The 121896-nt window shown below is 40.8% G+C and overlaps 12 protein-coding genes across 22 annotated transcripts; 7 read left to right on the top strand and 5 right to left on the bottom strand.

Annotated features, from left to right (window-relative positions):
* The first annotated feature begins 1193 nt into the window (after nt 1–1193).
* On the top strand, nt 1194–25801 carry LOC6583681 (tyrosine-protein phosphatase corkscrew). 3 transcript variants are annotated; one of them, XM_032732028.2, is made up of 11 exons: nt 1194–1359; nt 2152–2339; nt 2426–2552; nt 20714–20876; nt 22909–23088; nt 23155–23272; nt 23355–24268; nt 24353–24443; nt 24773–24962; nt 25045–25571; nt 25646–25801. In XM_032732028.2, the coding sequence occupies exons 1-11, from the start codon at nt 1346–1348 to the stop codon at nt 25765–25767; spliced, it is 2634 nt and encodes an 877-aa protein (XP_032587919.1). In that variant the 5' UTR covers nt 1194–1345; the 3' UTR covers nt 25768–25801. The 3 variants fall into 3 exon arrangements, with proteins under 3 accessions (XP_032587919.1, XP_032587918.1, XP_032587921.1); XM_032732027.2 differs by lacking the exons at nt 1194–1359; nt 2152–2339; nt 2426–2552 and adding an exon at nt 12963–13749; XM_032732030.2 differs by lacking the exons at nt 1194–1359; nt 2152–2339; nt 2426–2552 and adding an exon at nt 20466–20544.
* Nucleotides 25802–31234: 5433 nt separating this feature from the next.
* Nucleotides 31235–33347, top strand: LOC6583680 (probable cytochrome P450 311a1). Of its 2 annotated transcripts, XM_002009309.4 has the most exons (4): nt 31242–31514; nt 31576–31953; nt 32164–32507; nt 32586–33347. In XM_002009309.4, exons 1-4 carry the CDS (start codon nt 31358–31360, stop codon nt 33156–33158), a joined length of 1452 nt encoding a protein of 483 aa, XP_002009345.1. In that variant the 5' UTR covers nt 31242–31357; the 3' UTR covers nt 33159–33347. The 2 variants fall into 2 exon arrangements, with proteins under 2 accessions (XP_015016890.1, XP_002009345.1); XM_015161404.3 differs by having other exon boundaries at nt 31235–31514; nt 32164–33347.
* Nucleotides 33348–33848: 501 nt separating this feature from the next.
* Nucleotides 33849–35238, top strand: LOC6583679. Its single transcript, XM_044006937.1, has 2 exons — nt 33849–33947; nt 34023–35238. Exon 2 carries the CDS (start codon nt 34031–34033, stop codon nt 35138–35140), a length of 1110 nt encoding a protein of 369 aa, XP_043862872.1. The 5' UTR covers nt 33849–33947; nt 34023–34030; the 3' UTR covers nt 35141–35238.
* A 649-nt stretch (nt 35239–35887) lies between these two features.
* LOC6583678 (chromosome-associated kinesin KIF4) lies at nt 35888–40285 on the top strand. The gene is made up of 7 exons (XM_002009307.4): nt 35888–36293; nt 36378–37064; nt 37130–37281; nt 37354–38737; nt 38807–39647; nt 39708–40120; nt 40182–40285. Exons 2-7 carry the CDS (start codon nt 36397–36399, stop codon nt 40231–40233), a joined length of 3510 nt encoding a protein of 1169 aa, XP_002009343.2. The 5' UTR covers nt 35888–36293; nt 36378–36396; the 3' UTR covers nt 40234–40285.
* Nucleotides 40286–42768: 2483 nt separating this feature from the next.
* On the bottom strand, nt 42769–44812 carry LOC6583677 (beta-1,4-mannosyltransferase egh). Its single transcript, XM_002009306.4, has 2 exons — nt 43890–44812; nt 42769–43413 (listed from the first exon to the last, which is right to left on the bottom strand). Exons 1-2 carry the CDS (start codon nt 44691–44693, stop codon nt 42841–42843), a joined length of 1377 nt encoding a protein of 458 aa, XP_002009342.1. The 5' UTR covers nt 44694–44812; the 3' UTR covers nt 42769–42840.
* An 11034-nt stretch (nt 44813–55846) lies between these two features.
* Nucleotides 55847–78422, top strand: LOC6583676 (protein strawberry notch). 3 transcript variants are annotated; one of them, XM_032732026.2, is made up of 12 exons: nt 55847–56573; nt 63105–63219; nt 66333–66854; nt 67270–67623; nt 71415–71897; nt 71974–72359; nt 73003–73409; nt 73494–73928; nt 74993–76746; nt 77243–77381; nt 77457–77844; nt 77910–78422. In XM_032732026.2, the coding sequence occupies exons 1-12, from the start codon at nt 56571–56573 to the stop codon at nt 78138–78140; spliced, it is 5217 nt and encodes a 1738-aa protein (XP_032587917.2). In that variant the 5' UTR covers nt 55847–56570; the 3' UTR covers nt 78141–78422. The 3 variants fall into 3 exon arrangements, with proteins under 3 accessions (XP_032587917.2, XP_043867651.1, XP_043867652.1); XM_044011716.1 differs by having other exon boundaries at nt 67267–67623; XM_044011717.1 differs by lacking the exon at nt 67270–67623.
* Nucleotides 78423–81244: 2822 nt separating this feature from the next.
* LOC6583675 (brefeldin A-inhibited guanine nucleotide-exchange protein 3) lies at nt 81245–92624 on the bottom strand. Of its 3 annotated transcripts, none has more exons than XM_015161409.3 (9): nt 92551–92624; nt 91430–91800; nt 90321–90454; nt 88637–89280; nt 88241–88561; nt 86919–88179; nt 86481–86848; nt 85608–86049; nt 81245–85519 (listed from the first exon to the last, which is right to left on the bottom strand). In XM_015161409.3, exons 2-9 carry the CDS (start codon nt 91512–91514, stop codon nt 82574–82576), a joined length of 6201 nt encoding a protein of 2066 aa, XP_015016895.1. In that variant the 5' UTR covers nt 91515–91800; nt 92551–92624; the 3' UTR covers nt 81245–82573. The 3 variants fall into 3 exon arrangements, with proteins under 3 accessions (XP_015016895.1, XP_015016897.1, XP_015016896.1); XM_015161411.3 differs by having other exon boundaries at nt 92519–92621; XM_015161410.3 differs by having other exon boundaries at nt 86484–86848; nt 92519–92621.
* Nucleotides 92625–93112: 488 nt separating this feature from the next.
* LOC6583674 (malignant T-cell-amplified sequence 1 homolog) lies at nt 93113–94289 on the bottom strand. Its single transcript, XM_002009303.4, has 4 exons — nt 94181–94289; nt 93971–94123; nt 93606–93908; nt 93113–93540 (listed from the first exon to the last, which is right to left on the bottom strand). Exons 1-4 carry the CDS (start codon nt 94189–94191, stop codon nt 93459–93461), a joined length of 549 nt encoding a protein of 182 aa, XP_002009339.1. The 5' UTR covers nt 94192–94289; the 3' UTR covers nt 93113–93458.
* Nucleotides 94290–94633: 344 nt separating this feature from the next.
* LOC6583671 (regulator of nonsense transcripts 2) lies at nt 94634–102724 on the top strand. Of its 2 annotated transcripts, XM_044011719.1 has the most exons (5): nt 94634–96417; nt 96668–96685; nt 96822–97978; nt 98048–98351; nt 98427–102724. In XM_044011719.1, exons 1-5 carry the CDS (start codon nt 94885–94887, stop codon nt 99201–99203), a joined length of 3789 nt encoding a protein of 1262 aa, XP_043867654.1. In that variant the 5' UTR covers nt 94634–94884; the 3' UTR covers nt 99204–102724. The 2 variants fall into 2 exon arrangements, with proteins under 2 accessions (XP_043867654.1, XP_043867655.1); XM_044011720.1 differs by lacking the exon at nt 96668–96685.
* A 3932-nt stretch (nt 102725–106656) lies between these two features.
* LOC6583670 (integrin beta-PS) lies at nt 106657–116743 on the bottom strand. 3 transcript variants are annotated; one of them, XM_032732031.2, is made up of 8 exons: nt 116661–116743; nt 113609–114339; nt 113318–113546; nt 112101–112185; nt 109707–110141; nt 109449–109643; nt 108110–109141; nt 106657–108039 (listed from the first exon to the last, which is right to left on the bottom strand). In XM_032732031.2, the coding sequence occupies exons 2-8, from the start codon at nt 114198–114200 to the stop codon at nt 107974–107976; spliced, it is 2634 nt and encodes an 877-aa protein (XP_032587922.1). In that variant the 5' UTR covers nt 114201–114339; nt 116661–116743; the 3' UTR covers nt 106657–107973. The 3 variants fall into 3 exon arrangements, with proteins under 3 accessions (XP_032587922.1, XP_043867663.1, XP_015016894.1); XM_044011728.1 differs by lacking the exon at nt 116661–116743 and adding an exon at nt 116575–116591; XM_015161408.3 differs by lacking the exons at nt 112101–112185; nt 116661–116743 and adding an exon at nt 111185–111269.
* A 493-nt stretch (nt 116744–117236) lies between these two features.
* On the top strand, nt 117237–119500 carry LOC6583669. The gene is made up of 2 exons (XM_002009300.4): nt 117237–118705; nt 118816–119500. The coding sequence occupies exons 1-2, from the start codon at nt 117463–117465 to the stop codon at nt 118905–118907; spliced, it is 1335 nt and encodes a 444-aa protein (XP_002009336.1). The 5' UTR covers nt 117237–117462; the 3' UTR covers nt 118908–119500.
* On the bottom strand, nt 119439–120516 carry LOC6583668. The gene has a single exon (XM_032732038.2). It carries the CDS (start codon nt 120432–120434, stop codon nt 119826–119828), a length of 609 nt encoding a protein of 202 aa, XP_032587929.1. The 5' UTR covers nt 120435–120516; the 3' UTR covers nt 119439–119825.
* Nucleotides 120517–121896: the final 1380 nt, after the last annotated feature.

Here is a 121896-nt window from a genome sequence, read left to right as displayed (position 1 = left end):
TCATTAATTATACGAGTATAATTAATAATGTTAAAAATTAAATTTAAATGAAAAAACATAAATCAAACAAATGCACATACATATAGCATATATATGACAGTCCAACAACAAAAACAACATTTATATCATGTTTCACACCTCACATACAACTAAAACTAAAACAAAAAATCAAAGAATTTAGTTTGCTTCGGTTAACCGAAGACGGAATACCTTTTTTCGAAAGCTACTTTTGAGACATTTTTGGTAGGTGTGGCACCAGAATTAATGCAAATCTTAGGTACCTTTGATAAAACAACAAAATTTAAATAAGATAATAAAAAAAAAACCAAAGTAAAAACATAATCTAAAAGACATACAACAAATAAAATAACTGCATAATTGTTTACAATATATATATATATATATATATATATATATATATATATATATATATATATATATATATATATATATATATATATATCTCGCTTATGAAAAAAAAAAATATTTAAATAAATATTTATTAAAAACGCTAAACTTTTTTTTAAGGTCTCAAGAAATTATGCATAAAAAAGCTAAATAGAGCAAAATAAAAATGCGTGTCGTGCAAATGTATTTGTAAATTTGATTGAAAAGTTAAAAATATGCAGATATTTATTTGATAAATTAGTAAAAAAAAAAAAAAGGTATAAATGCAAAAACAAAAAAAAACTAACAAAGTAAACATATATAAATCTATATGTATATGTCTACATGCAATGTAATGCTCTATATACAAAAGGTAACTTTTAAATTGCTTAAATAAAAAACAAAAATACCAAAGCCAACCCAAAACTCTTGTCTCAATTTCCAATTAGAGTTAGCGAAACGAGCACATTGTGTATCAATGTTGTCCAACTAGTGCACAGTCCCAATGGCAGTTACAATAGTTATCGACTTGCTGCCACAATTTGAATATTAACACTAGCAAATATTGTCATGGACATAACCAACGTAACATAAAAAAAATATAGCAGAAAGCACTAATTGAGTTGATTTTAATTAAAATTAATTAAAATATACTTCTGTACAGTTTATTGGTGCATTTGTGCACAAGTTATTTAAACAATCGCGCAGTATGGTTGGCCAGTGTGTACACACTAGCTGGGACCTATAGCAACACCGATGGTTGGCTGATTGGCATCGATAGCAGTCGTGCTCGATAGCTCCCATCACTACGATAAATAGCCTTGCCTATCCATAGTTTTTTTTTTTGTATCCAAACAGTAAAAATAAGTTTAATCAGAAGCATACACACATAAGTTTAATTTTTTTTTTCGTTAAGTGTAAAATTTATTTATTTTTTAAGTGCGCGTTTAATAAGAAAATGTCATCGCGAAGGTAAATCCAATAGGAAAAAGACAATGTACACACACGTACAAACACATGCAAGCACGAACATACACATACACATTCACACATACACGTACATTGCCACACACATATAGGCCATGTACACATATATACACACATACACACACACGCACATACACATGCAATCCCGCACACGCACACACACATGCACATAGATACACTCTGGGTCTATTTACATATGTATGTATAAGTATATACAAAAAAATAAAAAAAACCAAAGCAGTGAGCAAAAAAAAAACGAAACAACATTGAGATAAAAAAGTGCAACAAAGTGCTGAAAGTAAATTGTACTCCTCGCCCCCCCACAAACATCGCCCCCTCCTCGCCTGCACCGGCACACAATTTGCAAAAAGTATCGCCTGGCTACAGCTACAGCTGTTGCTGTCTGCCACCTCTGCTGCTGCTGCTGCCTCTGCCTGTGTCTCTGTTGCTGCTGTTGCTTCTGCTGCTTTCAATGCTGCTGGTTGCTATTGCCGCTGCTGCTGCTACTGTCACGGAGCATCAGCGCTGCAAGAGGGCGAGACAGGGGCATGGCATGGCAGGTGGCTGGGTCAGAGGCGTTTTGTTGTAGTTGCGGCCAACCTTATGTATATTGTACCATGTTAGAGATGTGCTCACGTGCCCACGTTACGATCGCGCGACTCACGCAACCGAGCATCACTTGATTTATTTTCGTGTCACGAATAAGCGACACAACTCTAACCTATGATTTTTTTTTTATTGTTATATTGTATTGCTATAATTTGACCTCTATTTCAGATGGTTCCACCCAACAATATCGGGCTTAGAAGCTGAAAAACTATTACAGGAACAAGGTTACGACGGTTCATACCTAGCGCGTCTATCATCCTCGAATCCGGGCGCCTTTACACTTTCCGTGCGTCGCGGCAACGAGGTAACACACATTAAAATCCAAAATAATGGTGATTTCTTTGATCTTTATGGCGGTAAGTGGACAACAACAAGAAGAAAGTTAACTAGCGAAAAATGTAATAAATACTAAACACTAAAACCAATGCGCTAACTGTTACAGGTGAAAAATTCGCCACATTGCCGGAGCTGGTACAATACTACAGTGAGAATGGGGAGCTGAAGGAGAAGAATGGCCAGGCCATTGAGCTGAAGCATGCGCTCATCTGTGCCGAGCCCACAACGGAAAGGTAAGTGGAGGAGCTAACCTGAGCTGAACTGAGCTAAGCTAAGCTGGCCGAACAGTTCCCAAATAATAGCTGCACTTTCGGCACGCGTAACATATGTTAACAGCTGCTTGTGTTTACATTATGTTATCAATCTACCAAACGCGCAGCTGATGGCGCTAACGATGTCGCCATGCTGTCTATAATACAAATGTACATGCACACAGCACACTCTCTCACACACATGCATGCGCCTCCGTGTATATGTGTGCATTTTGTATATTTGTATTTATGCGTTCTTTGCATACTTATGCTGTTGCTCGCAGTTTATTTGACCCATTTCGAATATGCTGAACGAAATATTTGAATATGGCAAATGCATTCATACATATTTATGTGCTGACGTCTTGTATCTATTAATAGATACATATCTCTTAATACATACATATACATATGTATAAATATGTATGTATATAGACTTTTGGTTACTATATGCATATGTATATTTTGCGTTAGTAAAGTAATGCATTGTCTAGTTGAAATGATATTCGACTTCAAGTGGAATCTGGAAATGGGAATATGTACATATGTACATATATGCATATCTATAACTTAGATTCAATATTCGTATATATGTAAATGTTTAACGTCAAAGGATATTCGAATTATAAACAACATAACCTTAATAAAAAGAGACCCATTCAAACATATGTATGTATAGTATATACATACATATGTACATGTGTATATAAACCCGTTAAGACTTTCTTTAGCTGAATTTCTGTACAAGTTTTTGATTAAACAATCTATTGGCACAAGCAATTCGACACGTTGCTTGGCCTATAATTAAATGAATAAACATTGCGCAAATTGTTGTTGCTAAAAGGTGGATTGTTTTTTTTTTTTTTGGTATGGTGAGCGAAAAAAAAAACTCACGCACGATCGCGCACGCGACGTTCGCAAGAACTCGCGCTGCCTGCCTCGTTAACAGACGCGTGCAAATGTTAACAGGCGCGTGCAGCTTTAACAGCGACCTGTTAACGGCGCCGCATAACTGCTAAAAATCAAAGTTAATTTTTAAAATGCGTCTTAAGGTCAGAAATAAACAAATGTATAGTATGTGCTCATATATTTATTTATTCATTCTGTATATGTATATGCATACATATGTATAAGTGTGCATGAGTGTGTGCTTGTGTGCACACCTAACAGACTTTGTTCATAAATGCGTTGCATTGTTTTGTTTGCTGTTTGCAGTAAACACATAAATACGCACACATACATACATACGCACAGACACAGAGATATTTTTGTTATTTATTGCTTATTAACATTTTTTGTGCGACTGTCAAATATTTTATTACCACTCAGCGCAGCTTTTGCAGCGTGCGCGCGCTCCCGCGCTCCCGCACTCACTCCACACTCCTCACTCCTCGCTCGTTGCGCTCTCTCCGCTCTTGATCTCTCCTCGTTCCACCCATCCCTTCGGATTCTTTGTTCGTTGCGTTTGGCAAACGATCGATTGTGCGACGCAATTTGTTGTTGTGTGCGCATTGTTGTTGCCCCTTTTCCGCATCCTAACGGTCAGCCACCTTCTTCTTCTTCTGTTTGTTTCTTTGACTTTGACCGTCTGCCTCCTTTGGCTAATTTCGTTATGCGAGCACTTAAAAATACTCGCAGCTGAGAACTGGAAGTCCAAATCTGTTCGATTGCGCTTTTAAACTGTGTTAAGTGTGTGCGCATCTCTGACGCCTCAATGTCTGCACACACACACACACACATAAGCGTGGGTATGCATGCCTCTGTATACTCTTCTCTTTCTGCCTTACAGCAGTTGCCTCTGCTGCTGCGTTCCACACCCAAAATGCAATATTTGGCATTGTGACGTTCTGTGGGTCGAATTATTCGATATATTGTTGATTGTTTGGTTATTTTTATAATCTCGCATATATTATATATATGTATATATATATACAACATCGCTTTTTGGCTTTATTTTATTTATAAATCGAGCTTGTGTAATCGGATCAATTTGGCCGTACACCACCTCACTTTGATTTGTACCCTTAACTGATATCATTACACCGCTCTCTGGCGCTTTTCGTCAGTCGCACGTGACGTATTCAGCCTGTTGACGTCCGATTTCAATTTCGTATTACTCCGAAATTAGTTAACAATTTTGTCAGGCAACGTCTAAGTGTATGTTTACTTCCTGACTTATTCAGTGATGTGTTAGATTATATCTGAAGCCAGTAATTCAGAGAGTAAAATCCAGTCCAGCCTCTTCTTTTACAAACATATATGTTCCTTTCTCTCTCTCTCTCTTTGTCTTTGGGTGTGTTCTTTCTCTCTCTGTCTGTGCTTCTATCTCTTTCCTGTAATATGTGTATGTCTCTCTCTCGTTAGCTTTATCCTTATATATTATATTTCATTCTCTCGGCATCTCTCTGTCTCTTTTTCACTTTGGGTCTTATTTTCCTTTTTCTTGTTCTGTCTCGCTTTTTCTCTCTTCTCTCATGATACACTTCTAATTACCCTTTCTTTGACAGCCCCTTGAAGTGATGTAATCAAGATAAGGCTATGATTGGCAATCACAAAGGACTCATAAAGCCTGTCGACTCTGAAACTTTTTTCTTTGCGCAGTTCTTTTGATCTTCGATTGCTGGTTCCAAACGCAAGAAGCACGTCATTTGTATGGAATGTGTTTCTGATGTGATTCTTATCAGATTATTCTGACTTTCAGCTTTATTTTGAATTCAATTCAAAATTTATTTATAAAAGGCATAGATGGGATAAAAGAGATGATCGAGGTATATTCGACATTATTGTGATATTTCTAGAAATGCAAATCTCGTCGAACACCCTTCGTTACATACCCACGCCACGAAGGGTTCCCCAAATACGCCCCATTAATTATATTGTTTCATATTAATAAGAAAATTAATTATAATTGAGCTTTTAAAATTTACATCGCTTCGTGCTATAAATCAATCTGAAAAGTATTCACAAATGCGTTGCGTAAAGTGCAATAGAATTTCGCCGATCCCTAATGTGGCTAGTTTGACCTTCGAGAGAATATGTAACTGAACTCGTAAAAATATCATTCAGGTGCAAAAGATTATACAATGCTCGTTGATTGTACAACAACTTGTAGGTTTTATTACCATATCCACATACTCGGTTAATCAGATCGCGTATGTGAGTTGTAGGTCTATGGATGGATCTATAGAGCAGGTCAGTTGGAGAGCTTGATGAGTCTGGATCTGTACATTTTGTTATTCTTCATGCTAGCCACACCTACATTAAGTGTATCTATACTTAATGTGGAGTGGCGTATCCAGGGGATATCTGTTATTTATTTTGAAGATCAAACTGTGAGAGATATATGTCCATTTGTTATATTTGTCACGTTCTGCGAGAATATCTGACAATATCCACTTGCCATTTTTATATAGAGCGTATCACCAGAGTATAAATTTCCAGATTTCAACTCTCTGAGTTATATAATATAAATCGAGTTGTCAAGCAATCAATAAACGTAGCCAAAAACTGTTGACACTTCACATTAGATGAGGCTAAAGGGGAAGAGGAGCATTGCCACAAATCCAATACACTCTCTTTAAAATTGCCTTGAGCGGGCATTGAAACAAAACAAATTCAGTTTGAACAGCATCAAGTGTAACGCGCATTTCAATTAATTCGCTGCACTTTAATTGTTGCAATTTAATGCGATAATTGTTGGCTTTCTTCTCGCCAAGTATACCGGGATGTAGCTGTATAGTTAGTTAGATAGATAATATACTTATGTATATAGTTGCTGTATAGTTCAGAGTTGAGCTACCTGGCGGCTGACAATAATCAATTAAGCTTTCAATTTGTTTTTGTTTTTTTTTTTTTTTTTGTTTTTGGCGTGCTGGGTAATGGGTCGTTGAATGTAAACACCTGTAGGCCCTCTCGATGCCATATAAAACTGTACCGCCCAGTTGGCACGCCCCTCCACCCTCCCACTTAGCCGCCCCCAAGCGCTGAACTGTGTGTAAGTGCTTGAAATGCTAAATGCTTTCAATTTTTCGCCATTAAGACAAGCCTACACAAATGCTTCTATAAATTATGCCAAGCACGTTAACCGATTCTAAAGCTAACTCGATATGTGTATATGTACATATATCCATGTCGGCACTTTCGTATCTCTGTATTGAAATCTGTATCTCAGTGGCTGTGAGTGCTCAGAGTGTCTTTATAGACACTTTAATCGCTTCATATGGCATCTCATTTTGATGCCTACAATTGTGCTCATTTAAAGCACGCCACGCCACGCCTCGCCACGCCCCCTCCTCCCGGCAATCCGGGGATCCATTTGATAATTGTGCGGTGCGTGTCAGCAGTCACATAGACCACTTTGTTGACATACTAACATCCTGATCGTCATCCGCGTGACTGCTAGTTCACAGTGCATCGGAATTTTATCATCCATATTTATTTGGCCCCATTTACCTGTCGCATTCCGCGATAACAAAATGCGAATGATTTCATATTTTGTTTTCTTTTGCAACAGCATCTGCTGATCACATGATCGACGATCACGATCAGTCTATTAAAGTAAGTCTACAAATCTAATGATCCATTTGATAGATATTGACAAACGATCTAACCTGACTGACAGGGCACTTGAAGTAAATATATAGGAAAGACTTGTATAAGGTCCGTTAATCCTACTCTAAAAGATTGTAAATCACGTATTATTAAACCTATATTTATAATCTATATGGATATATCCTGTTTAAAAAGCCTTTGCTATAAAATATCTTTAAAACTCTTTGAGAGTTACAGAAAGTTAAAGTAAAACCACCGCGAAAACCACTCTGATTATCTAAGTTGTACATGTAAATGAGTTAGTTCTAAGTTTATGATTTTTCTGTTATTAGATTCTTAGATTAATGTCAGCGTATGGCTGAGGCTTGACGTGTGCTTCCCTGAAGCCAATTGCTATTGCGATTGGAGCCAAGTGCTAAATATCGAATGAGAAATCAAATGCGTGCGCACGAAGTCCAGACAGTTAGTTGCTTACATATGAGTCTGATATGATGTATATATGGATAGAGCGAGAGAGCAGAAGAGACAGAGAGGAAGAGGGGGTAGAGAGACGTGCATAAATTGTATCCTAAATGGCTCGACAACACGATTTAAACCGCACGGCACGAACGTGCGACTAACCGCAAATGGACAACTGGACAAAGGCACAAAGATCGCGGATAGGGCAGCTGTAGGGGTTGGGGTAGAGGTAGAGGTAGAGGTAGGGGTAGGGGTGGGGGGTACGGTAGCAGCGGTATAGGCGGCATGCGGATGATTATCGATTCAGGTAAATCCCTCACACGAATTCGGTACGGAAAAACGTGCGATCATTGGCGAAAGGTTGTCCTTCACATAGAATATATAATAGTTGAGCTCATAGACCCGGAAGAGAAAGCAAATATGTTCTCAGCTCTAATCTGTATTATTTATACTGCACTCATGTGTATATCCATACATTTGGAATCGCTTTTCATTTCTCCCCCAGGGAGTTGACCTGGTTTACATTCATTTCGTAATTGTGCTCACATACGTAGTCGAAAATTTCTCGTATTCATATTGTGTTGCTAGCTGCTAATAATAGTTATTTCTGTACAAGCCCATAATTCAAATCGAGATAATAAAGTGCGCGCGAAAAAAACTAAAAATTTGAAATCTTCGCTGCCTGACATGTGATATACCCTGCAGGGAGAGAAAGGAACACCCTTGCAAATTACATACTGCAGTAGTTGGACTGTGAACACTTAATGAGCAGCACTTTATAAATTGGAATTTGATCTATGGTATAGCACGATCCCATAGACCTAATATTAGGTAAAAACAACGTTATCTAAGTGTATGATTTATATGTGATCTATATAAAACCATATGTTAATTTATGACACTTACACCATCATTACAGTCTATATGATTTATGTGATCTATATGATATATATGCTCGTAGAACATAGAGATCACATAGATCGTGATCTATATGACCTATGTGATCTCTATGTTCTGTATGATTTATGCAGTATACATATATATGTATATATGACCTATATGGTCTATAAAGTCTTCTTTAGCTAAATGTACTAAATAGTAGATTAGTAGATAATATACATATACTCTATATTTGATCTACATATGAATTTCATATGATGTATGTATTTATTATCTAAAATGAATTAACATGTGATTTACATATTATGATTTACATATGATCAACAATCGATCTAGAATTGATCCATATATGATTTATATATGAACTAAATCCGATTTAGAAGTGATCTGCATAAGATCTACATGCGCTATATGTAATTTACATGTGATCTATAGATTATCAATATATGATCTATATATAATCCATTTATACTTATAAATAACAGACTTCTACCATAGGTAAAAATCTGGACCAACTATCAGCCAGAACAATCTAAAAGGCAAAAGCAGCTGTTGGACAATATCTCAGTCTTAATTGGCAAAACAAATGTTCCAACAAAGTTCGGAAGCACAAACAAATGTTTTTTTGGGCTAAGCTTAAGTCGAGTACAGGGTAGCAGCTAGTTAGATAAGCTCGATTCTCAACTAGTTGCTGTTTTAGGACTTTGCTCGACGACTTTTTGACTCACTCGGCGCAGTCATGCATTGATTCACAATGTTTATGCTGAATATGCTTGGATATGACTGTGAGTCAGTCAATGGCGACTTATGCGAGGCTCGATGAAGATTATGTTAGAGATTCGATTGTTGAATTGCCAGGTATATCCTTTATTTTTGGTCATCTCTGTTGCTTAGCTGAGTTGAACTTGACTACGGCTAATAACCCCGGACACATTTACATCTTCCATTACCGTTCGCAATGCCAAGTCCCACTGAGCAGAAGGCCTCTCCAGAGCCATATATATGCGAGCATATATGTATGTAAATGCGCATGCCCATAAACAATTGGTAATTGGGGAGCTGGCAGCTGGGCAACGGGGCATTTGGTGATCGTGTATCGGGTAGCGGGTATCGGGTGTGGGGTATCTCGACTCTGGGCAATCGAATACGTCGCATAGTTTCGCGAGGCGCATATTAAATACCAAACATTTGCGCACAATACTAAATTGTTATTAAACAATAAATTATGTTTATATTCATTTTTATAGGCTCACTTCTGATACCCAGTCTTTTTATGAATAAAACAGGGTATGGCTTAGCTTGGCAAGCGTATGTAAAAGTTAGAACACATCTTGCCAAAGCTATCCATATGAATTCATAACTTTCGCTTATCTATGGACTTTTCATTTTGACAGGGTATACAACTCACATTTATTCGAGTGCAGGGTATTTGAATGGTCACTTACGTTCATGTAAATTGCCTGTTGACTATTATTCTTTGTTATTGGACAATATTTTAGGGGCAAACCAAGGTCGAGCTAATACCTAAAACAATAAAGAATAGAGCTTATAGTATAGAATATAGAATATAGAATAGAGAATAGAGAATAAAGAATATAGAATATAGAATATAGAATATAGAATATAGAATATAGAATATAGAATATAGAATATATAATATAGAATATAGAATATAGAATATAGAATATAGAATATAGAATATAGAATATAGAATATAGAATATAGAATATAGAATATAGAATATAGAATATAGAATATAGAATATAGAATATAGAATATAGAATATAGAATATAGAATATAGAATATAGAATATAGAATATAGAAAATAGAATATAGAATATAGGCCATATGTAAAACTTGTGATTCATATTCCCACAAGTTAGTTAGTCCGATCTTTTTCTTGCTAAGTGCACACCGTATCATTACAGTGGCGTTAAGTCGATTAAATATGTAGTAAAATCTTATAATTGACTGATGTAATACTATATATATAAATAAGAATGAGTGTGCATCAACTCTAGGGTGGCTAAGCCTATGGATCATCACTTCATCCAGATCATTCTAGGTAACATCGATGAATGCTGCTGAAAATATTCCAGAACAATGTTAATATCATCGCTTGAGTTTGGTATAGCTGTAAGTCGAGTCTTTGGTGCTTTGTTTTTCCTTCCACCTTCTGTTTATTACTTTCAGCATGGCCGATTTATGTGATTTGTTGTTGTTGTTGCTGCTGCTGTGGATGTTGTTTTAGACTTTGAAACATTTTCGTTTGACGTTGTTCCAACGAAATTGATGATGAGACGATCGTAAGCAAGCGGTTTGTCATCACCGAACAACCCCCACAGAGCGGCCCAAACGATCGCCAATCCCCAATGCCCTGTTCCCAGTTGTTGTTGATGTTGTTGTCGTTGCTGCTCGAATGGCACTTGGCACTGGGATTTGTTGCTGTTGTGTGGCTTGGGGGGGCTGTCGCACGTCGTTGTCATGAGAAACCAAAATTGGCTGCCAAATATGCGCAGCACGTTCGCCTCTGACGTCTGCGCCTGCGCCATAGAAGAGTTGCCCGCCCCATCCCTCTCGCGCACACACGCATTAAGTGCCTAACTTTACTTCTCGCTCTCTCCCTCCCTCTCCCTCTCTCTCTCTCTCTCTCTCTCTCTCTCCCTCTCTCTCTCTGTCTCTCTCTCGCAATATCAAAATTCCCAAAGACGCAACACGAAAAATTGCCCGCATTGTTATTCGGTTTCAATTTCATTTCCGGTGGCAGGTAACAGGCGGCGCTTACATGCTGCTATACCATCCACACACACAGAACACACACAGACACATGCTTAGCTTAAGGCGAATTCGGATTCTGATTCATTTGCCTGAGCTGAGTTGCTGTTGACTGGCATTCAAATAGCTGCTAACTAAGTACAGTAAAAATGTCGCGTATGTCAGCAGTTCACTTAAGTTAGTCACACTTGGCAACACCCCCACCGACCCCGCCCACGCTCTCGCCCCAGCCACTGGGCTAACTAAAAGTAAAAGTGACTTCGCCGCCCGATGGTCAACTTTCAAACGGTTCTTGCTCACACAGATGAAAGCTTTCACTATGTATTGGTCTTAGCTATGCACTTTCAAATAACTGCATTGGCCAAGCAGTGCAAGCAAAAACAACATCAAGCAGGGGCAGGCGCTACAGCAGCGGCTGAAAACAATAACAAATAAAGCGCGCTGACGCCAACGCCCCCACAAAGAAGGCAACGTCTGTGCTTACATTTTACAAACGTTGACAAGTTATGGACCATAAGATCGAGACGAGTTCGAGTTTTGTTGTTGTTGTTCCTTGGCTCGGTCGGGCTTTTGTGCATTTAAAACAAAAAGCGTCGCACGCAACCAGGCAACATTCATTCATGCACGAGCACACGATCTGAGCGCTTAGAACAGCGGCAGAGCGCAAAAGCAGCAGAAACAGATAACAAAAGCAAAAACAACAGGCAGCGCAAATCTCAGCAGCAGCAGCAGCGAACACGAATACTACGTACGACTGAGAGAAGAGCGAAGTAAAGACGAAAGACGAGGACGTCGACGAGCGCAGCGGCAGCAACCAAAACAAGCAGCAGCAGCAGCAACGACGTAGACAAAGAGAAGAGCCGAAGCCAAGACGAAGACGACGAACGCAGCAGCAGCAGCGGCGACGACGACGACGAAGGCGGTACGAAGCATACGAAGCCAAGCGACAGACTTGAGCAAAAAGCTTAGCACTTGGCTGCTGGAGCTTCATTCTCGAGTTGCGGCTCAGCGGCTAAACAACACGAAAAGTGCTTCGAGGTTCAGAACACATAGAAGAGAAGCGCGTGCTTCCAAGCAAGCAGTGCAAGCAGGCAACCGCCAACGTTAAAGCAGTGTTACAGTGCGTGGGCGGCTGTCTTAATTGCAATTTTGCATTAAGAAAAAAACAGAAAAAAGGCAAACAAAGAACTTTACTGAATTAGCATAATTCAATAATTTTTATTGAATACGCCATAAATTATTATGCCTTCGGCGGGCTTCGTTTTGGAGCATTTAATTGCGGCACAAACGCGACTGGACAACAAGGCAGCAATCGCAGCGGCCAAGCTGAAATCAGCAAAAGCAACAACAACAACAGCGACAACAACAGCAACTGCAGCCAAGGAGAAGAAATTTTTGTCGGTCCTAAAGAAATTTGTGCAATAAAACAAACAGAGATTTTTATTTGCATATGCAAAATATTTATACTATTTTTCTTACTAGAACAAGAAGAACAAGAATAATAAGAACAACATTTAAAGTGCATTTGTGTTTATTGATCTGGTGCTTACATAAAACAACAACAACAACAACAACGACAACTGCAACTACAAATACAACAACGACAACACTACGAACTAACGCGTTTTTCTCAACGTGCAAAAGTTGATGTAATTTGTGCTGTGTTTTTTTTTATATTTTTTATTCTACAATATTTTATTTTATTGTTTTTTTTTCTGTTTGTTGATTTTCGCATTGTTGCGTTTAAACAAGTGTTGTTCGGAATTAGTTGTAAATTAAGCAGGCGGAAGCTAGCAACAAAATGCTGTTCAATAAGTGCCTCGAGAAATTGTCCAGTTCACTGGGACATGTTGTGCATCACAAGCTGCACGAGAAGCAGGTCTACAACAATGATGACAACAACAACAACAACAGTAATGTGTACAACAAACAACGCAACTTTGAATACGAGAGAGCGATACAGGCGCATTATGGCAATGGAAGGACGCGCAGCAACTCGAAGTCAAAGGCCAGCAAAAGTCACAAGACAAAGGCAACAACAACAACAACCACAACAACAACAACAATAACAGGAGAAACAACAACAACTGAGTGCAAAAATTGCATGAGCAACGACGAGATGGCCCTGATTATCCGAGGCGTTGCCCACAACAACAACAACTACAACAACAACAACTACAACAACAACAACAACAATCAACACAAATACAACAGAGCAAACAGACGTCGCCCCACCTCAACGGGCGCCTCCTCTAGCTGCTCCTCGACCGAGTCGCTGTCTCAGCTGCAGCTAGCCACGCCGCGTGGCAGCAACAGCAGCGCCAGCAGCAGCGGCAGCAACAGTAGCGATGGCCACGCCTACTTCTCATCAAATCCCGTTACGCCCACATCCTGGTCCAATTCACCGCCGAACTTTGCGTCGCACAGCTTTGGCGGCTCCAGCGGCACACTGGCGCTCCTGGCGGTGATGCGCGTGCAACTCTATGGCTACAAGTAAGTGCAGCGGTACATGGGTGGGCGGGGCGTTGGGGGCGGCTGAAAACGCGGGCGCGTTTTAAAGCGCGCATTAGCAACACTTTATTTTATAATCATCTTGTTTTTTTCTGCTTTTTTCTGTTTTTTTTTTGTTTTTTTGGAGGCGCGTGTGGGACACAAATTAAATTAGATATTGTTGTTGCCAGCAGCAACAGCAACAACAACAACAACAACGATAAATTGTCATGTGTCTAAAATTGCTACGCAAATGAGTAAATATTGAAGTTAAACATCAACAAAAACAACAAGAGTGGGGCTAGTGACATTATAATGGATATGTGACACAACACACATGCACATATATCTATATCTCTATATATATGTATGTATGTCTGTATATATATATATGTATGTATTTGCCATATATGGCATATGCGTAAACAAACGCCTGCGCGTTCGCTCACATTTTCATTGATTTTGGAGCTTTCTTGTTTATGTTTATGATTTGAATGGCTTTCAAATATGATTGACAATAATATTTTGGAGTTTATTCATGAGAATATACCCTGTAAACAAGTCTAGCTGAGCTGAACTTAAAGCTGATATCCGAGCTGAGCTTAAGGTTCCGTTAATGATTATCTCTAAACTGATCTGAACTGAGCTGAGCTTACGGCTATATACAAATATTAGTTGAGCTGAGCTTAACCAAGTTTAAAGAAATGCATATAATATCATATTCATATGCATATATGAGCTGAAGGATATACATATATGTATGATATGATCCTCATATATAGCTTAAATCATATCATATTATATGCATCCCATTCATCCCATCATACACTGATATGATATACACATTCTTCTAGTCTTTATGGTTATGATGCCATTTAGAATATAGAACCATATCTTTTCAATATCATACTCTGATATATTGCTATATATACATTCTTAAAGCTTTAGTCTTTCTTGCTGTGATGTCATTTCGAATATAGAACAATATCTTCTCATTTGCGGCGAGTGTAAAAAGTTTTCCATGCGCTGAGTAAACACGTTTTGTGAGCTAAGATGAACAATTAAACTGAACTGGTTCTCTCTCCATAGTAACAGCTGAGTTTTCTATAATCCTCAATCTGATATCTGACAGCTTTAATCTTGCAATTCAAATCAATAGAGTGCAAAGTAAAAGTTGTTGTTCAAGCAAATTTGATTGTCAATCAAGTAGAAGAAACAAATATGGCTGAGATTTGTGCACAACACTACATACACTCTTACAGGGTATTCCGTTCGTCTATTTTAATTAGATTTATTCCGCCTAGTTATTCAATCAACTTTGGTTGTCAATCAAAATTACTTTGCTTTGAATAAAATATAGAAAGATATTATAAGATATTTGGGCCCAACTTTTGCTCATGCACACTTTTACAGGGTATCTCATTACGGCTATACCACTTGTAGCCTAGTCTTTCTATATTTTGTTTCTTTTTCTCATTTGCTCTTTTGATATTTATTGATTTTTGCATTTAGAGACTGCGTGGTGTGACGACGTTGAGTTCTAATGAAATAATCTATGGCATTTCGCTCACCAAATTCCGCTCAGTCATAAATAACTACAGCGGGTGCTCTCCACATACATATATGTATATATATACCTAGGTATATTCTATGTAAATCAGATAAGAAAAACAGCAGCACATACTAAGAATTTGCATCTGTCGCAGGCTTCGTCTGCCTTAAGTCCAATTTCCCAGATCTGTCTGTCTGTTGACTGTCTCCAGCTCCCCATCTCCATGCCCATCCACATCTGTGACTCCATCTCCAGCTGCTGCTTATCTTGGCTCTCTCGCACTGTTTGCCCATCCGCCACATTCAGCGATGCTTTCAATTCTTTGCGCTGTCAGACGACTGTTGGCTCTTGATAAAGAATTTATCATTTGTGGAGGCCACAGCTCGAGTATTTATGGCATTATTAACTTAGATTTTAGATAAGTTGCTGTTGTTGTTGTTGTGTGAGTGTGTGTGTGTGTGTGTTTTTTTTTTTTTTTCTTAAAATATTCCGACGTCTTGCACCTGAGCAGCTCCAAGTACTTCTCACGTGTTTGGTCTGAGCAAATGAACTAGTTGAAATACATTTAGCGGAATTCGGAATTTCCAGTTCAATTATTAACTAATCTCATCCAGAGTTTTAACTGCTGGAATTTGCCATGGGCGAGTTTACTTCTCTTAATTATTTGTTTTATATGTATTGCATATTTTAATATATTTATGAATATATTTTGTATATTTTAGATATAGTATTTATTATTAATTATTATATTTCGTAACATCATTTCCGTATCGTCTCTAAAAATGATTTATTTGGATATCTTTTACATCCATAACATGGAATTGGGAAAAAATATTGAAACGAAGTAGCAAAATGAAGCTAAAATTCATGCTGCTGCTTCTTCCTCATGTCTTTCGTACTTCACATCTAGAACTCCCCCTCTACTCTCCCAATTATCTCTTCAGATAGAGCATTTTGTCCATATTCTGGAGTTTACTCAACTCGATTGCCTCTTTTTGTGTTTTGTGTTGTCCTTTGTCACTTATCAGTTCTGTTTGGTTAACAGTTTATCTTAACTGTTATGCTACAGCTGTTAGCCTTTGCTCTCTGTTTACTGAGCTCACCTCCAAGTGCACTTTAAATATATTTGGGAAATTTATACAATATTTTGTTTCGATCAAAGTTTGTTGCAAAATAATGCCCCATCATCTCTCCAGGGTCACTTGATAGTGTCTCTTATATTATAAATGAATTTCATATAGCTATGGGTCTTTTAGAGATATATGGGATATTGGAATTTTAGTTGTTCTAATGTGTAAAGCAACAATTAGCTGTATGGGGAAGGGGAGGGGGTCGGGGGGAGGGGTGGCTTTTATCGACTGCATTCATCATTAGGTTCAGTTCTTTCCCAGGTGTTATGAAATCAAAAGCGCATTATCACCTCCATGGTCGTATTATGGCGCTTCCGCAAATTGCAGATAATTGTGAGGGAGGGGCGGAAGAGAGGGCGAGTACGAGAGGTTGGGTCATTTAGCTGTTTACCGTTAGAGTGCAGTTCCTCTCAACGTTTACCCTACTGCCAGCAGCGCCCCCTCCCCCTCCCCCTACCCACGCATCGCACGCCCCTGTCAATTGCCAACTGCAAGCTGTACCCTAGCCTCCCCCCACCCCCCACCACCTCGCCTACCCCACCGTCCACCTCGCTTGACAGCTTCAAGTGCAGGCTGTCAAATGTAAATTGCTTTACATTTTGTTAACTAACTACGCGAATTTGTTTAATAGTTGGCGCGTTGTTATTGTTATTATTTTGTTTTTTTGTTGTTTATTTACTTTTTTATTTCGTTCTGTTTTTGTTTTTCTTTTGCATATTTCCGTTAAATTTGATTGCTGTTATTGCGGCTGCTTTTGAGCAACAACAAAAACAAAAACAAAATATTAATTAGTTTTTTTTTTTTTTTTTTACTTCTTTCTCTCTTTCTTTCTTTCTTTGTCTACTTGGAATGAGAATTGCCTGTTTTTTCTAAGATACTTACAAATTTATGAGCAATGCACCCCCAATAACTAGCGCTCTCTCTCTCTCTCTCTCTCTCTCTCTCTCTCCCACACACGCACACACACCAAGTACAGTCAGCACAAAAAATATTGTTGCAGTTGTTGTTGTTGTTGTATGCACAGTACTCTAGAGTCGATTTATAAAACTTAGCAACAAATGCTAATTTATGTATTGTGGCTAAAGCCTCTCGTATGTGGCGTGTGCGCGAGAGCGAGAGCGAGAGAGCGATAGCCAGATAGAGATCTGCATAATTTGACGTATATATTTAAGCGTTGAGCTGTTTGTTGACCTTTTCGCGTTTCATGAATGGCCAACAGGTTTAGTTCGGCTTGCGGCTGTTCAAACTGTGCTTCCTGTGCGTAACTGTAACTGTAACAATTAGCTGTTATTCGCATTTGTGCAAAAAGGCGCGACTGTCAGATGCTCTGTGAAGAAATGAAAATGCGGTTAGCTATAAAATGTCATTTTTGAAACTTGAAAATATTCTATTTGTTGTATAAACAAAACAATTTTGTGCAATTTTTACGCATACAAACTATCGATTGACTTTAAACACGACTTTGAGATGCTCAGTTAGGAAAAAGTACAATCATTTTATGATTTATTTTTTTATTTATTTTTATTTAAGTCCTTTTGCTTTGCAAAGAAATTCATTTTGTTCAACTATCGATTGTATAGGGTATTTTCATAGGGTATATGCATACCAGCTAGCACCTATGCTCGTTTCAGCTATATGAATAAGTTCATAATAATCTACGCAGAGTATTCGCACATTAATTTGTGTTTAGTCTTAAACAAGACTACCCCACGTGTAACGCGTACAGGGTATATGTGACTGGCAATTTCACTGCAATAAAGTGAAATGCAATTGCAGCTCGCATTGAACAGTTACGCCAGCTGACCCCCATCGCCAGGGGAGGGCAAACAAAATACATACATATACATATATATAAATAAATATGCATATAAGATATATACATATACATATGTATGTGTATTATATAGTATAATAAAGCTGAGCACACTAAGAAAGGTGCTAATTGGACTGTTGACTGTGGTGAGGCGGCTGCCCCAAAAGCCAAGTCGATTGTCGCTGAATCACAAAGCAAAAAAAAAGAAAAAAAAAAGGCAAAAAAAAAATAAGATATATAAAAAATGTGCATTAACACACTATACTATATGATAAACAGATATTAGGGTTTGTATAAAGTGACGGGTGACGGCTGCCTGACAAAAAGCTGACTGCTACATTAGCCAGCGTCGTTAACTTCCAATTGGAACTCTATTTGACTAATTCAATTGATGCGACACACAAATTGAAGCATACATACATATCCAAATGTATATGTGTGCATGTTTATATATCTATATTTCCATCTATCGTTAATCGAACTATCGACAGTTGCTTCAATGTCATTTCCGGTGCTAAAAATAACATAAACATGACGAGCTCTTATCACTAGCATTGCGCAGCACCTTGAATATGTAACAGGCCTAACGATCATGCATGATATACATACATATGTATTTATGTTTGTAGGTGTGTGTGTGTGTGTGTGTGTGTGTGTCTCTTAACGATCTAATGTAAAGTCAATTGTTTATACAACTTCTAGCTATAAATAGAAGCTGGCGCACTTACATGCGGAAGATAAATCGATAAAGGCGGCCGGTAATATATATGTAAATAAATAAATATACATATGTATATATACTATAGATATACATACATATATACAGATATTCAAGTATGCTCTATACATAAAGCATGAGCTTGGCGCTGCGTTTTATGATAACTCTGACCCCAGCAACAAATCAATGAAATAGCAACGAGAATCACAGCACTTAAATTGAAACCGGCTTAAGGACAACTCGCACACACACACACACACACATACACATGCAGAAATCAATCGCCTGCTCGATTTACGTGATGCCGTCGAACTCAGAAAAAAAGAAGAAGAAAAAAAAAAAAGAAACTAGATGAAGTTGACTCTAAGCATAACAACTACAATTTCTATAAACACATATCTATATACGTACATAACTGAAACCGAAATTGATATCAAAATACGAATCTAAATCCAAATCCAAATCTAAATCAAATTGAAATCGAAATTGTTTTTTATTCTACGCTTGGTTCTATTCTGTTTTGCTCGCATTCGAAATTCAAAGCAAGTTTTTTAAGTTAGTGTTATTTATGCAAATGAGCCAACAAGCAATAACAACAAATTCAAAGTCAATTTCGGGCGAAAAACAAATGGGAAGGTGTCGCCGCAGCAGATAAACAAACAGATACTCTGTAAAAAATGCGTGACTTGTGTGAAATGAGCTAACTAATTTAGGTTGAAATGCACATCAAAACAAATTAATATATTTATTTAATTGATTTGATCTTAAGTGGCAATAAATGAAAGTTACCCGTGTGTTTGTGCTCTGTGGATCATCTGTAACGTATTTTGAGTCGACTATGAATACCCTATAAATATATAGTAGCATCAGTAATTTCAGATTCCATTTTCAGGCTACTTGCACTGCTTGTTAAGTGCGCTGCTTGCAGCTCTGTGCTGTTGCATTATTGGCGCCCAATCAGCAAGCAGTGCATTTTGAAATAGTTTCCAATTAGATTTCACAGCCAGCAACTGACAGCTTATTTGCTTTCTGTGTCAACTGTTTAGGCTGTTGCGTACACAGATGTGCAGCTAGCTCTATACGTTTATATATTATATGTAATTTATATACAAACAAACATACATGTATATAATATATGTGTATATTGGGTCTATGTCCATAGGCGACTGACTGGCCAGGCAACGTTAAAGCCTTATACGTTTAGCTCAAAGCAACAGCAACAACAACAACTTGCACTTTTGCAAAAGTTGTTGTTGTTGTGGTTGTTGTTGCTGCTGCTGCTGCTGTTTGCCTTGCATTTGTCTGTTTTCTTCGCATTTGTTATTGTAGCTGCTGCTGCAGCACTTCGATTTGTATTCGTTTTCATTTACACGTATTCGTATTTGTATTCGTTTTTGATTTCCTACTGGGTCGTCGTTCGTCGCTCGTTGCTTGGCGTCGGCATCGTTTTTGTTTGAGCTGTTGCTGTCATTTGGCACACATGCCTGCAATTTGTGCAGTTCATAGTCGCATTTCAAGCGCGCACGTACTTAGCAGCACCACAAAAGGCGCTGGGAAAAAGCCAACGCAATCACTCAGTCACTCAGTCAGTCAATCAGTCAGTCAGCCAATCGAGAACAGCTGCTGTAGCTGCAATAAATGCGCGCGTAACTAATTTCAATGAAATTGCAGCCAACAAATAACAACAACAAATACAATTGAAAATTGATAAATTCTAAATAATTAATTGAAATTTTCGCTCATTTCCATTGCAGATGGTTTCACGGCAATCTTTCTGGCAAAGAAGCTGAAAAATTGATATTGGAGCGTGGCAAGAATGGTTCATTTCTTGTGCGTGAATCTCAAAGTAAACCTGGTGATTTCGTTTTATCCGTGCGCACAGACGACAAAGTGGCGCATGTCATGATTAGATGGCAGGTGAGTTGAGCCATGAACAAATGTTGATTCCCAGCTGCTGCTGTTGCTAATAGTGTATGCAAATGCCAATCGATTTGTGTGATACGACAACAGCAGCAGCAGCAGCAGCAGCGGTAGCGGCAGCAAGTCAAGTAATGCAAAATCGACCGACCGACCGACTGACTTGGCCATAAAGTTCCTCATCGTTTGACCTTGAATTACTTGTGTCTAACTGCATGTATATACATATATATCATATATATATATGTTTATCATATATGTATATATGTCGCCAGCCATGTGTCGGCGGCATGTTTTTTTGTTGTTGGTGTAAATGTGAATAAAATGCTTACATATTTGGCAAATGCAATGTGCGTTGCTCGTGGCGTATGCGTAATGTCCCCTTGCACTGCTTGACGCCATTGGACGGCTGTCAGGCATCAGCACTGCTTGCACAGCACAACTACAACAAAAACAGCTCTGGGCAACTGCGCAAGGACTAACAAGTTCGAGCACAAAATGAATGCTAATGATTCATGAATAATGAATAATGAATAACTCAAATTTAATAGCAATCTTTATACAATATCAAACTAATTTATTGAGCAACTTGTGTGCTTTAGCTAAACGCATTTCCTATACAGCAAATCAATTAGAAATGAAAATATTTAATCTATACTATAAATACTATACACCATATATGTATATTCATTTACATTATACATTTCTACAGTTAATTTATTTGCTTATCATTAGCTTTCTTGTCTTTACCCATTTACTCAGCTTTATTCTTTCGTTTTCTATCACTATTATTTATTATTAGCGTAAGCAAATATTGCAAATGTAATATTTGCACGGTGTTTTTCTTCATTTTTTGTTGTTTTTGTTTCACTCAAACATGACAATGCCAAATATACATATATATTTTGTTCAATTCATTTGTTAAACTACACTAACTACTGTAAGTCCCCTCGCTGATGAGTTGCTGTTGTTGTTGTTGTTTCTGTTGCTATTGCCATTTGACGGCATTTAGAATAATGCGATTTACATGACCGGTTGAGCATTTACTTCAATATGACATTGCGGTCACGTTTACACTTTTATTGGCTAATTGTATAGCGTTATTTCAACTCGACTTCAAACTTTTATTACTACAGTTCAAGTTCCGAGCAGAGAGTGAGCGAAAGAGAGAGATAGATATAGACTAAACGCTTTTCCTAAGTAGCCAATAACAAAGGGCATGAAGAGTGTAGTTAGCTGTCAAATATGCATGTTATGCAATATGAGTTAGCTGTAAGCATTTAACATGAATTTCGTAGATTTTCTTAACATTGAACAATTGATAAGATTGACATTGAGAGAAAGTTAACAGAAGAAACCCAAGCAACACTGCTTGCTTGACTTTAACTGGACTTAAACGGAAAGTGCCTAACAGGGAATTAATAGAAATAGCAAAGCAGCACAGTTTACATAGCTTTAACAGCCAGGTAACAGAAACTACTACATATTAGATTTGACGAATGTAAACAGAATATGTTTAGCTAAAATTGATTTTTGACTCGCATTACATTAGCTTTGACTTTTCACTTGATACTTGAACTTAACATAATTATAACAGAAAATTTAGTTGCATAAAGTTAACATCAGCTTCAACAGAAATCTAACAGCACTCCTTGTCTCGGTTAACATTAAATACAACAGCAAGTTTACAGGATATGACTTTATAAGCGCCGCCTGTTACACTTAACATTAGCTTTGTCAGGAAGTTAAGGGAACGTGTCAAAATACTGATTCAAGCTGTTGCCTTGGCTTAAACAGTAAACTGAGGCAAACGTGCCCTTAGAATATTTTAGGATTTCCTATACGACAAATATGTATTTACAATATATGAGAATTAAAATTACCTGAAATAAATTGATTGCAAATAAAAGTAATTGATATTAGTTAAAAGTTGGAATCAGTTGAATATTGAGCTTATATATTTGTGGTACACTGCTTGCAAGCAGTGTCATGATTGCTTTCACTAACGTCATGTGCCCAACCCTCGTTACAGGATAAAAAATACGACGTGGGCGGCGGCGACTCGTTTGATACACTCTCCGAACTGATCGAGCACTACAAGCGACACCCGATGGTGGAGACATGCGGCACGGTGGTCCACTTGCGGCAGCCGTTCAATGCGACGCGCATCACCGCTGCCGGCATCAATGCGCGCGTGGAGCAGCTGGTGAAGGTGAGTGATTGACTGAATGATTGAATGAGATAGCAGTCAATAATAATGGTGCCATCCATTCTGCAGGGCGGCTTTTGGGAGGAGTTCGAGTCGCTGCAGCAGGACAGCCGTGACACATTCGAGCGCGTGGAGGGCTACAGGGATGCGAATCGTCTCAAGAATCGCTATCGCAACATATTGCCCTGTAAGTAACTCGCTTCCTCTCTCTCTGTCTCTCTCTCTCTCTCTCATCTGTTTACTTAACTCTCTGTTAACTCCGCTGTTAGATGACCATACGCGCGTGAAGCTGCAGGATGTGGAGAGCAATGCTGTGGGCGCCGAGTATATAAATGCCAATTACATACGTTTACCCACCGACGGCGATCTCTATAACATGAGCAGCTCCTCGGAGAGCCTCAACAACACGGTCGCCTCGTGCCCGGCCTGCACGGCGGCGCAGACGCAGCGCAACTGCCCCAATTGCCAGCAGCAGAACAAGACGTGCGTGCAGTGCGCCGTCAAGTCGGCCACGTTGCCCACCAATTGTGCCACCTGCAATCGCAAGTCCGATTCGCTCAGCAAGCACAAACGCAGCGAATCTCTGTCGGCGTCGGCGAATGCCTCGGCCGCCGGTACGGGTCCCGGCACGCCCACCGCCGCGGGCAACACGTCCGCCTCGGCGGCGCTGAACGGCTGCCTGGCCGTGCTGCTGAAGAAGCACAGCGGGGACGCATCGCCGCCGGCATCGACGACGTCGTCCTGCAGCGGTCCCTCGACCGGATCGCTGCAGAACGGCGAGGGTCAAATGTACAAGACCTATATCGCCACGCAGGGCTGCCTGGCCAACACGAAGACGGACTTCTGGAACATGATCTGGCAGGAGAACACGCGCGTGATTGTGATGACCACCAAGGAGATCGAGCGCGGCAAGACCAAGTGCGAGCGCTACTGGCCGGACGAGGGCCAGACCAAGCAGTTCGGCCATGCCCGGGTGCACTGCGTCAAGGAGAACTCCACCAACGACTACACGCTGCGCGAGTTTCTCTTCTCGTGGCGCGACAAGCCCGAGCGTCGCATCTATCACTATCATTTCCAAGTGTGGCCCGATCACGGCGTACCAGCCGATCCCGGCTGTGTGCTCAACTTCCTGCAGGATGTCAACACCAGGCAGAGCAGCCTGGCCCAGGCAGGCGAGAAGCCCGTAAGTACCAGGCAATCTCACTTGAGTGCTATCAAAATTGAAGTCAACTCTACATCTTCGCTCTCTTTCTCTCTCGCTCTTTAGGGTCCCATTTGTGTGCACTGCTCGGCGGGCATTGGACGCACGGGCACGTTTATTGTGATCGACATGATTCTCGATCAGATAGTGCGCAATGGTAAGCATTGTTAACAGCGGTCGAAATGTTAAATAGCATAAGACACAGCTTAGCAGAGAAAACAGAATGTGAGCAGAATGTTAGGGAAGCTTGCATTATTGACTATTCAAAACAGTTTGGCTATTTTTTAACAGTGTTAAGTTCAATGAATTAATTATTCATTAATTTGCCACAACTACTGTTAACTGAACATACGCATGCTAACAGAATGTAAGCCAACAGCTGCTACAGCTAATAGGACTTTGACTTGAGCAACAGAAGCCGCAATACGTAGACCCAAAATTTCACTCACATAAGCTATAAAGTGTTTGCTTCTCCATATTTTACAGGCTTGGACACCGAAATCGATATACAGCGCACAATTCAGATGGTGCGATCGCAGCGTTCGGGCATGGTGCAGACGGAGGCGCAATACAAGTTCGTCTACTATGCGGTGCAGCACTACATTCAGACGTTGATCGCGCGCAAGCGGGCCGAGGAGCAGAGCCTGCAGGTTGGACGCGAATACACCAACATCAAGTAAGACTCTCTCTCTATCTCTCTCTCTTTGTCTCTCTCTCACTCTCTCTTTCTCTCTCGGTTACTAATTGGATTATTGCAGGTACACCGGCGAAATCGGCAATGATTCACAAAGATCTCCATTACCAACAGCAATTTCTAATCTAAGTTTAGTAGCGGGTAAGGCAACTGTTGCGGAACCGTTGACTCCAGCAGCAGCAGCAGCAGCCGCAGCAGCCGCAGCAGGAGGAGGAGGAGGAAGCGGCAGTGCTGGCAATAAGCATGCTGGCAAATTGCAGCCGCCATTGCCGCCGCTTGGCGCCAGCAACAACAACAACGGCAGCGGAAGTGGCAACAGCAACAGCAACAGCAATGGCATCGCCAGCAGCAGCAGCGGCAACAACAGCGGCAGCAGCAGCAACAGCAGCAGCAACATCAGCATCAGCAGCGGCAACGCCAATGCCAATGGCAACATTCTGGGCAATGGCAGCAATCATCGCAAATCCAATTTCTATAGCGATTCGCCGGTGGCGCTTAAGCAGCACGAACAAGCAACAGCAGCAGCAGCAGCAGCAACAACAACAACAACAACAGCAGCAGCAACAGCAACAGCAGCAGCTGCAGCTGCAGGTAAGCAGAAGCAGGTGCTGGGCCGGCCGCCCGGTGGTATACTCAAGTTGTTCACCAGTCCCATCATCTTTCAGCCAAATACAAAAACATTCCCAAAGACATGAACAGTCTGGCAGCGAGGCAGTCGCACGCCGCTGCCTTTGCTGCTGCTGCGCCGGCGCTGCCGCCGCCACCGACGCCGCCGCGCAAAACATGACAAATGAATTTCTAAATAGACGCACTTTCATTTCTTTTGCCTCGTTTTTGTTTGATTGTTTGTTTGTTTATTATTATTATTATTTTTTTTAAATACTTATATGCAATTGCATTTGACACCCACACACACACACACAAACAGACACAGAAACCGACACACACACACAGACACGCAGGCAATTTCTTACCTTATTTTTCTTGCAAAACTTTTGCCAGACTTTAACAATTTTTTTATATACATACATATATATATATCTAAAGAAATGAGAGAATAGTTTTAAATCTTATCCATGTTTGTCCGTTGTTGTGTGTTCTATTTTATTTGAAATGCGTATCTATACCTATACTATATCTATATATACATATATATATTTGTATACAATATAATTTAATGTATGTTTTTTTTTGTTGTTTATGTCTCGCTTTAAAGTACCCTCAAGAGCCCCCGACCCTCAGCCATGTTTGTATGTAGTTAAGTATATGATGAAGAGAGGAGCGAATTGTAAAAGCTTGATCGATAACTCTCTAATGTCGATCGATAAATGATCTATGTAATGCATGTATCTATATATACATATATGTATAGCTATATATATATATATGTATATTGTTTTAGTGTTGTAAGTGTTAAAAGCGTTGATTGTGATTGAAAGACGAAAAAGAAGAAGAAGAAGAAGAAGAAGAAGAAGAAACAGAAAAAGAATTAGAAACAGCGTCAAACGGAACAGAGTATGAGAACAGAGAAACGAATAACAACTGAACAGAAATAGAACAGATTACATATAACAGATTTAGTATAACAGTTCGTGCACATGCATGTAGAACAGAATAGCGGCAAGCGCATAAGTAAGCAGGAATAAGCAGAAGAAGAAGCAAGGCAACACACACACACACACACAGACTACATTTGTTAATTGAAAGAGCAGAGTATACATATACATACACATGCATATATATAGATGCCTTGTCTTGAAAGAGAAAAAATGAAAAACAATACACACACAAACACAAACACACACACACACATACACACATTTATAGACATAATAAATATTGATAACGAAACGAAAATAGTTTAAGATGATTATGTGCAACAACAACAACAACAACAACAACAACAACCATATTTCTTGTTAAGCTTTCAAATTGTAAAAAAAAACCCAATTTTTAAATTTTGTCTAAAAAGCAAAAACTTTGCTAAATTTTTGTCAATGTGTTTAAAACTGTTATACACCCATACACACACACACACACATGTGCGTGCGTGTGTCTCTTAACTCTCATTTGTAACTGTATTCCCCCACACACACACTCTCTCTCTCTCGCTTTCTCTCTCACTCACTCTCCCCTCTCTATCGCATCTATTTTGATTGAATAATGTATTTCGCTTTAACTTTAACGGACGTACGAATATAACTTATCAAATTTATTGTGTTACATTTTAAATGATAATCAGCTTAGGCACTAATATTATTATTATTATTATTACTATTACTATTATTACTATTACTATTATTACTATTATTATTATTATTATTATTATTATTATTATAATTATTAAAAAATTATTATAAATATACAACTTTTTTTGTCGTAATTGTAAACTTTAAGCTCTATTAATAGCGCATGTTGTTGTTGTGCGAGTGTGTATGTGTATGTGTGTGCTATTTTTTTTTTTTTTTTGTTATTGATGAAAGAGAAGAAGCAGAAAAATGAAAAAAAAAAAACGAAATGTAAGCCAAGTTAATATATGCAATATTTAAGCACTGTACCTTAGGTATAACACACACACACACACACGAACACACACACACATACACAGATGTTTTAAGCCTAAATTTGATATATATACACGTATATATATATATATATATATTATTTGAATGCTTTTTTTGTAAGCGCTTTAATTGTTATTGATTTTGCATAATGTGAAAAAAAAACAACAACAACAAAAACACAAATTATATTTGTATTTATACACAAAAAATAAAAAATAAAACATTTTATATGAGATAATTTAAAAAAAAAGAAGAAGTCGAAAAACATTTTATTTGATTTGATATTATTTGGATTTTTATTTATTTGTTTAGTTTAGTTTATATTTAATAAATGTTTGTGTTACTCTTACTTTAGCACAATTTGCTTGCATGCGCTGTTGCCAAATTGCACACTGAAAATGCGCCGCTGTCAGAAAACTTTGCAGGCGACGAATTAATCTACGAAAGTGAAAATGATAAACGAAAAATGCAAAATGATAAATGAAGAACGCAAAACCAAAGCACAAATAAATATAAAAACCTTATCAAACTGAAATACAAAGAACACCAAGAATTGCAATCACGTCTGGCCTTAAAACGAGAAATCAACCAAATCCGGCAACTGCAGCAAATCGATACGAAAACAAAACCGAGAAGCATATAAACAATAAAACACCAAGTATAGTTACATTTTAATAACAAAACAAATTACGAAGCAAAACAACGGCAAACGCAACGATGAAACAATAAGCACGAACGTGTTCAGCAACTACAAATAGAGCCTACTTTTTTACACTTAGTTACCGAAACTCCTAAAAATAACCAACAGGACATACACACACACACACACACACACACTCACACTCACATACATATACAGCTGCGATAATAGTAGTAGCAGTACTGTTGGACGGAAAGAAATTTAGTGATAAAACAATTCGAAGCGAATTTTAGGATTAATGAGATTCTACAATATATTGTTATTAATTGAAATGATCGATATGGAGTCGCTGTCATTAATATTTCAATGACCAACATTCGCTCTACTATTTATATGACCGCAGCTGTATATATACACACATACATACATTTGATAAAATCCTATTGATTTTGAGGATGTCATTTTGGTTATTGTATTATGTCTCCCAATCCCAACTCCAAATGTTTCCAAGAAGCAATTCTCACCGCAATTGCATATGTTATTACCAACACATACATATATATATACCAGATATATATATATATGTATGCAGCTACATATTGATATACATATATACACTCATAGCTAGCTCTTATCGAATAATTGTAATGCCGAAGCCTGGCTTCGGCACTCGCGTTTTGTTAATATACATACTAGAGTTGTACTAGCCTTAGAATGGAACTAGCGCACTAACTAACTAACACACACACATACATATGTACATATATACATATGAGTGTATGCATGTATGTATGTATGTGTGTGTGTATTTATTCAATATTTAATGCATGTGGTTTATGGGGCGATCGAGCCGCCTTTATTAAATACATTTCTATAGCTGCAATTGGAGTCATGGAGATCCAATTGGAAAATGGAATCGGACTCGAATTGGTTAACCGGCCAACTGGATTGAGTGAAAGCCGTCAAAGTAACTAAACAAGCAAACACCAAATATGTACTCGATGGATGAAAGTAAATCAAAAAAAAAAAAAAAAAAAAAAAAGAATTCAACAACAATAGCAAAAGCGAATCTAAATATACATCGATTTAAATTTAAAAAAAAAAACATACAACACCAAATGAAAAAGGTCTAAATATACATACATATATATATATATATATATATAAATTGTTTAACATACAGAATTTAACTTACAACAAAACCAAGCTGCAATAACAACAACAACAAATGAACTAAATAGCTAACTACAATAGATACTGCAAAAAGCAACACCAAGTAGAAAATCGCTTTATAATAATCTATTTAAAACTAGAAGTTTACAAATGAAATTTAAAAAATAAAAGAAGAAAAAAACTTAAGAAGATATAAAAAACTATAGAGTTGGCAAAACAAGTAAATACAAGTGTTATATGACCTCTTAGAGCCTTTTAGTGAACGCGATTATTAAACTATATACATAAATATATATATATATATATATATATATATATTCATACATACATATATAGTATATATATATATTGTCGGGCATGCTCTCGATTTGCCAAGTCTGTGCACATTTCAGGCAATTTACAAAGCGCACACGAGGAAACTCTACGAATGCCCTGGAAATGTGTGCTATCGAGAGCATCGGCCAACCAATCGATATTTATCGTTATGCGTACAGTCATACGTGTGCCAGCGAGGCGCATCGCATCTCGTTTGGCATCGCAATGCGCTCTTTTATTCTTGATATATCTCTTAGATAAGCCAAAGAACATAAATCAAATAATCGAATTACCGAATTGTGAAGTTATCGATCGATTTACATACCTTAAGTGAACTAGAAAGCAAAAAACAAAACGCACACGAAAATATATACATATATACATACAAAGGTATATATATATATACATATATACAGAGGTAAATTCAATTCTAAACTCTAATTAATAATCAAAGTACTTTTGCAATGAGCTCTTATCGAAAGCGAAACAAAAGAGATATACATACATGAGATATATATATATAAATATATATGTTATATATATATGTCACATATATACATACATATATTTATAAAATGAATATTTAACTTTTGTATAACTAACGAAAATATTGTTCAAATTGATCGATATCTACATATAACAAAGAAAACAAAACCAAGCGACGAAGGAACGAAGAGGAAGTGTAGACAAGAGAAGACGAAACGAAGCCCACAAAACAAAACAAAACAAAACGCAAACGACAAAATGAGAAATTCTATTTTACTTGAATTATTGTAGCCTTAAAGCGAAAGAAACTTATATTATAAACCAAATTAAATAGCAACACAAATTATATTCGTTGTAAATGTTAATGAAACTACATATGTGTTAAAGAACTTGCAAATTGCAAATGAAACAATTCTCAACAATAACAAAACGAAGCCACAAAACCATTATGAGCATAGCTATAAAAATGAAAAGATATATACATATAGATTAATATAAATATATATATATATATATATATATATGAAAAACCAAATGATAATAATTCCAAATATTACAAATTTATGTGTCCACATATTTGAAATGAAAAGAAAGAAGAAAAAGGAAGAAAGAAGATATACATACACGTACATAAATGAATAAATTCATGAATATATTATTGAATAAACAATATTACATACAATAAATAAAATGTTATTAACTGATTCAACTCTCTAACAAAACATATCTCTTATTTATAACGGTAAAGTTCATATGCACTGCTTGCCTTAGCAGGAATATGTTAACTTAACACTTTCCCAACAGACGCATTTGCAATTGGCTTTGCAGTTGGCTAGGGCAAGGTCTCATTTACTTGCCGTCTGCCTAAAACCAGATTAGATACTAGAAGCCACACAAATCTAACCATATACATATATGTACATATATGTAGGTATATACTCTCAAGCAATATCAATTAATAGCGCTTCATACAGTCTGCGTAGAGTTTAACAGCATTGGCGGCTAGTTTACAGCCCTGTTAAATCGTTGTATATTGAACTCTAATCTAAATCCAATTGACTTTGCATGCAAGCGATCGTTCATACATACATATATTCTGATTAGCAGCAAGCCGCAGCTGATTGTGTTCGTTGGTTCCAATTAGAATTGCGATTGCAATTGCAGTCAATCAAATTGGTTTCATCAATTCCAGCGCACAGATGCCGCTTTCGACTTTGCTGCTCGGCCTGTTTGTCTGCCTGTGCCTTGGGCTGTGGCACCTGCGTCAGCGCCTGCAACTGGGCTGTAGCCTGCCTGGACCCTGGGCCTTGCCCGGCTTGGGCAACGCCCAGATGATTGGCAAACTGAAGCCAGAGTGTGAGTCGGGCGCAGCGCCTGATCGAATTGGAGTCCACTTAAAAGCTTCTTGTCGCCGCAGTTATCTTTCTGGTGTTTACAGAGCTGCGCGAACGCTTTGGCGCCACCTATCGCCTGTGGTTAGGACCTCAGCTGTGGGTGTTTCTGCACAGCGCCGAGGAGACGCGCCAGGCACTGCACGATCCAACGCTGCGCAAAGCGGACACCTTTCAGCAGCTCTCGCCCCTCATTGGCAATGGTCTGCTGATCAGCCATGGCAGCGAGTGGCTGGCACAGCGCCGCCTGCTAACGCCCGCCTTTCAGCCGCAGCTGCTGCGCCGCTTTGCGCCTGCGTTGTCCAAACATGCGGAGCGCCTGCTCTACCGTCTGCAGCGAACAGGCGGAAATGCCATCGAGGTAACGGATTACCTTTTCGCCTGTCTTCTGGATTGCATTGTGGGTAAGTGTGGTATAATTAGTGACATAGCCATAGACATAATGAAATAGAAATTAGGACATTCTAGAGCTGGACAGATTTATTGATTCATGAGCTATCGATTGCCGCACTCATTTCCAAAATATCGATATGTAACGCAGCACCACAATCGTTTTAATAACTCTATTAACTCGAACGTCTGATAAATAAATTAATGGATAACTCTAACCGTAGACAACTCAATGGGCTTTGCGCTGGACACGCAGCTGGTCGAGCACTCGCCCATTGTGAGCGCCTTTCATCGGAGCAGTGAGCTGCTGTTCAAGCGCATGATTAATCCTCTGCTGACCTCCGATTTTGTGTTCAAGCGTACGCGACTGTGGCGCGAGCTGCGCGTTCAGCTGCAAGTGATTCACTTGCACATGGATCGAATTATCGAGCAACGCGAGAAGCAGCTAGAGGCAGAGCAGCAGCAGCCAGAGCAGGAGAAACGACCACGCATACTCTTGGATGCTATGCTGCTGGCGGGGCTAAGCCGTCAGCAGATTCGCGACGAAGTGAACACATTTGTCTTCGCTGTGAGTTGTCACTGCCACCTCCCCTCTCTCTCTCTCTCTTTCTCTCTCTCTCACTATCTCTATCTCGATCTTCGACAGGGTGTAGACACTACCACGGCGGCCATGGGTTTCGTGCTCTATGCCCTGGCCAAGCAGCCATCGGTGCAGGAGCGCTTGTACACCGAGCTCTCTCAGCTGCCACCAGATGGCGCCACGAGCCTGGATGCTCTCAATGAGCTTGACTATCTGGATGCCGTGCTGCAGGAGACTCTGCGCATGTACACCATAGTGCCCAGCACGGGCCGACAGACGACCAGAGCCACAACGATTGGCGGGCGTCGCTACTGCGCCGGCGTCACGCTCTGGATCAATATGTACGGCCTGGCGCACGACGCCAGCCACTTCACTGAGCCATACGAGTTTCGGCCAGAGCGCTGGCTGCAGGCGCAGCAGCCCACACCCTTTAGCTATATACCCTATTCGGCTGGCCCACACGTGTGCATTGGCCGCCGCTACTCGATGCTGCTGATGAAGCTGCTCACCGTTCGCATTGTGGAGCATTTTCGCCTGGAGCTGAAGCGACCACTGGAGCCGCTTGTGCTGCAGGCCCAAATGGTGTTGCGCTCTCGCGATGGCATCCACATTAGGTTTGTGCCGCGTGGAGCTGTATGAAATCATAACGACTAATACATACCCTGCACTTGTCAGCTTTCGATTGCAATTTAAGAATTTTTAGAAAGAATTTTTAAGAAATTTTTAAACAAATTTATTTTCTATATATCTACAGGATTTTGTGAATGGTATTTTACAATAATTTATGAGTTTAGGCTAATACATAGGCCTTCACAAATTTATTTTAAATATGACTTTTATTTTAAAATATTTGTTGTTTTTTTTTTTATAGATTTTTCATATATTATTGTTAATATTATTTTTTAATATCTATTAAATTAAAAAAAAAAAAAAAAATTGTATACATTATTTGTATTATTTTGTAAATTCATATATATTTTAAATACTAAATATTTTTAATAAATAAATATTTTAATTTTTGTACATAATTTTTTTTAATATTTAATATAGTTTTTTACTTTTTATTTGTATGTACATTTTATATCTGTTATATTTAGAAATATAAAAAATAAATATATATATATTTTTTTTAAATCTGTATATAATTAATTTTTTTTTTTGTTTTTTATATATATTTGAATATATATATATAAATATATAAACAAATATATATACATTTTTTTTTTTTTTTTCTCTTTTGGTTACATGCTATCAATGTTTTAAGACGGATGTCTATCAATTCTGTTATAATTCCATAATATATGTTCATATACAAAACAAAATAATTTTTCAGTCCTCAATCGATTAGAATGGGAATATATGTACATAAATAGACATATACACAAATACACATATATAATATATACATCGGTGATACTTCATTTTGTAGTTGAGTTTTGTTCAGATTTGTCGTTTACATTTGCTCTCGTTTGTACATTGTGACATTTATATTTTGCACTCTAGCATTTGTCATGTCGTGGATGAAGCGTTCCGCCGCCGCTGGCCAGGTCACGCAGCGAAACTTTCTGCGGGAGAACAAGCTGCTAGTGGGCCAGACGCCCCTGATGACGCTGCGCCGCCTCGAGCGGGAGAAGTTAAGGCATCTCGAGCACGAGAGAGAATCGCATCGCTGGCCGCTGGCCAGCTATGAGTTGCCGACAGTCGCCTCGCTGGCGCATCGGTCCGGCACGCTGCCCTTGATGGAGACGCAGCGACGCCTATTCAACGGCGGGCGCGGGCAGGGGCGTGCGTTTGGCAGAGTCGGACAGCGTTCGGAGAAGGAAATACAAACGGAAGACATTAGCGACGAGCAGTTCCTCAGTGCGGCCCTGCTCAAGTGCACAGAGCATGCGGGCAAGGAGCATTTGCAATTCAAGCAGGTCTGCAGCGAGGGCGACGAGCTGCCTGTGCGGGGGGCGGTGGTTGATGGCCAGCGGGATGTTAGCTGCCTGCGACGCATTGCCTCCAATTTTGAGCTGGGCAAAGTGCCCGCACAGCGCCTGCAGCCGTCGATGCAGCACAGAGCACATCAACGATTGCTTGGCCACGGTGTGGACACTGTGCCCGCTCAACTGGAGCAGGAGGAGTGCCAGTCGGCCAAACAGGATAAACTGGATGCTGATAGCAGCTCTAATTCGGATTTACCCAACGTCCTGCAGCTGGCCATACCCGACGTCACCGATGTGGAGCAGGAGCCGCAGCTCGATCAGTCCTTGAGTGCACGCACTCAGGCCTCCTGCCGCTCGCAGAAGTCCAAGTGCGAGGAGCCGCCGCCCGCCACCGAAACGCAGCAAACAACGCAAATGCCACAGAATGCGAGCCACTGCCAGGGCCAGGACCAGGTGCTCCTAACAGAATCGCAGCGCATCTCGCTGCTCGAGGCGGCCCAGTCGCGCCAAAAGGAGCTCATCTGGGAGTACAATCGTCTGCCCTTGTCCATGGGAACGCTGCGCGTGCGCAACCTGAAACTCCAGCTGGAGCAACAGCTGGATCTGATCGACAGCGACCTGAAAATGCTGAATCTGCCACAAGTATACATTAGACGTGACCACTTACAGCAAATCTCAAGTATCTCGTGTTGAACATTTTATTATCGTATGTCTCTGTCCATGCTATGTCACAAATTATTTTAAAAACTTAACAATGTGTACGCTGTTATTAAATGCATTTCGATGATAAATCTGCGCTATATTTTATTTGATTTTATTCGTTGAAATCTGTATTCTGTTCGAGGATTTTCAAACTTTGGTTTTTAAATCATTGGCAGTTATAGGGACTAATCGACTCTAATATCCTATACAAATCGATAGGCAGACAATATAAAAATCGATCAAATTCTGTAATCCATGGCAGTTACAGAGTTAAATAAGTTTTCATTTGATCGACTATAAATTTTATCCGAACTATGTTTTTAAATTACGTCTCGTACGTCTTCAAACCCAGGTTTAAAAATTTTGCATATAGTTTTCGTTATAATTTTGATACAGATTCTAAACTTTATCAATTCATTCAAATTGCATTTCGCCTGCGAATATATGCAATAGATTAGAGAGCTTGCTTAGCCAAATCGATAGTTAAATATAAATAAAGGCTGAATAGAAATGTTTTTTATTATTTTTTTTTTCTCAAATTTTATGTTCTCAAATTTTATGTCTTGCAAGAAAATATTGAATTTATTTTATTTAGAATTATAGAGTATATTTCAAAAAGTCAAAGTTCAGGGCATCTACTAGTAGGCACCTCAGCCTGTAGTTTTCGGTTTTTGATGTATCAATAGTAGGCTTTGTAATTCATCTTGGGCTATATGCTCACAACACAAAATATTTTCGTCAGTTTTATTATATCTTCATACGAACTTGTTTCTATTTTCAAATTTCATAAATTCAGTTGCGTTATTTACAATTCGATGCATTTCAAACAAATTGAAATAGAAAACTATCGTTGCAACCGATAGTCACTACAAGAATCAATATCAGAATCATCATTTTCCATAGTGCGTGTACACACTGTCCATTCCAGGGCTGCGTTATACAGACGCCGCCGACCATTTTTTGATACCACCATTTTTCGAATTGCTTTGGATGCCAGCAGCAGATAGTTGCAGCAGCTAGTTTTTTAATTAATTTATTGTATTAGTGTATAACTGTGAAATTTCTTAGTGCAACGCATATTCGACTATTCAAGCATTCAAACAAGTACGATTGCATACAAATTTTCATTGAGAGAATATTTAAGGTAAGTGAAAGAATAACCGAAATAACAATACAGTGCATTTTATAATGTATATGTGTTATTCTTCTCCTATAATTGCAATTGCAGCACCTGATTGCGTCGAACCATGTCGGACTCAGTGACTGTTGCTCTGCGCGTGCGCCCGCTGGTGAAATCGGAGCTCGATCGTGGCTGCCGCATCGCCGTGCAACGCGTCGCTGATGGAGTGCCACAAGTGACAGTGAACCGCACCGACTCCTTTACATATAACTACGTGTTCGACAGCCGTGACTCGCAGCAGGACGTGTATGAGTCCTGTGTGCGCAGCAAGCTAAAGAAGTTGCTCCAGGGCTTCAATGTGACGATCCTCGCATACGGCCAGACAGGCTCTGGCAAGACCTACACGATGGGAACTGCATTCAATGGGGTCATGGACGAGCATGTCGGCGTCATACCTCGTGCCGTGCACGAGATCTTTGAAGAGACGGCCGCCATGCATAATGACTTCCATTTCAAAATAACATGCTCCTTTGTGGAGCTGTATCAAGAGCAGTTCTACGACCTGTTTTCGCCCAACAAGCGAGAGGACAGTACTGTGGATATACGCGAGGACAAGAACCGCATTGTTATGCCTGGAGTGACCGAGGTGGAGGTGACGCAAGCCAAGCATGTCACCGATGAACTAATGCGTGGCTCATCCGGCCGTGCTGTGGCCGCCACGGCAATGAACGAGACCTCATCCCGATCGCACGCGATCTTTACCATAACTGTAGTCGCCACCAAGAAGATTGGGCAGTAAGTAGTGCCTCCCTGTCGCCATCCTAAATAGTTTCTAACATATATACCACTTGATTACGCAGGAAGTCGGTGACGACGTCTAAATTCAATTTTGTCGACCTTGCGGGCTCTGAGCGCTGCTCCAAGACACTAGCTAGCGGGGATCGATTCAAGGAAGGCGTCAACATTAACAAGGGCCTCCTGGCGCTGGGCAATGTGATAAATGTGCTGGGCTGTAAGTGAAATTTGAAATCATGTATTTATATATTGCCTACTATTAACCCCTTTGCTCTTTCAATCCTTGTAGCTGGCCAAACATCAAGCTATGTGCCTTACCGGCAGTCGAAGCTGACACGCCTGCTGCAGGACTCGCTGGGCGGCAACTCGATTACCTTGATGATTGCCTGTGTTAGTCCCGCGGACTACAACGTGGCCGAGACGGTTAGCACATTGAGATACGCAGATCGTGCACTGCAGATCAAGAATAAGCCTGTCGTGAATGTGGATCCGCATGCGGCTGAGGTAATGATGCTCAAGGACATCATACAGAAACTTCGCGTCGAGCTACTCGCGTGTGGCGGTGGCAGCGGCAATGTGGGAAATGGAGAAGCCATTGGGCTCAGTCTCAGCTCCTCGGAGGGATTGACTGCGCAAGAGGGGCGAAGGTACAAAGAGCAGCTAGAGAAGCTGCAGGAGGACTATGCGCGCAGTGAGAGGATGAACCGCAAGCTGCAGCAGGAACTGCACCAAGCGCTGATCGACCTGGCCGAGAATGAGATCCGTGCTCACATCGCCGAAGTCACTCATGATAAGCTAAAGGTGCACCTCGTTGAGCTGAAGACAAAGCTGACCGAAGCGGCAATACCCAAGGCAGAGGAAAATGGCCCCGAACAGGACCAGCCGACAGACCAATCTCAGCTGCTGGACAAGCAGTGGCGCGAGAGGATGCGAGATATCACGCAGCTGGTTTCGTGCGTGGACGAAGAGCTGCAGCAGACGGAAACCGCATTGCAGACACATCGCAAGGAATGCCTGAACAATGACGAATCCAGCTCCGTCAGCGCAGAATCGCACGAGCTTTTGGATTCGCGCGCAGAAGAACACACGATGAAGCAGCTGTGTCTCAAGGGCGAACTGCGCGACATCGATCGCCAATTGACCCTGAAGCAGGAGCTGCACGAGCGTGTTGCGCGCAACTTTAGCAAACTCGAAGACGATGGCATTGACGAGAAGTTTAAGCAGTGCGAGCTGAAGATCAAGCAGCTGGAATCGGAGCGAACTGAGTTGCTCGATCAGCTGCGTAGCACCAAGATGAAGGACACGTCCGCTAAGCTGGCCGAGGAGCGGCGCAAGCGATTGCTGCTGCTCGAGCAAGAGCTTACGGAGATGCGTCGCAAGATATTGCAGCAGGCGAATATACTAAAGATGCGTGAAAAGGAGCGCGAAAAGATCCAGAACCTCACCACCGAGATACGCGCCATGAAGGAGTCCAAGGTGAAGCTAATACGCGCCATGCGTGGTGAATCCGACCGCTTCCGGCAATGGAAGATGATGAGCGAGAAGCAGCTCACACAGCTGAAGAGCAAGGATCGCAAGATGCAGAGCGAAATGGCGCGCCAGCAAAATCTGCATGCCAAACAGCGGCTGGTGCTCAAGCGGAAGTGTGAGGAGGCACAGGCCACCAACAAACGGTAATTGAATTTGATGTGCTGGAAGGCAATTAATATTCACTCTCTGTTTTTCTTGATTTCCGTTCTTAGGCTCAAGGATGCACTGGAGCGGCAGAGAGCTGCACAGGCGCAACGCCAGCGGCATACCAAGGATCAACCGGGCGCAGCTGATATGGCTGCTTTTGTGGATCGCACACTGGAGGTAATTCTTTCGCTAATCGATGCCGAGTACAGTCTGGAGCAGCTAATGGAAGATCGCGCCATTATCAATGCGCACTGCACAGAGCTTCGGGAGCAGGCAAATCCTGATGCCGACCAAGTCAAGCTGTTGGCCAGCCTAGAGGAGGAGCTGGAGATGCGAAATGCACAAATCGAGGATCTGCAGCAGAAGGTCTGCTCCAACGATCTGGACAGTCGCATTGCAGCGCTCTGCGACAGCGTCCAAAGTGTGAGCGAGTCGCGCGGGCTCAACAAGCAGCTGCTGAAGAATCTCGTGCAGCAGCGACGCGATCAGGCACAGAGCATCATGGAGCAGAAGGTGCTGGTGGACGAGCAGCGCACCCAGCTGAACGAGGCGCAGCAGCGCATCGAGGAGCTCACCAAACGTCTACGGCAGGCGGAGCGAGAGCACGCTGAGCTAATGGTTAGCCAACAGCGCAGCTACGAGGAGAAGGTCGCGGTGCTGCTGCGCAGTTCGCACGCACTGGGCGGCAGTGAAGCCCAGAATCCAGAAGACCTGGAACGCCAGCAGATAGTCGAAGAGCTGCTCGACACTAAAGAGAAGCTGCAACAGAAATTGGATAGTATCAATTCAAAAACGAAGAAAACTCCCGTTTTCGATGAATCCGTGATCAACGACAGCATTTTGAGCGATGGGTTTGAGGATCATGACGACGATCCCGACTGGGTGCCCGAGATGAAGCGCCCCAAAGTAAGCTACCACAGTTGTACAGCTCTTGCATCTGATTTAATCAACTTTTCTTCTTCCCAGAAATCGAATACATCGCTCAGCAACGGTGACAATCCCAACAGTAGCTCCACCAGCAACAAAAACAACAACAACACTGCCAGCAACGACAATAGCCTACAGAGCACCATAGACATGAGCTCGACGGCAGATGAGAGCCGCAAATCATCAAAGAACTGCAAGTGTCGCACCAAGTGCAACACAAGGCGCTGCGGTTGCTTCCTGACTAACACTGGGTGCTCCAGCAACTGTCGGTGCCAAGGCAACTGCCAGAATCCGACCAATACCAACAAGGAGAACTCCACTCCAGATGCACCACAGAACGAGACTGTTACGTTGGTTAGCGCTAACACAGATGGCGAGGAGGAATCTGATATTGACATGGTCAAAACTAATAGTTTCTCCAGTCCCGCGGTTGTGGCGGAGAAGAAATCAAGGTTATACCAACAATAGCTTCATAGTGTGCTTTTAAAAACTAATGCTCTCATTTGCTTACAGAATGTCGCGATTGGATTTGAACACGCCCTCGACTAAGCAGAAGTTCTTCTGAGCGATATGCGGAACTCGTATTTTGTTTCATTAATTTTTTTTAATTTAAATAATATTGTTTTTAGCAAATAGAATTTATATATTTCTAAGGCTATTTAAAAAAAATAAATAAAAAATAACGATCTAAATTATGGTTTCTAATTCGTGTTCACTAGAATGAAAGAGATAGTGATATAGTGCACGAAAGAGGCAGGCATTCATTATTTTATAATTATGATTATTTTTTAATATAGAGCTGTGCGAAAAATTTTAAAATATATGATAAATATACTATATATATGTATATCCAAATTTCAAACGGAATAACAAATTTTTTTTTAATTTTTATAACAATACTTACTGGGTAAGGAGCAGCAGCAGCTGGGATTTTTGCGAGGAGCTGTCGAGTCCTGTTGAAGGACCATGGCCTGCGGCCGAAATGTTTGTCTGCCCACGGCTTGAAAGCTACCTCTAGCACATATTTCCGCCCCATTGCTTGGGTTGCTTACAAAATAGTTAATTCGGAAACCTTCTACTCTCGCCCAAGCGCAACAAGTCCTTCGCCCTCCTCGTCCTATCTTGCTTCTGCTTGTGCAACTTGCGTTTGAATTGCACCGTTTGTAACTTTCTAGCAAAGTGAAAAAAGCTGCAACAAACACGTCGAGCGCCCAGCCGCAATAACAGTAGAAGTTTTAATAGTAATTTGATTAATTATCAATATTTGCCGTCATTTATATGTTTACGTTTTTGTTTACATTTTTAAACTGAACAAATTCCGTTGCATTGACTCAAGTTGGCTATAGTAGCAGAAAACCAACAGCAATTTCACTTGCACTTGGTGTGTACACACTGCCCGTATAACAGCCCTGCAGCTCACACGCTGCTAAACTCCGTTGAGCCATTTGAATTTATATTCAAATTTGTTGTCCTAACGCATTTTTTATCTACTTCTTATATGATGTTACATTATGAATTTTTACCTATCTTGAGCCAACGTAAAGTAGGAAAAATCGCTAAAGACTGACGTATTTGATCAATTTTATTTTTATTTTTATTTTTTAATAAAAAACACAAGTTGAATGTAAATTTTTTTGTTTATATATATTTTGTTGATCATTTTATTATCATTTTGTATTTGGTTCTTTTCTTTCATTTGCAAACATTATTATGTGTTGGTGTGTGTTTGTTTGTTTGTGTGTGTGTGTTCGTGTGTATGAGTTATTTTGAAGGGATCGCGATTTACTGCTGGCGGCGGCTTTTTTGGGGCTCTTTGAATATGTATATGCAAAAGTGTGGGCGTGTCTGTGTGTCTGTGTGTTGATTGTGTTCCTCAAAGCACCAATAACAGTAACAAAAATAATAATAAAAAATATTATAATATAATTAAGAAACATTAAATGAATGCAAAAATTCGACAGGCCGCGGACCAGAACACGATTGTTATCATTCACACCGTGCGTGTGTGTGTGCGTGTCAGTGTGTGTGTGTGTGTATGTGATGTTAAAATATCCAAGTTTGATCGGTTCTCATTAATTTGAATATGCATTGTGTATGTGTGTCTCTCTCTGTGTGTGTGTGTGTGTGTGTATATGTATAATAAATACGAAATTATAAAAAAAGCGAATTCTGCTCCTTTGGATAAACTTAAGTGATGCAGGGACGAGCTTTAAAGGTCTTTTTCTTCAACTTATTTTCATTGTTTTTGTTGTTATTATTGTTATGGCATGTGGGCGTGTCTGTAGAGCTAACACAGCATACAAACATACATATATAAATATATATAATGAGAGCCATACATAATAAAAACATGTATAAGTACATAAAAATCGAGGACTGCTGCTGCTGCTTACTGCTGATGAGAATGATAATAATGATAATGATAGTGATAATGATTATGATGTTTGTTAATTTGGTGTGAATGATATTTAACAATTTATCAATTTACAATACATTAATGTACAAAGTTTTAAATTTAAATAATGATAATAATAAGTCTATATAAGTATACATAGATACATATACATACATATGTATATATATAAATACATTTTATATATATATACACACATACAAGAGCGCGTTACATTAATTTTTACTCGCTGCTACTAAAAACTAGGAAAAAAAATTACACTTATAGAATTTAATATAAACTTAGAATTTGTTATATGTTGTTGCATGTATGTGTGTGTGTGTGGATGTGCATACATTCAGACAGTAGTATGCATACATATACATGTACATATGTATTACTATTCTGTTTTTCTCTAGAAATTACAAATTAATTTTTTTTTTTTTAACAATTTCTTTTTCAGGCCAAAGACAATTTTGAAATATGTTTTTCATTTTCGGTTTTTGTACAGAAACTAACAACAATTAGTGTGTGTGTGTGTGTGTGTGTGCATGTGCTTGTATGTGTTTGTGTGCAACTTAGGCTTACAAATAAAGATCATGACGTTGTTGTTGTTGTTGTTGTTGCTGATGCTGCTGCAGTTGTTGTGCGATTATTTTTGTTTCATTTGGTTCTTCTTGCATTTTGATTAATTATTTGCTTTGTGTTTATTACAGCTAATTAGTGGCAAAAAAAAAAAAAAAAAAAAAAATTAGAAGACTAATAGAAGGGGGGACACGCTTAAACCGTTTCCAGCACACGCACATCCTTCTGCACCACATAGAACTTGTGCTTCTTGCCCACCAGGCCCCAAATGACGGCCACGTTCTCGATGACGACGTTGACCGGTATCGTGCAAACGGCGCCCAGGACGCAAGCCAGAAACTTGAGCAGCCCGAAGCGATAGAGTGAGAACGATTTGATGACACCAAACACATACATATAGATATTGATGGCCGCTATGAAGGCGCAGACGAAGTCAACGAGATTGGGACAGGGTATCGGATAGAGGCCGGCGAATATGATGTTCGATGTGGAGAGCGGCATCGTTACCCAGGAGTAGACACTGATGCCCAGCAGCAGCTTGTGCTTGAATGGTATCATCTTCGAGTGCACCACCAGGAGGATGCCCTGGAGCCAGCGCTTGCGCTGCTGCAGCAGATCCAGCAGCGTGAACGGCGACTTCTCGTACATCTCGCCCTCGATGAAGTTGAATGTGTAGCCCTGGCTGAATGCCCGCATCGCAAAGAAGCAGTCCTCGGCCACGGATCCGTCGATTCCATTGTCGAACGAAACGGAACGCTCAGCGCCAACCTATTCGAGGGAAATTCAAATTGTTAATTGTTTATCGATTATTGAGGAAATTATTATGATTATCGAACAATGAAAGTCGTAAAGAGAGCATAGTAATAGTAATTAGAATGCTAATGATAATGACGATTCTAATGCTATTTTATAATGCTAAGCACAATCATAATGAAGTTGCTACTTTTATTAGTGTTACCATGAGATGATACAAATATTTATATACTAGTGCTCAGGCCAATGACAATGCTAATACTAATACTGATTACCATTTCGTATAAATACTATTTACCTAGCGCTAATACTGGCTAATGGCAATACCAATAGCTATAGCAATAACCTTTTTAAGGATAATTCTTATACTAATGCTAATGCTAATAGTAATGCTAAAACCTACTGCTAAGTCCTATGCTACCCTATTAGATCTCTACTCTCTTTATCTGCTTCCCTTTTGATCGAGCTGTCTCAAGAAGTGCAATACTCACTTGGGTTACCACATAGCTGCCCTTCCAGCTGAACAGTGGCTTGTGGAAGAGCTTGAACTGCAGACGCAGCTTGCCCATGTCGTCGGATACACGAAAACTGTCCGCCAAGGTGGTTAGCCAGTTGACGACATTCTCATTGGCATAGGTGATGAGGCCCTGGCCGAACGGATGCTTGCCATCCAGGACGAAATTGATGATGCCCCGCACCGAGTTCTCGGTGAGCAGAGTCTCCTCGTCCAGGTGGACGATCCAGTCGTTGTCGTTCAGCACATTCACCGTGTCCTCGAGGCAGTATTGAAGGGCGCGCGACTTGAACAGGGCGCCAGTTCGTGTCTTGTACTCCTTGGGTACGACTATTTCGCGAATGCGCCGATGCTGCGCCAGATGCACCGCCTTGTCCGTGACGACCTCAATCAGGAAGTTCTCCAGGCCGGTGTCGAGGCACGTATTGATGTTCCGCAGCACATTCATCTTGACTAGTTCCGGGAAATCGCCGCGTGTGACCACGCGAATGCAGATGAACGGCGCCAACAGGGGGCTACCCTTGAGGACGACCTTCTCGGGAAAGGCGTTGTAGAAGACAAGGCCGCAGAAATTGAATAGCACCTGGGGCAATGTGAGCAAGGTGAGGAAACGCAGTAAGTACAGCAATACGGTGGCCAGCTGGCCATACTCAGTCCATGGATCGACAATGGTGAAGGAGTTCTCATCGATCTTAATACCGCCGGAGAATACTTCGCAGGTAATTATCACAGTGAAGAGCAGCGTGCAGTGCAGCAGATGCTTCGTTGTCGAGTTCATCATATTGAGTGTGCACTGTTGCTGTCCAGTGTCTTCTTGACTGCTTGCTTTTGTTTATATATATATGTGTGTGTGTGTGTGTGTGTGTATGTGTTCGCGTGTGTCTGATGGATTTTCTCTTTTGTTTCTCCTAATGCTTTACTTTATTTTTAATTTTGCTTATGTTTCCTCTTCGATTCTTTGTTTTTTGTTTATTTGGATAGCGACCCAGACGGGGGAATGGGAGGATGCGGGTATCCGTTATATTGTATCTTCGTTTTTTGTTTTTGTTTTTATTTATTTTGGTTTAGTTTGGTTTGTGCAGAGTTTTGTAGCTCTTAACTGGTATATACTGTATCTATGCTCTAGTTTAATATATTCTTCGTGTTTTTTCTTTCGCTTTTTCGTTTTTGTTTTTGTTTTTGCTTTGTTTTATTGCAATTGTTAATTGTTGCTAGTTGTTGTTGTTGTTGTTGTTCTTCTTCTTCTTCTTCCACTTCAAGCTGTTGTTGTCGTTCAACTGTTGCCCTTGGCTGCTGCCGTTGATAATTCGCTTGGATTCGTTGCCGTCTCGCACTCTGATGAGGCACTCATTTCTATAATAAAAGAAAATAATCAATTAAAGTTCGATTCCATACTATAATGTCACAAATCGTGCAACATAAATAAGATAATGCGCCAATTCGATTAGTTCATATACCAAGAAAATGCCAAGCAGCTGATAAGTCCCTTCTTCCTCTCCCTCTCCCACCCTCTCTCTCACTGTCTTACAATATATATATATTTTTTTATAAATATTTCACAAATAATTTAAATTAATTTAATCGTGATATCAAATTCTTTTGAAAATGAAAATCTAAATCAATTTAACTTCAATTGGGCTGGCTAAAGTCAAAAATTGTATATATGCTTCTCTATCATATATACATACACATATCTTTATATATCCATTTAACCTTTTGAGGCGTTTCTTTTGTTTTCCGTTAGACTGAAAAGTCGTCAAAATTATTTTTTGCTTATGATGGAATTTACGACTGTGAAGTGTGAAACACCCGAAGAGGTAGACGCAGACGCAGACACGCAGACACGCATACGCACACGCACACGCACACGCGCACACAGATGCCCGCACACACGCACGCACCTCACCCTCACACCCTCACAAACACACATATGCGATTCACATGTGGCTTATCGCGTGCGTAGCAACCCATAACCAAAGCACTTAAACAGCTCTGGCCAACCAGCAACGCTTTCTCAATACCCTACACCCAGCGTATGAGGGTATGTATGTGCACCATATGCAGGCAACAACAACAGAAAGTCCTCTACAGGGTTCACAAAAAACAAGAAGCGAAGACCCAGCTGATTTCTATACAAACTGTTTTCCATATATATGTACAGTCGAGTCTCGATAATTCGTACCCCGCTAAATCGATATGTCGAACAAAATCGATCCCCTTGAAAGAAATTCGTTCTCAATAATTCTCAATAATTTGAATTTCTGTGTAAATCGAAAAAAAAAAAGGATCCCTTTGGCATTTCGGATGATCGGGATTCTACAGTATATGAAATATGTATTTAATATTTAATATTTTATATATATATATATTATATATAGCATATGTAATAACATATGTATATAGTTTATATAGCAGATTCGAAAAAGTTTAAAGTTTCCTTCATTTTCATTCGATTCAATTCGAGCGAATTAAAATGCTTTATTCAAGATCATATGCATTTCAAGAAATATCTTGAATACAAAAAAAAGCATAAAATATATATTTAAAAAATAGTAACTCTACATACACACATTTATTATATATATATCATACAACTTGCATTATCTAGATCTTCATAATAATCCCTATAATATGCACTTCAATCTGAGCTATAGTAAAAGCTATCTATCATATTGTAGCGCAACTATGGCGGCATCAAGAAAAGTTAGTTAACTTGAGTTTTAAGACCATTCACATTAAAGATAATGATAAAGTATTCTGCTCTCCCTCGCCCTCTCTCTACCTCTCTCTCTCTCTCTCGTTCACTTACTTTTATTTTGTTATATAGTTTGTTTTATTGCTTTTGTTCTTGTTGTTATTGTTTGCACCGAGATTGGGGCAGTAAAGTGTGCCCACACACCCAGTAGACACACACACACACATACACATATGTATAAATTAATATATACATACACATACACATTGGATATATAGTCCAATTTACATGGGGGCAAATAGTTTCGCCTTCAATAATTAAGAAGTTCAAATGCCATCGATTTGATTATAATTGCCCCTATTTATTGCTGTCATTGCTGTTGTCATCGTTATTGTTATTGTTATTCCTGTTGTCATTATCATTATTATTATACGTGTTATTATTAGTAGTCAAAAATTGACCAGGGTTAACCAAAGTGCAAGTTCAGTTCATGCAATTAATGAGCAATGAAAGCAAGTGAGAGCACTGCAATCGGGCGTGCACGACTAGCCGATACCTTACAAAATAACAGTTAAGTACTTGTCACACACTTCAACAGAGTCTATTTAACAAACCCGTAGAGAATATATATATATATAAACGTATTTATATGTATCACTTCTCCGCACTTGCTTTATAGAGCTCAACAAAATTATTGTAGTCCAATCCATATATATATATATATATATATATATATATATATATATATATATATATGTATAATATCACCCCCTATCATATCTATAAGTGCTGCAAAAATTCCCAAAATGTGACAAACCAAAAGCCTTGCGTGGGTGGGAATTTTCCAATTCCTTTGATTTATTTATTTTTCATTTTTTTTTTTTTTTTTTTTTTTTATATACAATTTAATTTGGTCGAGTTTATTTGAATTGAGTCGATAGAATCGATAGAGCGGCATTATAGGTATTAGGTGATAGCAGCCGGCAGTAGCTGAGTGACTCAAAAGCTATCCCCAACAAAAAGCTAGTATACTAAATAAATGGGGCATGACTAACTGGGAGCTTTGGCGAAATTTATCACTGTCTTTCCTAATGAGGCATTACACATTATTTATATTTATTATTATTAATATTATATTAATATTGGCAACTCAATCGACGTCTATGATTAAGGGGAAAAACCTGAACAGGTGATATATGTACAGGTATTTATGTATATGTATATAGATTTATTCATTTCGCAAAAATAAACAAATATTATCAGAGCTGCATAAAGCTCAATCGTTTCGAAATCGGGCAGTTGAAGACCCAATATACTCTATATGCCAAGAAGCATCAGAATCTGAATCAATTAAAATTTTGAGACAGTCCAAATTTCATAGAATTTAATCACTTTAAAGCAATTGAAAATGTTCCCAAATTTAGATCCATCAAGTATACCCAGATGTACATATATAAATGGCTAGCGTTGTATACAGTTCATTTTTATCGTATCGATAAAGTTTCAAATTAAATATAGTTTGCGATTTGCTGATTTTTTTTTTTTTTTTTTGGCTTTGATTTTTGGAACCCCCAGTGAATTTGCTCAATCAATTATTATATTATTGTTAGTCCAATGCCCAATGCACAATATTTGGTTGGCGCTCTAGACGGCGTCGACGGTCACTTGGAATTTGCTGGGCGTTACGATTACGATTACGATAGGGGCTCACAAAACTCAACAGAAGAAAGTGAGTTAGAGAGAGAGAGAGAGAGAGAGCGAGCTGGCAAACTGATAAGCGAAAAGTATACATCTTTTTTTTATATAGTATACCGTATATGAACAAATATATGATAATATATACGTGTATATACGTATATGTGTTTAACTTATATATATTTATAATTTGATGATTAATTGTCGCAATCGCAGCTAGTGACGCTGGTCTCAACGGGCCTTACGCTGTTTCCACTAGATAATTTCGCTGCAGACTTTAGCTCTTCCCATTTTCCCACCCATTTATCACAAGTGGGCGCGATTTTAGCCGTATGCGTGAAATATTTCATGTACAAGTACGTAAGCTCCAAGTATTTTCAGTTGAATTTGCTCTTTTTCAAGACATTTGAGAGATGGAATGAACATGTAGATATATATTGTAGATATAAAATATATGCAGATAAACAGATATACATTTTGTTTAATTTCTATATAGAATATGTAGTTTAAATAGAACATATATAGATACATATATATATAGATATATTCATATATCATACATACTTATAGATTATTATATAGATTCTGTCTGTCTATATCTATATATCTCCATATATATCCGTACAGCGTAATCTACAGGTCTAGCCCATCCATATATCTCTACATATGCATATAAATTCTATCTATATAATTACCTCATTGCCTCTCTATCTGTCTATAACTTCCATACGTTAATATTTTAAGTCGAAAATCTTTACCAGAGCTAAGGCAGAGTTTCACTCAAGTTTCACTTTTTTGCGTGAATTTGATTCAAATAATTGCTGCATATATAAAATATATATATATATATATTTTTTTTTTTTAAATTTTTTTTTTACTGATATTTTAATTTATAAGTTTGCTTTATTTATCTTTTAAACTTACTTGTTTTGCCTTGCCTCACAGCTAAATGAATCTGAGCTCATTCGCTCTTGTGGGTGAGTTTAGCTACAGCACTTTTCACTGATAGATTCGAAATGCTAGCCCAATGAATCACCTAAGTTACATTCCATTGCACTAAGAGGGAAAACTAACCTTTGTAAGCTCTCCCTCTCTCTGTCTTTCACTCTGCCTCTCCCTCTCCCCATTATGTGAGAATTAATCATTCAACAATTATGATAGTATATATGCTCAGATGCTTAGTATATATACACATAAGTATATCATTTAATAGAATCAAAATCGATTAAATATTGAGGCTGACTACCTCGTTTGTCGCTCGAGTCAAAGTTTATCAGTTCTCAGCTCTCAGCTCACAGTTCTCGGATGTAGCTGATGATTCACCATGTGTGACTTGACTCGGTGCTGTTTGATCGACTCAGTCTCTCAGTTCCTGTCCGATAGCTGATATATTATGAGACATACCCCTTCGAGCACAGAGCCTGGTCGGGTCTCTGATTGTTGCTGCTCTTTTTCAGTGGGCGTAATGTACTTGAATCACACACAGGCGATAAGCGCAATACAGATGGAGACCCATTCAAAGTGCAAACGAGAAGTAATTCCAATCGTTAATAACAACGCCAACGAAACCAGTTCGACCAGGCAATGCCTGACTGGCAGATGCCTAGCTATCTGGCTCTAAAAGTGAATTAAGTCACGAGATAATTGGGGGGATGATAGAGTCGGCTTTAAAAGCGCATATAGAGCACATTTAATAGCTGTTGAAACTTACGCCCATTACTGGAAATAACTAAAGTTCACTTCTATTTTTATTGGCAAAACAAGCAGCCCACCTGATCGTGATTAGGCATTGATATATTATATATATGGTACATCGATACGAAACGAACCGATGCAGGGTATATCGGGCAGCAAAAAGTGCTCAACTAAATACCTCACAATGACTCCTCATGTACTGATGACGCGCGTGTTCTAAGCCACTTGAGAATCCTGAACGACCTTAGACGCGTCTTATCAACCATTAAATACTTGTTGTATATCAAACAAAAAGAAAACAGTTATCAAAAGTTTTTATGACTTTTTTGACTATTATTATGTATTTCGTGCTCTTAGCTAAACCATTAAAAAATTCTCAATTGTCGGGTACAACCGGGGGCAATTCAATCGCACTCGATGCACTGTTGTATAACATCCTAGAGATGAGAGATTTCGAATATTTCTTGTAAATAGAATAAGTTCGCCTTATCAGATACAAATATAGCCAAGTTTTTGCAAGACCTAACTGAATTAGATAGTCTGTAGGCATTATTATCTGAAACTGCTTTGGCGGAAAAGATTATTTTATCAAAATTTGTTGACAATACCTGCTGTGCGTTAAGCAATAAGCTTGATTCGTCAAAATGTTATCAAGTCTTTAAATATAGCGCTTTTATAGGGTGTTTACTATAGACATCAACAAATTTCACTGTCGATGGTGGCTTAACTGAAACTTAAAAAAAAATATATAAAAAAAACTAACTAAGCAGCCAGATTTATTTTTATGGATTCCTTGTTAAAAAATAAATCCAATTATACTATATATAATTATACATAGGTATGCATCTATATCCACAGTTCCCTAAGACTTGGTATATTTGCTCTATATTTGCTCTCGTTGATTTATGTTAACTATTTTAGATCTGTTCTGATTAATTTAAGCCAAAGCCAGTGAGTGCTCGCTTTAGTGGAGGTATACTGTAGTAGTACTGTTGTAGCTATTCATCATTAATATACATATTTTAATCTTATAAACTATTTATTGCCAACTTGTTTTCGTGAAACAAGTGTTGAAGGTATTTCTAGCACAGATTTTGTAGATTCTGCTCCATCGCAGATACCCTGCACTGGGAATGCAGGGTATAGACACGTGACGCTTCACTGAACACCGGTAGTGCATCAGCTTGTTGTTTTTTAAGCTCTTTGTGACTGCTGTCCATTGTTATTGTTGTTAAATGAAAATCATTTTCGCACGAAACAAACAACAAACAAAAGTACTTCAGTGCGAACTGACTGACTGACTGGGTGATACCCTGAATAAGGCAACGTATCGCTGATTTCAGTTAGTACAAAGCGTATATACCCCCTTTGCTGGATACAGCTCTACAAGGGTATTCCAAAATGCAACAAACTCAGAATGCATTGTTTACGAACTAAGAACAATATGTTGCTGCAAAGCCTAGCCCACAAAAGGATACCAATTTGTATATATGTATATATGGCAGATATACTATAGACTTATCTATATAGCTGGATATTACATAAGCACAATTAAAGCTGGGGAATTTCCGGCGACAGCAACAACAACAACAACTGAATACCTGTAATTAACAAGGCAGGCAATTAAACGACCCATAAGCCCAACGATCGTAAAACTAATATATGTATACTATATATATTATATACAGATATAAAAGAATTAGAGGCGTACAGGCCTAATACGACCAGAGCTTTATATTAAAGTACATTTTTTAATACTTTGAATACCGCAAATATGTAGCTTTTTTTTATTTAAATATTAGTATTAGTTTTTAGATTGAATACAAGGTTTTCTGAATATCGAATAGAAATCACGACACGTACTCCACTCTAGCTTAAAACACAAAGTTCGCAAACGAAATGAGGGAGGGGGAGGGTGTAAAAAAAATAAGTACAACTCGAGTCCATTTACAGTGCATATGCTCGTACTTAAAAAAATGGCTGTGTACTTGACGAACGATATTGATGACCCCGTCAGGTGTCAGGTGCGAAATTCTTTCTGTTTTTTTTTTTCACGTACAGGCGTTACAAAGTTTGAAGTTTCGTTTACCCACCCGTTGCCGTTGTTGTTGTTGTTTAACAAGCCATTGCGTGTTGTTGTTGTTGTTTCGTTAAATTTTCGCGCGTTTCGTTAAGATTTGTAAATTCGTTCGTTTTATTATTTTTTATTATTACTGTTATATATATATATATATTTTTATTTTTATTTTTTTGTAGGAGCTTCGAAGCTTGAACTTCGAAGGCAGCCGTTACACTGAGGCGGCGGCGAAGAGAGAGTCCCACAAAATGGCGAGTGGCTACTACCAAGCATGAGAGCGAGAGCGAGAGCGAGAGAGAAAGACAGAGAGCGTAAGCGACAAAGAGATGGAGCTAGCCCGCGTTTAGCCGACTGCGTGAGTTGTGTGTGTGTGTGTGAGTGTGTGAAGCAGGCTGCGGGCTTATTGTGCATGTGTGTACACAGTGGCAGCGCATGTATTGGTGGGCCGCAGTCATAATAATAAATTAAATACGTTATCAAAGTACAACAGCGGTCGCTACGTTGATTATGAAGTTATATGAATGTTGGCCCGTTTTGATTCAATTGTGCATTAAATGCCGGCACACACAGACACACACACACGCATATCTACAGTCAAGAATCGGGAAAGGGCGAAGGAAACGGCAAAAAAGCAAAAATAATATTGATAGCAATTTATTATAATGATAGAATTGTTTGGGAATATGTTTTTATATATCGAAACAGAAGTATATAAAATATATAAACGTACATATATTTATTTATATGAAATGTGAAATGCTTCCTTCCTCAACAGTTCGTTAATGGAGCTTCCACTGTATCTTTGCACATGTGTATTTGTTTTTAATATATATACATATGCACACATATATGTATGTATTTATTTATGACTAATAACTAACAAAACAAACCAAAAAAAAAAAAACTGAAACAGTAGCAGATTAGCAATTAAATAAAAGAAATAAAGAACTAGCTTCGTTATTGGACATTCCTTTCTGGGTGGCTAACAGGTGGCCACTAGTGGGCCATTCCGCATTACTGTTATTGTTGTTGCTGGATTTGTCACGCGCTGCGCGTACGTACAGTGAGCAGCAGCTGCCTCCTACCGGCCTCCCTGTCTCCCGCCTACCGTTATCGCAGTAGGTTGTGCAAACACATACACACACACCCACGGCTCATTGCGTTCGCTCGCATGTGTGTGTGTGTGTGTATGTGACTGTGTGTATGCATAGATAGATAAGCGTCAGTGCGTACACAATCAAGGTACGCTAATTATAACTACAAATAAAGCCTAAGTAACATTTGTAATGGAAGCAGCAACAACAACAATAACAACAACAACAACAATAAACACACGTACACTCATCAAACACTTTGAGTCCGCATGTCCCTGTCACAATAATCGATAACAAAAACAAAATATTTGTAGCGTATGAATGCCCCTGAGGCCTTTAATTACTGGTCAATCAGAGCTCATCAGTGCTGCGAATTGTGTTTGTGTTTTTATCGCTAAATTGTTTTTTTTATTTAGTTTGATTTTTGTTAAAGTTTAAGCCCATGGGAAACACACCAGTCAACATATAAATAGGTTAATTATTAATAAATATATTTCAAGCGAATACATAATCTCAGTAAAGCATTTTTAGCCTTTAAAGTGTAGCTTTTTATAGCTGTTTCTCAACACTGTTGGCAATGCATATGAAATGAGAAAAAAAAAACGCATTCCGTTAGTCTAACTTGCATTGTGGAATCTAATTGGGTTCTCTGTTAATTTGAAATAAGGTCACATTGACAGTTGCCATGCTCAAATAGGAGTTGATTTGCAAGCGGAGACAGTCCTAAGCACGAAACCACCCCGAAAAACTCGCTCAGTTCACACCTTAATGTACGCTTGTATGTGCATGTCGATATATTAATATTTTGTTCATTTTATATAGTCACACTAAAAAGCAATTAATACAAAATCTCATCACTAGGGCACCCACGTTAACCCACACACACACACACACTCGCACACTAAGCCTCATGTACATGTATTATGGGCTGGCGACCTTGTATTAGGCGTATGATGGGCATAGACAAACGGCAAAATGTGCTAATACAGGTGTAGGTCCGTTAGAAAGCTCTCTCACACACTCGAATTGTGAATATCATTCTCTCATTCTTACTTACCATGCTGTTGGTCACGAAAAACACAAATGGCTGCTTCCCAATGGAACAAGGAAGAGGAACTGGCAGGCAATGGCGCGTTGTTGTTGTTGTTGTTTTTGTTGTCGTTGTCGCGTTGTCGTTGCAGGAGCGGTCTTCGGTCAAAAGGCGTTGCTGTGTGCTCGATAGATAGGACGCCCGGGTATCAGCCAGTCACGCACGCAATGTGGGAAGGGCAGGACTCTCCTTGCTGGAGTGCGCACAGGGTGTGTCGTGTGTCTGCACGCGCTTCGCGTAAACAAACGAAACGGTTACGCGAATATCGATGACGCCCAAAGAGCAGAGCCGTTTCACGTTACGATGCGCGGGTGTGCGGAGTATTTGAGCACAAGGGGACTCTGGGCGGATGCTCGCTTGTTCGCTTGCTAACTATCTCTTTCTCTTTTCCTCTGCTGATGCTCTCTTGTTGCTAGCTGTGGCAAATGTCGGCGCCGATTTGTTTGGTTTATTTTTATACATACAATTCGAATGTTTCCTTGGCGTGCTGCAGCATCAACAAATTTCATTAATATTTGCGATTTTTATTGAATTCAATGAGCACACATCTTAATATTCACAAGAGTATATGTATAAATATATATATATCTCTTTTTTATTTTAAATATGCCTCGGTAATTTCTTCAGCTGCTCTCTTTGCGTCTTACACCCGGCGACAAGCGTTTGATTTTTGCACTCTCCTCTCCACTCTTCCTCTCGTATGTTCAACCTTTACCCAAAGCGAAGCGAATGATTACAACAAAAACACAACTATTTGGTACGGAAAAAGAAGCTAAAGCAATCGGGTCAAAATTAGTTAAAACATATATCGATCGATATTTGGCAGGAGAAACAAACGAATCAGTTTTTTTTCTGTTGGATTTTTTTTCTTTTTATACAGGCGCGATGGTAGTGGCGGCACGAATATTGCAAATTGATTTTTTTATTTTGTGCGAGTGTTTTCCGAAACTGTAGCTTAGTGGATGGCTACTACTAGTGTTTAATTGCTTGGCGCGCACATTTTGCCGTTTAAGCCCGAAAAAACAATGACTGTTTTTCTTTTCTGAGTAATAGCTAATAAATATAAACCGCCGCACTGGCAACGCGACCGCAACAACAAAACACTAGTGCCATAAAAAAATTAATCGATGAGTTATGCGCATCACTAGTATTGCGACAACCAACTTAACATGCGCTGTTAACACATATCGCTTTATAAAGCAATCGATATTTGAAATATCGAACAAGGACAAACTCAATAATTAAAAAACCTTAATTTTTTATGAATGCCAGAGTATAATGAGCTCAAAACAGTTTGTAAAATATTTATTAATTTTCAAAATCATTTTGTCACTCTGGAAGCCATATTAATATAATTACGCGGTTTGACCATATATCGATAAGTGTGTAATTCAGTATTTTATATTTTGTGTTTTATTTTATAATTTACCTTTACGGATCATTGCACAGAAAAAAAGAATGTATTCAGTTGCTTACATGTGTTCAGTTTGTTTTAGGATATGAAATTAAAAAATAGTATTTAGTGTATTTTCGCAAATACCAAATAGGTATTTCCATATGTACTTCCATCGATATCGATAAACATTACTTTATTAGCGTGCGACGTGCGCTGCGGACGTATGTTACGTGTGTTTTCGGCTTGTTAACTTTTTTTTTATTGTTTTCCTCTCTTTTTGTTGTTGTTGTTATTGTGCGTGTGCGTGACTGCAGCTAAGCGCAGCCGTAACAAGTATCAAATATAACGAAATTTCAATAAGTTGCCAAGAAACAAGCCAACAGCAATTGTATATGCAGCGTTCTAAGGCAATGGCTGTGCAGAAAACTTAAACAAACAAAAGAACTAGACCAAAGGTAAAGAAGCAAAGAAGAAAAAAACGTGTGTTGGGTCGTAGCCGCAACCGAAGCGCGGAGCCATAGGCAGAGCCAGAGCTCAATCGTGTGCACGCTGCTCCAAGAGGCTGAAGCTGAAGAAGTGGAAGAAACAGCAGCAGCAGCAGCAGTAGGCGAACAATTGTTCAATTGCCATTGCGACTCGGCGCTCTCTGTCATTCTTTCACACTCATTCTCTCCTTCTCCTTCCCCCTCGCCGCTGCTGCTGACCGGCCGCCTGACCGTCAGCGTCGTCATTCGTTTTGTCGTTGCCTTTACCCGTCGTCTGCTCTCTAAACGCGCGCGTTCGTCGCTTTTCCTCTTCCGGCCTGGCCACTCTGAAGTTAACGGCAAATAGCAACCAGCAACAACAATAACAAGAGCAACAAAAACAGCAGAATCAGCGGCAAAATTAAATTGCGATACGCATAATAGGAACAAAAATGGTAAGTTCACAGTTACTACAATGTGTTTATTTGTTTGTTTGTTGTGTATATTGCTTGTTGTGGATGGTCTTGATCATGACTTATGCATTTTCGGTGTTGATGTCGTCAAATAGCCGCATTTGACGGCCAAAATTCAATGGCCACTGACAGCAAACGCATCATCAGCAACGACGGCAGCGCAGTCGCTACTAGCAGCATCTACGGCAGCAGCAGCAGCTGAGTGTGTGTACGCTAGCCATCTCGCTCGCACTTGCTAACTGCGTGCACAACCACATGGTGGGGCTAAAAGAAAAGCAAAAACAAAAAATGAATAAAAAAAACGCAAATTTACCAAAGCAAAAACAAAAACATTTCAATGTGACAATGGCGAATTCGAGTATTGAAACGACAGAGGGTGTGAGCGAGAGAGCAACACAGTGAACAGTGCTACACGCGACACAATTAATTTGCATTGTTTGTTTACATCTGTTGCCATTTCTTCGTTCCATTTATTTGATCCGTTTATTTCCTTTACCCACAGCGTCGCGGCTTTAATTTCATTACACAATTTTTTATGGGTGAAAATCGTTAAGCGATTTTGTGCTAGGTTAGGGTTAAGGCCATGCGCCCGTTGCCATAGTAAACCGTCTAAGCTTGCTTTGATTTGCCTCAACCATTTTGTTTTTGTTCTCTGCTTCAACCACTCCACAATTTTGTTCAGAATGAGCTTTATTAGCTGTTTGGTTTTTTCTGTTTATTTATGAGGCCTTTAAGGTGTACAATATACAAAACTGGATCTACAGTGAACAATGGTTATAAATAATAAATATTATTCTTTAATAAACGTATTCATTTCCTCAGAATTAGCTTTAGATTTATTAATTTGCTGGCTCAATTGATTCGATTACAAAGAATATGACTTTTTTAGCAGACATAGTGATATGGATATACATATATGTAATAATAATAATAATATGTAATTGCAATAGTTATATTTTTTATAATCTATCAAGTTAAACTGTTATTGAAAATTATTTTGTATGAGGAATATATCCTCTAAAATAGTTTTCTTTTTAATTCAGCATTATTAAAAATATTTCTGTTATTATTTCTGCATTTCTGTTAAAGTTAACATTCCTTACATCACATAATATATAATAATATATTGTATAAGACTTAGTTTCGGCAGCGTTTTTCCAACTGAAAAAGATTGTTGAATACATTTTGCACAAATTATGTATATAATTCATTTATTTGATTTTTTTTTTTGTTTTTTAATAAATATTTCAGTTTAAAGAAAAGATCTAGGAAAACTTGCATAAGTTGGATATATTTAAATAAAAAATAAATAAAATAAAAATAATAATAATAACAAATTAAATTTTTTTATTCATATAATGTGTGTAAATATATGTACATATCAATAATATTATTTTATTTAAAAATTATATTTATATTTGTGAGCACTACTTCTTAATTTTTAGGCATTTATAATTGCTAACTGCTTATCAGGATTTTGTGTATTTTTTGATTTCCTGTTCCGTCTAAGGGAATGTTCACTGTATGTGCAGCAACAATTTGCTCAGGTCAGCGCAGTAAATGGGTGGAAAAGGTATTTCTTAGTAGGGATTGCTGCCAGCAGCAGCAGCAGCAGCAGCAGCAGGAACAACAGCAACATCAATCAGCAGCAATCAGCAGCAGCAGCAGCAGTTGATGCCACTCCCAACATATTTCCCCTACTTAGTGGCAGCTTATTTATCAGACATTCGTCCTTTGCTGTCATTCGCTGCAATTCAGTTTGCCCAGCGACGCATGCGTCAACGCAAAGGGGTAAATGCCGCCCACCCTTGTGCACCTGCCTGGAGTCATATTATATATACCTATGCATGGAGCTCTATATACATATATATAACGAGCGAGAAAGATAGATATATATTTGCAATATATATGGTTCAAACTGTTGATCGACAATGGAACTAAGCACAGTCCGAATTGCAGATAGACGATTGCTAAAAGTCTATTTAGGCCAAAGTGCACTGTGATGTGATTGCATATTTACTTGCAGCTGCGAGAAATACGTGGAATTCTATTTGCTTATTCTAACGTTTAGCAACTACTTGGGAAACAGATCTAATTCATAATAATATGAATGTATGTACAAATATTTTAATTAGTTCTAGTGGAATATAGGTGAGCTATAGAACGATATTTAAAATATGAAAATAAATATATGAAGAGTTGCATGAGAAGCATTGTCGAGCGATGTGGCATCCTCGTTACACAATCTCAACAAGATGGCCTCACTAATACAAGAAGGAGAGTTCCAGAAGCACATTGATAGGCTGGTGATTAAAGGTTGTTTAGGTAGTCGTAGTTATTTCAAGTTGTTTAAGTTGAAATCAATATTTGCATTGCTTATACTAAATAATTGCAATATATACATACATATATAAACATTTAATTAAATATTCATTCATTAATAACTCATCTTTTCTCACTTCATTTCGTACAGCCTGTTGACATCTGTTGTAGCGTGTGCACACTGTATGTTTTTTGCTCTTTATTCCTTTCCATTTCTCTTTTTTGTTTTTATTTTTATTTTCGTTTTTCGCAACCCTTAAGCTGCATTTTCTCTCCCTCACTCTCACTCTCGCTCCCTTCTCTCTCCTCTCTCTCTCTTTCTCTCGACCTCTCTCTCTTTCAATATGTGTATATTCATATATTTATATTATTTTTTTCTTTGTTATTTTCACCATTTTTGGCAAATTCAACAACGTGTTGATGTATTTCCTTTTCACATACACACACACACATACACACAGCGATTTGGGCTTTTGTATTCTTTTTCGCAAGGTCATTCGTTGTGATTTTATTTTGTGTGTCACAGGAGGCACAAGTAGAAAAAAAAAAAAAAAACAACAATAAAAATGTGTTGCATGCCCCAATATTTGTGGCATGGGTGGATGAACGTGCAACAGGATTAATTGAAATTATTTCCACATGCTTGTTAACTTGGCCAATTAAATGCACCTAATCTTGGTACTTAGCGAGGAGCATTGAAATTTAAATTTAAGAATAATATATTGTTAAAACAACATGAAAATATAATACATGAGAAAATATTAATCACATTTTTTATTTATGTAAAAAATATAATTTATTGATCGTTAATACTTCGTTCTAACTGCGACTCAGCTTCTGTAGCTATTTTTCTAGAGATCCCTCTCCTTCTCTCTCTCAAAACTCATCGAACTTCAGTTTAGCTTTTTATAGTTATCCAATAAGGATAGACTTGAGCAGTAATCAGTATAGCGATCTTTATCCTAACAATATTTATATATATAAATGCATATCTATCTCTATTTTCTCCTAAATCTATATATATATATATATATATCCTACTCTCTCTCTCTCTACTTCTATACCTATACCTATCTCTTTCTTTATCTCTGATCTTGCTATCTTTTTATATCTCTTCCGCCAACGATTTTCCCTCTCTCTCTAGCTATACCCATATTTCCTCTCCATCTCTCTGTCTCTCTCCCTCTCTGTCTCTCTCTGTTTCCCCCCTCTCTCTCTCTCTCTCTCTCTCAACGTCTATTCTATTGAGGATCTATTATATCTATAGGAACCTCCTCTTTTGTCTCTATCTCTTATAAGATATGGGAGATAGGGACTCCTTATATTACATGCATATGTAGATGTGTAGAATAGTTTGTCCCCTCAAAATCTTTATAGATTATAAATCTGTTCTAAGACTGATCCGCACGGAAAGTTATTCAAGTTGCAAATATATTGTTAAAGTCCGCTTGCAAACGGATTGTTAATCATTCGTCATCAAGCTACGTCTTCTCTATGACACGTTGCTCATATCGAGACCTTACTGTAGTTTACAATTAGTTTAGTGCGTGGTGAGTTTTTGGGTGGTGCAATGCCTGTACCTCTGCCTGTGCCTCTGCCAGTGCCTGGGCCTGGGTCTGGGTCTGTTTCTGTTTCAGCGATTTGCCTAGCTACCGAGTCATTGATTTATCTCTATGTATAGGAGCAGAGACAGCAGCAGAGGAAGAGGAAGGGCAAGAGCCAGCGGCTGGGGCAGAGGCCATGGCGGAGGCTTACAGTCAAGCTGGTTCGGCGCTTGGCTTCAGCTAGTCGTAAACCACTCGGCGGTGCTGTTTGCTGCTATCTTGCTCTAATTGCCCGCTCTGCATGCGTTGTGTCCTGTGTATCCTTTGCCTCCGTTCCACTCATTGTCGCCGCTACTGCTGCTGCTGCTGCTGTTGTTGCTGCCTCCTCGGGCTCCGTTTCGATCTGGGCCTGCGCCCCTCCATTCCAATGAGTAGGCCGCCGTTAGTTAACCAGGCAATCCTTTTGTTTCAGCCACTAACAATGGAGGCGGCGCAGAGAGGGGCGTGCGCCCATAGGGTGCTTGTCCTCTTGCTGGGGGTTGGCACGGCCACATTGCACATGCCACGTAGTTTTCAGTTCAGCTCGTTGCTCATAGTTCGTAGTGTTCGGTATCTCTGCATGCCAAACATTCTCCACTGCCTCGTTGCCAGTGCGCGCGGTTGTGTGTGTGTGTGTGTGTGTGTGTGTGTGTGTGTGTGTGTGTCCATGTGTGCGTGTGTAAGGGTTGGGGTAATATTTAACATTCAACCCTTTCTCGAGTTATGCGGCACACTGGGCGCTGATAAGTTAATTAATTTATAAATGAGAGCATGTATATGTATGTACATATATCGATAATTAATCGATACAAGTATTACAGCTGATATGTAGAGCTGTATAGCTATATTTTTAAACTGCTTTGAGTTTGTTTTAAATATAATCAAAAAATAGATATAAATTAATAATTAAACATTGATCGATAAATAAACATATTGAAACTAATCTAGAATTAATCAACCGAAATCAATTCATTACTTATTAATTATGTCTTAATTATATTAATATATTACTATCTTAAATTTATTAAAGTATCGTATTAGTCCTGTAAATCATATCTATTGTTTACGTGTGACATATCGATAATTATTTTATCGAAGTAACTCTTAAATGTGATAAATGCATTTACTTAATTTCAATATAATACAAAAGACTTTTGCGACAACTATAATAGAATATTTGTCTTAGACATGTGACTAAACAGTGTGTCAATCGATAATTGATTAATCGATTAATCGACTTTCTACATAGTTATGAACCTTGCTGAGATTTTCAATATATTTTGCACCACTGTGCACACTCTGTGCCCGTTTGGTGCGTTGTTATTCGAGTGGTGGTTTACCGTACGACCGCCCGCTCTCCCGTCCGACCGTCCGTCCGCTCCTGACCGTTTCAAAGTTGGGCCAACCACCCGAGCGCCCCCAGCGCGCAATGTGAAATATTCAAAAGGGGTGTTTGCTAGAGCCTCTGCCATAACCAGAAGAGAGAGAAGTGGAGTGGGAGCGGAACGGCTGTTGATTGGGGTTAGAGCGCTTTAAATGGAGAGTGGAGAGTGCTAGGTGGGCCGTGGGCCGTGGGTCGTGGGCCGTGGGCAAACGCAAAACGCCGAAAAACTGCAAGCGTGTGTTGCCTGATGGCCTGATGGAAATTCGGCTGGCTGGCTGGCCGGGGCAGAGAGAGACACACTGGAGCACGGCATGGCGTAGTTGCCTCCAACACGAGCGCAGGAACAGTCGCAAATTGCAGCCGTAGTCAAAGCCGTACCCGTTGCCGTAGCCCTATCCGTAGCCGTACCAGTGGAAATCAAGTGTGGCAAGTGTTAAGTGGCGTCACCTGCAACTGACCTCAGCTGCAGCCAAGCAACTGGGCAACTGAAGCCAGCAGCTCTGCTGCCTCACACGTTGCCAGACTACTCGAAATTCTGCCGCATTTTCGTTAGCTTTTTTTTTCGCTCCGTTTTTTTCTCGTGCTTTTGTGCCGTTTTTTCTAAACAACTGTGTAAAATAGCGCCATCTCGCTCACGCTTTAGCTGACTCTCTTTTGCATTTGACTCTCTGTGTGCGTGTGTATGTGTGTGAGTGTCTGGCATTCTGTGTCTGTGTGTGTGTGTGCTCAAAAGTGTGCTACATTTTTTTCTCTCTTTTTTCTCTTCAAAATTTTTTTTTTGTGGTGATTCCCCTTAAATTCGAGTGCGATTTCTTAAAGCCAGCTGTGTGAATATTTTTTCCGTTTGTTTTGCTATGCGTGTCGTTACACTGACAAAAATAAGAGAAAAAAGGAATGATGTATGGAATGAAAGTTGACTAAAGAAATTCTCAAACTAATGCTGGCTTGTTTAAATTGTGAGAAGCCATTCAAAATTTGTGGAATCTCCTATTTGAGAGATTCAATAATTTTTGTCTCTAGATATATGCATATTTTATAAGTATTATATATAGATACAGATATACATCATACATACAGATATACATTGTATATCTCTCATATGTATAATCTCTGTCCTCACTAAATTTATCTAATTTTAATATTTATAACTTTTTTTCAGTTTTTTTTCATTTACCCTTCAAAAAATTTTCAATTTTTTTAATAATTTTTTTTTTTACTTTGCAGACATCGAAAAAGCGAAAAAGTTTTTTGGACGCCGATGATAACGACGATTTCGATGACGATGATTCCGGCTCTGATTTCGATGACGATGAAGATCCAGATCAAATAGAAGTGCCCGGTAAGTTCCTGCAAAGTTTCTAAAACTTGGAATTCGATTTGCGTGTTAAAAGTTTCGGGTTCAGGACCTCTAGACAAGCTGTCGCTTAAAGTTAGAGCCGGCCCTGCCTCGACCCGCACACAAACTTTACCCTTGCCGTTGGTGCGAAAAGGGTCGACACGGCAACAGAAATAGTTTTTGTTAGACGATGGGCTCGAATAGCATCTAATTCACCTGTGTTATATGTTATGTGGAGGTGTGTATGGGTGTGTGTGTGTCTATCGGTGTGTCTGCACACATAAGCCTAATAACTTTTTAAGCTTTAGACAGCAGAACCTTGGTAGAGTTCTCAAATCGTTGATTTATCAGACTAATTTCGCATATCCAATTCACTTCAGAAAAATCTTTATATTGCAATCATGAGATATATTGATATAATTTTAATTGCTCAAGCAGTACGTTTTTGAAGAGAAAGAAAAAGGGAGAAGGGAAAGAGAGAGAGAGAGAGAGAGAAAGAGAGAGAAACCTATAAATCTCAAGCAGTTTATAGTTATTATACATTGAAAGGAAAAATTCTTAAAACAATGTATAATATAATATAATAGAAACAGTTCTTAAAATAATGTATATAATCTATCTTTAAAATCCAACGACAATCGATTGCTCGATTATTCGATTACCATTGCTATTGCCTTTGTACTGGGCAGTAGTTATTCAAAATAGTTATCACAGCATTTATCATTTAGCAATAGCTCAGAAACTTTTATTTCTACGTGTCTAGTAATATGCCTTATATTCGCATTGGATGAGTTTGATAATCTAATTATCGATTGGAAAACACACTTACATTGAAATTCAGATCTGTGATGTTTGCTAATTTTGAGTACTTTTGTATCGAAAATTAGGTTTTCTTTAAAAGTTTTAAGTAATTTGTCATTGCTAATTGGATTCCATCGGTTGGGCATTGGCTTTAACTTAGTAATCAATAGTAATTAATAAACAATTACCGTGTGCAGCTGCAAGACGAATCGAATTGCAGGCAATCGAGTTGGCAAAAGGAAATAGTTAATTGTATAATCAGCGTGCATTCGATATGGTTTATATGTGATGTGCGATATGTGATATGTGATATATGATGTGCAGTTCACTTACTCTCTCACTCCCTCTCTCGCTCTCACTTTATATATCTCTCTACATACATATATATAGATATCTCCGTCTCTATGTATTCACATCTATATACGTTTGCTGTCCATATATGCCATTAATTATGTCTATATATGCAGATGCGAATCGCCCTGCTTTAGCAGCACTGTACACGTGTATATATACACATGTATATATTTTATAGATTGATGAGTGCATCTGTGTAAATCCAATTGTTGTCTTCGACTGTTTGTTTCCATATTGCATTGGGTATACGTTGTATACATATCAAGTCTCAATGCAGAGCCTCCCACGCAAGGGCTTAATTAACTATCTATTATAGATGAGCTGCAAAGCCTATATGTATATGTATTATTATATACTTATATATCTATATATGTTTATGCCTGTTCAGCTGCCAATTAAGACGCATAATCCCGTCATTCGGGTCTCAATCTTTGACCTGTCAATAAAATATGAATACAGACTAATACAAAACTATTTCGATTGATATACCTGCTTATGCATAGACAGTCAGAGATACAACTGTGCAATTGTACAATAGAATAAGATTTTACTGTACTCTCCCGGTAGCGAGGATTCTAGAACTTTACACTAGTCGAAATAAAATCTGGCATATAAAGAAAAGCTAATATCAATTTGAATATAAATATTGATTAAAAGTTATCGAATGATAATGTCAACAAACAATTTGTATAATCGACTCTCGATTAAGTTATCGTAATTCAAAATTATTTTCATAATCACTAAGGCACATACATTTTGTAGGTCCATCAGTTCCATAAAAAGTAAACTATTTAATTAAAATTTCACAAAAGTCGTTTGATTTTTGCATCTGTGATAAGATCAGATAAAGAAAAGTTGAGAAAATTGCCAAATTTGGCATTTCATTCCCAAATAGGTTAGGTTTCGCAACTCTTACTCAATTTTCAATTTCAATGTCAATTAAATATGAGAGTGGAAAGAGTGGAGGAGCGCTTCAAGACAGACTGTCTTGAGTGGGGGGGCGTATACTTAATGCAGCCCCTGTTGGCAGGTAAATGCAGGAGACGGAGACACATGCACCCATCCTACTTCCTTTCTCTCTCACTCTCTCTCTCTCTCGCTCACTCTACATATGTGCATAGGCAGTCGTAAATGTCTACAAGTATTTGCTAATTATATACTCATTATACATATCTATAATATGTGTGCGTCTGTGTGTGCGTGGACATCATAAAGTGGGCGGGCACTGCCCTATACATAACACTAAGCAAGATGCGATGGTCGCAAGAGAGATGGGACACTACTTCTTCATTAGGGGGCTGAAAGATGCTTGAGATGGTTGGGGCCTTGGTGCACCTAATGCAATGCAAATAAATCGATTCAAAATATTTATGTATAAACTCATTAGCATATACATATATGTATATATGTATGTTTGGGTCTAGTACATAAGAATTTCTTAAAGTTACGAAAGTAAAAGTTGTGGCGGACTAAAAAGTGGAAGAAATAATGCAATTGTATAGTTTAAAGAGAAGCATTTTCAGCTAAGCATATCGAGAATAGGAAAAGAACGTGTTTAGGATAAAAAAAAAACATATATTTTTAATACAAAACTTCCAGAGTTTTTGCAGTGTGACAAATCGGTCGAGCTTAATTGAAAGAATAGTATAGATAGCCTTTTCTGTATTTTCCATTTTCTGCGCTTCTCAAGAAATATATGTAGGACAGAGCATACTTCTAGGCGTCAGTTCGAGTTGCTTATAATCAGAAATAACTTCTCCCTTTTCTCGTCTTACTCTACTTCTTTCGCTACCACGCCTACCTGATAATTCCGAAAGGCAGGTCACAGTTTGACAATCTCAGTTAACGTTTTGAGGGAATCCATTTAGTTGTTGACTAGATTGCAGACAAATCAAATATGAGATTGCACTTGATGATTCGTTTATTAACTGTTTTGTTGTTGTTGTTTTGTTTTCTTTCAGGCGGTGGTCGTGATTTAAATACTGCAGTTACCTACGCTCAAAACATTCGCAGCTCAGTTGGCATCAACGTTGCCAACAAACAGGCGAACAGCGGGCAAGGCGGCAGCCTGAGCGGCAACAACAGCAACATAAGCGAAGCTTTTCTCAAGCTGGGCAACAGCAGCAACAACATTATTACTAACAACAACAACAGCACTAACAACAAAAATAACAATAACAGTAGTATCAGCAACAACAACAACAACGTCATCAAAGTGAACAGCATTAGCAAGCCAAATTCCTTGCTGTTGAGCAACAATATCAACAGCAGCAACATCATCAACATCAGCAACAACACCAGCAACAGCAATAGCAACAACAACAGCAGCAATAACATTACCGTGCTGCGGCCAACGATTGTGACGCATACAGCAAAGCCAACAATTGTGGGCGGCAAATTTACGGCGCTGCCAACGACGATAACAACAAAAGTCGCCCTAGCGGACAAGAGCCCAAACAACATGCCAAAGAAATTGACGGCGGGTAAGTGTGACCAGATACGTGTACTCAACAAATACATATCCCACACCCAGGCGCTCACACAATTGCATACACACAGGCACACACACACATACATACATACATACATACACAAACGCGCGCAATACGCGAGGTAATTTTCGCAAGCTCAACTTGAAATTAATGCTGCTGTCTTCTTTCTCTTTCTCTCTCTCTCTCCCATACGCTCTCTTTTCCTCATTTCGCTGCTCCACTTCAAACGGTTTCATGATCTCGTTTGCTCGCTCGCTCGCTCTTTCGTTCGCTCTTTGGTTTGATTTGATTTGATTTTTGGTTATTTTTGATTTGATTTTCGTTCATGTTTTGGTTGTTGCTGTTGTCGTTGTTGTTGCTTTGTTTCGTTTTGTTTCCTTTCGTTTTGCTTTGGTTGGTTCAGCAGGAGCAGCATCTGCCAGCGGCGCCAATAGCACAAGGATTGGCCCAAGTGGCGCCGGCAGTGGCAGCGGCACCGGCAGCAGCAGCGGCAGCGCTGCCGGCCTAAGTGCAGCCAGCGCCTATTTGAACAGCGGCGCCGGCAACTATTTGAACAGCCTCAGCACCAACGATCTGATGAGCCTGGCCGCCTATGTCGCCTCCAAAGGATCTTCAGTGAATAGCAACAACAACCTGATCAGCAACAACAACATGAACAACAATAACGGCAGCAATAGCTTCTTTGCCAACAGCGGCGGCGCCTCAACTTCAGCCGCCTCTGCTGCCAATTTCAATATGGCCGCGTCTTTATTGGCGCAGAGTAAGTCTTGTAATGTTGGTAACAACCAAGAAAAACAAAAACAAATAATCCTAATCATAATGTGTATGTGTGTGTGTGTGTTTACATTAACAAATTGTTGCTTTTGCCTGTGACTTGAGAAAAGTGGCAACGCTCGTAAGTGCAACCGTTTCGTATCCTTAATGAACACTGTTAATAACAGTGGCGCGCTCTGTTATTGGCATTTTGATCTTTCTATTTGTATTGGCAGCGGCTGGCAGCCCTTATGTCGATTCACACTGCTGTGCCATTATGGGCACTGTTAATAACAGTGGCGCGCACTGCTAGGCATTCAAATGTCATGAAACATGATGCTCGCCTTACCTTGTCGATGATCGAGTAGGCTCTGTATTTGAGTTTGATTTGGTTTTTGCTGAGTAGGCTTTGGAATCGAGGCTTTGTTGTGGCTGAGATCTGAACACTTTTCTCCTCAGTTTGAAACTGAATTTACAACTCATTACAAGGCGAGCATTTTTCCAAATTTGATGTTGATTTTTTTTTCGTGAAAAAAATAAATATTTTTGTTTTATTTAATTTTACTAAAACCATTCGAATGTCAACCATGGAGAAAATCAGTTCGCAAGAATTACCCACTCCGATGATCTCGAGTAGCAGCGTTAAGGCAAGGCATTCTGACTCGTCACGTTTATTTCGTGAGTTCCTCAAGGCAAGGGCCTTATCAATGACAACCAATGATTACGTCAAGCAGCAAGTGGACCGTCAGGTTAAGGAGCTGTTCAAAAACGCAATGGACCGCTTCTATTACCTGCATGGCCGCTCTTTGAACAGACTAGAGAAATTATTGGTGGAGGATCTGGTGCCACGGCTGGACAGTTCGCGTGCCGATCATGACCATTTTGTGAGGCATATGAAGCGACTCCTGAAGAAGGTGCGTCCCATGATGACGAACTTCAAGGCCTATCTGGAAGAACGTCCCAGCTTTTGCGCGAATCTGCCCGATGAGCTGGAATTGCGTTGCAAGCGCTTCCGGAAGGAGCAAGACAAACGTTTCTCTCGCTCATCTATCATGTCATTCGACTCCTCTTTGCGCCCCTCGCTGTTAAATTGCAAGAAGGCCCAGCCAGTTTTGGAGGATCCGGCATCGCAAAGCGTCGCAGAGCCCCAACCCACCCCCCCGTTAACAGTGAATAAGTCAGAGGCGCATCTGCAACCAAAGGTCGACATTACCCAGCCAGCTCCGGCCCCAGCTAAGAAAAACGTCGAAACGATCTATCAAAATTTTAGCTTCGTCTCGTCGCCCAAGAGCAAAGTCAAGGGTCCACCACTTTTCAACATGAGTAAAGCGATGGAAAAGCACTTTGGTCCCATGCCAAAGGTAAAAAAGCGTTCACCGGAGTCGGCTCATAAACTGAGAGAGATCAATCGACGATTGCTCCAAACGAACCTCTTGTACAAAAAGTCCTCTTATTCACTGTACCTGAATCGTTTCAAATTCCCGCCACCCTGGCCCTTGCCCCAGCCGACCCTCTCCAAAGTGGCGATGCTCGCAAGGTCTCCGCTATATTGGAAGTACCACTGACGATCATTCTACGGCGGAGTGTCACTAACTGAAAAAATTGTGTTGTCCTCATAAGTTTTTATTTAGTTTCGTTTTTATGTTAAATCTCTTTTAAAAACTTTCGCATGAAGTCTACATACAAAATAAAATAAGTAAGAAGGCTCCAGTCGAGACTGCTCGACTGGGGGATACCCTTGACCCTCTAAGCTGATATTCTACTCATTCTGCACTTTTATGCACACATGCATACACGCGCGTCCACACGTACGTATAAACACGCGCTCTGCTGACTGCGCAGTAAGCAGCGACTGCGCTCGGGCTGCGCTGCAGTGTGGGCAATAGCATGAGAATTTATTTGTTGAATAATTTCTCTTGTAGATGGACTATCTTTATGAAACTTTCAGTGCGTGATCATATGATTAGAATGTGTGTGCATTCCAAAGCACAAGTCTCTTGAAATACGTTTTTACAAATTGCTGGCGAATGGGGCGTGGTATCCAAAATCTGTAAATTACAAAATATTCGTATCCATCAACTTTATATACACAGTAAATCTGAAGTCTTCAGGTATAAAAGTGTTCAAATTTGGCTGAAAAAACGAAATCAAGTTTTCGATTATTTTCGATAAAAAAAGTTATCGGATGAGTTATCGAAAAAAAATATATGATAATCATGTACTGCGTTGGTACACACGAGCATGCATGCCCAATTTCAGCTCTCTAGCTCTTATAACGTCTGAGATCGACGCACTCATATGGACGGACGGACAGCCGCTACATCGACTCAGCTCATCGTCCTGATCATCGATGATTCCTTCTGCCTGTTACATACTGTTCACAAAACCAATATACACAGATTTCCCATTTTCAATGGGTTCAAGGTATAAAAATATTCTCAATTATGTTTGTTCATGTTCCTCTCTCGCTGCTGTCTGATTTTCTCTCTCATCCATTGTTGCAAAAAGTTAAAAGTCTAGGGACGTCAAATCGGGGTAATACTGTTACTTGGCTCGATACAGGCTACAATTGAGGATGACTCATAGGTTCGCATTGATTTTTACCAAGTAGGCCTGGAATCGAGCATAAAACGAAAATTAGATTTTTTTTTTGCTGAGTAGGCTTTGGAATCGAGACTGTGTTGTGGTTGGGAGCTGGAACTATTTCTCTTCACTTTCAAATTGAATATAGAGCTCAACACATGTCGAGCATTTTTCCAAAATTTGTGTGTTTTTTTTTTTTCGGAAAATCAGAAAAAATAAAATTCTCCTTTTGTATTTTGTTGTAATAGAAACTTTCGAATGCCGTGAATTAGTTCGCAATATTTATACATTCCGTTGATTCTAAGATGGTTCTTGACTAGGGCAATTTCTCAACATTCGTCACCCTCGCTTAGTGGGTGCACCAAGGCAAGGGACGATGACATCAAGCGAACATCCTGCTCAACAAGTCGTCGTCTACACAACATCCTGGCCCTGGTCCAAGCTGTGCTGATACGTATTCGCAGGAAGTCCAAGTGAAGATCATGGCAAAATGCCATTAAGTGTCATACACATGTGTTTGTTTCTTTGTTTCTTTCGTTCTTTGTTCTGTTGACTATTGAATCGGACTACAACTTTTGATGTGATGCACATAGAGATAATATAGACAGGCCTCAAAGTTTTGCTTAAAATGTTGTTGTTTCTCTTTCGTCCCCTGTTGAGTCCCATCAAGTCAAGGGGCGTGGGGTTTGGGGAATGCGCTGGAGAGCATCTTTAATTTGAATTCAAGTTGATTGATTCTCTCAATATTTCCTATACTTTTTGAACGGATCTCGTATACCTAAGAGAGAATCCTTGAAATACTTTCACTCATTGCAAGCATTAAATATGTATATGTATATGTAAATATATAGCTTATTCTGACTAACAAATCCATTGATTAGTTTACTTTTAAAATGCAATTTGTTTGCTCTACTAAAATCACATGAAATACATTCGCTCTCTCTCTCTCTCTCTCTCTATTCATATCATACACTGTTTCTTCTTGCCTCTCTGTTCCTCTCCTTCGTCATATCGGACATTGTTTGTCCTTCTCTTTCTGTCTGCCCATATCCATCTCTCACTCTCTTTCCCTTTGGTCTATCTCCTTCTCTCTCCAACTGTCTCTCCCTCTCTGTCTTTCACACGCACTCGAATTGCAACCACATCAATCAATCACATCAACATCCGAAACGATCGACATAAAAACAAACCCGATTCCCCACACTTGTCTTGCAGTGAGCTATGCGGGCGGTGCCACGCCCATGCGTACGCCGTTCAAGCCGCAGCCGGTGGGCATGGCAGCAGGTGTTGCTGCCAGCGCCACACTGAAGAGCAGCAGCGCCGTTGGCGGTGCCACGCCCCAGGTGGCGGCCACCGCTGGCGCAGCGGGCGGCGGGATGAAGGTGAACACCATGATGCTGGAGAAGCTGCAGAAGCTGATCTCGCTGAATCCGGAGTACTTGACCAGCGGCATACCCAATCATGTGATGACGCAGCTGTTCATGCAGCCGATGCGAATGCCGTCGCAGCAGCAGCAACAGCAGCAGCAGCAGCAGCAGCTGCAGCAACAGCAACTGCAACAGTTGCAGCTGCAGAATGCGGCTGTGGCGAATGCCAATGCGGCGACGGCGGCTGTCTACGTGCAGCAGGAGGAGGATGAGGTCGACTATGAGGAGATGGGCGTGGCCGAGACATACGCCGACTATTGGCCAGCCAAACGTGAGTATCCGAGCTCTGCCACTGCTGCACAGTCGACGAACGATGCCTGACGTGAAATATCTTTCTGCTCTCACAGTGAAGCTGGGCAAGAAGCATCCGGATCCGGTCGTGGAGACCGCCTCGCTCAGCTCCGTGGAGCCGTGCGATGTCTACTACAAGCTGTCCATACCCGCCGAAACCATCAACAGCGGCCAGCTGAGCGCCCTGCAGCTGGAGTCCATCACGTACGCATCGCAGGCGCATGACCATCTCCTGCCCGACAACAGTCGGGCGGGCTTCCTAATTGGCGATGGCGCCGGCGTGGGCAAGGGTCGCACCATCGCCGGCATCATCTACGAGAACTATCTGAAGGGGCGCAAGAAGGCGCTCTGGATATCCGTCTCCAATGATCTCAAATACGATGCGGAACGCGATCTCAGCGACATTGGGGCCACGCGCATCGAGGTCCATGCGCTCAATAAGGTGCTAGACAGTCACAAATATACCTAACTACCTAGACTAGATGATTAAGTAATTGAGTAATTAACCACTTAATTACGGAGCTTGATTAGTGGAAACTATCAAAGAGTTTATTTCATATAGATCTAATGCTCTCTAGGAGCTGAAAGGAATGGCTAAATACAATTGCTGTAGTAATTGGGATCAATTGATCTAATTACTTGAGTAATTGAGATAAAGAAGTTGATTCAGTGAAGTCATTGTAAAGGAATGGGTATATGTAGAAGCCTTAAGAGCTATAGGAAGGTTCTATGTAAACACAATTACTGAAGTAATTAAGCTTAGATGATTGCGTTACTTGAGTAATTGTGATGAAGAAGTAGAAGTAACTGTTAATTATTGCAGAACAAGGCCATAAGAGCCCAAAGAATGAGTATAGCCTTAGAAATCTTTCTATATGCATATGTAATTACTAACGTAATTAACTTTGCTTTAACGCATTACAAAAGTAATTTCTTGGTAATTACTTAAGCTATTCTTTTTCACAAATGAGAAGACATTCAGGGAAGCCATTATTAATGAGATTGATAGATAAACGTAGAATTATTTGCCACACTCTTCGAGATATGTGAACTAATCCAATTGAATGAACTCTTTGCTTGAACAGTTTAAGTACGCCAAGATCAGCTCCGATGCGAATAACAACTGCAAACGCGGCGTCATCTTTAGCACTTACTCGGCGCTGATTGGTGAGTCGAACAACAAGACGGGCAAATACCGTTCGCGCTTCCGCCAGCTGCTGCAGTGGTGCGGCGAGGACTTCGAGGGTCTCATCATCTTCGACGAGTGCCACAAGGCGAAAAACCTGTGTCCCGTCGGCTCGGGCAAACCCACCAAGACGGGCCAAACGGTGCTCGAGCTGCAGCAGAAGCTGCCCAAGGCACGAGTCGTTTATGCGTCGGCCACAGGCGCCTCCGAGCCAAAGAACATGGCCTATATGGTGCGGCTCGGCCTGTGGGGCCAGGGCACGGCCTTTGCCACATTCGGGGACTTCATTACGGCCGTGGAGCGACGGTGAGTTCAAGTCAAAATGAAATGGAATTCTTCTAGCCTCAAGTCTAATCCGATCTCCCCTCATCTATAAATTGACTCGTGCAGAGGCGTCGGTGCCATGGAAATCGTCGCCATGGACATGAAGCTGCGCGGGATGTACATAGCGCGCCAGCTGAGCTTCAAGGGCGTCAGCTTTAAGATCGAGGAGGTGCCGCTCTCCAAGGAGTTTCGCAAGATCTACGATCAGAGCGTCGAGCTCTGGGTGGAGGCGATGCAAAAGTTCACGGAAGCCGCCGAGCTGATCGACGCCGAGAGCCGCATGAAGAAAACAATGTGGGGACAGTTCTGGTCGTCGCATCAGCGCTTCTTCAAGTACCTCTGCATTGCGGCCAAGGTCAATCATGCGGTGCTCATCGCCCGCGAATCCATCAAATACGGCAAGTGCGTCGTCATCGGCCTCCAGTCCACGGGCGAGGCGCGAACTCTCGATCAGCTGGAACGCGATGATGGCGAACTAACCGATTTTGTGTCCACAGCCAAGTGAGTTTCTGTGCGGATTGAATTCCATTTAATGGCGAACTCGAATGGTAGCCATGGCGGCTGGCATAGAGCAGCTGAGAATTTTAACAGATCAACTCTTTCGATAATTATAAAGAGAGAAAAGTTTCTCTCTCTCTCTCTCTCTCTCTCTATGAGCTGTAACAATTCGAAAGAGTAGCTAATATATAACAATAAGGAGCTTAACTACAGCTTCAATATATATATATATGTAACATGTTGAGTGAGGAGCTTAAACAAACACAAAGCAAAGCTTTCATGAACTTTGACAGAGCTAAAACACGAAACTCAACTCCCTTTTGACAATAGTTAACAGAAGATTCCATGGGTTGTAAAAAAAATACATATTTAGTGAAATTTTTACCCATGAGCTTTCGTTTGTCTGAAAATCTTTTGGGCCAAGAGAAAGGAGCTAAAATGAATTTGAACAATAACAAATTGAAGTTGCTTTGAGCTTGAGCAATGAAAACGAGAAACTTCCATGAACATAGAAGCTGCAATAAATATGCTTCTTTGATCTGTGATCCGAAAAGCTTTACTTTGCTTTAAAACTGTAAGGAACTTCGTCAGAGAAGCTTTTATAGTGACACAACATGAAATGCGGTTTAACTATATCAAAAATGCTTTCATGAGCTTTAACAGGGATAAACAAATTTAGTCAGATAAGCTTTTATAGTGGCAAAAATATTAAGTGGAACTTACCTATAGTACAAAAGCTTTCATGAGCTTTAACAGGTATAAACTAAACTTGGAGTTTATATAGTAGCATAACATTAAACAAGGCTTAACTATAGAAAAAGCTTTCATGAGCTTTAACAGGAATAAACAAAACGTTAAATTAGTTTTAATGTAGTCAAAGAGAAGTTTAAAAGCTTGCATAAACGTTAATTTAGTTTACTGAGGAGCTTCTTCTACAAAGAGAAGCTTCAATAAATAGAGAAAGAAGAAGAAGCTTTCCCAGTCTCAAGCCAATTCAGCTGAATATTTTTCATACCATTTATGTGCCCTTATGGCAATTGAATAAATCTGTTTCCCTTGCTTTGCAGAGGCGTCTTCCAGTCGTTTGTTGAGCGTCATTTTCCAGCGCCCGATCGCAATCGGATCAATCGCATTTTGGGCCTGTACGACGAGGTGCCGGCCGTCAAGCAGGAGCCGAGCCAGACGCTCAACAACAACAACAACAAGAGCAGCAGCACCACCGGCGGCAGCAGCAGCAATCGGAGCAAGCGCAAGGGCGCCAACTCGACGGCGAGCAGTCGCAAGTCGAAGAAGAAGAAGCGCAGCGGCTCGTGGCAGTTCAGCGACAGCGACGAGGAGGCGGCGCACACGTCCAGCGGGGATTTGGATAACAACAGCGACGAGGCGCCGGACAGCGATGATGCGTTCAATGATGAGGACGAGGACGATGACGACGATGAGAACCGGAACGAGGATGACGACGACGACGACGACGATGAGGACGAGGACGAGGACAAGCATGACAATGACAGCGACAGGCACAGCGTGGCGAGCGACTGCAGCTCCGACTTCAATCCGTTCTTTCTCAGCGGCAGCGACAGCGACATGGATCCCTGGGTGAATGCGCGCAGCAAGAAGACCAGCGGCAAGAAGACCCAGAAGAAGGCCAAGAAGAAGAAGGGCAAGGAGACGAAGCCCATCAAGAAGGAGCCCAACACGAGCAGCAACCACAACAACAACAACAACAACAACAATGCAGCCATGTCGGCAACGGTGGCAGCCGCCCTGAACGCGGCCAAGAGCCGAAAGCCTCCGCAACTGTCCACGCAGGACAAGATCCAGGATTTGCTGCAGAAGAAGCAGGAGCTGAAGGGCACGATGACACCGGTGGGCGTGAATGGCGTGAAGCTGAACTATGGCCCGCCGCCCAAGGATGCCATCGAGCGGGCGTGCACCATGAAGGAGGAGCTGCTGCGCAAGATCGAAAAGCTCGGCGCTCGCCTGCCGCCGAACACGCTGGACCAGCTGATCGACGAGCTGGGCGGGCCGGATAATGTGGCCGAGATGACGGGCCGACGGGGTCGGGTCGTCCAGAGCGATGACGGCTCCATTCAGTATGAGTCGCGCACCGAATCGGATGTGCCACTCGAGACGCTCAACATAACGGAGAAGCAACGCTTCATGGATGGCCAGAAGGATGTGGCCATCATCTCGGAGGCCGCCTCCAGTGGCATTTCGCTGCAGAGCGATCGGCGCGTCTTCAACCAGCGACGGCGCGTTCACATCACGTTGGAGCTGCCGTGGTCCGCGGACCGGGCGATCCAACAGTTTGGCCGCACCCATCGTTCCAACCAGGTGAATGCGCCTGAGTACATATTCCTCATCTCGGACCTGGCGGGCGAGCGCCGTTTCGCCTCGACGGTGGCCAAGCGGCTCGAATCGCTGGGCGCTCTAACGCACGGCGATCGGCGCGCCACCGAGACGCGCGATCTCTCCCAGTTCAACATTGACAACAAGTACGGCCGGCAGGCTCTGGAGACGGTCATGCGCACCATAATGGGCTATGAGACGCCGCTGGTGCCGCCGCCCACCGACTACAATGGCGAGTTCTTCAAGGACATTGCCGGCGCCCTGGTCGGCGTGGGCATCATAGTCAACAGCGAGAGCCACCCGGGCGTGCTCAGCCTGGACAAGGACTACAACAACATATCCAAGTTTCTCAATCGCATCCTCGGCTGTCCGGTGGACCTGCAGAATCGCCTCTTCAAGTACTTCACGGACACCATGGCGGCCATCATCAACCAGGCCAAGCGTGGCGGTCGCTTCGATCTGGGCATTGTTGGTGAGTGTGGGACAGCGACTTCTCAGTCTCAGAGTAAAACGAAGAAGAAGAAACGAAGAGAAGGAGAAGCAACTTAATGAAATGAGAATGAGAGAGGAAATAAATGTGGAAGTCAGGAGCAATGTGTTAAGAAAGAAGCAAAGAGAAGCAAATGCATAAGCAGGTATAGGAGAAAAAGAAAAAGAGAATTGAAAGAAAAGACTACCGGAAGAGTGATAGGAAAGCAGATGGAAAAGGCAATCATAAAACTTGATAAGTATTAAAGTAGAAAGATAATACATTAAAAGAAAAGAGAAGGCAGAGGAAAGAGAAGAAGAGCAACAGAACAACGAAAGAAAACAACTTGTTTCTCAAGAAGAATTGGCTTGGAAATAATTCTTTTTGCGAATAGTTTCTCCATAGTGTCTATAACAGTTAGCTATTTGAAATCAGATGAGGGAATATACCTAGGCTATTACTAGGCCATATCTGACTTGAAATCCCCGTTTATTTTCAGACTTGGGCGCTGCCGGCGAGAACGTGACCCGCGTGCGTCTGATCCGCTTCATGCGCAAACATGCCACAGGCGTGGCGCCCACAGAGCTCCACACGGTGCGCGTGGAGCGCGGCATGATTTGGCAGGAAGCCATTGACAAGTGAGTGTTGAACAGCGAATGTGTATAGGTAGATATGACAGATGATGAGCATCGGTTTGATCTAATCTCTGGCAGATATGCGGATCTGTTCAACGAGCACGAGGGCTTCTACACGTCGCATCAGTTGCGCAATCACAAGCGCACGGCTATCCTGGTGGTTGTCATCGAGCAGCAGCCGGCGGCTCGCAACTCCGGGGAGGCGGACAGCAGCAGCAGCAGCAGCAAGGCGCAGAAGAAGAAGACACGCAGCAAGAAGGAGATCATGTGCCAGATCTACCGGCCCAACACGGGTCTGCAGGTGCGCCACGAATCGCTCTTTGAGCTGGAGAAGAAGTATCGCAAGGTCAGCAGTGAGGAGGCCGAGCCGCATTGGACCGAGCAATACGATGCCTCGGTGCACACCTGCTCCCACGCCTATTGGAATGGCAATTGCCGCAACGTCAGTCTGGGCAACGACTGTGAGGTAAGGCCGGATTAGCTATGGATTCGCTCTGATGAACTCCTAATCCCTTTGATATCCATTCGCAGGTGGGTCTTCGACAGCGCCTCTATCATGTGTTGGCCGGCTCGGTGCTGTCCGTCTGGGGACGGGTCGAGCACATACTGAACACGCGCTCCAATAGCAAAATGCAGGTGATACGCATGAAGACGACGGAGGGACAGAAAATAGTCGGCACTATGATACCAAAGTCATGCTTTGAGCCGCTCATGAATGATTTGCGCAGCGACTCGGAGAAGCAGGAGGAGTTCAACTATTAGAATACATTTCAATTCTTCACTTTCACTCCATCCACCCAAGTGTAAAACCCTAATCTAATCCACGACGCGATCCGTTTCGGACTCGCCGGGCTCTTTCAAACATTTATAAGCCAAATCAAGAAACATGAAGATGAAGAAAAAAACAAAGAATATTTAGAAGGATTTAGGAGAGCTAATTGACTTCTACCTCTGATTTGACCTTATTCATCTTCTTTTTTTACAATTTACTTTCCTTATTTCTGTGTAATTAATTTTAAAATATCGCTTCCGTACATAACTCAAAATGTATTTCAAGTAGAGTGTTGAGAGTCAACAATTTTAATTAATTTGAAATTTTTCTCTTTAATTTTTATTTTTTATTTATCACTCGCACAGAACAGCAAAAAAAAAAAAAAAAAAAAAAAAAAAAGATATAGTGAAAAAACAAATGAAAACGCTTATTTTATGGACTTTTCTTAATGATTTAACGATTAATTAATTTAATTTAGTTTAACATATATATGCTAGTACACACATACAGACACATGCACACACACACGCAGACACTGAAATACCACCAAGCAAATGTTAACTATTTATTGTGCATATGTTTTAGTTACACTCACATATACTTATATATACATATGTATATATATGATATGATTTCAGACCTTGTTTCAATTTTTTTTTGCTTATTTTTATATATATTTAAAAATTTTTTAATCATTTTATTCTTTATTGAGAAGGCTGCAGCGCAGCGCGCAATTTGCAAATTGAAATGGAACATAATGCAAAAGAAAAGCTAACAGAAAATTCTAAAAATCTTAAATCTAAACCTATTATAAACGAGAAACAAAAGAGAAAAGAAACACACTTAATTATTAATACAACCAAGTTAAGGCATTTTTTTTCACGTCAATATATTTTTAAGTTGACACTGAAAAGTCAAACCGCTGTTTGTAATTAAGGTCCTCTAACTGTAATAATTAAATTAAGTTTAGCCATTAAAGGTGTTAATATACATGATATACATATTCATATACAGATACAGATATATAACAAATACAAATGAAGTACATGCACGCATCTACACATACATATGTACATGCAACATAATAAACGTGGAATTGTGGCATATATAAAACAAAGCAAGAAAATTACACAAAATATTGGAATTCTTTTATTTTATTTATGGGAAATGGGAAATATTAAATGTATAGATTATCTCAATCAATCAATTCAAAGGGAAATTCCAGTCCCACCAACGATATTTAATCAAGTTGTATAACGTCGATTTTAACTGCTGTCATATGTATCGATTAATCGATAATGCGTATCCTTTTAATGTTCTGCCATCCGTGCAGTCAACAAAATCTAGTGATGTGACCTGCGCTAGTGAAGAGGTGCGCGCGCACATTTGTTGAATTTGAAAATTGAAAAGCGTTCGGTGTGTTTTAGTAAAGTTGCGAAAGCGTTGTTTAATTTTGTATTTTCATTCATATTACAAATGGACTCTTCAAGAGTTGAATTACATACATAGTTTGCAATTCAATCATTTCGCTATGCCCCATTTCTCGTATCTCATTTCATTTCATTTCATTTGTTGTTGTCATTCTTACTCTTCGCACTTAAATACAATTAGTTTTAGTTACAAGTTAGATAGAAAGAGAGATAGAGAGTTTGAAAGAGAGATGGGCAAGTAGATAAATAACATAAGAAGCGAAAAATATATGCTCGTTTATATATATAGTACTCGTAAATATGTACGTATAGATTTGTAGCGCTATATATATATAGTCTTCTGTATAGTTGTCACATATATATAAAAATGATTTCTTTTTGGTTTCTTTCGTTTTTTGACATTTACAACATAGAGTATATATTCAAGAGGCAACTATAATACATGTAAGTACAATTAGAGATATAGCAATGAGATATGGCTACATAGATCTCTAGCTCTTTAGCTCTTTTTGTTTAAATACGCATATCTGTGTATATATGTATGTATATAGATTATGGTTTGATATAGTACGGCTATATGTATTTGAATATAGGGTCCTTCATAAGCTGCGCGTAAACGAACGTTTAAAGCTAAGTTTTGAACGGAGGCTAAGAAGCGACGGCGACGGCGACGATGACGACGATTAGTGCAAAAGTGTATTGAGAATTGTAAGGTTTGTGTTTCTCTTAGGTACGCACACTGGTACAAAATGTATGCTAGTTTAAAGGCAGCGCGGGACTACGGTTCACATACAAGATATATACATATAAATATATATATATATATATATATTTTTTTGTCGAGGGTATTCTACATCATTGCGCGACTTTACATAAACTATATATATATATAAATATAAATATTTAAATAAATAAATTTGAATTTCTTTTTCTAGCCTCAATTTTACAAAATACCCTCGTTTATATTGTTTCTATATATATATGTATATATACAAGTATGTGAAGTGTATGCATAAAGTACTCTAGGCTTTATAGGTATATGTGTGTGTTTGTGCTTGGTTGCGTGTGTGTGAGTGTGTCTGTGTGTTTGACTAATATTTAATGGTGGTAATCGTGGATTAATGGGCGGCACTGATTTTGTGTTAGTTAACATTTGCTATATGTTTACTTTTATAATACATATATATGTTTCTATATATATATATATATATAATAGATAATACAATTTCATAGATACTCTATATATATATATATAGTTGTATATATATGGATAATTTTGTATAAGCAAATTATTAGCTATAATACAGTTTACATTTAAATATGTCTATAACATTGAGCTGAAATCCGATCCTATATATATATATATAGATCTATTGTTTCTCTTAAGATTTTTGCATACTTTTATCTCGATATATGTTCATAGATTGTTAATTTCGAAAATATACAGGCTATACAGAAGTTCGTTAAAGCGGCTCTTAGGCTAAGATATACATATTATAGGTTTTATATCGCTTATAAAGTATATAATATATATTTATATATAACGTATATATAGGCTGGCATATAGTTTTGAATCGATTATGGCGCTACGCTCTATGCTTAAAGGCCATCAAAAATATTTGTTTGGATTTTGCTTTAGTTTTTCCCATTTCAGCTTTTTTAAAAATATTTTTTAGGTTAGCTACTTAGGCACAACACATAATAGCGATCGATGATATATAGTACACATGTTCCACTATTATAAAAGAATTTCCTTTGCATTTTTTTTTTTTTGTTTTTTTTTTTTTTTTTTTTTTGATTTCTCATTACGTAATGGACTCCTAGACTCTAAAAAGAGCGCCTAAAATGAATTTAGAAATAAAGAGAGAGAGAGAGAGAGAGCTTTACAGTGGTGCACATACAAGAGAAGCAGAGAGAAAGTGTGTGAGAGACAGAGTTTGGGGGAGAAAGACTATGACTATAATGGAATTAATGGGTAAACGTGCTGTGGGGCTGTTGAAATTGTGGTTCAAAAAGGTTTTCTTTTTTTTTTTTTTTGGTTTTGCTAAATAGTTACAATGTACAAGACTACGTTGCTAACGTTGCTGCATCTTCTTCTTCTTTGGTTTTACTACATTTTACACTTGGAATTATCTGCAGTTCTTCGTTAATTAATACGTATTCTGTTTCTTCTTCTTCTTATTGCAGCATTCGAATTGTACTTTCGTTCAGTTTTTTTGTTTGTTTACTTTTTGTGCCTTTTCATGTTGAGCTTTTACTTTGAAATGGTTTTGCCTGCTATGGAGGGAGCGAGAATGGCAGAAAGAGAGGCAGGGTTGATTGGCATTGGGGAATGCGTGTTTCATAGTGACACAGAGAGAGAGAGAGAGAGAGAGAGCGAGAAACAGAGAGACATATACAGATAGAGATTGAGCGCGTGCGTTGTAAAACGTAGCCTTAATTAACCGTTATGCAAAGCCACACAGCTGATCGACAAGATCGTTGAGGTTAAGTTGATCTTGAGCTCCTTTCAACTTAGGTTAGATTGAATTGAATTGAAGTTGACATAAACTTTGATGATTTGGACTGAATTAGGATTACCTAAAGTGAAGTTTAGAATTGTTGATTCCAAATGGGACTGGGTTGAATCATAGGCTGGATTGAGCTTGGGTTAAGTTTATCCGCAAGTTAGGTTATGTTGAACTTGAATTAAGATTGAGTTAAAATTTGCGTTAGTGTGGATAGAGGTTGACTTAAACTCTGCTTAAAACGTAGGTTAAGTTGAACCAAATATTTTTATAATCAAGGATATGGGTTGGTGAATGCCTGAGTGTTGTCATTGATGGCATCGAGGCTATCCATGCAAGTGACATCAAGGGTGGATATAGAGAGGGGGAGGGGGTGACAGTGTGAGAGAGAGGGACAGAGAGTGAGAGTAGGTGAGTGAATCCGGGAGTGTGTAGAGGCATGTTTAGCTGCGTCTACAGATCAAAATAAAACTCAACAAGCATTGCCTAAAATTGGTTGACCTTCAGCTCGTTGCCCTGCAGCTGGACGAGTCGGAACGCCTCCCTGATGGTGGGCGTCATTAGCAATTTGAGATTCTCCTCGGCCTCGTTGGGTAGCGAGCGCAACAGTTCCATGGAGGCGACCACGAGCTGAGCCAGCGCAGCACGCTTATAGTTCGAGTCCTTCAGGATGCTCGTCGCACGCTGCTGTTCGATTTCTGGCGAGATGGACTCGGCCTCCGTCTTGGTCGCCTGGCGATTCGTGTCGAACGGATTGCTGCGGCACTTTGGCTGGAATTCGCTTATCAACGTGGTCATCGTCACATTCTCCTCCTCCAGCTGCACGCACTTGCTGGGCGATGTGGAACTGGGCCGTCCATTGTAGCTGATATCGTTGGTCAGATCCGTGTGATTGTTGGCGCTGCTGCTGGCCGCATCGCCGTTGCCATTGAGGGCAATGCACATGGACTTGGCCGCTCCCAGATGCATGGGCAGCTTCTGCTGCTGGCTGCGCAGCTTGCCGTTCTCGATGTCGTGCAGTGCCGAGTTGCTCAAATACAGCTCGCAGACCAGATTCCAGGCATCCTGCAGGCAGAACAGATAGCGCACGAAGTTCTCCTTCTTCTTGACCGTGGTGGTGTTCAGCCTGGAGCACGATTCCAAAATGAAGTTCAGATCTTCGGCGCCCAAATTGTACACCACAATGTCGTTCAGGTGCGAGTCGACCAGCGCTATGTAGTAGATCATCCAAGAGGAGGTCATCTGCTTGTACAAATTGGCCGCGTACTCGATATTCGAGACCTTCTGCATCAGAAATTTGAGTCCAGGACGCGAATCGAACTCCAGGGCGGACATCAAGTACTGCTTGACGCAGCGCAACAGAATCTCCTTGGAGCGGAAGTCCAGGTCGTAGTCGTGACTGGGCGTCGACGCGGAGGCGGCATAGTTGTCGAAAATGCACGTGGACACCGCCTGCGGCACGCACTTGAGACGCGAGAGCAACAGCTTGGCCACCAGCTGCAGCAGCATCTGATTGGCCAGCAGACCCACAACCAGATTCTTGAAGGGAATGCGAATGACAAAGTTATCCAGATTGGAATTGAAGCCATTGTTGAGTGGATACAGCAGAAACGAATAGCTGCGATCATCCGACAGCTGGGCCGATCCCGAGCCGGAGCTCTTGATTTGGTTGGCTGTCGCAGAAGTTGGGCTTGTCGCCTGGCCAGGGCCCTGGCTCTGGTTGGGCTCACGCTGATTGTCGGAGAGGAAGACCTGTTGGGCCAGGGCATAGATGCGTGCCAGCTCCTCCAGTGTGCTGTCACGGCGCGCCGCTACCTTGACGTTGGCGCAATCCCCGTAGAAGCTGTTCGACTTCTCGTGGAACGCAAAGGAGAGCTGGCGCAGCGGCGCGATTGTCACCGTACAGGCGCGATGGATGGCCGAGCAGGCAATCATCCACTGCGATTCGTTGAACAGCATGCCCGTGGAGAGGATGACGTGCTTCAGGCAGGACACCGAGATCCTGGCGATCGCCTCCTGCGACTGAGCCGCACACTCGATCAGCACGAGCAGCAGCTGCTTCAGTGCCAACGTCGCCGACCCCGATATCTTAGTTGGCGACTCGATCAGATTGTGATTCACATTGAGATTGAGATTTGGATTTGGATTTGGAGGATTCGTCGAGTTGCTATTGTTGCTGTTATTATGCTCATCGCTCGCCGAACTGGAGCAGCTGTCGTACTGTGCGCCGCCCGTCTGGTGCTGTCCGTCCGCTGTCGCCGGCAGCTGTTCCGTGACGAACTTCAGCTTCGAGTAGATCAGATTGTCGGCGGGATGCACGATCTGGGCGAGACGGGTCTTAGTGCCAGCGCCCAGACGTCGCTGCTCCGGCACCGATTTCTCAATGAACTCCACCACCAGATCAGTGGTCATGCAGCAGCAGTGCTTGAAGTTCTTCTCAATCTGCTGCCAGCTGGTCGCCGTCTTGTTGATGTAGCGCAGCCAATCCTGTATCATGGGTATGAGCAGATGATTGATGCAGTAGAAACCGAAGTCGATGCCCGGCGTGGACATCAGATTCTTGAAGAGCTTAAAGATGGTCTGCAAGATGGGCGCCTGGTGCGAATAGGGGCAGACAATCAGCGAATTGGTTAGCCCATCCAGCAGCAGGAACCACACCTTCAGCACCCCCGACGGCTTGTCCATTTCGTCGATCTTCACAATTGTATCCTTGTCGATGTGCAGCGATCTATAGGATATCATATACTGTTCGTTCTTCGTCTGCAGATAGTCGTTGCCAAAGTAGGTGAAGTTCTCCATGGAGCTGGGTATGTTGGCGTCTATGATATGCGTGTACGAGATGCCCTTGATCTTGTACGTCGAGTGAAAGTTCGGGCACTTGGGCATGCTGTACATGAAGCCCAATATGCTGGAGCATCGCTCCAGGAAACGCAGCGTTTCATGCAGAAAATCTGTCGGCCGGAACGTATTGTCGTTGTCCTCGCCACAGGCATTGTTATTCGACCCGGAGTTGCCGGCGCCGCTATTGCCAGAGATTTCCAAATAGGACAACAAACACAATATGCAGTCCAGTCCCGCGTTGGCGAACACCAGCGTATTGTCCGAGTCGAGGAAGACGCGAAAGATGTCGATGATATTGCTCATGTTCAGCATACGGCTGCGGGCATTCCGTAGCGTGCCGAACAGTGGCCGCCAGCCGGAGCGGATTTCCGTGCGATGCGCCTCCACGATCTCATACAGGCAGGCAACAATCTGATCCTGGACATCCACATCGCACGTGTCCATGCTCAGCAGATTCTCGAAGGGCTTCAGCAGCGCCTCATTGAAGTGGAAATAGGGCAGCTCCGATTGCTCCACCAGCAGCGCCGTTATGATATCGTGGATATACTCAATGGCTCGCTTCGATATCATGCGATCCCGATGACAGGCGGCCTAAAAATAGCACATTATTAATATATATCTGTCAAGCCAATGGACATCCAAGGTCAGCTCATTAAGCTGAAGAGTCACCCCCACTTACGTCCATTAGATGAGGTCCCGTGATGGCCCACACCTTGAGCACGTGCAGCAGCGGCCGCGAGCTGCGGAACACTTTGAGCGTTACGTCGCCAATGCGATGCAGTAGCAGCGACATGGGCAGCGAGTCGATCTTCTTCCAGCCCTTGCTCGGCCACCAGATGCGCGTGCCGCCGCCCTTGCGCGCCACCTGGCTCTTGTAGAGCTGATCGCGCGAGGCGCGGCACAGATGCTTCAGGAATTGGCACAGCGATGGCAGACTGAGCCGCTCGGCCGCATCGCTGAACAGATTCTCGGCCTGGTGGGACAGCGCGCAGAGCACCTTCGAGGTATCGCTCTGGCTCAGAAGCACCGTCTCATTGGTGCCCGAGTACACCTTCAGGATAGACGTGATGTTCGTGTTGGGACTCTGCAGCGGCGCCTGCAGGAAGCTGTAGACATCCACGCTGCAAGCAAAAATAGATATAATTAGTTTTTCTTTTTGTTTCATTCTAAATAGAATATATCGTAGTAAGATTATATAACATTTTTATTCGGTATTCCCACCACTTCTATCTTCTCCTGTCCCTCACTTCATGCCTCTCTTTCATTCTTTCTTTCTATCTCTCTCTCTCTCTCTGTCTCTTTCAAACTCTATTCTATTATGTATATCTTCCCGGCTCTTATCTTCTAGTTACTCTCCTCTATTCCTCACTTTTCTCTTCCCATCTCATACATTTACTTCCTCTCTCGTTTCTACATATGTTTCCCTCCTCTCTAAGTTTACAATTATTTGTTCTCTCTCCCTATCTCTCCCCTATATCACTCTACATTCTGCTCCTTTCTCTCTCATCTACTTTCTCTCTCTCTCTCTTATTTGGCTTATCGCAGCACTCACCACGTTTCGTCATCGTCGATGGGAATCGAGGAGAGATTGAGCTTATCCTGGCCATTGCCATTGCTCAGCTTCTCGCCCGTCTCCAGATCGCGACGACTGCTGCCCGGCGACGCAGCTATTGAGGGATTCTGCATACTGAAGATCTCGTGCTCCAGCTGGCTGACATGGCGACAGACGGCAAAGATGCTCTGCCAGCAGTCGGCGCTGTAGCTGCCCAAATTCAGGCCGCCCGTGAGTACCACGTCCATGGACATGGCCTGGCTGGCCGAGATGCGTGGCCCGCTCGTCTGGCACACATTGGAGGCCAACAGATTGAGTATCTTTCCAGCCAAATGCTGCAAATTGAGGCTGTTGCTCAAGGTGGCAGCCTGCAAAAGTGGGCATTGGATTAGCTAGATGTTGAGATAAATACGATATATAGATGATGAGTGTCCTCACCGAATGCAGTCCATCCAGGCACATGGCATAGAGCGCCTCTCCATTGGACTTGTTCGTCTTGGCCTTGACGCGCAGCGTGCGCTTGGAGAGCGCCACCAGCTTGTTGGATGCGGTGCTCTGCAGATCTCCCAGCCCGGAGCTGAGCACAATGACCATCGAGTCCCAGCAGCAGGTGAGCAGACGGCGGCACAGTTTCTTTGCCGCCTCGCGTCGTTTGTCGTGCTGTTCGTCATCGCTGTGCTTCACTGTCGCCGTCTGCAGGCGCTGCCACTCGGATAGCATTTGCGTGTTGGCCAATCCGCCGGCATCGCAGAGCATGTCGACCAGGGCACAACGCGGTCCGCTGCCGTCCAGCTGCTGCCGTGTCATGGCCTCCAGTATATTGGAAACAATAACCGATTGATACAGCTCGCAGAGCCAGGGCGAGGAGAGGTAGACCAGCACGCCCGTATTCTGCACGGAGGTAACGAACTGCTGCTCCGACATGGGCACCAAGATGCTCTCCTTCACCGAGTGCTGATCGTAGTAGCCGGCACGCATCAGCTGCAGGCTGAGCAGCAGCGAAGAGTAGATGGCCAGGTAAATGCCATCCGCATTGATGGCCGTCAGATTGTAATCGAAATCGGAGAAATTCATGCTGTTCTCCTGGCACACGGCTGACGCGAACTCCTGCATTGCCTCGTCCAGCTCGACGCAGCTGCGCAAACGCAGCAGCTTCGGCACCAGATCCTGGCGCAAAGCCTTCGCAAAGTCTCGCGCATGCTGGCGATCGTTGTCGCTGTCCGTCCGAATGGGCATGACGGGCGCCTCCAAGTGGGAATAGGGCCAGCGGTTTTCCACACGCGATGTCTCATCGCTGGAGCTGCTCGGTTCGTCATCCTCCGGCCCCTCCGTGTCGCCCGAGCCATTCGAGGCCGCGTCCTGCTCATGCGGCGGCTCACATTCGCTTTCCGAGCCGGATGACGTTTCGAACACATTTTGCCGAAACTCCACAATCGCATCCCGATACGGCGCCGGCAGTCTGGCCATGCTCTGATATGTCAACGGGCCGGAGTAGTCCGCATCCTTGAGCAGCTCGTGCCGCGAATTGACCACTTGCACGATCTGATCACTGATCATCGACTCGGTCAGCTCGCCACTGCACAGGACCTGCAGGCTATCCAGCAAGGCGACCATGCACTCCACGCTCGCCTGCAGGCTCGCCTCTGTGGCGCTGCCCGCACTGGCTCCATAGGCGCACTCCTCCATGGCATCCACCAGGCTGAAAGCAGACACAAAAGTTCTCATTACGAATTCCCTTACGAATCACCCAATTTACATACAGTCGAAAGAGCGCCATCTCATCGCTGCAGCCCTGCGCCGTGTTCTTGTCCACGTAGAGTATGACTGCCAGATCGATGAGGCGTTCCGGACTCTTGAAGATCTCGCGTACACAGCGCAACGGCTCGGTGCGATTCTGCGGCGCCGGCAACAGGACCATGCGATGGAACAGCGCCTCCAGCATTGGACGCAGCGACCCATGGGCGCCGGCAATGCGCAGCAACTGAATCGCAGTCAGGTAGACGCAACGCGCCTGCGGCCCATCCAAGCCGGGTCCAGTAAAAAACCCGCGCGCCTCATTCTCAATCATGTGCAGAGCGTCTCTGTTGAAAGCAGATGAGAGAGAGAGACATATAAATCCTATATATAGCATCATCTATCACAGATCATTCACTTACTTGTAGGTAAACTTTTTGTCCAGATTAATGCGTCCCGGCGAGCCGAGCGCCGCGGCCAACGTTGGACAGAACTTTTGCCAGAGGAACGAGGTGAAGTGCGGATTGGCGTGCACATTGCGTGGCAGCGCCGAGCTGAGCGTCAGGATGCATTCGGTTAGATAGAGCGAACTGGGATTCTCGCACTTCTTGTTCGGCGACGCATTGTTGACGTTCGGCTCCACCAGGCGACTGCAGAGCCACTGCATCACGGGTATGACCTCGTTGTAGACGGCCGATGCCTGCGTTTGCGTCATCAGGCCGGCGGGCGCCGTCTTCTTTACCTCCTCGGCCTCCTCGATGAGGAATGCGCAGAAGGTGCGCAAGCACTGCGAGGCGGCCGCCAGTGAAGCAGCCTTAATAGCCCGTGAGCCGAGCTCCCAGCATTCGCCGCAGCGCGAGAGTATCTCGATGAGCAGTCTCCCGTTCAGCGTGCAGGCCGGCGAGCAGGCCATGGCCAGGAACAGGCGCAACACATTCACCACGGTGTCCTCGCTGCTTGTCGACGGCAAAATTCCATTTGTGGCACGCAGCAGCTGCGACGGCAGCCACACAGAGTCATCCTCCGGCTCCAGGCCAATGTAGAAGCGCTCATCCTTGATGACGCGCTGTGGACATACGAAAAGAACAGATATAATTAGAGCAAACAGAGCAGGTAGTCAAGACTCACAAAAGTATGCTATAGTAATTGAAAACGAATATGGAAATTATACCCGGAAAATCTGTTGGCCTAAGGTTTAAAGTAGAATCTTGAGTGGCTCCAACTAAAACTAAGAAATGCTATCTGAATGTCATCTAATAAAATTATAAAGTACCCTATAAAAATTGCAAACTTATGTTAGAATTATTCCTACTGCAGCTAACTGTTAATAGAGGTTTTCAAGTAGCTCTCAGATTAATAGCTTTAAGAGCAGATTTGTTGTATTGCAAGCAGTTCTCTTAAAGTCTTATAAACGTCAGCATTGCCATACACCAATATCACATATCACAGCAATACGCTTTGTCCTAGCTCAGTTAACTTTAAGAAATCTCCTTAATTAATTCAAGAGCAGCTCGAAGGCTCCTTTGTCCATCGAAATGATTTGAAAAGTCTTGAGACTTACGCGTCGTCTGTACTTCAGTCCCAACTCGGTTTCTTAATTATTTTAAGTGTAGCTCTTGGAATGAAAGCAAGAGCAATCGCAATCATAAATGGAGAAGCCATATTTCGTAAGAGTTCGCCTTATATTCATTACTCTGAGTGCAATTCGCAGTATTCTTCAGGTTGCCTTAAGAACTGATTGAAAATTGCGTGAGCTGCAGTTGTTAGCCTTGGCCTCAATAATTATAGGAATTCTCTATGATGGATTTGTACGATAGGAAAACTGAACTGGAACTGGGACTGGGACGAGGTCCTTCTATCCGTCCGTCCATCTGACTGGCTTTGGGCAATTAGCTAAACTCATTTTACAATTTTCGCAATTTCGTGTCTGCTGTCAGTCTGAGCATATCCGGTGCGGAAACGGAAACGGAAACGGGCGGACAATTGCCTGGAAACCCGTTCGATAATTGACTCGTCCGCCTCTTTGTTGCCCCTTGTTGTTGTTCATACCAAGTTGCTTGCTTATGTGTTTTCGCTTTTGCTTTTGTTTCTTTGTTTTCTACTTACATGCAGACCATTAAGGCCCATTGTGATGAACTTTGGCCGCTTCGTGTCCAAGGCCATTTGCAATGCCGTAAAGCACACGGAGCGCAGCTCGTGCGATGGATCCCTGTGTATGCCATGCTGTCGATAAAGTTTATCTGCAAATACATAAATGGTCAAACGAAATCGAAATCGAAACGCTCCAAGTGGCTTATCAGCATTAAACGCACGGCGCTCTGACCAGGCCAACAATTACGCCGGGCAACGAAACGAATCAGCAGGCAACTAGCCACAAATGGTTGCCCACTTTCCTGCTGCCGCGGTCAATGACAAACTTATTGAACAACAACAACAACAAAATGTAACGGGATAAATGGTCTACTTGAATGCGTACGACTAGAGTATACTCTAGGCCAGCAATTAGGTCGAAATGGCGTAATGAATTGAAGCAGGCGAAGCTAGCCACAAATTGTTGCCTACTTTCCTGCCGCTACGGTCAAAGATAAGGTCCGTGAACAGCCAAGAGAATAAGTCGAAAGTGATTGAATAGTTTATACCCTAGAGACAGCTAAGTATTGCTAAATAAATAAATATATGAACAGCCTATGAAATTTGACTTTAAGTTAGTTATTATACTGCTTGGGTTAAATTCGATATAAACTTTTCGCAACTTAATAATGAAATATGTATGTATATAACAGCTTTTGAAATCCAACTGTAACTCGGTTATCTTTTCTTAAATTTAATACAAACTTTTGCTAAGTGTCCAAACTCTTTGTTTTGTTCTAATTCAATTCTCTACACAACAACTAGACATTCCCGTTTTTCAAACTGTTTTCATTTGCTGCAGGGTATAAAACAAAGGAAATGTCAACGGATGTGCAAAAGGGCGGACACGCCAACAACGGCAACAACAACAATAATGAGTAGCAAGCGAAGAGGAAGAACAGTAAAAGCAACAACTCCAAAAGAGGAAATTGCGTTCTTGCATGTTTTCAATGCGCCGTTGCCGTTGTCGTTACCGTTACCATTGCTGTTGATTTTTATTGTTGTGGTTGTTGTTGTTGTTCACACACGCACACATTCACACACACGTTAAAACGAAGAGCATTTATATATATGCAAACATTTACCGTAAGCAATTTGCGCCGTTTGTCGCAGCGCGTTGTGCTTGGTGCCCGTTGACTCCTTGATAATTAGCAGAAAAAGGTCTTCCATATTGCACACACACACACATGCAACTCTTTGCTTTGCGTGCTCTCCCTGTCTCTCTCTGCCTCACTCGCTTTAGTTTGCTGGCTGCGTCTGACACTTGGCGCTGTTGCTCGCGTCTTTAGCTGTTAATGTATGCGTCGTTGTTGCTATTTTTGTTGTTGTTGCCTTTGCACGCCTTCTTCGCCTTTGGTGCTGCTGCTGTTGTTGTTGCTCAGTTGTAAATGCGAATGGCAGGCGCGAACGATTCGCCTATGCATGTCATCAACATCAACTCAATTAGCGCCAGCGCCTGCTCAAAAAGTATTTAAAAAAAAAAAAAAAAACAAAAAAAACAAAATTGTATTAAGATTGGAGTAAAATCAATAAACGTGTAACAGAAAACGAAATGCATTACAACGGCATATTGTAGCCATATTGTTTAGAGTGCCGACAGTCCTCCTTATGTGCGTGTGCATGTACTATTTTATTTTTTTCGTATGCTTTGCTGTTGCTCCTGGCGACCACTTGCAATTCGCAACATGACTCACACGCCCACTTGAGCAATAACAAAACAAAAACAAAATGACAAAAAGACAATAAGAATGAAAGAAGTGTGGAAACTTTGCTCTTGCATTTTGCACCTTCAAAAAAAGTTCAAGCAGTGTGTATCCGTTTTCCTTGAAAAACTTTTCATACATTAAAAGGCGCATATACCGAGACACACATACACCCACACACAAACAGACACGCACACACACACGCGCGTCTGTGCACTGCTGCAACGTACGGGATTTAAATTTGAATGTCCCTTTTTTATTCCATATGCCACACAAGCCCACACACACACATACACACAATCACTTTCAAATGCTTCATAAGTTTCTGCTTTTGTGTTTCATCCTTTTGCCGTTTCGGATATTGTTCAACTCTTGTCTACCACTTGTGGTTTTTCAACACTTTTCCTATCCCTTTTTTTTTTTTTGTTTTTGCTTATATATGTATATATATTGCTATTTTGTGTTTCTTACAAAAACCGTTGCAATTGTCGTTGACTGCTTACTGTGCGACAAATGCTGACAGCAACTGAAACTGAAAACAATTTCTTTTTACGCTGCTGCTGTTTCTGCTGACGTACAATACATGCACACACCGAAGCATACGTACGTCACACATATTAGCAGAAAGACCGTTACTTGCGCATGCGGCATACGAATTCTACGCGAACTCTCACGTGGTGCAATATAGAAGGTTATGCTTAATATGTGCGCTCTTTGTAAATTATTTATGAATCCAAGCTATAAAATGCTGTACGTTTTTTTTTAATGCCTTAAGCTTTGTTTTTTCCTTTTGTGTTTATGGGAACATTTGCTTCGCTTACTTTTCCATGCAGGTCGATGTTTTTCTTATTAGATTAATGTATACTGATAGTAATAGTGACGTCACGTCGATGAGCACGAAATGGACCAGTGCACAATGTGAACCGTTATACGACCAACAGCTGATTTATTATGCTGTCCAACTCATTGAAAAATCAATGAAGTAGTCAATCAAAGAGTCTTAAAGCTAGTAAGAGCTCTTATGGCAATTATCAAAAAGTCAATAAAACATTCCAACCTAAAATCTCTGGTCAAATTTGTGCAACAACCATCCCCAATGACAGCCCTGACCACCAACGCCAGGGTCATTGCCACAGGTGGTTTCGCCAACCGCTGAGTGCGCAAGTGAATGCGCACGCCTTTTGGCATTTGAGTGCACTTCAATTGTATATATTTCGAATTGATTTAAAATAATTTAACTCGCATTTAAAATTACAAAAATATTAAATACAATGCTCTTTCAAATGCTTAATATGCGCAAAAAAAAAAAAAAAAATCAAAAACATTCTTTTGCTCTCGAAGACTATTTAGTAGGACACGAATGCCTGACGAGGCGCTGCCACAGCTCTATCAACTAGCCATGCTAGCCATTCTACTTCACGGGTTTCGATTTCCAGAGACCATCATTGAGGAAATGATATGTCTCAATGCCGACGCCTTTGTTTTTCTTCAAGCTGCAAGAGGCAAAGAATTAGAAACAAATTATATATGAATATTAATTTAAGCCCTTGTTACGCACATATCTTCCGTGGAAAGCGTGAGTAGTCCAATTGCTAGCGCATGCTCCTTGCCTTCAGCCATGATGGCAACAACTGTGCCCTTTTCCGCCGGCGTCATGCAGGCGCCCGGCGATGTTAAGCCAGGACACATGACGTTGGCGCCGCTCAAAACAAAACGGATTGCACCCTTGTCCACTTGCTGCATGGTAACAAAGTATGGGAATTTGTGCAGCAAACGCAATGTCGGCATCCATGGACCGTCCCGGTGTCTAAAGAATACCTGCTCGCCGGTACCATTTAGCAGCAGTTCGATGTGATCATGGCTATGTAGAAAATTTAATTAGAATGCTATTAGTCTTCAATTTATAGATACTGAAATGCTTACCATTTGGCAATGCGATACGAGTCTTTTTTGGGTAATATTAAATCAATGTGCGTTTCTAGTTTTGGATATGCCTCCAATAGTTTTGTACGTATGCCTTTCTGTACGGACGATTTGAGTTGTTGAATCGATGAGATGCTGTCCTTTTCCTCGAATCTATATATCTACAAAAGTTAGTTGCCAAATAGGCATCTGCTTATATTTAATACATACTTTTTGAACATTTTGAGAAACTTGCTTTAATGACTGCAGCTGGTTGAATGTGACCGTATAGCGGCAAGCACAATATATGAATTTGTCAAAACACCGGAGTTGCCACATGTTTAGCGATGTGAAATGTTTTGAATCGATAAAACATCGTTATATCGATGTTTTATTTTAAATATGTGAGCGACTATCCTAATCCTTTATTGTCTAGGTTAAATCAATTTGTGTAAGAGTGTGGAGAAGTAGTATTTTAGTATATATATCAATTTTTGTGTTTAATTTTGGTTTAAGAGCTCTTAATAATTCTCTTTAAAATACTGGTACTCGGTTTCTAAAAGTTGTACAATTACATTTTCAATAACATCTCGATACATTTGTATGTTCGATACATCTTCATAACATTGTGCCGGTCACGCTCATCGATATATAATATCACACACAGCTTATGTTAAAGTATGAGTGTGTACACATAACTTACATACAGATGTGCGATGTTCGATGTGCACCACGAAAACGGTCAACGCAAAAAAAGAAGAGAAAAAAAAACAACACTAGACAACACTTGGAAATCGAAACATTAGTTGGGAATCTAGAAGGCGAATGCAGTTTAATCAAATAACACATAATATTCGAAAACAGATTTGGTTGAACAGTTCGCAAAGCAAGCAATTTTTAGAACTTAAACAACCGAATTCAACCTATTTAATGCCATGAGCGCCAACAAAATAAGCGAGGCGCCCACAGTGCCAACAACATCAGCATCTGACGCGGCAGTGGCAACAACTCCAACAACAGCAAGTGCAACTGTAAGCGAGGCAGATATCGAATCATCAGATGCCATAGCGACTGGAGGAATCGTTGGAGTCCCAGCCAATGAGGTTGAGGGACTGGCTGAACTGAAGCAATTCATTAGCGAATTGCAGGAAAAGATAGACGCCAAGCGTCAGCTGCGACAGCAAAACGCCAACTTCGAGCTACCCGGTGATGAATACTTTGCGCGCCTTGACTCTAGCCTAAAGAAGAATACGGCATTCGTCAAGAAATTGAAACTCTTCACAAGCACACAGCTGGACTCGCTATTGCGCGAACTCTCGGCCCTAAATCTAAGCAAATATATATCCGAAATATGCGCGGCTTTGACGGAGGCCAAGTTGAAGATGACGGATGTGCCAGCCGTGGTAACGCTGGCCTCCAAGCTGCACTGCACCTATGCGGACTTCAGTACACAGTTTCTTGAGGCTTGGCAAAAGGCTCTGAAGGCAACAGAGAAGATCAGCAATCCGAGTAAATTGCGCGTGGATCTGCGTCTGTTCGCAGAGCTGGTCAGCTCGGGTGTTATACAGATGAAGCCGGGCTTGGCGCTGCTTGGGATGGTGCTGGTGCAGCTGATAGCCATGGACAAGGACGATCATAGCAACTTCTCAATAATATTGTCGTTCTGTCGCCACTGTGGCGAGGAGTATGCCGGCCTGGTGCCGCAAAAGATGCAGCAGCTGGCTCTCAAATACGACATCGAGGTGCCCAAATCGGATTTCCTGAGTGCCGACAAGCAGCTCAACTTGCGCACCATGCTCAAGGGATACTTCAAGGCGCTCTGCAAGCATGTGCTGGCCGAGCAGGCCGCCCTCATGAACATGACCAAGAACATAAGGCGCACCATGGAATGCAAGGGCGAGATCAGCCAGGAGAAACGTGAGAAATGCGAGCTGATGCAGGCGAGCTTCGATAAACTGCTCGCCTCGGCTCAGTCGCTCTCCGAGCTGCTGGGTGAACCGATGCCAGAGCTGACTAAGGAGTCGGAGTGCTGTAATCCGGGCACAGTCATCGATAATATGCTGGACAGCGCCGCCTTTGGTACGCTCGACCCGTGGGGCGATGAGGAGACGCGCGCCTTTTACACCGATTTACCAGACTTGCGACAATTTTTGCCCAACTTCTCGGCGCCCAAAGTGGATCTGGAAACGCTCGAAGAGCCTAGCGAGCTGACCGAGGAGGCCATTGATGCAAATATTGATGCTGAGCTAGATATGGATGATCCGCCATCAGCGACCAGCGATACGGCGCTCGACAAGGATCAGGAGGAGCAACAGCAGCCAGGCGCTGCAGCTGAGCTAGGAGCAGCAGCAGGAACTGCACTTCCAGGTGCAACTGTTGCTGTTCCTCCTCTGCCCATTGATAAGAAAATGGGCAGTGCGCTAATGGAACTGGGACGTCAACAACAGCAACAGCAGCAGCAGCTAACGGTAAGTGCATCATAGCTATCGCGCTCTCGCTTACATTCACTATTGCCGTTTCTCTCTCTTTCTATCTCTTTTACTCTTACCATTGCTTTCTTATTTATTTACTATCATTATCGCTCTCGCTCTCTCTCTCCATCTCTCTCTCTCTGCCACACTCTTACTACTTCTTTCTCTCTCTTTCTTTACTCTCACTATCTCTCTCTTTCTTATTACTATTGCTCTCTCTTTCACACGTTTGCGCTGTGCTCTTCAGCAACAGCAACAACAAACGGTGAGTGGTTAAGCAGCTGCTTAGGTCGAACTTGATTCGATAGCGCAAAGACAATTCTAATCACACACTCTCTCTCTCTCTCTCTCTCTCTTTCTGTCTCTCGCCCCCTCTCTTGATCTATGTTGGGACACGGCAGACACAATCGCAGAGTCAAAATCTACGGCAACAGTTCGATGTTTTTCTACTCAATCTATTCAATTGCGTGAACAAGGAGCTTATCGACTCGGCCGCGATCGAGTTTCTGCTCAACTACAATACAAAGCATCAGCGGAAGAAGCTAACGCGAACTATATTCAGTGTGCAGCGCACACGACTCGATATCTTACCATATCTGTCACGATTCGTGGCCATTGTGCACATGTGCAACACGGATGTGGCCGCGGATCTGTCCGATTTGCTGCGCAAGGAATTCAAGTGGCACATCCGCAAGAAGAATCAGCTGAACATTGAGTCAAAGCTGAAGATCGTACGCTTCATTGGCGAACTGGTCAAGTTCGGACTGTTCAAGAAGTTCGATGCTCTGGGCTGCCTGAAGATGCTGCTGCGTGACTTTATCCATCATCACATCGAGATGGCGTGCGCCTTTGTCGAGGTCAGCGGCGTCTATCTGTACAATTGCCGTGACTCGCGGCTGCTGATGAACGTCTTTCTCGATCAGATGCTGCGCTTGAAGACGGCGACGGCAATGGATTCGCGTCATGCGGCGCAAATTGAGAGTGTTTACTATCTGGTCAAGCCGCCGGAGTCGGCGAAGCGTGAGCTAGCCCCACGGCCGGTAATGCACGAGTATATACGCCATTTGATATTTGAGGAGCTGTGCAAGCAGAATGTGGAGCGTTGCATTAAGATGCTGCGACGCATCAATTGGGACGATCCGGATGTCTATAACTATGCTATCAAGTGCCTGAGCAAAGCGTATCTGTTGCGCTTCCCACTCATCCGTTGCCTGGCCGATCTTGTCTCCGGACTGAGCTCCTACCAGCCGCGTGCTGTCACCATTGTCATCGACAATGTATTTGAGGATATACGCGCCGGCCTCGAGATACATTCGCCCAAGATGTCGCAGCGTCGCATCGCCATGGCCAAGTACCTGGGCGAGATGTACAACTATAAGCTGGTGGAATCCTCGCATATACTGAACACCCTCTATTCGATAATATCGCTTGGTGTGACATTGGATCAGTCTGTCATATCGCCGCTCGATCCGCCGGAGAGTCTGTTTCGCCTGAAGCTCGCCTGCATGCTGCTCGATACATGTGCTCCCTACTTCACCAGCCAGGCCACGCGCAAGAAGTAATTTAATTGGAATTGGACTATTTTGATGTCAGTAGCTAATTCAGACCGTTATCTTTTCTTCCGCAGATTGGACTACTTCTTGGTGTTCTTTCAGCGCTATTATTGGCACAAGAAGTCGCATCCGGTATTCAGCAAGTCGGAAAATACTTCCGATCTGTTTCCCATACTCGTCGATCACACCTATCGCGACTGTTTGGCCAGTGTGCGGCCGAAGCTGAAGCTGTACAAGAATCTGGAGCAGGCCAAAGAGGCCATCGATCAGCTGCAGGAGCAGCTGTATCCACAGCTGAGAGCCTGCAGCAACAACAACAATAATGCGCAGGATTCCAGCTTGGATACAATCAATGAAATCAACGAACTCGACGATGGCGTAAGTCGTGTATATATATATATATTTCTCTAGGCCGATTTGTTTCTATTTATGGCATTACAATTTGTACTCAAGGTCACGGATGACTCGGGCTCATCGGATGATCAGCGGGAACGTCAAGCGGCTGGCGGCTCGGAGGAGGCAGATCAAGGCAACTGGACTGAATATGAGGTGGAGCCAGTGGCGCCACCGCCGCCGCCGGAGAAATCCAAGGAGGATCTGGAATTCGAGCAAATGTATGAGAAGATGACCAGCGACTCGTATCAGGAGCGACTCAAGGAGCCGCCACTCAAAGCCACCCACAAGGATATACCGGTGCCCATGATGGCACGCCTGCAAAAGAAGTCCTACGACCAGCTAAACTGCAACAATGCAATGCAGATCTCAAAGGGCAATGCTTCTGCCCCCACCACTCCCACAAATCATGGCCACAATTGGGATGGTGGCAACCATTTAACGTCAGCAACTGCTGCCACCTCCTCGAATGATGTCGCCGCCACAGAGGCTAGTGCCGGTGGCGGTTGCAGTGGCAAGGGCAGCGGTGCTGTGCCGTTTGTGCTGATGGTGCGCGGCAATAAAGGAGGCAAACAGCAGTTCAAGTCATTTGTGGCCCCATCGGACTCCCAGTTGGCCATCAATCTGAAGCTGCAGGAGCAGAAGACGCGCGAGGAGAAGGAGCGCGTCAAGCGACTGACCCTGAACATAACAGAGCGCATCGAGGAGGAGGACTATCAGGAGTCGCTCCTGCCGCTGCAACAGCGCAACTTTACGCAGAGCTACTACCAGAAGCCCAACAAGAACAAATTCAAGCACCAGAAGGGTGCACCCGATGCGGATTTGATCTTCCACTAAAGTGTCAGCTGTCCAGCATGCGAACACTGACTGACTGCCAGCCCGACTCCCAGTCTGCCCGCCTACCCGCCTACCCGCCTGCCTGCCTGCCTGTCTGCTTAGAAGCTTCAAAAGCGCGATCAATGCAAAAATATCTCTCGTTTATAGACTGGCGATGAGCATGAATAATAAGATGTCCTCGGTGGCATATATAAAAGCGGGTGGGCGGGGCAGACGGCCGAGCCATCTTTGCATCATTGTTAGTTGCTCAATATTGTTGTGGAACGTACTTAAGTCGGAAGTGTCCTTCTTACACAGCCAACATGTCCTAGGCAACACACATACACAGACCCCACCCACACACATACACTCAGAGAGAAACATCTAATGGATATATATATATAAATATCTATATAAATATAATATATATATATATATATATATATATATTATATTTATATAAACACATTTAGAGCTATTGATTGCGGAGATTATAGCAGCACCCCACAAACTTGTTTAGAAAACATCTTTTTTTTTTATTTTTTGGTTTTTTTTTTTTTTTTTTTTTTTTTTTTTTTTTTTTTTTTTTTTTTTTTTTTTTTTTTTGTTTTTACCAATAAACCACACAGAAATCATCGACTTCCAGACATTTTTCCAACGAATTTTATAAACAAACTTCAACAATAATGTAATAAAATCGATTCGTTTTTATTATACAAGAACATGCAATGCAGCTCCAATCGATGGATCGATGGATTCAATGATGAGATCTACTAAATATAATGAAAGTCATTAAACCATTAAGATGCTAACTTTCTTGAATAGTACTCAAAAGAATGCCTTATATACATATACATACATATTATATATTTTGCGCTTAACATGAAAGAATTCTAGTTCGTTTTTTTTATTTGTTTGTAATATACAATTGTTATGATAACATATACATATAATTAATTTAGAGTTAAGTTACAGACAAATGTCAAGCATGGAACATAATTACATTTCAGCTTAGGTAATCTTTGGAATCCTGGAAATACGTAATTATATATATTATATGTATATATAATATGTGAATATTGTTCTTGCATAAAGATTGAATCTATAAACTAAATTGAACTTTTGGAATAATCTGAACCCATGGAAAATGAAATATCAGGGTATAATAGTTTTGCTAAAATGTAAGTAACAGGCACGTGGAGGCATGGCAGGACCCACAGAGTATATATTTTTGATAAGGATGTCTGTCTATAGTATATATGAACATGTCTATCTCAGAATTTATTAGATCTGGACACCTGAAATTTAATTTGTATGTCCCTGTTTAGCACATCGAACTTTTTCCAAAAATCGATAACATTTTTTGAACTGATGTCTACTAATTTTTATATAAATTAACGTGAAACGAAGAATGATTAGAAAATCCGTTCTTCCAAGGCTACAGGAGATTTCGTAGTCGGGCAATTTCGACTGAAGCCCTCTTACTCCTTACTAAGTACTCTTTGGAATCGAGGATACATCATAGAGTTGAATTTAAATTCGTTGAGTAGGCTTTGCCCTGGAATTTGACTTACATTTTGCTGAGTAGGCTTTGGAATCGAGGCAGTGTTGTGACTGGGAGCTGGAACTATTTCTCTTCACTTTCAAACTGAATACAGAGCTCTACACATATCGAGCATTTTTCCAAATTTAAGTTTTTTTTTTCGGGAAAAAGTAATATTTCTGTTTTATTTCGGAAAAAAGTAAAATTATTTGGTTAAACAAAAATAAAGCAAATTTCGAAAGCCATGGAGCTAACCAGAACGCGAAGTTTATCCACTCCGATGATCTCGAGTAGCATTAAGCATTAACATGGCTATCTCTCATCACTCGTCGCCCTCGTTCAGTGACCGTAATAAGGCAAGGGTCTCACCATTGGCAAATGACGAGGACATGCCCTTCCCCTAGAGGCGCCGCTTCAATTCGACGAGGGATTTCAGTCTCCGCTGGAAGGACGAGTGAGGATCATTCTAAAGCGGAGTGTCAGCAACCGTCGGAAAAATTTCTGTCCTCTTTGAACCTCACACACATTCTCACACTCATTCATATTCTAAGTTAGTTTTACTTCTTTTTTTGTATTTTGCGTTGTTATTATTTTGTTATTATCTATTGGTACTTATTTGATCTCTTAATACTTTTTCATGCACTTAATATATTATCTAACCATCAAACATGTGTTTTCCTCTATGGCTGCAATTTCATACTGTGGGGCGTTTTTAGTTAGTTTGATGCTGGTGTTATATATCTTTTAGTCCTTGGTACAAGACCAAGGTTAGGTAGTTCCATTTACTGCTTATGTATCGAAAAAAGAACGTGAACGAGTTGGACAACGGAGATGAATGTAAAACAGTGAAGGACGAGACTCCAATGGATATTTCCAAGTTCTAGTTTATTACATAGAAAATATTAGTCTCATATACCGTTTCTTAGGTGGTAGAGATTACTGAGGTGTAACCTAAAAAAATATAAACAAGTAAGAAGACTCTCTAATCGAGACTGTTCGACTAGGAGATAGCCTGAACCTTGAGGAGTCAGTGACCTTGAGGGGCCAGCGACCTTGACGGGTCAGTGACCTTGAGGGGCCAGTGGCCTTGACGGGTCAGTAACCTTGAGGGGCCAGTGATCTTGAAGGGTTCAATGACCTTGAGGGTTGGGGATCGGATGAGAGAGGGATAGGATATAGAGGTAGAGGAAAGAAGAGGGACTGAATGGAAGGGAGCTTGAGAGGATGAGTGAGAGATGGGAAAGGCGAGGGAGGGGTAGGCATAGGGAGGGGAGTGATTGGTGAAGATAGAGAGGTAGACAGGCTAGTTTAATAATTTCTTTCGTATTGGTGGGGGTAAATATTATTATTAGTTTTAGCTGAGTAGGCTTTGGAATCGAGGCTGTGTTGTGACTAGGAGCCTGAGCTATTTTTCTTCACTTTCAAACTGAATACAGAGCTAAACACATATCGAGCATTTTTCCAAATTTAAGTTTTTTTTCGGGAAAAAGTAATATTTCTGTTTTATTTCGGAAAAAAGCAAAATTATTTGGTTGTCCAATAATAAAGCAAATTTCGAAAGCCATGGAACTAGCTAGAACGCGAAGTTTATCCACTCCGATAATCTCGAGTAGCACTAAGCATTAACATGGCTATCTCTCATCACTCGTCGCCCTCGTTCAGTGACCGTAATAAGGCAAGGGTCTCACCATTGGCAAATGACGAGGACATGCCCTTCCCCTAGAGGCGCCGCTTCAATTCGACGAGGGATTTCAGTCTCCTCTGGAAGGACGAGTGAGGATCATTCTAAAGCGGAGTGTCAGCAACCGTTGGAAAAATTTCTGTCCTCTTTGAACCTAACACACATTCTCACACTCATTCATATTCTAAGTTAGTTTTACTTCTTTTTTTGTATTTTGCGTTGTTTGTTTATTATCCTTTGGTACTTATTTGATCTCTTAATACATTTTCATGCACTTAATACACATACATTAAGAAACCTAACTATCCTGCCATAAAACATGTGTGTTCTTCTTTCGCTGCAATTTGATATTTTCACTCGCGTTCTTTATTGCGTCTTATCAGTGCCAAATGTCGAAAGTCCAGGTGTGTAAGGTCTGGGGAATACTGTGGACTGATCTTGACGGCATAAATGAGGCTCCATACGACGAATATAACGTGCCACATCTATGTATATGGCCCTTTCAACATATAAAGTACTTTCACACTTAAAGTACTTTTAAACTTAAAAATCCACGTCATCTATTTTGCTTATATTAGCTGAAAATTACTTCAGTTGTTTACCAAGGCGTATACTTGATATTAATACCGATAAGGTGGGACACATTAAATATGAAACAAAAAAATGCCTTTATACCCTGAACCCATTGGAAATAGGAAATGGAATGTACATATATTTTTGATCAAGCAGTCTCGACTAAACCACTCTTAATTGAGCCTAAGTAGGCTTTGGAATCGAGAATAGAATTGATATTAAATTCATTGAGTAGGCTTTGCAATCGAGTTTGCTTTATTTTTTGCTGAGTAGGCTTTGGAATCGAGGCTGTGTTGTGACTAGGAGCCTGAGCTATTTTTCTTCACTTTCAAACTGAATACAGAGCTCAACACATGTCGAGCATTTTTCCAAATTTAAGTTTTTTTTTCGGGAAAAAGTAATATTTCTGTTTTATTTCGGAAAAAAAGCAAAATTATTTTGTTGTCCAATAATAAAGCAAATTTCGAAAGCCATGGAACTAGCTAGAACGCGAAGTTTATCCACTCCGATGATCTCGAGTAGCATTAAGCATTAACATGGCTATCTCTCATCACTCGTCGCCCTCGTTCAGTGACCGTAATAAGGCAAGGGTCTCACCATTGGCAAATGACGAGGACATGCCCTTCCCCTAGAGGCGCCGCTTCAATTCGACGAGGGATTTCAGTCTCCGCTGGAAGGACGAGTGAGGATCATTCTAAAGCGGAGTGTCAGCAACCGTCGGAAAAATTTCTGTCCTCTTTGAACCTCACACACATTCTCACACTCATTCATATTCTAAGCTAGTTTTACTTCTTTTTTTTTTGTATTTTGCGTTGTTATTATTTTGTTATTATCTATTGGTACTTATATGATCTCTTAATACTTTTTCATGCACTTAATATATTATCTAACCATAAAACATGTGTTTTCCTCTATCGCTACAATTTCATACTGTGGGGCGTTTTTAGTTAGTTTGATGCTGGTGTTATATATCTTTTAGTCCTTGGTACAAGACCAAGGTTAGGTAGTTCCATTTACTGCTTATGTATCGAAAAAAGAACGTGAACGATTGGACAACGGAGATGAATGTAAAACAGTGAAGGACGAGACTCCAATGGATATTTCCAAGTGATGTCTTTCTAGTTCATTACATAGAAAATATTAGTCTCATATGCCGGTGTAACCTAAATAAATATAAACAAGTAAGAAGACTCTCTAATCGAGACTAGGAGATAGCCTGAACCTTAAGGGGCCATTGACCTTGAGGGGTCAATGACCTTGAGGGACCAGTGACCTTGAGGGGCCCATGACCTTGTGGGGCCAATGACCTTGAGGGGTTCAATGATCTTAAGGGTTCACTGTCCTTGAGGGTTGGGGATCGGATAAGAGAAGGATAGGATATAGTAGTAGAGGAAAGAAGAGGGTCAGAATGGAAGGGAGCCTGAGGGAATGGGTAAGAGATGGGAAAGGCGAGGGAGGGGTAGGTATAGGGAGGGGAGTGATTGGTGAAGAGAGAGAAGGGGACAGGCTAGTTTAATAATTTCTTTAGTATTGGTGGGGGTAAATTACAACAAAATCGAAATTCTAGAAAATACATATAAATCTACATATAAAATTTAGAAGCTCTAACTTTTAATGTGTAGGAAATATAATAAAATAACTTATATTCGATAATATTTATAATCGATAACAACATAACGGAATTAATTATCGATTTTTTAAGATAAAGTCGATATCCGCGCTGTATATACGCACATTTTATAAAATCAAGTCTCTAACTCTTATATCTGATGACTTCATACAGACAGACGGACAGGCAGACGGACAGGACCATATAGACTCAGCTCGTCGTCCTGATCAAGAATATATATACTTTATGGGGTTTGCGATGATTTCTTCTGCCTGTTACATACTTTTCACGAAACTATTTCCCAAGTCCCATTCTTAATGGGTTCAAGGTATAAAAACGTTATCTTATGATCCTTTGTTCTTAGATTAGCTTTTAGGCTAATATATTACTGACAGCCGATAACCCCAATAATTGCTTTCTTAGTTACGTTCGGCTATGTAGGATGTTGATTCTGGGTAAACGTAAGCTCAGATAACTGGTTATACAATTCATTCTCAATCTTGGGAGTTTGAATTAATTTTTCCTGAGTAGGCTTTGGAATCGAGGCAGTGTTGTGACTGGGAGCTGGAACTATTTCTCTTCACTTTCAAACTGAATACAGAGCTCAACACATATCGAGCATTTTTCCAAATTTAAGTTTTTTTTCGGGAAAAAGTAATATTTCTGTTTTATTTCGGAAAAAAGCAAAATTATTTGGTTGTCCAATAATAAAGCAAATTTCGAAAGTCATGGAGCTAACCAGAACGCGAAGTTTATCCACTCCGATGATCTCGAGTAGCATTAAGCATTAACATGGCTATCTCTCATCACTCGTCGCCCTCGTTCAGTGACCGTAATAAGGCAAGGGTCTCACCATTGGCAAATGACGAGGACATGCCCTTCCCCTAGAGGCGCCGCTTCAATTCGACGAGGGATTTCAGTCTCCACTGGAAGGACGAGTGAGGATCATTCTAAAGCGGAGTGTCAGCAACCGTCAGAAAAATTTCTGTCCTCTTTGAACCTCACACACAACTCATACATATTCTAAGTTCTTTTTACTTCTTTATTTGTATTTTGCGTTGTTTGTTTATTGTATTTTGCGTTGTTTGATTATTATCCTTTGGTACTTATTTGATCTCTTAATACATTCTCATGCACTTAATACACATACATAAAGAACCCTACCTATCCTGCCATAAACCATGTGTTTTCCTCTTTCGCTGCAATTTCATACTGTGGGAAGGGTTGTATCTGTGGGGCGCCTTTAGTCAGTTGCTCTTGAGGAGAACAAGTTTCCTCCACATACGGACAATAAAAGCTTTTGACCACATTAAGTTTGAAAAATATTTGTTTCTCTATCGCAGCTGTTTGATATTCTCTCATCAGTGCTAAAAGTTAAAAGACTGTGTCACTGATTTCAGCTGCCAAAAGCCGAAATCAACCAAAGCCGATCTTTCCGACATAGCATACTTTTTGAATACTTATAAGATATTCTTTAAACATCAAATATGTCATACATCTGCATAAATTCCCACAGATTCTTTCAATTTGGTTCCGTACTATTCCTTGAATGCTATTCCTAGTTATATTAAATGCTTCGGCTTGAGCAGGCCTCATGAAATCGTTGTATGAATGGCTCTAACCTATAGAGAGTTGGGTTGCTTTAATCTATACTTTGGATTGAATGTACTTGAAGATCAAATATCATATTATACACTGTTTTGCCCTTATCACTCTATTCTCCTCCTACTTCATAACTGCAACTGATGATGCTTCTCGCTCTTATTGATATCTCTCTGTCTCTTTCTTTCACTCTCTCTCTCTCTCTCTCTCTCTCTCTCTCTTATTAGAATTAAGACTCCATATAAATTTGTATCATTTTTTTATTTTCGTTTATTTCACTAAAATTAGCATCAAACAATTTGTATTATATGTATGTTTATATGCTTCATTAAAATTGCCAGTGTCTCCACATTTTGTTTATAAACAATTATTTAGGTTTTTTGTTTGTTTCTTTTTTTATTACACTCAAAATACATTTCGTTTTATTGTTAATCAGTAATCAGTACAAATCGCAAAAATATGTTTGTTTTTTTTTTTTATGTTTTTGTTTATGTTTTTTATTAGGGTAGCATTAATATACTATTATTGATCAAAAAAATTGGAAAAGCCACGAAAATCATTAATCAAATTCAGGCACAATTTTTTTGTTCTTGTATCTTTTCGGTTGTCACTTAAAAGCTTAAATGTTAATATGCTTAAATATTAATTGTAAAGTTAGATTTAAAATAAACATAATATTTATATTTAAAAAAAATACATAATAATAATAATAAACATACACATTAAAAAAGAAAACACGAAATAATTGACGGCAAACAAAAAAAATAGGCGCAAGTCCATAAAGTTAACAAAATCAGTTTTTTGTTTAGTTTAGTTTTTTCCTCTTCTTCTGCTTCGTCTACTCCTTTAAATTGGCATATTAAATTCAGTTATTGTTGCTTTTTGGATCGTTTAGCTAATAAATAAATGGACATTAATCCGATCCAATAAGAAAAACCGAATACTTAAGTTACGAAATTTCAAGAAATAATGAATTAATATGTAGATTTATAATATCAAATGTGCTACACACAATCGCAGCTCGATGACATTGTTGTTGTTGTTGTCTTTGTGGGCAGCACATAGTTGATGTACATAATTATATATATCTGATGTATATATATATATATATATATATATATTACAAATGATCGATTCGTTGGTTAGTTGAAAGTTAGAGAGGCACACTTTGGTGTTCTTAAGTAATTTTGTTGTTTTTAGATCGGTTTTTTTTTTTTTTTTTTTTTTTTTGCTGGTTGTTTGATTGTTGCATTGATTTTGGTTGTTTGTGCGTTCATTGTTGTTGTTGTTGTTATTCTGCTTGTTAGTTTTGGCGGTTTACAAATGGAAGCTTTTGTCATTAACATTTTCTTGTTGATTTTGTTTTTCTTGTACATGTATATAAAAGAATCTAAAATATATATCGTATATATTGCAAGGCACAATTCGTTTGCTTTTCAAATGGAAGCAACACATATGTGTGTGTGTGTATACATACATATATAGTATATATATTTATATATATATATATCTATATAAATTTGACTTAGTTAAGAACGCGTTTCAATGGCAGTTTGACTTTTGTTCAAGCATTTTGTTTTCTTGTTGTTGTTTCTTGTTGCATGTGGCACGCGCACCATTTGATGTAAAAGAGAAGAGAAAAAGGAAGCTGCTTCAATTGACTGGAGCGATTGGCTGGCTGATTGATTCAGTTGGGTTAGCAAACGGTAAATAATAGTGGACAGTCAGTGTTTAGAATGGCAAATTTCACTAATGAAAACAATGGGCACATTCGCATTGCAAATTATTTGCCCGCATAGATGGGATTCTTGAAGGTGGATGTGGCCTGCTTGTAGATAGGATTCTCGCCCTGGGGAAGCAAAAAACAAAATCAATTATATAATCCCTTCTCTGACCGTTAATATCAATCGTTGTCTTACCGTATCCCATTTGGCATTCATGCGCTCCTTCTCGAAGCGTGCGAATTCGCGACGATCGTGTATGGTGGTCAGCAGCTTCCAGAGCAGCAATATGGCCAAGCCAACGAGAACAATGGCGGCGATGACGCCCAAGACAATGCCCAGCATAAAGACCTTGGGCGGGCATTCCTTCTCCTGCTGGGCATAGACGACCAGCTCACCCACCTCACTGTATTTGAACGTAAACTTGCAATCATCCTCGTCGAAGAACACGCACAGCTGCTCGTCCTTGTGCTCGTCGATCTTGACCGTATCAACGCTAATGGCCGTGAATGTGGTGCAGTTCTTGGCGCAATCATCGCCGTTCTTCAGCTGACCCGTCTGATACATTTGGCACTGGACGCAGTCCTTCAGGTCGTGACAACGGCCCGAGCATGTGGGGCACTTGTCGCAATATTTACCCGAGTAGCGGCCCTCGTCCATTGTTTTGCATTTGCAGACGCCGCACTCGCAGGTGCCGTGGCCCGAGCAGATCTCACCGCCGCCTGGTGGCATGCACGTGTCCTTCGATGTCTGGCAGTCGCAGCTGTTGCCCGTCCAGCCGGGCTTGCACACACAGCGATTGCACTCGCAGGTGCCGTGATCGGGGCCCGAGCACAATAAATTCTTGCGTCGCTCACAGCTGAAGTTCTCGCACTCGCAATACTTGCCCGAGATGATCTCGTCGGGATTGGTGCGCTTGTGGCATTCGCAGGCGCCGCACACACAGCTGCCACGACCGTTGCATTCGGCCACGCTCGTATCGTTGCTCGGCCGGCACATATTATCATTGCCATTATTCAAATGCATATCGGACGTGGAGCACTCGCAGGTGTTACCAAAATGCTGCTCGTCGCACTCACAGATGCCACACATATAGGTGCCGTGGTTGTGACACTTCTGCGAGTGCAGCTCGTAGCCAGTGGAGCCGGCATGCTCGCAGGGACAGGAGCACAGCATCTCCAGATCAATGATCATGCTTTCGTTAATTCCCACCGGATAGATTTGAATGGCCTACCAAGATCAAAGATATAGTTAATGACAATTCTGAGTAACATTATCCGAAGACTTGGCTATCTCCCTCCCTCCCTCCCTCCCTCCCTCCCTCCCTCCCTCCCTCTCTCTCTCTCTCTCTCTCTCTCTCTCCTCTCTCTCTCTCTCTCTCTCTCTCTCTCTCTCTCTCTCTCTCTCTCTCTCTCCCTCTCTCTCTCTCCCTCTCTCTCTCTCCCTCTCTCTCTCCACTCTGTGTCTCACTCTCTCTCTCACTCTCTCTCTCCCTCTCTCTACCCAATCCTCTGGCTTTCTGTTTGCTTATACACACCTGATTCCAGTGACGTGGATCAGTTGGACACTTGGTCACCGTTATTTGAGCCGTAAAGGTGACCTTGTCGCCGACCTTAAGACCGCTGCACTTGTTCGTCTTGATCTGGGGTCCATTGGTCAGGCAACTAGACAAATACGTGACCTTAACATCTCCAGTGGCATTGTCCTTCATCTCCACCGTCGATGAGATTTTCTGCAATCACCAAAAGCCAATGAATAATCGATATTTCCCACGATATTTCAATCGATCACTTACGCCATACTCCTCGCGCACCAGATCCACCACATTGGACGAATCATTGGACAAAATGGCGCTGGACGAGCCCTCAATGTGAGCGGACAGCTTCTGATAGACGGCATACTGATTCTGTGTGACGGCAAAGATAATGTTGATCGCATTCTGTTTGACCTTCTGGTTGATCTGCGATATGCTCGGATAATCCTGTATTATCGAATGCGTGTACATGCCCTGTGCATTCAAATGGCATTCGCCATCGTTCGGGGTAATCACGCCGCCCAATTTGCCATCGCCGGCATAATGGAAGCCCGCGTCCGTTGAGAACACTAGCAAACGACGCGCCTTTTCGCGCCAACCGATCTGCTGTCGGCAGGCAATCGCCTGCATTATGGCATCGAAGCCACCTTCAGGTGCATCCAAATTTCCAGAGACAGCCGCCTCCTTCACCTCGTTCTGTAGGTGTGTTCAGATATATATACATATATATAGGAATATATATAGAGAGAGATAGAAAAGTGATAAATTAATAAACAAATAATAAAATTGATATTTAGATGCAATTGCTGTGGTGCAGTGGTTAAGCTGGTGTTAGATGTTGGCACACTCCTCAGCTGGGTTAGTCGATAGCGAAGCGATATTTTCGATAACGATTACAAAGAACTTTCTTTCGATTGAGTTGCGATTTAATTTTCAGCAATGATTGCCAATATTGTATATAGGCAAGCAAGCATTTCAAGCGAACTCGATCGCATATCGATAATTTATCGATTTTAGCTAAACTATATTTAAATCCAATTAGTTGATCAATTTTTAATTATAAGTAGGTTAGCAATTGTTTCCTGTTGTATGGCATTAGCTTGGTAATTTATAAAAGTTATCGATTTCATTCATATCGATTTCATTCATATCTTGTTTCAAATGACGGAATACATCAATTTTAAATTAGTTCTTGGCTTTCGACTGGAAACAACGCTTCGCTACGCTATAAATATAATTTTAGTTCTCAATCTTGAAAAAAGTAAATGAAATTCCAACGTTTTGCGATAAGATTAGCTAGCATATAAGCATGCCTGCATATATGTATATGTATATATGCCATACATATGTATATTTAGACATAATCATATCGACAAGACAAGAGTGTGCCAGGGACATACGCATTGATAGAGACTTATCAACAAAGTGTTCTCATGCAGCAGGCAAAGAGGTTAAATTAAGGATGTGAGTTATGAAAGACGAAGGAACGTGCAATAGCATTCAAAGAATTTAGGATAATCATAAACCAAAACAAGACACCAAATACCAGATATTAGAATAAATAAATCCAAAAAACAATAATCATAATAATAGTAATAATAATAAAACAAATTCGTTGGGGTTAGCTGCTAAACGAGTTTGGACAGGTCTCTAATTGGATTAGAAGGAAATTTTCTGCTTCTAAAATTGTTTTTTTTTTTTTTTTTTTTTTTTTTTTGTTTGGGCAGTTGACAACTTACAGAGAATCTATATGTGTCCATGCTCAAGCCCATGATGTTACGATAGCCATAGGGAGCATCGCATTTGGGACATGGCTCCTCCAGGCTAAATTTTGTATACGAATTTTGTTTTTGATTTTTGTTTGTTTTGTTTTTTTTTTAGTGTGAAGCAACAAGCAACCGTTTTTTCACAATTTTTCAAACACATATATAGACATAAAGAATAAATATTTATATATATTAAGAGAAAGAAAGAGAGAGAAAGAAGAGAGTGTGATGAGCAAATTTGTTGATGAGTATAATAAAGAAACGCAAAAGACAAAAAATAAATGTAATAAAATAAAATCAAATCAAATAATTTAAATTAAATATGTACTGTAACACAGTTTCGATTCATATAGAACATATATAGCAGAGTGCAATAGATGTAGATCACATTCAATTGTGACTGGAATCCCAAAGCAAGCAGCAAAAGGCAAAAATGCAACGATATGGCAACACTGGTCAATGTAATTACAACGTGTGTTAAGTTGGTTGCGCCACCAAACAATTTGGCCTTTTCTTGCATTTTGAGCTTACAACTTACACAGAAACATAGAACATAGAATTATACAGATATGTAGTACCAGGTAAGGCTTAGGTTTATAGATATATAGATATATATGTATATGAATAAATATGTATGTACTAGAGCTAAACATACAATACGGCAATACCATACAATACGACGATACGATACGATACGATACGATATATAGAGTTAGGCAACAGTGGAAAATGGAGAGCAGGTATTATATGTTATATGTTATAGAGTATTATATATAATGCAGTATATATATATATATATGCATGTATGTATGTGTGCATGAGTGTGTAGTGGGTGCATGGTGAATGTATGTATAAAAAGTATTATTCATAAGATTTTCAAGGCTCTTACAGAGAAGCTTTCGGTGTTATTGCTCAGTGGCATGTGATTGCGGTAACCATACGGCGCCTTGCAGTTATCGCATGGATGCTCGAGTCTATATAGGATATATATGGGAATATCAATATATGTACATATATATATATATATATATAGATGTTATCGAGCAGTTGTCGTTGATTGATGGTGTTGTTGTTTAATCAGTAAATCATTGATTATTTGGTTTGTTTTTGGCGTTAGTTTTGGTTTTTTTTTTTTTTTTTTTTTTGGTTTGGCATAAAAATAAAAATTTGATTTGTTTTGAATTAGTCATTGAAAAACAATTTACAAGTATCAAATAATACTAATAATGAGCGCTGTTATTTCCGGTAGAACCGAAATGTCTCAGAATACCCCAGCAGAGCTAATGGATGTTCAATCTATAGATTTATCTAAAGATATATACAAGAGATTTATATCTTAGCCTTAAACTAGACTAATACTATATATAAATATAGAAGATATATATAAGCCTAATATCTTAGCTAGGCCATTTGCTATGAGAGTTATAAGCTCGGATAATATTACTAGAAAAACTTTGTTCCTGAAGTGAAGTTCTTAGTAAATCCTGTTTAAAGTCAACAGAGAGGGAGATAGAGCGAGGGTTATAGTAATACACATAAAGTATATAAATATAGCCAGGGACTGGACCATAAAATCGTAAGATATTTAAATGCTGCTTAAATAAACCTTATTTCTTAGTAAACCCTGCTAGAACTAGGGTGGGATCTCTCTCTTTCTCTCCCATATAGACAAATACTTTCTACTCTCTATACTTCTGCTGGAGTATACAAAATATAATAAACATTATTTCAATTGCAACTAAATTTGAGTAAGCCAATGATGGAAGTGAATTTTGTTAGAAATCATGAGATTTTTCAGTTTCCAAATTAATCAATTTTGAAATTTTGATCAAGTAAAGCTGCTCATTAACGTATCGTACACTAATACATAAATATAACTCTATTCATCATGTATATATACTAAATATTGATTTAAACAATATGCAATTTCTGGTAAATCGTGACTAATCGAACTTATCTAATTAAATCATCAAAAATGGTTTCAGTGGACGTCTCATTCGTTCGTTTCGCCAGAAATTCTATAACAGTCATAATCCTACCTTAACTGCTTATCTAGCTTTTATTCATTATTGACTGATAAAGATTATGAACTGGCCTAATACTCACTTCTTGGGTATGGTGGATACATAGGGCATCAGCACCTTGTCCACAAATGAGCCGAAGCCCAAGCGGAAGTTGGATGTAATGCGTTTCATTGTCTCGGACAGTTTATCGCCCAAGGCCGAGAGTTTCTCTTTGTCGTCCTCCATAGACTTGGACAGATCCATCAAATAGTAGAGATCAACGGGATAGTCGACGGCCTGTGAATAGCTAACATCCAGATTGTGAACCTCATCTACAAGAGAAATTTAAAGTGTTATTGTTACATTTGAAGCAATTCATTCATCGATCACTTACTAATGCGGAGCTTGAGGCTAACGCGTTGTGGCTTTATCTGCACAATTTCACCAGCTGCTGCTGCACCACTGACTGCTGCGCCGTAGCCGCCTGAGCTGGAGCTGGCACTATAGCCGGAGCTGGAGCCGGAGCTGGAGCTGGAACCGTAGCTGGAACTGGAACTGGAGGCACTATACGAACCCGATGCCGAGCTCTGGCCATGGGCGCTGCTCTCGTAGCCAACACCCGAAGCATATTGACCGCCCGCCCAAGCGGCACCACCGCTGGCCAATGTCAGATCCTTGTTGATCAAGATGCGCTCGGATGTATCGGGATTCCAAATGTACTCCTCCGGACAGATATCCGCCTTCGGTGTATGCAAAAAGCAACGCGACCGATCTCCATAATCTGGCTTCATGCACCATCCACAGTTCTGTGTCTGAATACACGCGTGGCACGTGCCCTTGTTCACGCACGGATTCTGCTCTAGCTTAGCCGGCGATTGCTGCGCCGCTGCTGCTGCCAGCGTTTGTTCTCCGAGCGCCAGTGTTGTAAGCGTGCTGGCCATAATGCACAGCGCCACCAGCAACAGCTTCTCCTGCTGTTGCATCATGAGTTTTGTTGTTTGAGTCTTCTTGCGGTGTGCGTTTCCTGTTGTTGTCTTTTGCTCTCTTTCTCTCTCTAGCCGTGTATCTTCTAGCTCTCTTTCGCTCTAGCTGTTGGAGGGTGTGCGAAAGTTTCAGGTGCAGCGGCTGCAATGGATTCAATGGAGACTACATGAATGGGAGTTGCTAAATACATCTATCCATATACAGAAAGCTTTGGATACAAAACATTACTCATCAGTCAGTCAATTCTATAGCTGATGGCTGGGGTTAAGGAATCAATTCGTGAACCAATTGGATTCGATTTCAAGCAACCGCAACAAGTTTAGCTAGTTCGTTTTGGAACTACTAATTCTTATAAGAATGACAATCCTAATACGCTGTAAAACAAGTTATGCGAGCGTGTTTTTTTTTATTTGTCAAAAATAGATTATTTATTAATATATATGTATATTCATATACATACATATGTATGTTTGTGTACGAGTGTGTTCGTGTTTATGTTCGGACAGCTTTCGTAAGGGCAGCGACAGCAAACATTTGCTCAATTTCGCCGTTACCTTGCCTAGCCCCGTTTTGCCTCATCTTTCAATATATTTCTCACTCTTGTTGTTGTTGTTGTTGTTGTTGTTGTTGTTGTTGTTGTCTTCGCTGTACAATCAGCGTCGATTCAAACGAAACGAACGAATCGAAAATCAAATTGGATATGACTCATCCTCTACGCTTTTGGCTGCTGCTGCTGCTGCTGCTACCCCGTATGTGTGTAACAAAACAAACAAACAAAATACGCACGCACCACACACACACACACATAAACGCTCCCTTACATACGAGAAAAAACACATGCCTGCTAAACCAAGGTATTCTTGAATAAGGGCCAAATGAGAAATGAGAATGAAAATGCCAATAATTGCACGTTTCACACAGCTGGAAATACAGTAAAATTGCAATAAACTGACAGTGAGAGCGAGAGAGCGAGCGAGAGATAGAAAGGGTAATGGCGGCCGCTAGATACGGGCGTTAATTACTGTTCTTGTGCTCTTGGCACAGCTTATACCAAAACGTAAACAAAGAAGGCGCCCTCTGGACAGGACAAAGACGCCTCATTTTATTGTGCGAGAGAACTCCCTCTACAGCAAATATGCTTAACTATGGACTGCATATATGTACATACATATATATGTATGTATGTTTGCCTTAACGCACGCTTATGCCTTTCGTTTCGGAGACAACTTGAGTCATGCAGCGCGACTGCGCTGACGTCTTCCGGGCACGAATGAATAATCGATCGCCTTGCAAAACTTGACACTGGAGATTGGAGACTTGAGAGTTGTGTTAATCATGCATTTAATTGAAAACAAAAAAGAGGGTAGCTATGCAGATGGTTTGATATCTAAATATAAACAGCTGGATGGAGTGGGATCAGATGCAATAATTTGCATATAAAAAAGAGCAAAGAGCTGAATTTGGGCGCCCACAACATAAGTCAACACACACACATATATATATATAAATGTATATATCTTGGTTTTTGGCCTCGCTCAGTCGCTCGCCCACCGCAACCATTCGCCAGTAGGCTGGCAGCCGGGCGGGCGATCAGGCAGCGGCAACAACATCTGCGCTACATAATGTGGGCGTACAAGTTCCTCACACACTAGCCCAAAAGCAGAGATAAACACAGCTACGCAAACATGCATGCATACATAAATACACACACATAACAGAGCACACCAATTGGATCTGCAACTCCTTGTACACACGGCTGCGATAGGGGGCGCTACTGCTGCGACTTCTGTTCACGAGCTAACTGTAATCAGTTTGACGTTTGATCGTCAGCTTTTCAAGTGTTGCCACCCCGCCATAGAATTTATGGCTCACTTCGTTCTTTGACTCCAGCAGTTGAAGTGGAGGATATTCATTTGGAGCACAGCAAATAGCACACATACAGGCACAAATACATACATGTGTGTGCGCAAGCATATTTATTGCCGTGAGTATGTGTGTGCGTTGGCCGCGTAGTCTTCGTCATCGTCAATGAAATCATCAACATGAAGACTTCGCTTTGACCAAGAATGCAGTCAACATTTAGACATTTTCTTACGTAATATAACTTCATTCACATTATTTCACGCACACTCTAGCACTTGATGCCTTTCAATTCATATATTTCATGTCATTTCAATTAGAAATTCTATAAAATATTTCCATCAGGGTGCGACAGTGTTCGCTGCGCTGCTGTGGTTTTATTTTGATTTCACGCACACACTTGTGGAGTTGCCCACTCATATATGTACACACAATTGCATGCACACACACAAGGCATACACAATTGTTGTAAGAGTGCACGACTCTTGTGTCACTTTTTATAAACTTTTTGCATACCGAAAATGATTGCTTAAAAACAACAACAAATAAGCTCACAATAAGAATAATATAAAAAAAAAGTTGGCAAAAACTGCGTCAATTACATTTGCAACGGCTCCGCACTGCTACGCGATTATCAAACAACTGAGGCCGTATGACCAGATTTAAATAACATAAATATCACAAATAAGTGTGACCAAAGTTTCGGAAAACGAAAAATTTAATTTGCATCGACTTCAAAATGGCATTTTTACGACAATTTTCTTCGAAAGAAGAATAAAAACATGAATTACTAACAAATAATGGGGCTACATTAAAAAAAAAAAAAAACACACACACACATTTTGATAAATAAAAAAATATTCAAAATTTCATAGTTTCAAATGTACTTTTTTTTTTTAAATTTATCAATCATTTTAAAATGTAGTTAATGTATTAAAAATGACAAACTAAAATGAAATAAAGTTTAACTGCTACAATATAACACTAACCATAATGAATATAAGCAGGCATTTATTTTTTTTATTATTAAGAATTGCTTATTTATTACTGTGTCGATCAATGTGGAAACACGCTAAAAGAGTGGCCAAACTTGAAAACCGCCAAATACTAGAAAAACTACCAAGCCAAGATAAACTAACAAGAAGCAAGAACAACAACAAGAGCAGAAAAAACATAAATAAAAGACTGCTCATAAAATATTTATCTGACCAACAAAAAAAAAAAACAGAAATATAAATATATATGTATCATAAAAATTTAAGCGAAACAAGTGAAGTCATTAGAAAAGAAAGACACACTACATACACACATACTCAATAGGTCAACTTTTTTTGCCGTCAACATAAGGAAGCGACGTCCGCGTCGCAGCAGCTGCAATAACAACAACTAAAGAATAGCCACAACATGGAAGACTTCGATATTGATTTGGACTTTAACTTTGTGCAGCTGAGTCGGCAACAGCTACTGCAGCGATATACTAGCGCAGTGCGCCAGCTACGCCGCCTTGCCGATGTCAACTATGGCGTCCGTCCGCTCAGTTTCGATAACTATGTGATTTTTCAGTATTTCCAGCAGCGCAGCTCCCAGGCCCTTTACAATACATCCACGCCCCTCGTGGCATACCTGCGGCTGGAGGTGCTCCATCATTTTCTCGACCGTCGGCGCAAAATCCTCTGTTGGCTCTTCTATCTGACCTTGATATCGCTTTGTGTCGTGGCGTATCGATACGAGACGACCTCATCGCATGGCGGCCACAACGGACGGATGGTCCAATCACTGGTCTATCCCGGCATGCGAATGTGGCGTCGAATGACAATGCCGCTAATCCAACGATTTCCGCGGCTAACCGAACTGTACGACGAGTCTTGCCTAATGGGCAATCCGTTCTTTCAGGTCGAGGATCTCAGCTGCAGCCCCTGTGCGAACGTCGACAGCGTTTGGATGGAGAGTGATGAATGCGCCCAGCTGTATGCCGATATCAATCAGAATCCGGGCAATCGCAGCCAGCCGGATTCGGGGCCTCTGTCGCAGTACAAGCAGCTGACGCTGATGCAACATTGCCGCAGACCCATGGAGCACATGCCATATACATTTCGCAGCAATCAGCATACCTTCGATCTGTCTGACTTCTACCAGATCTATGCAAAGAACCTGAAGATCTTCCAGCGGGATGCGTATCGCGTTCACTCCACTAATCAGGGCGTGCACAATCTGGAGGATCTCTTTGGCCAGTTCAATGCGAGCAGCGCCGCTCACAATGATCACGATGATCCCAGTGATAATGAAGACGATCATCAGCAGGAGCAGCGGCAGCATCAGCAGCATCAGCAGCATCGCCATCATCATGATAATTTTGTCCATTTGTCAACCGCTCACAATTTGTGGCGCTGCAATCGTATGCTGCCCGCCCGTCTGCTGCGTCCCATTTTCGCACGGCCGCTTCGATTGCCCAGCATGAGTGTGGCACTGGAACGGTATGTGGCCATTGACACGGCACAGGCGCCAGCGTATACGCTGCCCGATACGGAATGCCCCAATGTCTATGTGCATCAGGCGGTGGGCACACGCTTCATCATCCTGCGTCCGACCAGCGAATGTCGCCAGCGCTGTCGTACGCTCTCCATGCGTCTCAGTCAATCCTTTGTGCGTATGTATCGTCGGCCTTATCTATAACTCTCTCTCTCTCTCTCTCTCTCTCTCTCTCTTTCTATTTATATCTCACGCACACACTGCCTGGCTCTTTCTTTCTCTTCGCAGTCAACTACAATTGGTTGTATTGGAAGCCGATTTCTGCGCCCGATCCCATATCGGAGAGCATGTCCATTAGCCTTATTGGTTCCTACTGTTAAGTTAACACACACACGTGCCACGCCCTCAGCAACCTGCCACGCCATCTAGCGCCCCCCCAGCCTACTATATTCAGTGAACAAACTATTTGTTAACAGCCAAACCAAAATTAGCTAGAACCACAAAAATGTACGAATTTCTTGTCGCTCAATTTGGAAAAGAGAACAACAACAACAACTAAACGAAAGCTGTTTGAGCCATTGTAAATGGGCAGCTGGATTAGCTCTAAGCTCCGAGTCCTTATAGCTAATAAGTTAATCTTAATTGAGTATCTAATAATTCCCTCCACTGCTTGTGTTCCAAATCGGGAAACAGTATTTCCTTCCATTTTTCTTCTCGTATTGTCCTTGTTGTTTTAACAACAAATGCATTTATATACAGCTTTAAGTTCGTGTTACTTCTGGGAAATGCCTTAAAGCAAAACATATGTATATATTTATTTATATATATATATTTATCTAAGTCAGCATTCAAATTGTAAATAAGTTTTATTTGAATTCCCATTCGATTTATCCAATTCTGTTTTTTGCCAATTTGTAAATTATTATTGTTTATTGCCAAATTGTAAATTATTAAAGTTCTGCTATATATCGTATGGGAAATATCATTTGGAATCGGATAAATATAAAGGCTACAAGTTTTCGTTGAACAAACCTCAAAGGTTCAACTGTACTTATCTATTATATACATATGTATATTTATATATATATGTACAATATGATATTTACATTAACAATATATATATTTACCTTTTGGTTGAATATTCGTTTTATCTATTTGAATAATTCGATAATAATGCGGCTGTGATAGCGTAACTTGGGTTATGTAACTTATAATCTTTTAGCGAAATATTTGTTATATCTTAGAATGTTTAGAAAATCCCGAAGGATCAAAAGACTAAAGATAATAAAAGGCAGAGTTCATGAATCTCCGCCTTTGTTCAGGGCATCGAAATAGGAGCCCGTCATCAAATCTTCGGCGGTAATGCCAAATGTGCGGCTCAGCTGCTCGGCAATATCCTGGCCCTGTTGCAGGGTCTGCTCAGGTCGGAGGCACACCTCGAATTCCATGAAATGGCCCAGATCCTGCACATCGTCCATGTGAATGCGCGTTTGCTCGTGCAGGAAGAGCAGGCGACGTTTGGCCAGCACGCCCAACGCACCATTAGACTGGCCGAGCATTTTCTCCAGCACGGCCGGTTCGTCCACATCGATTTTGTTGTATCTGGAGAGCTTTGGGCCGGCTACGTCGGGTCTGTCGTAGTAGACCAACTGTGAGCGTGCAGGCGGCTGTAAATAGCGCAACTTTAACCGGCCACCCTTTGGTGAATTAAAGAAGACGTCACGTTGGATAATCAGCTCGCCATCTGAGCTCGTTAGCTGGCGCGCAATAGCCAGCCGGCGTTCGAACTCACGCGGACCGCCGGGTATGCGCGCCTTGATCTCAACGTTGCGCTGATCGGGGGCAGCGACCGAATCACACATATTTCTCACTTGATTTATATATCTATATATATGTCTTATTTGCATTCAACAAATATATTATTCTCTTATTGTCGATCAGGGCACAAAAGCGCTTTACATTGATATTCATAAATTGCGCATATCGATAAATCTGGCGAGCCATGCTGCCAACTGATGTGTACACACTGTTGTCCACCACAACGCGGTTGTTTAAAAGCGGATTCAGAATACAATATATTTCTATGAGCTAATCAGTCGCAGCAGCGGCATATGTACCAATAAATTAAGATCATCTTTGAATCCTTTTAATTGTATGCTATCGGCCGACCATATTTGATTTCCATTCAGGGTGTCTCCACATTATTTTTTGGCGATGATTTGAAACCACTGACCACTGGTCAGTGTTGAAACCTAACTTCATTTTCATAAATCCGCCACAAAACGAACATGTTATAAATGCAGTTCATACTTTAATAACATACACTTTTATTTATTTCACTATTATTTTATTATTTTTTATTATTTCATTAAAAAAAAAAATTAAAAAAAAAAATAAAAATAAAAAACATGTTTGTGCTCCTACAAAAAAATGCGCGCCTTTTTGTTATCGAGAGACGAGCAGAATTTGTAGTCGTGTGTACATACTGTTTGGCGCCAAAAAGTGTATTTTTAAAAGCTATCAACTTAATTGACAGTTTAATTAATTGTTCGATTGCTCTTCGCTGCTGCATCGACTGGAATCCGCTCGGCAAGTGTTCATTAAATGCCGGCAAAATGAGCCGTGTGCTTGTTAATACTTATTTAATTGGCCATGAATTAAGTTTTTTAGCTCAATTGATTATGTACATATATACAATCAGAGGCAGGTAACAGTAAGTGCCGATACTTTGTATATTAGTGAGCTGTTTCATCTATATTTAAGATTTTAGACTACAATAATATAATAAGATTCTATTAATTACACTTTACCGACCATATCAATATATGGAACAACTTTAATATTCAAACTATACAAACTAGTTCACCTGCTAGAGATCTTATCCTATCAAGTTGATGTACAGCAGTGCAAATATGCAAGACTGCATTTGCCAACGTGTTTAGCTCTCGAAAGAAGAAGAGCTTGAGTGAAGAAGAGAGAGAAATAAGCGAGCAAGAGATTGTAGATTGTAAAGTATCCGTTAGTTAATAAGTTTGTACTGTGTTCAGGGCATTAAAAACAGATATTTATTTACAAACATTCACACACAGGTACAAAGTTTGTACTACAAACACACATGCATACATGCATTTCCGCGCAAAAATAGCAAGCAGTCTATAAAATATGTGCAACATACATACTCACATGCAGAAGCTTAATTTGCATATATATGTACATATTTATGTATGTATGCATATTTACGCACATACCTACTTACATTTGTATGTATGCATGTATACATACTCGTAATGCTTTCTTAACCAAAAGCTCATATTCATAATACATACATACATATGTATGTATATATGTACATACAAATACATGCAAACT

Source organism: Drosophila mojavensis, unplaced genomic scaffold (genome assembly GCF_018153725.1).
Source record: "Drosophila mojavensis isolate 15081-1352.22 unplaced genomic scaffold, ASM1815372v1 contig_136, whole genome shotgun sequence".
Lineage (NCBI taxonomy): Eukaryota > Metazoa > Arthropoda > Insecta > Diptera > Drosophilidae > Drosophila > Drosophila mojavensis.
The sequence above is the reverse complement of the archived record's forward strand: the minus strand, read 5'-3'. Positions and strand labels throughout refer to the sequence as shown.

Coding starts and splice junctions, on each gene's coding strand:
- LOC6583671 (XM_044011719.1), top strand. CDS start 94,885: ATGAGCGCCAACAAAATAAGCGAGGCGCCCACAGTGCCAACAACATCA. Junction 97,979..98,047: donor AGCCAGGCCACGCGCAAGAA/GTAATTTAATTG, acceptor TTTCTTCCGCAG/ATTGGACTACTTCTTGGTGT. Junction 98,352..98,426: donor TCAACGAACTCGACGATGGC/GTAAGTCGTGTA, acceptor TTTGTACTCAAG/GTCACGGATGACTCGGGCTC.
- LOC6583677 (XM_002009306.4), bottom strand. CDS start 44,693: ATGATGAACTCGACAACGAAGCATCTGCTGCACTGCACGCTGCTCTTC. Junction 43,414..43,889: donor GCAGCTATGTGGTAACCCAA/GTGAGTATTGCA, acceptor TCCCTCGAATAG/GTTGGCGCTGAGCGTTCCGT.
- LOC6583679 (XM_044006937.1), top strand. CDS start 34,031: ATGTCGTGGATGAAGCGTTCCGCCGCCGCTGGCCAGGTCACGCAGCGA.
- LOC6583674 (XM_002009303.4), bottom strand. Junction 93,909..93,970: donor TCGTATCGCATTGCCAAATG/GTAAGCATTTCA, acceptor TTTTCTACATAG/CCATGATCACATCGAACTGC. Junction 93,541..93,605: donor ACGCTTTCCACGGAAGATAT/GTGCGTAACAAG, acceptor TGCCTCTTGCAG/CTTGAAGAAAAACAAAGGCG.
- LOC6583678 (XM_002009307.4), top strand. CDS start 36,397: ATGTCGGACTCAGTGACTGTTGCTCTGCGCGTGCGCCCGCTGGTGAAA. Junction 37,065..37,129: donor GCCACCAAGAAGATTGGGCA/GTAAGTAGTGCC, acceptor TTGATTACGCAG/GAAGTCGGTGACGACGTCTA. Junction 40,121..40,181: donor GTGGCGGAGAAGAAATCAAG/GTTATACCAACA, acceptor ATTTGCTTACAG/AATGTCGCGATTGGATTTGA.
- LOC6583680 (XM_015161404.3), top strand. CDS start 31,358: ATGCCGCTTTCGACTTTGCTGCTCGGCCTGTTTGTCTGCCTGTGCCTT. Junction 31,515..31,575: donor TGGCAAACTGAAGCCAGAGT/GTGAGTCGGGCG, acceptor TTGTCGCCGCAG/TTATCTTTCTGGTGTTTACA. Junction 31,954..32,163: donor TCTTCTGGATTGCATTGTGG/GTAAGTGTGGTA, acceptor CTCTAACCGTAG/ACAACTCAATGGGCTTTGCG.
- LOC6583670 (XM_032732031.2), bottom strand. CDS start 114,200: ATGATGCAACAGCAGGAGAAGCTGTTGCTGGTGGCGCTGTGCATTATG. Junction 113,547..113,608: donor TAGCCTCAAGCTCCGCATTA/GTAAGTGATCGA, acceptor TTTCTCTTGTAG/ATGAGGTTCACAATCTGGAT. Junction 112,186..113,317: donor GTATCCACCATACCCAAGAA/GTGAGTATTAGG, acceptor TATCCTATATAG/ACTCGAGCATCCATGCGATA.
- LOC6583681 (XM_032732027.2), top strand. CDS start 13,058: ATGCTGTTCAATAAGTGCCTCGAGAAATTGTCCAGTTCACTGGGACAT. Junction 13,750..20,713: donor GTGCAACTCTATGGCTACAA/GTAAGTGCAGCG, acceptor TTTCCATTGCAG/ATGGTTTCACGGCAATCTTT. Junction 24,963..25,044: donor CGCGAATACACCAACATCAA/GTAAGACTCTCT, acceptor GGATTATTGCAG/GTACACCGGCGAAATCGGCA.
- LOC6583676 (XM_044011716.1), top strand. Junction 73,410..73,493: donor ATTACGGCCGTGGAGCGACG/GTGAGTTCAAGT, acceptor TGACTCGTGCAG/AGGCGTCGGTGCCATGGAAA. Junction 73,929..74,992: donor GATTTTGTGTCCACAGCCAA/GTGAGTTTCTGT, acceptor CTTGCTTTGCAG/AGGCGTCTTCCAGTCGTTTG.
- LOC6583668 (XM_032732038.2), bottom strand. CDS start 120,434: ATGCAAATAAGACATATATATAGATATATAAATCAAGTGAGAAATATG.
- LOC6583669 (XM_002009300.4), top strand. CDS start 117,463: ATGGAAGACTTCGATATTGATTTGGACTTTAACTTTGTGCAGCTGAGT. Junction 118,706..118,815: donor TCTCAGTCAATCCTTTGTGC/GTATGTATCGTC, acceptor TTCTCTTCGCAG/TCAACTACAATTGGTTGTAT.
- LOC6583675 (XM_015161409.3), bottom strand. CDS start 91,514: ATGGAAGACCTTTTTCTGCTAATTATCAAGGAGTCAACGGGCACCAAG. Junction 89,281..90,320: donor TGGGCCTTAATGGTCTGCAT/GTAAGTAGAAAA, acceptor GTATGTCCACAG/CGCGTCATCAAGGATGAGCG. Junction 88,562..88,636: donor GACAAAAAGTTTACCTACAA/GTAAGTGAATGA, acceptor TGCTTTCAACAG/AGACGCTCTGCACATGATTG.